General features: G+C 38.3%; 3 protein-coding genes across 10 annotated transcripts; all 3 read left to right on the forward strand.

The window, feature by feature from the left end:
• The first annotated feature begins 226 nt into the window (after positions 1-226).
• On the forward strand, positions 227-54,110 carry PPP3CB (protein phosphatase 3 catalytic subunit beta). Of its 7 annotated transcripts, none has more exons than XM_012759914.2 (15): positions 241-447; positions 15,481-15,681; positions 16,377-16,501; positions 19,176-19,287; positions 21,522-21,667; positions 21,935-22,074; positions 22,181-22,258; positions 22,364-22,458; positions 25,122-25,247; positions 36,847-36,924; positions 41,776-41,802; positions 43,823-43,907; positions 45,751-45,848; positions 51,025-51,054; positions 52,494-54,110. In XM_012759914.2, exons 1-15 carry the CDS (start codon positions 363-365, stop codon positions 52,670-52,672), a joined length of 1,605 nt encoding a protein of 534 aa, XP_012615368.1. In that variant the 5' UTR covers positions 241-362; the 3' UTR covers positions 52,673-54,110. The 7 variants fall into 7 exon arrangements, with proteins under 7 accessions (XP_012615370.1, XP_012615371.1, XP_012615373.1 ...); XM_012759921.3 differs by lacking the exon at positions 241-447 and adding an exon at positions 483-949; XM_012759916.2 differs by lacking the exon at positions 41,776-41,802 and having other exon boundaries at positions 227-447.
• Positions 54,111-55,683: 1,573 nt separating this feature from the next.
• On the forward strand, positions 55,684-68,261 carry MSS51 (MSS51 mitochondrial translational activator). Its single transcript, XM_076010165.1, has 7 exons — positions 55,684-57,076; positions 61,997-62,241; positions 62,522-62,677; positions 63,539-63,663; positions 64,612-65,178; positions 66,190-66,283; positions 66,614-68,261. Exons 2-7 carry the CDS (start codon positions 62,021-62,023, stop codon positions 66,831-66,833), a joined length of 1,383 nt encoding a protein of 460 aa, XP_075866280.1. The 5' UTR covers positions 55,684-57,076; positions 61,997-62,020; the 3' UTR covers positions 66,834-68,261.
• Positions 68,262-76,718: 8,457 nt separating this feature from the next.
• On the forward strand, positions 76,719-97,347 carry ANXA7 (annexin A7). Of its 2 annotated transcripts, XM_012759925.3 has the most exons (14): positions 76,719-76,800; positions 80,487-80,541; positions 83,313-83,517; positions 84,223-84,333; positions 85,216-85,268; positions 86,355-86,420; positions 87,316-87,418; positions 88,591-88,685; positions 89,609-89,722; positions 89,947-90,117; positions 92,554-92,724; positions 92,802-92,877; positions 94,591-94,703; positions 96,919-97,347. In XM_012759925.3, the coding sequence occupies exons 2-14, from the start codon at positions 80,488-80,490 to the stop codon at positions 97,039-97,041; spliced, it is 1,455 nt and encodes a 484-aa protein (XP_012615379.3). In that variant the 5' UTR covers positions 76,719-76,800; position 80,487; the 3' UTR covers positions 97,042-97,347. The 2 variants fall into 2 exon arrangements, with proteins under 2 accessions (XP_012615379.3, XP_012615382.3); XM_012759928.3 differs by lacking the exon at positions 86,355-86,420.
• Positions 97,348-107,960: the final 10,613 nt, after the last annotated feature.

The raw sequence follows: 107,960 nt of genomic DNA on the forward strand, positions 1-107,960 counted from the left end.
GGTTTGATCATGTCTCCCCATTTTACTGGAAGCACCAGGAGAGCCAGTGTCGTGTTTCATTCATGACAGCAACTAGCTACACACTGCCCCCTTTCCTCAATCTTTTGTTTCTGCATGCAAAGAATTTTAACCTGATCCCTTGGCCTTGTCCTGTTTCTCTCGTAGCCTCAGTAATTTTGCCCGAGTCCCTAGAGCCTGCCCCGCCCCCGCCCCCGCACGCGCGGTGCATGCCGGTCTCAGCCCCTCTGTAGCGAAAGAGGGTCCGCCATGTTCCCCGGCGGCGCCGCCGCTTGGCTCTGGTAGTCGCCGCCCCCGCCCCCAACCCCGCCCGGCCCAGAGCCTAGCCGAGCCCCGGGCCCAGCATGGCCGCCCCGGAGCCGGCCCGGGCCGCGCCGCCCCCACCCCCGCCCCCGCCGCCCCCTCCTGGGGCTGACCGCGTCGTCAAAGGTGAGAGGTAGACGAAGCCCTGGGGGCCTGGCTTGAGGAACTGTGTGAGGGCGGGCGGGAGACCGTCCCCTCGGGAGCGGGCCCGGAAGGGCGGGCGAGTGACTGGCTGCCTCCCTTGGGGAGTGGCCCCTGGGCGGGCCCCTGCTGGACTGGGCTGAGTCGGTGGCTAGGCTCCGCGGTCTCCTGCTTGCCTTCAGGCCAGGGCGGGGGTTTTGCCTCCGGGGCTTCCTGGCCCAAGGGGTGAGGCTGCTAGCTGCAGCGAGCTCCCTTTTTTTCCTACTTGGCCTGTCAAAGCGGCGCAAGGGCCGCGACTAGCTTCCTGCTCCGCGACAGCTGCACTCGTGGCTTGCCGGAGTGAGCTCAGAGACCGAGGGGCTCAGAGACCTTCAGCCACGCGGGGCCCGGCCTTGAGCAGTCAGAAATCTCCTCGGCTTTGGCCCACGCCTGCTCCCCAGTGACAGCCGTCCGCCCTATCCGCGCTTTGGTAGCGCCAACCGCAGGGGTTAGCGCTGGGCCCTCAGGTGCCACCCCGCGGGGCAGTTGGGGGAACCCTACGGGATTAGACAAGGGTGAAGGGTCGAGGCAGGAATTGTGAGGCTAGGTTTTGTAGTGCAGAATAGGAGTAAAAGAAGCATAAAAGAAAAAAAAACCTTGTGGATAGGAAGAAGTATTTATTTAGAAAATCATTAACACTGTTAGTTCAAAAGAGGTTACCCCTACAGACATACCCCCACACACTCCCCCTAGAAGAAAAAGTTAAATGTTTCTTGGCCAGGGCAGAATTTCTGTATGTTTGCCCACAACAGGGCAGCGGATTAATTTAAAATAGAGAAATGCAAGGCTAATTGAGAGTTGTTTAAGATTCCAAGCTCTCTGGGAGAGCTTCAAAACTTCAAACACTGCTATGGAGGTGAAAAACAATTTGGAATGATTTTTCTTTGCCGTGTAGCTTGATTGATAAATTGAAGTAGTTGTATAATAAAGTTTTCCTTATTTGTATTATGTTTATTTAAAAAATACAGATACTCCTTTTATTTGTTGTTTTGGTTTTTTTTCATTCAGCTTCTTAATAAATGAACTGGCACAGCGTTTAAACCCTGTTTTAGCCTAGTTTTTGAAATCTGACTCTGTTTGAATTAAAATATCTAAAAACACGAAAACCTTTTTTGAGTTTTTATAAATTTAAAATTTTAAGTCTGAGCCTCCTTTGGTTCTTAATAACACTGATTTGCACGTAGGCTTATGTGGATTATTTTTAAAGTTAGTAGTATATCAGGTTGGGTAAGGTATTGGAATGAGCTGAATAAAGAGTTTATGGAATCCTTGTACTGAGAAATCTTTCTTAAAAGAGAAAAAAAAATTGTCAGGTCAAGCATTCATTCTATCAAGAAATCCTTGAGTTTTATGGGAGTAGGAACGATGAATATTGGCTGCTGCTGCTTTTTCTGACTATACGTCTGTGTTGTGTGTTGATTTTCCTTTTCACCTGACTGTAAGATGGGATAACCAGTCACATTCCTGAGAATTGAGTTTATGCTATCCTTATGCATCTGAATTTTGTTCCTTGTTGTATATATGGTAATGTTTTTTTCCTGTACTGCTTTAATGCAGTAAAAATAAGATTCCAAGCATAAGGCAGATTCCTTATGGGTGAGTTGTGAGTCCAAGACACAGTCACATTTGCAGTTTATTGGTATGAAATAAAAGCCATTTGATTTAGGAAAGTAGGAATGGAGCTTGTTAGTATAGAAAATTGGAATTAATTAAAGCTCATGGTTATCATATCTCATGCTTAGTTTTATGTTCTTCATGAAGACAACTTTCATTTCTTTATGGAATTTGTTAGCCAGTTGAAATGCCTGTTGTGGATCACATGTTAACAAATGGTGTGTAAAAGTCTAATTTGCACTGCTCATGGAGTCTCTTACATTTTGGGAAATTCACGTTTCATACAGATCCAGAAATCCCCTTTTAAATTTCATCTTCAGGATTCTTTCTTGCTTTCTACATTCAATAGTTGTACCCTAATGTTACATTTAATGTTAGAGAACACTGGTTGCCAGAAGATAAATGACCACTGTGCTAGTTCAGCTTAAGTTTAACTTGTTAAAAATCCAGATATCTTTTAAGTCCAGGATGTGTTGCTAGTTTTGCATCTGTACCATTTCACAGTTGTAATATTATGGAGACCCTCCGTTGGCATTGATCGTAAGTAGTCTCTTACTCCCTGAAACTTGTTATTGTCTCTAAATTTTTTACTCTGTTCTTCTAGTCAGAAGTCCTACATTTTATGGTCATGCAAGTTCTTAAGGGCATATAGATATTTCTGTGTTTAGGATCAGGTGCCCGAAATTCACTTCTTGTGAAGTTTGGGAACTCGGAATACTGTAAGTGATTTTGTATATAAATGTGATGAGCTTGTCACTAAAATTATTAGTAGTAAATCTATGACACTGATGATCAGTAATTAGGTTTCCTGGTTGGTTAAAACAAATTCTGTTGTGAGCCTGCTTCAGCTGCTGGCTCAGGTCAAATCCTTCTGTTTGAAAGTTGACGTAGCCCAAATGGTTTAGATAAGATAGTATGTGCCTTTTTAACTATATTCTGTTAAGCATTTTTCTGTTCTTTAGCTAAGTTGGAAATAAGAAAATGGAAACAAAGTAGGAAAATCATCTACTGTATCTGCATATGTGCCTTACTACCATATCAGTAAAATTGGCATGGGTAATTAAAGCTCAAAATCTTACTATTATTTTTGTGAGACGGAGTCTCACTCTGTTGCCCTGGCTAGAGTGCCATGGTGTCAGCCTAGCTCACAGCAACCTCATTCTCCTGGGCTCAGGAGATCCTTCTGCCTCAGCCTCCCGAGTAGCTGGGACTACAGGCATGTGCCACCATGCCTGGCTAATTTTTTCTATATTTTTAGTTGGCCAATTAATTTCATTATATTTTTAATAGAGACGGGGTCTCACTCTTGCACAGGCTGTTTTCGAACTCCTGACCTTAAGTGATCCACCTGCTTCGGCTTCCCAGAGTGCTAGGATTACAGGCATGAGCCACAGTGCCGGCCTCCCCTAAGTACTTTAAAAATGTACCTTTTACTGTATAGACTAGGTCCCAGATTTGTGAAACTGGATTGTCTCTTGAAATTACCAAGTGTGTTAATTTTGATAGAAAATTCATCTTTATCACTCAGAGAGCATTGTCTAGATCATGTATATGTTCCTTTTAGCACCTACAGTATGACTCATTTTCTTAACAGTTTTTCTTTATTTTTTAGGTTGTATTAACCTTAAATTATCAGACTTTCAGATTGAACCAAAATGCTGAAGTGTATGTGTTTTAATTTTTTAAGCTGGTATACTTCTGATGGGCAGCCTTACGGTTCATTTAAGTTCTGTTGCCAGTTGCCCTGCTTATAAATCTGAAGTCATTTGGCTAAAGTATTTTCCAGTATCTTTGCTTATTAGGATTGTTTATTTACATTACAGATTTTCAGATGATCCACGGAGGTCTTGGAGTCACATAGCTACTTCACTGTTTCTTGCTAGTTCTATTTCATTATATTTTAATTTTTCTTTACAAAGTCTATTTTGTGGACCTATCTATGTCAAAAGATAACTACTAAAAAATTTTCTTTTTCTTTCCACCCCCATTAAACTGTTAGCCATACTAAAATAAAGCTTTAGCACCATGTGTCCTAAAGAAAGCAAAGGAACAGAGAATTGTGTGTGTGTGTGTGTGTGTGTGTGTGTGTGTGTATACAAGAAGGGGAGAGAACACTATGGTAACAAGATATCTTAGAAGGAAAATGCCAAGTAGGAAATAAAGCTATTCAGTAGTGAGACAAAAACTTCAGGTTCCTGAGCTATTGAATGAATTGGCAAGAACTGTAAGGAAAAGTTTGGTGAAAAGAACCTTGAGTGAAAAGAACCTTTATTAAATGAGATGTGTTTTAGTGCCAATCGTATGACTTCATTTCACCATAAATTTTTTTGTACATAGTGATGAAATAAGCTGAAGCTAATTGGGCATACACGTATGGCATAGAAAAATTATTTTGGAACATCATAGTAATCATATAGCAAATATTTGTTAACTGCCTGCTGTATGCTTCAAAACTGTAGGAAAACAACAACAATATAAAAGATAAATACAGTCTTGGTCCTTGGGGAAATAAACACTCAATGAAAAGTTAATAATATATGTCATAAGGATGGATGTGATTAATAATTGCCAGATAGATAACTGGCAGAGCCAGCTGTTTATCTTAGTTCAAAGGAGGTAGTGATAAAGCTGGGCTGGAATGGTCTAGGAAGACTTTGTATAAGAACAAAGAGACATGAAGGATGGGTAGGATTGAAATAGGCATAAGATTGAGACTATTTATTTGTACAACATTTATTGAGTACCTACTTGGTACCAGACATTGTGCTAGGCATTGGTGATACAGAATTAAATAAGATGTGTTAGATTCTCTTTAGAATGCTGGCAGTCTAGTGGGGGAAACATTATTGTAAATAAATAATATATTGAATTAGGTACAAAGTGCTATTGTAGTTATAAAGAAGGAATTGACTACTGTGTTTCCCTGAAAATAAGACAAGGTCTTGTATTTATTTTTCCTCAAGAAGACACCCTAGGGCTTATTTTCAGGGGATGTGTTATTTTCCCCTCAAAGCCTAAGCTTGCAGCATGCAAAGGATGGCTGGGACCTGACAGGGAGCCTACCTTGTTGGTGGGGCTGCCCGTACCTTTCTGGTCACCTCTGGGATAGTAGCTGTCAAGACGGGGCAGATGAGAAGGGCTGCTCATCTTCTTTACCCCTCCGTGATGACGAAATGCATGGGTTGTGCAGATAGGCTGCATAGTCACACCCATCACTAGGTCATATTTTTGGGGTAGACCTTATATTGCACAAATGCTTAGAAATCCTGGTAGGGCTTATTTTATGGGTAGGTCTTATTTTCGGGGAAACACGGTATCTTACTTTGAGGGAAAGCATCACTGAGAGGATAATGGTTTGAGTTATCCTTGAAGGATGAGTAGAATTTCTCCAGACAGAAGGTGGGGCCAGAGTAGAGAAAACAGAAGCAGAAAGGCATGGAGTTTGGACACAAAGCAAGAAATGTGGGCAATAATGTGTAAAGTGCTTGGCAAGGAGTGGCAGGAGTGAAGTGGGAAGGATCTTTTGTTTACCAAGTTGAGGAGCTGAAACTTAATAAGCAATATAGCCCCTGGATGATTTAGAACACAAGTTCTGGAGTCAGATTGCCTGGGCTTGAATACTAGCTCTCTCACCTAATAACCTCCTTTCTCACTGTGGACAAGATACTTAGCATCGCCAAGCCTTAGTTTTCTCATCTGTAAAATAGAGTCAATAAAATCTCATTATGGGGTTTTCTGAGAATTAATAGAGACAGTACATGTAAAGTAGTACCACAGTGCCTGGCCTGGCACATAAGTACTCAACCAGTGGTAACCATCACCATTATTATGATTGAAGATTTTAAAGTAGAATAGTGACCCAATATCTTGGTTTTGGAAAGCTAACTCTGGTTTATTGTGTGGAACAAATACTAGAGAGGGAGAGGTTTAAAGCAGGTTGTCTAGTTAGAAGATTAATGGAGTAGTCCAGCTTAGGGGTGACCAAGGCATGAATTAAGGGAAAGAGAAACCAGATATGACATAAATTCTTAGTAATATTAGAAGGTGAGTATATTGATTACATACACAAGTGATGGAATGAAACAGATGAGCAACACTTATAGGAAATAGAATAATTTTGCTTTAGGGATTGGTTAAATGGGGCAATTGTAGTTGGAGGCAAAGATTGGAATGACGCATAAAAGGCTGAGAATGGTCAAACTGAAGAAGACATTGAAAATAATTAGAGTTTTCTTTCTTTCTTTCTTTTTTTGTTCTTTCATTCGTCATTAAGGGACTACCCAGAATTTTTGAGTAGGTTAATCTGGCTGTGCTTTTTGTTCAACCAAAAAGGAAGAAGAGTAGAAATTAATAAGATTTTTTTAGTATACAAGATGAGAACTTGAACTAGCATTGTAACAATGGAGATGCAAGAAAATTGAGAGAATTTGAAGAATCAGTAGGATTTGGAGTCTAGAAAGTGAGCAGTGACACCAAAATTTTAAGTGTGAGTGACAGAGAATGGTGATACCTTAACAAAAGGAAGGGGAACCAATTGTGAGGGGTATTGTATTTATAGAACCACCACAAGTTAATTTTGAAGATGATGCTGTTGGATTTATTGAATCTTTCCTTAAAGCATATAGCCAATCCATGCTTCTACTCCTGGCAAGTTAATGGGTTATACCATTCTCCACGATGAAGAGTCTTTTGATGACTCCTTTAGTCAAAAGGAAATTATCATTGTGTTGATATTAGGTCATTAAATATGAAATGTCTGATTTTGAATGAAAAGTTTAGTTTATTATATTTTAAGAAGCAGTACAATTAATTGAAGTATGTACCTAAACTGGCAACATGGTTTTGCTATCTTAATGGTAGCTTGTTTATGCTAGCAGCAAAGAAGCCTGGAGAGTGGGTAGTGATGAAATCACAAAAGACATTTTTCCACAGCTTTTTGAGAACTGAATATTTTCCTTTGCAAGAAGTGGTCCAAAGCCTGGAAGAAGTGGTAGTCAGCTGTTGTAAGATCTGGTGAATACAGTGGATGACAGAGAATTTTCAAGTCCAGCCTCTGTAGTTTGAACAGTGTTGTTTGTGTGACATATGGTCCAGTGTTGTCTTGCAAGAGGATTGGCCTATCTCTGTTGACCAGTCTCAGCTGCTTAATTGCAAGTACCCTTATCATTTCATCCAATTGGTTGCAGTAGATATCCGCTGTAATCAGTTGACCAGGTTTCATGAAGCTGTAGTGGATAATACCAGTGTTGGACCACCAAACAGGCACCATTAGTTTTTTTGATGAATACTTAGTTTTGGACTGTGTTTTGGCACTTCATCTTTATCTAACCATGTGTGGAACACTTGTGATTGTCAAAAAGAATCCATTTTTCATCACATGAAACAATACTGTGCAAAAATGGGCTGCTTTTAAGTCATGACAGCAAAGAAAGACAAACTTTGAGACAATTTCTGTTCCGACGCTCATTTAATTCATGAATTCATGCTTTACTCATCTATCGAGTTTCTTTTTTTTTTCTGACTGAGTTTCACTCTGTTGCCTGGGCTAGAGTGCCGTGGCATCAGACTAGCTCACAGCAACCTCAAACTTTTGGGCTCAAGTCATCTCCTGCCTTAGCCTACTGAGTAGCTGGAACTACAGGCATGCGCCACCATGCCCGGCTAATTTATATATATATATATATATATATATTTTAGTTGCCCAGCTAATTTCTTTCTGTTTTTTTTTTTTTTTTTTAGTAGAAATGAGGTCTCGCTCTTGCGCAGGCTGGTCTTGAACTCCTGAGCTCAAACGATACTCCTGCCTCAGCCTCCCAGAGTGCTAGGATTACAGGCGTGAGCCACCATGCCCGGCCATATCAAGCTTCTTCACCATGCCAATTTGTTTCAAATGATTCAATATTGTTGGAATAGTAATGCCAAACCTTGCTGCTAATTCACATGTAGGTTGACATGGACTTGCTTCCACTACAGCTTTCAGCTCATCATTATCCACCTTGGTTTCAGGTCACCCACGTGGCTCATTTTCAAGATTAAAATCACCAGAATGGAACTTCTCAAACTATCAACATACTGTGTGTTCATTAGCCACATCCTTCCCAAGCACCTTGTTGATATTTTTGAGCTGTCTGTACTGCATGGGTTCCATGATGGAACTCATATTGAAAATAACTTGAATTTTTGACTCATCCATGGTTTCACAAAAATTACTCAAAAAAAAAATATTTGACACATAATTACAATCAAACCGTGTATTTGAATGAGGATGTACCTTCACAATAAAAATAAAACAAGATGTGTCTAAGTGGCCGGGCGCGGTGGCTCACGCCTGTAATCCTAGCACTCTGGGAGGCTGAGGCGGGTGGATTGCTCAAGGTCGGGAGTTCGAAACCAGCCTGAGCGAGACCCTGTCTCTACTAAAAATAGAAATTAATTGACCAACTAAAAATATATATAGAAAAAATTTAGCCGAGCATGGTGGCACATGCCTGTAGTCCCAGCTACTCGGGAGGCTGAGGCAGTAGGATCGCTTGAGCCCAGGAGATTGAGGTTGCTGTGAGCTAGGCTGATGCCACGGCACTCACTCTAGCCTGGACAACAAAGTGAGACTCTGTCTCCAAAAAAAAAAAAAGAAGAGTCTAAGTGAAATGTCAAGAGATATCAGTTGTTAAACTTAGTGTGTAAGGAAATTGGACATTTCATACTTAATAACCTAATATTAAAGACATGATACAGGAGCTGCATTCTGACGACTTCAGTTTTAACCATGGCTCCACCTCTTACTAATCAAAACTTTGGGAAACCACTTAACCATCTCTGAACCTGTTATCTCATTGGTGAAATGGCTGTACAACCTGCCTGACCAAATTCACAGGATATCTCTGAAAATCATGTGGGATTATATATGTGAAAGTACTTTGTAAACTGTAAATAAAACACTATAAATATATTGTCATTGCTACGTAATCTAGTGTTAACATATACAAGTATTTTGGAAACTGTAACTAATAAATCATTAATTCAGCGAACATTAGTATCTATGTTTTAATCACTTTGGTATGTAGAGATGACAGACATAGCTCCTTCCCTTCAAGGCATTCCTAAACTGGTAGGGGAGACAAATATTTATAGTGCAGTATGGTAAGTGCCATAATATATGTGTGTATCATGTGCTATGATATAGGACCACAAAGGGTAGAGCACCGTTAAACTAGGCTGGAAAGATTAGGAAAAGTTTTCAAGAATTGTCACACCAGGCTGGGCGTGGTGGCTCACACCTGTAATCCTAGCACTCTGGGAGGCTGAGGTGGGTGGATTGCTTGAGGTCAGAAGTTCAAAACCAGCCTGAGCAAGAGCGAGACCCCGTCTCTACTCTAATAGAAAGAAATTAATTGGCCAACTAATACATATAGAAAAAAAATTAGCTGGGCATGGTGGTGCATGCCTGTAGTCCCAGCTACTTGTGAGGCTGATGCAGAAGAATTGCTTGAGCCCAAAAGTTTGAGGTTGTTGTGAACTAGGCTGACTCCATGGCACTCACTCTAGCCTGGGCAACAAAGTGAGACTCTGTCTCTAAAAAAAAAAAAAGAATTGTCACACCGAAATGAGGTTTAAAGACTAGATGAAGTTAGGCATAAGATGGAAAATAGCATACCCCAAAACAATAGGGCAGGCAAAGTACAAAGATAAAAAAGTAATATAGTTTAAGAAATCAAAGTAAGTTAGTGTCTATAGTATATATAGAGTGTGTCTGGAATGTGAGGTAGTGGCAAAAGATGAGGGCAGGGGTCAGCTCATGAGGGGTCTCATATGCCATGATAAGGTAAAGAATTTGGATTTTATTTTAGTGAAGGCAGCCGTGAAGCAGAATTTTGAGATTTGAATTTTAGAAGAGTACTCTATTGTAGAACATGAGCAAACTTGGAAAGATTGTAGTAATCTAGGGAAAAAAGTCCTTATTCGGTGTCCCTTGGTGCCAAAGGGACAAAAACAGAGAATTGAGATCTATTGGCCTTGTGTAGGGGTAAGGAAGAAAGAGACGTTGAGGATAATTCCATATTAATCGGGTAACTGTATTGGTAATGGTTTAGAGGGAAAGATTGCATTCAATTTTAGACATACTAAGTTTGAGCTATCTATGGAACATCCAAGTGGAGATGTTTGATAGTTTAATAAAGATCTGGACTGCAGTGATCTCTTTGGGAGTTCTCAAAATGTAGACACTTGAAGGTGTGGTGATGAGTGAGATCACTAGTTCATAGTGTGAGAGGAAGGCCAAGGACAGAAACCTAGGACACACATTGGCAGTTAAGGATCATTAAAAGGACTAGAAATCCATGAAATAGGCCAGTCAGGTATGACCAGAGAAGTAAGAGGAAAACCAAGTGAGTGATTTCAAGAACCCAAGAGAAGAGAGTGTTAGAAGGTAGAAGAATTAGGATAGAAGCCAGATGAATGAGGATTGAGGGTTACTGGGAAGTACCAAAGACCAGCTAAATTGGAGACCATGAATTTGTAGTAGCACTGGGCTATTTTGATGATTTTTATACTTGGCACCCAAATTTAGAAGCTAATTTATCCAAGAATTGGGATTTTGCCTGGCAGGTAGTACAAAAGGACACAAGGGTAAAACATTCAGTTCCATTGTTTACAAAAAGTGGGTGGATGATGGAATAGCTTCAGAATTGTAAGAATATGGCACACACCTGTAATCCCAGCTACTCAGGAGGCAGAGGTGGGAGGGTCATTCGAGCCCAGGAATTTGAGGCTGCAGTGAACTCTGATCTTGCCACTGCTTTCCAGCCTGGGTGATAGTGAGACTTCATCTCTTATTTAAAAAAAAAAAAAAATTGGAAAAAGTAAAGGTAGCCAGAAAGCAGTTGATAAAGAGGGACTATCTCAGTTCTTAACACAATAAAGAATAGATGGAGAAAAGGGAGTGAAACTGGAATATTAGGGTAGTTTGACCCTGAAGAGAGACATTGCAGTTCAGGATTTCAGAGGTGGAGTGGTATTGATGGCCAAAGCTAAGGAGTTGAAGTGGAGTGGAGCTCAAGCCTCTCAGTTCTTAGGTTTTAGATAGGTCATCACATGGACATTAACAGTGGCGGGACTTAGAGTGGAAAAGGCTTATGAACCAGGAACCTGAGTTTAGGATGAATGTGAGAGATGACTAGAAGTTTATTTGATGGTAGGGACAAGGATAAACTGGCTAGAAGGCATGAACCTCAAAGGAAGAGGCATTTTTTTTTTTTCCTCATTGGACTAACTGAAACAATGCTGATGCATTCATTCATTCTCTTTTGGGAGTAGTGGAGTGTGGAAAAATGAGCACCATCCACTTTGAAAAAAGTATTTGAGAAGTATTGTTTTTCAAGAGAACCAGATTTAATTAAGCTAGAGAGATGAAGACAGCTTTTGTGAAGCTTTTGTGAAATGCTAGCAAATGTGTATGTGTGTGTGTGTATGTATGTGTAAGGGAAAGAGGAGTGTGTGTGTGTATATATGTATATATATATAATAGGAATTCTGGAGGTCTCCGTGAAAATGGGAGGGAGGAGAACAGTGAGAGGGAAATAATGGTGGGAGGGAAAGAAATAGAAAAATTCAGATGTATGGGCACTATATTTTGGACAGTTGCCAGGGATGGCAATGGTGGGAAACATGGAGGGATTAACTGACACTAGGCATCTGAATGGTACTTTGGAGTAAAATTATACACTGGGCACAGGTTGCACCCCAGTTGGAGGCCTCAAAGGACTAAAAGTTTGTAGCCTTTGCTTAGAATTGGAGAACAGGGTTAGTTAATTCCCAGGATTCCTTGCCCAGTGGTAGAAACAATAAGAGATCTCTGCCCCTCCCCAATCCTAATCAATCTGTATCTTTATTTTTCCAGCTTCCTAAATTAAAATGTTTTTTAGGCCTTGATTTTTAGCTACCATACGTTAAAATACCTTGTGAATGTTATTGATTACTATACAGATAATGGCTTTCATGCCAAAATTTGGCTTAAAGGAAAATTTTCAACAGAGCAGTTTGATCAAAATGAATTTTACCAAATCATGTTTTCTAGTGTTGGTAACTTTGTGATTTTTGTAGCCCTTTAGGTTGTTCCAACTAATCTTCCATTATTAGCCATTTCAGTTGTTGACTTTTTACATTATAATATTTATGTACATTTAGTTCTGGCTTTCCCCTATCACAAATATAGAAGAGTGAGAAAAATAGTCTGAAAATTAAGAGAGAAAAATATATTAATATATGGGGGAAATCCTGGAAAAGCAAGAATAATTGGCTTAAGATTAATTAGAAATAAAACCTTTAAAAGCCTAAAAACTAGATGGAAATACTTCAAAATGCCATAAAAGTTACAAAACAAAGTACTGTTTGAGAATATTTTTAAATTTTTTATTTTTTAAAAAATTAATGTCTTCTATTTGGTCAGTTTTCTTTTGCCCTGTCAGGTCATCTGCTGCAGCTTCTTTCTCCACCTGCCAAACAACACTATACATACCTTTTTTTCTCTTATTTTCTTATTTACTGATGTATTAAAACTTTTGAAATTCCCTATTCTCCGCTTCCAGTGTTGTGTTACTATAATAACAATAATCCTCTATAGTTTTCATCTACTTTTACCCATGCATAGGTGGCATTTCTCCACCATTCAACCTGTATCCATTCCTTAAAGATAGTTTTGAAATGTAAAGTATGCCAGCTGGTTTTGAAATTTAAAGTATGCCCTGAGTTGAAAAATAAGTAGAAAAGCATAGATCTATAGATAACTAACCCATGGGCATGAAGTCAGTTTTGTACTTTTTTTTCCGGTGAATAAAGACCTCTGACTCTTGGTTAAAGAAAGGGCAAATACCTCAGTGTGACTTGCAGTGGCGCATTCATAATGTGCATGAAAACATGCAATACCACTGTGTCTGGCTGAGTAGGGGGAGGAGGGAGTGGTCTCATAGGTGGGTTTTTGGGAAATTTTGTATTTTGAACAGAATTCAGCCACTAGGGGAATTATGTTGATTGTTAGAAAGTATGTATGATCCAGAAAGCAGCATCTTAAATGAAATAGCATCTCTTTTCCTGAGTAGAGTGAAAAAAATTCTCTCAACCTAATGAAAAAATATCCTCTCTTGATCTCAGAAAGTTGGATTTGAGAGATATTTAACCTTCTAATTTTTTTAATGTCTCAAAAGTAACTCTTCATTTATTTAGTACTCAATTAATTAAAATCTGTATTTTTAAAACAATTGGTTTACTGATGGGGACAAATTTGGTTATAGCATACATAATAGTTTGTTTAATTTTTGATTGGTGAAAAACATACTGTAAGGTTTTTGTTTTATTAGAATCTTAACATATATTTGGGGGAACAAAAAATATTTTAGCGCCTTAGTCTAGATGTAGTAAAAAGCTGTGGTAATACATATGTTTCTAGTGAAGGGAAAATAAGTTTAAGTTTTGTTTTACTAAGTATCAAAAAAAGAAAAGCAAGCCAGGCATGGTGGCTCATGCCTGTAATCCTAGCACTTTGGGAGGTTGAGGGGGGGGATCCTTGAGGCCAATAGTTTTAAGTGGCAGTAAGCTGTAATGATGCCACTGCACTCTAGCCCAGGCAACAGAGTGAGGCCCTGCCTTTAAAAAACAAAAAAAGAAAGAAAAAGAAAAGCGAGAGTGATTGGTGATTTCAGTCTTTTAGAAATGGTTAGCATCCCTCTGCCTTAGTTCTTATCTCACTTCTAAAGGATTAAATTCTTCCTTAATTTTTTCCCCTAGTATGAAAATGTGGTTATTACTCTTTCTTTGGTAATTGATATAATTCTAACCCAGCCCTGCTTTTTAGTTACTTTAAGTTGAAATGTAAAGGAGCAATTGGTCCTGTACATTTCAGGCTTCTATATAATGACTGATAATCACAATGATGACCCCAAAGCATCAAAAAGTGCTATCTGTATACTATATACCCCCCAAATTTTTTTTTCCAGAAAAGAGGGAACTGCCTTACATTTGAGTCTGTAATTAGGTTTTGACTATAAATTTCTCTTTTTATTTTGAAAAACAAAATACTATTTGGAGAAGAGCCTGAAACTATTTCATTCCAAGTTGATTTTGAATACATAGAGAAGATTTACTTGTTGGATTCAGTGAAAAAGTAATCAAATAAATTTAATAGATATATGGTAATTTTTCCTGGGTATATGACCTCAAAATTTTGTATTGATACCATTGAAAACAGACTTTGTTTTCCATTCCATTCAACAATATCACTTAAAAATAGTACAGTTGGTGATTTCTTGTAGAAATCATAAGTATATACCGCAGAAGTGAAAAAGCCAACTACAATATGACAAAAATAGGAAATTTTGGATAAATTTGCAGGGATAAATTGGGATAGTTTTACAGTCATAGCATTTTATTCGTATTCAAAAAGTGCTGTAAACCAATCAACTTCAATGGAAGTGAAGATAATTTGCTTTCAAAAAGTGTTAGCCCCAGGCTCAGTGGCTTATGTTTGTAGTCCCAGTTACTTGGGAGGCTGAGGATCCTTTGAGCCCAGGGATTTGAGGCTGTAGTGAGCTATGCTCATATCATTGAACTCCAGCCTGGGAAACAGTGAGACCCCCCTCTCTTTAAAAAAAAAAAAAAAGTAAGTGTTAAATGACTCAAAAAGTGACTCCAGTGATAAGGAATGCACTGATGCTAAAGATATGCATAAGGATTTAGAATGAAAGTTTTTGTGAAACATGAAGTTAGAAGAAAAGTCAGTATCTAAATTTTCATGATTGTTATTTTAAGTCTATATGTGCCACTAAATTAAATCTTGTAAGCATTCTGCTGTTTTATCTATATACCTCTAACAGTTTATATTAGAGTTGGCCAGAAAACTTTTTTATGTTCTTATTAATAGCATGGTAGATCACCTTGTATTTGGGATTTGTTTCTATTCAGGCTTATGTGGTATTAAATTGTATTTATTTATCTTCACTTTCATTTAAGGTGTATGAAGAGTATGCATGAAGAGTATGTCATACATTTTGAGAGTTCTGCTCCTGAGAAAATGTTTTGGCTTAAAGAAAAAAGCTTTAGTTATCCTGAAAGAACTTTTAGTTTTGTGAGACAATTCATTTCTCTAATAATTTTCAACAAAGAACATGTTATATAGCTTAATAAAAACTATTAATTGTATAATTGGCTTACTATTTTAGAAAAAAGTGCTATTTAAGAATTAACATTCTGCCCAATAAATGAAGGGGAAAAACCCCTGCTTTTCAGTTTTTACTCCTATTTCTCTAGATCCAATGATTAGTTTTTAGATTAATTTGGTGTTAGTGACTTATTTTTTATTAATCAAAAATATTGCAGCTGTTCCTTTTCCTCCAACACATCGCTTGACATCTGAAGAAGTATTTGATATGGATGGGATACCCAGGGTTGATGTTCTGAAGAACCACTTGGTAAAAGAAGGTCGAGTAGATGAAGAAATTGCACTTAGAATTATCAATGAGGGTGCTGCCATTCTTCGGAGAGAGAAAACCATGATAGAAGTAGAAGCTCCAATTACAGGTATGCTTATTTATGTTTTGGGTATTATTTTTATTACACTTTTATTTAATTGCTTGGATTTAAAACTGTTTCCTCTTCAATCATACCATATACTAAATTGATATTACGTGAACAGTATCTTGAATTTCCAAATTATTTTCCATATTTAAAAAAAGTTTTGCCTGTTTTCAGTGAATAAACATGATCCTAAATAATCTGACTATAGAAATTAGTCTAATATTTTTTTCTGAAACTTTCATCAGTTGTGTTGACCGTACTTTAGTTTGATTCAGTACTTAACTTTGCTTTTGATCTTTAGGGTCAGATACCTTTATATCATTTCAGATATCAAAGGTGATCATTTAGAATTCAACAGAAAGTAGTGAGTTAAAATGGAGATTTTAGTTACCACGGTTAGTTAAGTCATCTTATGACTTAAACACATCCTTGGCTTCCTTAAAGAGGGGCTTTATGAATACAGATGAAAATTTGTCACTGACCACAAGTTTCATTATTTCTCTTACATCTTGTTATAGATCTTGAGCACATGAACACTTGGTTACACATCATCCCTGTCATGACTCTTCATAGACCACTTTCTTCTTAGACATTTCTTGATAACATTTATATTATCTCTTATGTAAAAGAAATTATAATTTAACTAAAATTTGTTATTTCAGAGATTTTTTTCTTATCTAATAATCTTCTTGTTTCAGTGTGTGGTGACATCCATGGCCAATTTTTTGATCTGATGAAACTTTTTGAAGTAGGAGGATCACCTGCTAATACACGATACCTTTTTCTTGGTGATTATGTGGACAGAGGTTATTTTAGTATAGAGGTAATAATCATATACTGTCATTTGATATGCTGTTAAGTGTTAACATAGATGATTTCCATTCATTCCTAGTAAAATAAGTTTCTGAAAGTACCTGTGTTGGGTTTTTTTAATACCTCTGTATATTCTGAAGTTTTTAAGAAAAGCTACTATTCATTCCTCTTGTATCTTTCTAATCATCCAATTAATTTTCTTTGTATAGCTTTGTTTGTATAATTATAATTGCCATTTTTCACATTGGAAATTATGAGCAGACCAAGGGGTCTTCATTTTCTTGTCATCTAGTGGTCTTAAGAAGCTAGTGTTTTTTATTTCTCTTGCCTCTAAAGGCATTAAACCACATGAAAAAAGATTAATTGAATTCTCTCTGATTAAAGAAAGCATATTATGATTTTTTATTGCTTGAGCCCTAATGCTTTTATCCCTTGTTATGTAGCTATTAAGGCCTATGTATATTGTATGGAATCTTTTTGTATTTGATAGGATTAATTTGTTTAAAAAACTTAAAAGACATTAAAATGACCTATTAATCATCACTTAAAAGTAGATGGTTCCTTTTGCTCCTTTTTCTTTTTAATTATGTAAGTAAAATATAATAAATACAGAACAATCTGCATTTTGTAACGTATGTATCTCCTTTTTTAAAAATGAAAATGGGACCATATTATAATACTATTCTATAACCTGCTTTTTCTTACATCCCTATATGGTGAATGTCTTTCCAAATCAGTAAATATAAATTTACAGTATCATTTTGAATGGCTACATTGTTTTCCATCTGATGAACAAACTATAATTAATCAATTCCTTGTTGTTAATCACTTAAGGGGTTCCCAGTTTTTTGCCATTACAAGTCATGCTTCAGTGAGTCTTTTATTCCTCTATCTTTTGCATACTTGCTTGATTATTTCTATAGGACAGATTCCTAGAGGTAGAATTGCTGGGTCAACTCTCTACTAATAGATACTTATATTGCACATTTAATACATTCCAAGCATATTCTGAGCACTTAACACATACTGATTAGTCCTCACAACAATGTTATGAGGTAAGTACTGTTATTTTACCCATTTTATAGATGAGAAACCTGAGGCTCCCTTCGAATATTTAAGTAACTTGCCTAAGGTCATATTATTAGTAAGCAGCACAGCCAGGCAGTGGTACTTTCAACTACCTCTCCTTGAAGACTTACCTAGTGAATTTCCTAGCTATTTACTATAGTTTATATCCCCTTCTCCAGTATTTTCAGTATACCTTTCTTTCTGAAGTTTGCTAGGAGTCCTAATATGGAAGGGAGTTCTGGACTCCTTCCATCGTGCTTCCCTTAGGAATTTTATTATTCTGAGTTATTTTTTTCCTCCATTCATAGTTTTCATTATCAGCCCCTTCAACTTTCCTCAAATTATTTTAGGGCTTCAAGAAAATCAGAAAATGTTCCTAGCAAAAAGTTTGCAGACATTTCACAAAAACAATAAAATAAACAATTTAAGAAGCTTATTTGGTAACTAAGCATGTTGGTGTGTATGTCAATATACCTTAACTTGTTAAAAATAAAGTGTTTTTTTGTGTGTGTATGAAGATTATATATATATATATACCATGTTTATTTCCATATAAAATAATCCTTCCTTTTTTTAACCAAATAAGTAAAATGTGAGTCTCTTTTCTTATGTTAAATCTATTTAGAGAAAAGCATCTGCTGTGTTGTTTTAATCTTTTTATTTTAAAAATTGCATTTGCTTTGAATTGGTTTAGATAATAAGCACCTACCTTATATAAGGCAACATTCATAATCAACAAAACAAACATTATTTAACATGGTGTAATGCTTAAGATTAGAGCATCAGAATCCTGTCTCCATCACTTATGAATTTTATAATTTTGGACAAGTTATTTAAGCTCTTTGCTTCAGTTTCCTCATTTGTAAAATAGAGATAATATTACATACTTCATAGTGTTGTTTGAGGAATAAATGAGGGGGATTAATTATATAGTCCTTGACACATTGTAAGTACTAAATGTTAACTGCTATTATTTTTGACATTATTTTATTTACTAATAAACCTGAGAAGACCAATCTGCTAATTGTTTTTATATTGAACAATCTATAAATCTAAAGTAATTAAATAGATTATTTGACTCATTCATTAAACAAATATTAGGCCAGGTGCGGGGGCTCACGTCTACAATCCTAGCACTTTGGGAGGCCGAGGTGGTAGGATTGCTTGAGGCCAGGAGTTCAAAACCAGCCTGGGCAATAGTGAGACCTCGTCTCTACAAAAAATAAAAAAAATTAGCAAGATGTGGTGGCGTGCACCTGTAGTTCTAGCTAGTAGGGAGACAGAGGCAGGAGGTCCTCTTGAGCCCAGGAGTTGGAGGTTGCACTGAGCTATGATGATGCCACTGTACTCCAGCCTGAGTGATAGAGCAAGACCCTGTCTCAAATAAAAACCAAAAAAACCCTAGATATTTATTGCTTTTTCTATTTGCTAGGTACTTTTCTAGAAATGGAGAATTAGAAGTGAATAGGATGACAAATTCTATTATTTCACTGAGCTTATATTTTAGTAAAGGAGTAATTGAGATGGTAAGAGTAATAGAGGAAAAGGAACAAAGAGCAAGCAGCTTAGTTAAACAAAAATGCAAGATAAATTTACTGGAACATTTTCTTTTGCAGTGTGTCTTATATTTATGGGTTCTGAAGATTCTGTACCCAAGCACATTATTTCTTCTGAGAGGCAACCATGAATGCAGACACCTTACTGAATATTTTACCTTTAAGCAGGAATGTGAGTACTGCCAGGAGATATGTTTTCTCTTCCTCAATATTCTTTTGGATTGATATGTATAGTAAGAGTTCATGAAGACTTTATAGTGCAACATATAAGAGCAGATTTAGTGTCTACACATAAAGCTTTGAGGAAAGTTGTCAGTTAATGATATTTAATTATGGAGTTTTTATTTCAATTTTAAGTTTAATTTTTACATGTACTTAGGAACAGTTTGGAGTTTTGTATATATTTTTAATTTTAAAATTATTTTTTTTCTAACAGGGAAAATAAAAACAGAAAAAAATTGTGATTATTGCATTGGAGATTTTTGTCCCCCAATCTTGAAGCATTCCTGTGAAGATTCTTAACAAATTATTTATCCCATCATCATTGCAGATCATTTCAAACATGCTATTAATGAATTGAAATTCTTAACGTATATTGTTAACCCCTTTTCTCTCTCAAATTATTACAGCCATGGTAATCTAGTATCTATAAGCGACTATTAATATATGATACATAGCAATATTTGGCCTTCTTTTATATCTCAGACCTTGTGATTGTTAATATTCATGACTCTATTAAGTTAGAGTTAAGTTCTAAAAATAGAAGTAATTTCAAAATTATTGAGACTCAAAACAAAATCCAGAAAAGATCATGTTAGTAGAGACTTATAGTAAAAGGAGAAAATATAGTGATGGGTAGTGACAGAGGTAGCATAATCATACAACTTCAAGGATCAGGCAGGTAACTTATATGAATAAGATGAGACCTGGAAAGTACATGCTTGACCTAAAAGTAATCAAATTAAAGTTTTTATTAAATCACAGTGCTGGAAAACAGGTCTGTCAGCAGATTACCAGCTTAGAATGCCTGGTTGCTGGATATATAAAGATTTTCTTATGTTTGAATGTTACAATATTAAAATGGGAAATAGGAACTAAGCTCTTGTTTTTGCTTAATTAACAAACCACCCACTAATATCCCACCAAAACCAAAACACACAGGAATTTAAAGGTATAAAGGAGCAAAGGAATGTGAATGATACCTTTTTAAAAGTAAATGATATCACGATTTGGTGGAATTTTGTCATTCATGTGTTTCTATATTGGCTTCCTGCTTCATTGACCATTTTAAGTATGCGTTGTAGACAAGAACTCCCCACCTCCTCCAATGTATTAGTATGATATTTTACTTTTTAGAAAAATTGGATAGACTTTGAATTTTGTTGTGATGATATAGTGACCTTGCCTGTAATAATAAAATGAAGCAAGTATTAAACCTATTTTAGCCTCAAGTATAGTTCTAATTTTACCTTATTTGGCCAATAAAGGTGAAGGGTTGAGCTGTTTTTAGAGAGTTGACTTTTATTTATTTTTAGTAATATTGTATGACTATCTGCTACATATTCCAAAATAAATTTAAGGAGAACAAAAATTTGTCTTTATAAGACTGATAACATTGCTTATTTTTGTTGATTCTTATAGGGGAAGATGTTTGCCTTTTAAACAAAATTTATATACAGTAAGATTTACTCTTGTGGTATTTAGTTCTATGACTTTTGATAATGCAGAGTTGCCTACCACCACAGTTGTGATACAGAAAAGTTTAATCATGCCATAAATTTCTTCTTGCTGCCTTTTTATAGTTACTCCTTTACCCCCTCCCAATTCCTAGCCACCACTCCTCTACTTGTCTTGTTTTCTGTCTCTATAGTTTTCTTGCCTTGGTTTTAATAGTCCATTATTTATACATACATACATATATACTTTTTCCTTTTTCCTTTTTTTTTTTTAAAAACAGGGTCTTGCTCTGTCAGCACTCCGAGGCTGGAGTGCTATGACATGATAACAGCTCATTGCAACCTCGAACTCCTGGGCTCAAGCCATCCTCTTGCCTCAACCTCCTGAGTAGCTGGGACTACAGGCGTGTGCTACCACACCCCATACCCAGCTAATTTTTAAAAAAATTTTTTTGTACACATAGGGTCCTGCTTATGTTTCCCAAGCTGGTCTCAAGCTCCTGGCCTCAAGTGATCCTCCTGCCTTGGCCTCCCAAAGTGCTGGGATTATATGCATGAACCACCATGCCTGGTCACTTTTTTCTTTTATAACTGAAACTATCCAAATCTCATAAAAAGCTGTAAGATAAGGGAGGGGAGAGAATAAGAAGTAAAAATCATATATATATATATATGTATATGTTTTTTAAATGATAGTAATTTTCAATTATTTAATTTTTTCTGTTTCTAGGTAAAATTAAATATTCAGAAAGAGTCTATGAAGCTTGTATGGAAGCTTTTGATAGCCTGCCTCTTGCTGCACTTTTAAACCAACAGTTTCTTTGTGTTCATGGTGGACTTTCACCAGAAATACACACACTGGACGATATTAGGAGAGTGAGTATATATTTTAGTTGAAAGGTTGATTACTATTTATAGTACTTTGTTGAGTAGAGAGTAAAAGCTTCAAAATTCTCTTTACTGCCAAGATTAGGTAATACTAAAAATTAATATACTGATGATATTTTAAGGAAATAGCTTCTAATCATTCAGAACTATGTACTATGGACTGTATTCAAAGTTGGCTTGCATTCCTGTGTTCATTCTGTCCTTATTTTTTGATGAATTATTTCTGTTCTTTGTTTTTTTTCTTTTCTTTTACAGTTAGATAGATTCAAAGAGCCACCTGCATTTGGACCAATGTGTGACTTGCTATGGTCCGATCCTTCTGAAGATTTTGGAAATGAAAAATCACAGGAACATTTTAGTCACAATACAGTTCGAGGATGTTCTTATTTTTATAAGTAAGGAAAAATATCCAAGATTAATCACATTTTAGTTGCTAACATAGCATATATTACATACAAAAAAAATCATCATTTTACTTAATTTACTCTTTTTCCCCCACAGCTATCCAGCAGTGTGTGAATTTTTGCAAAACAATAATTTGTTATCGATTATTAGAGCTCATGAAGCTCAAGATGCAGGGTAAGAATTCTGTTTCCCTGACCCAAATTAACACCTTAAATACAAATCAAACTTAGTATCTATGATTGATGCTTTACGATGCATATTAAGCTATTTGTTTTGCAGCTATAGAATGTACAGAAAAAGTCAAACTACAGGGTTCCCTTCATTAATAACAATTTTTTCGGCACCTAATTACTTAGATGTCTACAATAATAAAGGTAAGATGTTGTTGATAAAAAAATTATTAAACAACTTAGAATTTTAATTGACTTATTTTTTCGAAAATAGAAAAGGAGTGTTGTATGAAACTATATCTATCCAAATCTCATTATAAAAAACTATAAGATATAAGGGAGGGGAGAGAACAAGAGATAAAAATCCAAAATGCGAAACTGAGTCATACATAACCATTCCACAACTTGTCACTTATAAAAGCTGTTTGGTAAAAAGTGCTCTGAGTTAAGTACATCAAGTAAAATCAAACATGATTTTCTCAAACTCCCCTTTCTTAAATCTTTCCCCTTAAAAATCAAGAGAGTTTTTGTTGTTTGTATAAAGCTGCTGCTGCTTTGATGATTTTTTTTTTATTTGCACTGTCTACTTGTTTAGTTTATCATGTTTCTTTCTGTGTTTATTGATCTAGGTTCTCTTTCCCTTTCTTATTCCCTACTTTTACCTCCGCAGTCTTATCACTGCCCCATGAAGTACTTTTTTTGTATTTGAGCTTTCTTTGATTAAGCCATTCTGACCTCATTTGAAGGATACGTTCTTTTCTTTCTTTCTACTGCTTTTTTCCATTTTTTCTTATATCTTTTTTCTTTACCTTCTATTCCAGTGGTTTTCATTTCCCCTTTGTCCTTGCAAATTTGATCTGCCTATAGTAATTGGATTTCATTTTATTTTAAACATAACTATTGACAGATGATACCAAAAGGTTTTAATGTAGTTAAGCGTGTGCCAAGGACATTGAAGATGAGATTGAGTATGTTTATGTAGTTCACATCTTCAGAAGAGGAAATTAAGAGGCCAGCTTCTATTCTGTCTTGACACATAGTTAATTCAGTTAACTATGCCATAACTTTAGGATCAGACTGGAGTGGATGTGCCAGGAGGAAAGAACAGAAGGTTAAAGACTTTTAAAAGTACATTTAGGGAGATGATGAAGTCATTGCTAAATAAGGGTCATGGTGTAAGTTCAAAAGAGGAGCAGAAAAAGAGTTTTTTTGGATGATGGGAGATGATTAAAAGATTTGCCTGAGATCAAACAGTAGTATGCTGGGTAACTTTGGTACAGAATATGCCATAAGAACTTATACTGTAGATCTCTAATGAAATGGGACTTCATTTTTGAGAAGAAACATATCTAAGTTTGACTCCATTATGAAAAACAGAATTAACTATTAACATTTAACAAACTACCAGTGCTCTAATTCCTCAACTGTGACTTCCCTCATCAGTATTAAAGGAGCTAGAGTTCAGTGCCAGATTAAGTGCTGCCTTACTAGTTGTCTTTTGTCAGTTTGACTCAGGAGGTTAAGGGATCAATTTTTTTAGTACTTAGAAAAGAAACTCAAACCATTGACTCTGTCTTGTCAAAGTCAAATGTCTCTTGATAGTTTTGAGTTTGTATATAATAGTGTTAATGATTTGAGTGTTTACACAGTATGTATATGCTTGTAATGTTTCATTCCATCCATAAGGCAATTTTCTAGATTTTCTCTCTTTTTTTCTCACTTAAATAAGGTCTGGAAACTTGGTATCAGCTCCTAATTTCTGAGGTTGATTTAAATTACTTTTATTTCACATGGGAATTTCGTAAGGGGAAAAAACATACCCCTGTTAAGTTAGTAAATGGTAACATGTAGCAGGATTGCTTTTGATTCTGCATTAGCCAGAATCACAGATCTTGGAATTTAATATCACATTTCAATACTTTTTGTCAAAAATTTTTTTAAAACCACATAATTATTATATGTGCCCAGCATTTTGTATTTTATGTAGTTTCATGTAAAATACATTCTGTGATCTTAAAATAAATTTCTGAGGTAGGGAGGTGGACATATTAGTCCTATTTTATAAGTGAGAAACAGATTAGTTGAATAATTTACCAAGCATTACACGGCTAGTACGTGCTGTAGTTTTAGATTCAAATCTAGTCGTTCTGACCCAGTGTTCCATAAAGTAATATAACCAATGACTGAAATCTGTGTAGGTTAATTTAAGATATTAATTATGTCAGCATATTATATCTGAAATGGAGATGAATATGTTACTTTTGCATTATTTGGTTATATTTTCTCTTTTGGTATTTTAGTGGTTTTTTTCCCTAAACGAAATAAAATATTTTTGATAATAGTTTTGTCTCATTTTCCATATTAAGTGAAACAAACACATTCATAAATAAAATGCTCCAAATTGGTGGGATTTTTTGTTTGTTTGCTTTATTAACATTCATCTGTACTTCACAGGTTGCCTACAGCCAAAGACCCTCTTACATTCCTCAATTTATATGAACTTTAAAAACCTAGAAAATTGCTCATTGCCATTCAGTGTTTCCTCTAAAAATTGAGTTTTCACAATTTTGGATTTAGTAAAAGTGCATGTTCATCATTGAATTATAAAGTAAAACAGACGTTCTAGAAAGAATCTAGAAATTTTATTAATAGTAATAAGTGAAGATCTGACTATTGTTATACATAAAAGTGTGTTAAAAACAGAAGATGTTACTACTAAAAATTAGTTTCTTTCCCCCTCTTCCAACCTTGATTCTACTCACCCCCTAATGCCCCTCGCTCTTAAAAAGATATTTTTTGCTTTTATGTATTTTTTATTTTTGAGGCTAAAGACAAATTGTTACATTGACATTCAAATTATCTTGCAGCTGCTGTATTAAAATATGAAAATAATGTGATGAATATTCGACAGTTTAACTGTTCTCCACATCCGTACTGGTTGCCCAATTTTATGGATGTCTTCACATGGTCTTTACCATTTGTTGGAGAAAAAGGTATGATTGTTATTTTAAAAAAATAAAGAATTGTTTTATTACTGTTACATTTACTCCAGTTTACTATCATAGGCACATCTTGCTAAAGGAAACTAAAGTCTGGTTTCACTATGGTTACGGCTCTACTTGTGTCAGTGGGTGTGGGTAGGAGAGCCTCAAAGATATTTTAGTTAGCTGTTTACAGCCCCCATGTGAGGGTGTCTGGGGCACTGGGAGAAGACTTATAAATAGCCTAATGTTGTCTTCAGCTGTTGGATTTTCTTTCTTTTTTTCTTTAGCTTAAATCTTTTATGAAGGAATGGAGGGATACCTTTTTTTTGGAATGGTCCCTTCTGCATATTTTAACACCATTTTTGGGCATGCCACAGAAATTCATGAAGGAACTTAAAAGCCTTCATTTTGGTAATATTAGTAACTTTATAGCAGTTCTGTACTCTGAGAGAAATGATAAAGAGAAATTTAGATTCTAACCTAATATTTCTTCTTCTATATAAAAAATGTATAAAATTTTAGTAGTGATGCTTTTCTGATAATTTAGAGGAACACCTATTAGTACATACTTAAAAGGCTTTTTAAGAGAAAATAAATGTAACTTAAGAAATTTTGTTTCTAACTTTTGTTTCTAGTTATATAACATTCTTAGGATTTCATTACTTATGACATTCTTCTTTTCTTTTTAGTGTTAATGTTTTCACAAGGCAATGCCTCGGTTTTCATATGTGGAAAATGATAGTATGAGAGTATAGACATGATTGTAAAACATTTTGTTCTATATCCATCTCTAATTTTTTCTCACCTCTTCCGTGTTACAAAATGTTCCTTTCTGTATGAAATCTGTACCTTCTGCCAAGGCAATTTGTGGTTCTAAGATTCAGAATTAATACTTAAACTTTGTGGGTTAAATAGGTTTTCTGCAGTTTGCCTTTGGTTGTCTTCTTTTACTCAGTAGGTTCAACATTAAGTTAATATGAAGCTAGAATTACCCTTTAGCATTTGAGAAGGGGGCCAGTTAAGGGCTTAGGTGCAAGGGATGCATTACACTTACAACCTTCTATCTTTGGTATATGAGAAATAGTTCAGTCATAGCATCATCAGGCTAAAGCCAATTTAAAAATTCATCTTGCTCACTCTCCTGCCTCCAGGCTAGATCGCAACTCAACTATTTTAATATAATATGGGGAGGGTAAAGGAGTCAGGAAGATAAGGTAGGAGAAAATGGACATTTCATAGATCTCTCTAATTTGGTTCTCTAAAGTTCCCATGTTAGGAAATATTTCATTATATCTAATCTAAATGTTTATACTGCGAGTATTTATTTTTTTTATTTTTTTTTCTTTATTTTTTTTTTTCTACGTAAACCAATTTCAGTGCAATACTGCGAGTATTTAAACAAGGAAAGAAATAGATAATAGGTTTTTCTCAACTAGTGCACCTATGAAAAACCCAGGGCATCATAGAGTTTTAGAGCTCATAAGTGAACTTAATCATTTAGTCCAACTCCTTGTGAGAGATGAGAAAATTTAATATGATTTCTGTGGCTCTCTTATAAGTGAAGATGGAGAACAGTAGGCTTTTCTCAGTGTTCTATATTTGAAGACTGCTACTAAGTGATCTTTGATTCTTCTTTGCCACTCTAACTCACCTTATCTCTTATAAGTATGCAAACCTTTTAATTATTTTTGTTGTTTTTCTGTGGATCTTCTCTGAATTATTCACATCTTTCTAAAAATGTAAGCTCAGATTTTAACATTGCATGTGAATAGAATCCTAACCAGTGTTGAACACAGTAAGAAAATTTTCACAAATTCTTTACATATCTTACTATTTTAATATATGGTAGCTGTTTAGGTAGCATAACTACTTCTTGATTGTAATGAAAATTTTCTTTTAATGTGAAAAGCAGCAAGTGACATTTTATTTGTTCTATTTCTAAAAAAGCCAGTTTGACTCTGGTCTTGTCCCTGGGAGGCAGCTAACCTAAGCCAAAGGCTTCCTGAAAGGCTGGTTTAATCCCAAAGTTAGATGAAAACAGTATTTTTGTAAGCTTTTTGGGGCTAAGGACCCCTTTTTTGTTTCATCTAAAGAAATCTTACATTGGCCTATAGTCCCAGCTACTTGAGAGGCTGAGGCAGAAAGTTTGCTTGATCTCAGGAATTTGAGGCTATAGAATACCTTGATCATGCATATGAATAGCCACTGCAAGCATAGTGGGACTCTGCCTGAAAAAAAAAATTACATTAGACAATTTACAGCATGTACAAAGGTAGAGTGAATAATACGAATTTCATATGTACTAATTACTAACAATTATCAAATCATGGCCAATCTTGTGTCATTTATATACTTATCCACTACTTCCCACCCCACACTTAATTATTTTGAAGGAAATCTCAGCTTTATTTTTTTGCGTGTCTACAAATATTTTAGAAAATATATTTTGTTTTCTTTTCTTTTGAGACAGAGTCTCACTCTGTTGCCCTGGCTAGAGTGCTGTGGCATCAGCCTAGCTCACAGCAACCTCAAACTCCTGGGCTCAAGCGATCCTACTGCTTCAGCCTTCCTAGTTGCTGGGACTACAGACATGCATCACCATGCCTGGCTAATTTTTTATATATACATATATTATATTATATATTATATATATTATTATTATATATTATTATATATATTATATATATATTTTATATATATAATATATATATTTAGTTTTCCTGCTAATTTCTTTCTATTTTTTTTAGTAGAGATGGGGTCTTGCTCTTGCTCAGGCTGGTCTCGAACTCCTGAGCTCAAACAATCCTCCCGCCTTAGCCTCCCAGAGTGGTAGGATTACAGGTGTGAGCCACTGTGCCTGGCCTAGAAAATATTTCTTATAGGAAAATTTTTTAAAAGTAACTACACATAAACATAAAAACATTTATTAATTTCTTAATATAGAACCGTTTTGAGAATCTGATGAAAAATATGGCGTTTTGCACCAGAAAAGTTCATGTACAAATATCTGTACATACATGGAGCATTTTCAGGACACTCATAGATCTAAAGTGAATTGGTAAACTCCCTCAGGTTTATTGACCCTAATTCAAGAACCTCTGTTATAAAGGATCAAATATAGTGTGATCTTCTATAGAAGGTCATACATATAAGATATATTCATTTACTAGATTTTTTTTAAAGTCTGTTTTATTCAAGGTATTAAAGAAACAGAGATTCAATAAGACGTGGGTCTTTGCAGATTAATAGGGGACTTGAGATATATAAGTAATGATAATAAAATGTAATATGTAAATCTTGCAAATTAGCATTTTCATGTTAAAGAAAAAAATTAAAATAAGTTTAATTTTATAAAATAATATTTTAAAAAAGATGTAATATGGTGCGTGGTCCTAGATAAGCATAGTTTTATAGGAGAGGAGAGAGGAGGTTATTTCTGTCAGAGGCATTGAAGTAGCTTTTGAATGGTGGCTTGAAGAATGGTAGAATCGTGCTGGTGGATATGATAAGCAAGAGAATTCTAGATAAGAGAGCTTCCCAAGTCTGAGTCTGAAAGCAAGAAAGCATAGGTCTCTAACAGATGTTGAGGAATTCAATTTGATTAGCGAGTAGAATGTATGAAGGACAGTAGTAGAAAAAAATGAAAAGTTAGGTCAGGGCTACTTATGCCTGTAATCCTAGCACTCTGGGAGGCCGAGGCGGGAGGATCACTCAAGGTCAGGAGTTTGAAACCAGCCTGAGCAAGAATGAAACCCCGTCTCTACTAAAAATAGAAAGAAATTGATTGGCCAGCTAAAAATATATAGAAAAAATTAGCTGGGCATGGTGGAACATGCCTGTGGTCCCAGCTACTTGGGAGGCTGAGGCAGAAGGATCGCTTGAGCCCAGGAGTTTGAGGCTGCTATGAGCTAGGCTTATGCCATGGCACTCTAGCCCAGGCAACAGAGCGAGACTCTGTCTCAAAAAAAAAAAGTTAGGTCAGGGCTAGATCATTAGGATCTTGATCACCACCCAGAGAAGTTGGAACTTTTATAAATGGTGGCAGCCACTGAAACACAGAATATGACCATGATAGTCATTTAGCAAAATTACCGTGGTGAAATGGAGTGGAAGGAAGACTAGAGGTTGGGAGACCTGTTATGAAGCTACAACCAGAATTCAAGTATAAACAGACAACCTACAGAATGGGAGAAAATTTTTGCATCCTACGCATCTGATAAGGGGCTGATAACTAGAGTATACTTAGAACTCACGAAAATCAGCAAGAAAAAAATCAAATAACCCTATTAAAAAGTGGGCAAAGGACTTGAACAGAAACTTTTCTAAAGAAGACAGAAGAATGGCCAACAAACATATGAAAAAATGCTTAACATCTCTAATCATCAGGGAAATGCAATGAGATATCACTTAACTCCAGTGAGAATGGCCTTTATCAAAAAGTCTCCAAATAACAAATGCTGGCGTGGATGCGGAGAGAGAGGAACACTCCTACACTGCTGGTGGGACTGCAAACTAGTTCAACCTCTGTGGAAAGCAATATGGAGATACCTTAAAGCGATACAAGTGAATCTACCATTTGATCCAGCAATCCCATTACTGGGCATCTACCCAAATGATCCAATGACACTCTACAAAAAAGACACCTGCACTCGAATGTTTATAGCAGCACAATTCATAATTGCAAGGCTGTGGAAACAGCCCAAGTGCCCATCAATCCAGAATGGATTAATAAAATGTAGTATATGTATACCATGGAGTACTATTCAGCTCTAAGAAACAACGGTGATATAGCACATCTTATATTTTCCTGGTTAGAGCTGGAACCCATACTACTAAGTGAAGTATCCCAAGAATGGAAAAACAAGCACTACATATACTCACCAGCAAACTGGTATTAACTGAGCAGCACCTAAGTGGACAAATAGGTACTACAGTAATAGGGTATTGGGCATGGGGGAGGGGGGCGGGTATATACATACATAATGAGTGAGATGTGCACCATCTGAGGGATGGTCATGCTGGAAACTCAGACTTATGGGAGGGGGAAAGGGCATTTATTGAAACCTTAAAATCTGTACCCCCATAATATGCCCGAAAAAAAAAAAAAGAAGAAGTCAAGTAGAGACATAATGAAGCCCTGGTAGCATTAGGAATAAGAGTAGGGAAAACAGAAGAACTAGTAGTAGAATCAGTGAGACTTAATGAGATTGCATGTTTAAGGGCTGGGAATGGTTGAAGATGACTTGGATATTTTGAGTCTGGTAAACATGGTACCATTAACACACTCTGATGAGAAAACTCTCATTATTACAGCAACCTTTACTTTGGTCATAGTTGCTCTTCATCTTCATTGAAATCTCTAAGTCTTTGACCATGTCAATTTCTTTTTTTCTTTTTTTTTCTTGAGACAGAATATCACTCTTTTGCCCTGAGTAGAGTGCCATGGCATCAGCCTAGCTCACAGCAACCTCAAACTCCTGGGCTCAAGTGATCCTTCTGCCTCAGCCTCCCAAGTAGCTGGGACTATAGGCAAATGCCACGATGCCAAGCTGATTTTTCTCTTTTTAGTAGAGACAGGGTCTTACTCTTGTTCAAGCTGGTCTTGGACTCCTGAGCTCAAGCAATCCTCCTGCCTTGGCCTCCCAGAGTGCTAGGATTACAGGTATGAACCACCATGCCCAGCCGTCTGTGTCGATTTCTTACATGTCAGGTCCCCCTTCTCTCCCCCCCCCCTTTTTTATTGTTTTAGGAGATGGGATCTCATTCTGCTACCCAGGATAGGTGCAATTGTAGCTCACTGCAGGCTTGAACTCCTGGGCTTATGTGATCCTCCCCACTTCAGCCTTCTGAGTAGCTGGGACTGCGGGTGTGCATCACCACACTTGACTATCTTTTCCTTCTTAACATACCCTCAAACTCCTTTTTCTCATGTTTTTTTACTTCATTTGCCCTATAAATCTTAGCTGTAGTCAAATCCAACCATCCATTTTCTCCATTCATACAGCCTGGATATAGAGTACTGCTGGAAATATTTATACAGCCTCATGAGTTGGTGCCACCCCTTGATGTCTAGCATTAGCTGGGTTGTCAGTAGTACCCAAACACCCTTTATGTCCCTAGTCTGTTTTTTCTCCCATTTTCCTTAGCATAAGGTCTAAATTTTCTTCTTTTTTTCCTTAAATACTTTCTTCTTTCAACCATTTCCCTTACTCAATGAAAATACATGATACTAATGGGAGCTTTCTTTACTTATTGTTGCCTGCTTTATAAAGTATACTCTTCTTGAATTCTTCCCTTGTTGAAGAGGTGACTCTTCCATCCAGGGCTAGCCCTTCTAATTTGTCCATAGATTCTATTACCCATCTACTTTTTCAGGAAACTTTCTTCATCATTCATGTCCTCTGTATCATTGTACTCTCTCTACTAATTCTTTTATAAATTATTCAGATCTGGTCTTTAAATAAAAAGTAACATTTCTCCCATATGATATCTTTAACTAATACTATGCTATGATTTTCTTTCTTATTTTTTTTAGACATTAAATTTCTCTTTTATTCTTATTTTCTTAATTTCAAAATATTAAGGGAGTACAAATGTTTTTGATACATGGCTTGAGTCAGGGCTATAAATGTGCCCATCATCCAAATAATGTTCATTGTATCTGTTAGGTGGGCTTTTGCCCCACCCTTCCTCCCTGCCCCAGTTGATTTCCAGTGACTTTTACTTCCCTCTGTGCACCTGTGTGCCCACAGTTCCAGTTTATTAGAGAGTACATTTGGTGTTGATTTTCTTTCCTTTGCTATGACTTTCTTGCCTTTCTTTCAGAAGCCAAGCTTCTGGGTGAAAAGCAATATATACTTTAAAGCTACTATTTAGTATCCATTAAATATTTCCATCTAGCTTTCAAGATAAACCTTAAGCTGTCATACAAGGTCCTTGGACCTTCCCTACTTTCTCTTCAGCCTCATTTCCTGCAGTTCTTTTTCACATTCTCTACGTTCCAGTTGTAACCCAGCACAGCCAGTTTCCTCTTTAAGTTTTGTGCTTTCATACTTTTATTTTTTCATAACAGCTTTATTGAAATACAATTCACATACCATACAGGTGATCTATTTAAATCGTACAATCCCATTGGTTTTTAGCATATTCTGCAGAGTTGTGTAGCCATTATCACAGTCAATTTTGGAACATTTTCATCATCTTCACCAAAGAAACCCTGTGCCCATTAGCAGTCACTCTCCAGTTTCCCCCAATCCTTCCTCGCCAGCCCTAGGCAACTGCCAATCTACAGTTTTCATAGGTTTGTATATTCTGGACATTGTGTGAAAATGGAATCATATAATATGAGGTCTTGTGTGACTGGCTTCTTTCCATAATTTTGTCAAGGTTCATCCATGTTGTAGCATGAGTCAGTACTTCATTCATTTTTATGGTGGGATAGTATTCTATCATATGGATATACCATATTTTGTTAATCTATTCATTGGCTGATAGATATTTGATATTTTTTTTTTTACAGAGTCTCGCTTTGTTGCCCAGGCTAGAGTGAGTGCCATGGTATCAGCCTAGTTTACAGCAACCTCAAACTCCTGGGCTCAAACAATTCTTCTGCCTCAGCCTTCCGAGTAGCTTGGACTACAGGCATGCACTACCATGCCCGGCTTATTTTTTCTATATATATTAGTTGGCCAATTAATTTCTTTCTATTTATAGTAGAGACGGCGTCTCGCTCTTGCTCAGGCTGGTTTCGAACTCCTGACCTTGAGCAATCCACCTGCTCGGCCTCCCAGAGTGCTAGGATTACAGGTGTGAGCCACCTCGCCCACCTGATATTTGATTATTTTTGCTTTTTGACTTTTATGAATAATGCTACAAAGAACATTCATGTACAAGTTTTTGTGTGGATACATATTTTCATTTTCCTTAGATATAGACCTGGGAGTGAAATTGCTAGATCATATGGTAACTCATATGATTAACCTTTTGAGGATCTGCCAAACTGTTTTCCAAAAGCAGCTGTACCATTTTTTAATCCCACCAGCAGCATATGGTTCTAATTTCTCCATATCTTTGTCAACAGTTGTTGTTATGTTGTTTTTTTTTTTCTTTTTTTTTTAAAGAAACAGGATCTTGCTCTGTCACCAGGACGGGGTGCAGTGGTGCATTCAGAGCTCACAGGAGCCTTGAACTCCTGGGCTCAAGCGATCCTCCCACCTCAGTCTTCCAAGTAGCTGAGGAAACAGGAGCATGTCATCATATTGGGCTAATTTTTCTTATTTTTGTGGAGACAGTGTCTCACTGTAATGCTCAGGCTGATCTCAACCTCCTGACCTCAGGTGATCCTCCTTCCTCAGCTTCCCTAGTTGCTGGGATTACAGGCATGAGCCACCACACCCAGCTCCTGAAATGTTTTTTTTGTTTGTTTGTTTGTTTTTTGAGAGAGTCTCACTCTGTGAGACTCACTCTCCGGGCTAGAGTGCCATGGCATCAGCCTGGCTCAAGGCAACCTCAAACTCCTAGGCTCAAGCATTCCTTCTGCCTCAGCCTCCTGAATAGCTGGGACTACAGGCATGTGCCACCATGCCCGGCTAATTTTTTGTATATATTTTTAGTTGTCCAGCTAATTTCTTTCTATTTTCAGTAGAGACAGGGTCTTGCTTTTGCACAGGCGGGTCTGGAACTCCTGAGCTCAAACAATCCACCCGCCTCGGCCTCCCAGAGTGCTAGGATTACAGGTGTGAGCCACCTTGCCTGGCCCTGAAATGGTTTTAATTTGCATTTCCGTAGTTAATATTGGTGTTTAGCATCTTTTCATGTCCTATTGGCCATTTATATATCTTCTTTGGTTTAAATGTATTTTCAGATCCTTTCTTTGTACATGTTGTAATTGGGTTATTTGTCTTTTTATTGTTGAGTTGTATTTTTTATATATTTCAGATGCAAGTCTCTTATCTAATAGATGATTTAAAAATGTTTTCTCCCAATGTGTGGGCTATCTTTCACTTTCTTCATAGTGTCCTTTTAAGCACAAAATATGTTAATTTTGATGAAGTCCTGTTTATTTTATCTTTTGTTGCTTGTGCTTTTGGTGTCATATTTAAGAAATCGTTGCCTGACTTAAGCTCGTGAACATTTACCCCTTTTTTTCTTCTCAGAGTTTTATAGTTTTATCTCTTACATAAAGGTTTTTGATGCGTTTTGAGTTAATTTTTGTATATGGTATGCAATGGGGAGTCTAGCTTTACATTTTTGTGTGTGAATATCCATTTGTCATAGCACCATTTGTTGAAAAGACTATTTATTCCTTTTTCCATAGAATTGTTTTGGCACCCTTGTCAAAAATCAGTTCTCCTTAAATGTGAGGTTTTTCTTTCCAGACTCTCAATTCCATTTCATTGAGCTCTAGGACTACTTTATAATTTTTCTAACTTGTGTTTAGAATGCCTTGTCCATACTCTCCACCTGGTAAACCCCTAGTTCATGAATCCTCTCATATGTCATCACCGGAAGCTTTGCCCTCCCCAGTCAGTCTTTTGCATTTTACATACCTTTGAATACTTAAAGCATAGTTTTCATCACCCTTATGATTGAGATATGTGTGTGTGTATGTTTATATATATATATGTATGTATATGTATATATGTATATATACACATGCACACATAAAATTTCATTTAGTAGTTAGTAAGCTTTTTGAAGGTAAAGGCTATTCCTTTCATATCTGAATCCCAGAGCTTTAGCACAGTCTCTTAACATGTGGTGTGCTTTTAATATATTTGTAGGAGGAAAAATAGTTTTATAGGGGTAGTACTGAATTTTGTTTTAGATGTGTTCATTTCTAGGTGCCATTGGAACAACTGTGGGCTAATATTCAGTAGACATTTTTATTCATTAATTGAAATTTTCTTTTATCTTTCCTATTCATTTATTATATATTCATTGGGTGCCTGTCATGTGCTAGGCACTGTGCTGGGCTCTAGGTAGTAATGAATAAAACAATATCCTGCACTCATGCAGCTTTCATTTTAGTTAGGGAAATAGACAGTATGCATATATTTTAAGAAAATTGACAATAAAACCAGCAAGGAAATTCAGAGCCTGAAGGGAGAGGTCAAGACTAGAGATACAGACTTTGGAATCATCTCCAAAGAGGTGATGCTTGAAACTATATAACTATGATAATGGATGGAATTGTCAAGAAATTGGACATATAAAAAGATTAACACTGCAGAAAGAAACTTGAGGATATTCAAATTTGGGGGAAAAAATAGTCCAAAAGATAGGGAAACCAGGAGAGTAGAATCCCGGAAATCTTGCAAGGGAAAAGAGAAGGAAAAATATATATAGAAGGGCTGGGCATGGGGTTCATGCCTGTAATCCTAGTACTCTGGGAGGCCGAGGTGGGAGGATCACTTGAGCTCAGGAATTCGAGACCAGCCTGAGCAAGAGGGAGACCCCATCTCTACTAAAAAAATAGAAATTATCTGGCTAACTAAAAAATATATATATAGAAAAAATTAGCCGGGCATTAGTGGGCCTGTGGACCCAGCTACTTGGGAGGGTGAGGCAGGAGGATCGCTTGAGTCCAGGAGTTTGAGGCTATTGTGAGCTAGGCTGATGCCACTTCCCTGTAGCCCAGGCAACGGAGTGAGACTGTTTCAAGAAAAGGGGGGGGGGGAAAGAAAGAAAAATATATATAGAATAGTCAAAGAGTATTAAGCCTGTGAAAGAGCCATGGATTGAGATTGTTAGGTAGTCATTAGTAATCTTTAGAAATAAGTTTCAAAGAAGTTGCTGCAGCCAGTGTTTAAAAGATTGAATCCTGGGACTTTGGGGAACAGTAGAACTGTGCCAAGATTTCTTTTCTTACTCTTTAATGCTATATCCATGAATGAAGATTTAAAATGTATACATTGAGATGTGTTATTCATCTCTGTTCTTATCTCTTTGGGGCTTCATTTTTTCCCCAAGAGGCATAAAAATTTGTTCCATAAAAAATCTCTTACTTCACTGATTGGGGGTTGAAAGAAAGTAATGAAAAATAAATTTTTTGAATTCATAAATTCATTTTTTTTGTTTTGAGACATAGTCTTGATTTGTCACCTGGACTAGTGTGCCATGGCCTCAGCCTAGCTGAGCAACCTCAAACTCCTGGGCTTAAGCTATTCTCCTGTCTCAGCCGTCTGAGAAGCTGGGACTATAGGCACACACCACTGTGGCCGGCTAATTTTTCTATTTTTACTAGAGACAGGGTCTCACTCTTGTTCAAGCTGGTCTCGAACTCCTGAGCTCAAGCAGTCCTCCTGCCTCAGCCTCCCAGAGTGCTAGGATTACAGGTGTGAATCAGTGTGCCCGGCCATGAAAAATAATTTAAAAAAATGAAAGAAAACAAAAGAAAAAAAGAGTCTCTTTCTCAGACTTGTTATCCATTGAATTTCTTTCATTTTGAAAGCCTTTGCATTTTTTTAATTCCATTATTCCTACTATCAGAATGTGTGTGTTTTCTTGGGTTAAAAATTATTTGACCTTTTGTAGGAATAGTTGCTATGTATATATATAGACAGTTGTATATGGTCAGCTAACATGTGACTTTTTCTTTATTGAACAGTGACAGAAATGTTGGTAAATGTTCTGAGTATTTGCTCTGATGATGAGCTAATGACCGAAGGTGAAGACCAGTTTGATGGTATGACTATTCATCTTACTATTTCTTATTGTGAAGTGGTAATCTCTTAACTGCCCAGCTTCAATACACACGAGTTTGCAAAAATTTAGTCGTTGCTTTCAGATGACTATGCTATTTGATAAGTGACAAGTCACTTTTTCTGATATTATTTATTTTAAGATTTAAACATAATTTTAGTGATTTTATATTTTTATGGTGGTATGGGGAAAAAGATGGATTTGGGGAAAGGGAAAATTTGGAAGAAAGAACAGAAAGACAGGAAAATTGAAAGGTATTACGAGGATGTGGTTCGTCATGAATATGGACACTGCTTAGAGAAGGGAGGATAAAAATACTGTTTGTTTCATTAGTACAGTAATCTTAGTGCATCAGAAACATACCTAAACTCACCATGTTGCTTTGATTTTTTTCTTCTAGACACTAAAGTAGATTGTTCCCAGTGTAGTGTGGTTGTGTTGTAAAGGACCACTTGCTAATTTAGTTTGAGATTCTGAAGCATTTTTTCCATAGAAACAAGGTTCTATGTGGTTGTTCTTATATAAGCCAACAAGCCTATGTCCTAATGTATGTTTATGGCATAAATTAATACTATAGAAACAAAATTCCTTTTATTTTTTGTTTAAAATTTTTGTTATTTAAATATTTATTTAAAACTTTATTAACTGAATAAATAAAAAGATAAACAACTTATTATATAAGCTGAAAACTTTTTATTCTCTTCCATATTCCCTTAACATCTTTGCTTCAGTATAGTTTTTATGATTGTTACTAGTATTTAAGTGTTTCCATGTATCACACATGGGTCTGGTAAGATTTAATAGCTACATATTTCTAAGTATATTAATGTACTATAATTTTCATAGTTAATCTCATATTGTTTGGTAGTTCTAAATTATCCTTATTGTGAATAGCAGTACAATAAACATATTTGTATGATAGCTTTTATTTTCCTCCTTGGAATAAATTTCTTGAAGAGAATTACAGAGGTACAGAATATAATAAATTTTAGGTTCACTGCTTTAGCTGTGAACTACCAGGTTGCTGTGCAGGAGCATTGGACCAATGTGAATTGCCTCCAGCAAAGAATCCATAGAACTATTTCTCCACAGAGAAATTTCTACCTCATTGGATTTGGGTCATTTTTACTTATTTTGCTTGGTGGCTATATAATAGTAAATTATAACTGGTTAAATTTACATTTCTTTGCCTTCTAATGATGCTAAGAAGAAAATTACTGTTTTTCGAATTGTGTAAATTATCCATCTCATCTGATTACTTACCAAGTAAAATCTGAGTAAGGACTCCATAGAAATTTCTCTACTTGTAAGCCCATTTGCTAAAAGTACAAAGTAACTGTGTACAAGTGCTGCTGTTGCTATCTGTTGGTGGTAAGCAGAGATGTGCTTTAACTCTTGTGCTTTTGTTAATGACTGAAATAAGTATATTTATATCAATTATATTTGGGTTTAGATAATAAGCTTTAATGAGTAATATTTTTCCTTATTTTAATTCACCTTTTGATGTTTTTAGTTTTAACATTTTATCATATATGTCTTTTCCATAAAAATTTTAAGTAGTTTAGATAATTTGTTCCTTGTTCTGCTACTGTTTGTTATAAAAGTAGACCTGGGCTCATATTCTAGTTTCTTATAATGGCTTTGTGGCTTTAGGCAGGTTACCTAACCTGTCTGAGTCTCAGTTTCCCTAGTCTTCAGAAGGAGAATAATACTTAATAATGTTGTAGATATTGAGATAATGAATATTTGAGATAATGACTGAAATAATTCTTGACATGTAGCCTACTGATTTTTTTCAGAAGAGTTTTTTGTTAATTTGTTAAGTTCTGTAACATATCTAGTGACAGTTTTAATTGGTATTATATTAACTCTGTATCTTAATCTAGGGAGATTTTAAAAAATAATATTTAGTTTTCCAAACTAAGACCAAGATCTCTTGCTGTATATAATTAGTTTACTATCTGTCATTACTCCATTTAATATATTTAATATCCAATTATTCTACTTACAGTTGTATAGTTTTGTTTTGAAAAAAATCTGTTATCAAGTTGATGCTTACGCATTTTAAATTCTTATTACTATTACAACTAGTTTTTCCCTTAACATATTTTCTATCTGTGTAAATGAATATAGTATATATTTGTGGGTTTATCTTATGTCTAATAACTTGGATCAGCAGAATTATTTTCTGTGGTAATTTTTAATTTGTTTTCCATAACTTTTAAAAATATGTCATTTATGTATGACTGAGATTTATTTTATACACTTTTACCTTTTTATTCTTTAAAAATTATCATCAATTTTGCCAATAGTGTATTAAATAGGAGTGGTGGTAGGTAATGCTTTAGTCCTCTTCCTGTAATAAAAAGGAAAAGGTTTTCTTGTTAGTCTAATTATAGCACTTGGTTTTAGATACCTATCATTTGTACGAAGATAGACACAGAGTCATTTTTTGGGATTCAAACAGGAATCAATATAAAATTTTATTACATTCCTTCTAATGAGGATATTTTATGTATTTTATCAATATTTTTCCTGTCAATATGATAATTTATCCACTTGTTATATTATTCTTACATTCTAGGGATGAATCAAATTTGATCATTAAGGAGGCAGTATAGTGTAATGAAAAGGATCAGTGGTTTAGGTGTCTTGTCACTACCATACACTAGCTGTGTAATTTTGGAAAAGTCATCTAACTTCTCAGGATTTTCTTATCCGTTAATTGAGGTAATAGAGAGGATGAAAATTCTTTTCCACTCAAGTAAGTTTTAAAGTGTTAAGCACCATTTATGACAATGTTTCTATGGGAAAATACATTGAGTTCCAGCTTTGAATATTAGAAATAGGTCTCCCTTCACTGTTAACGTGGCAGGTGCAATTACTCCCTATTTTTTATTCTTCCACTACCAAATATTAGGACTCTGAGAAAGATTCAAGAATATGAGTCTGGGCTAGGCACGGTGGCTCACGCCTGTAATCCTAGCACTCTGGGAGGCTGAGGCGGGTGGATTGTTTGAGCTCAGGAGTTCAAGACTAGCCTGTGCAAGAGCAAGACCCCATCTCTACTGAAAATAGAAAGAAATTAGCTGGACAACTAAAAATATATACAAAAAATTAGCCAGGCATAGTGGCACATGCCTGTAGTCCCAGCTACTTGGGAGGCTGAGGCAGTAGGATCGCTTGAGCCCAGGAGTTTGAGGTTGCTGTGAGCTAGGCTGACGCCACAGCACTCACTCTAGCCTGGGCAACAGTGAGACTCTGTCTCTTAAAAAAAAAAAAAAAAAAAGAAAGAAAGAGTCTGGAAGTTTGCATGGAGGAATGGGAATGGTTTGGGAGAGAGAAAATACTGAGGGAATGGAGAAAAAAGGAGATTAGGATAAATACTAAGGTTTAGGATGGCTACTGGAACTAGGTTTATTTCCCTTCCTTATTTGTATTCCGTGATTTCTTCCCCCTAACTCCATCTTTTCTCCTTTTCTTTCATCATGATGGCATGCTTTCTGTTCTCTCCTACTTTTCCTACACAGCAATGGAACCATCCTAAGGACTGGGTCTTGGGAGAAATCTGACTTTAGAAAGAAAACTGGGTGGAATGGGGGTTACTTTAGAGGCAGAACAAATGTTTAGTTTTTCTGCGAGGAAAGGGAAAAAACAGGATTGGAGATTTCCCAGTGGCAGGAGGAAAAGAGTAGTTTTTGTATATTCGAGGCTGAGATTAAATAAAGGAGTAAGACTGTTGTTAAGTGATGAGTCTTTGGTATTCTGTATTGTTGTTTAATGTATGTGTGGGGTTGTTTTTTAGGACAAAAGTTGCATAAACACTAAATGTATAAGTGCACATAGTATCCCTTTCAGAAGTGTAAGTTAATCACAAAAGAGAATTTTTGAACACTGATTTGTGTGATATTTAGAATGCATGGGTTTTTTTGATATTTATCTTTTGTCTTCAGTTTAGTGAAGGAAATATGTAATCTATATGTGTTAAAATTTTGCTAAAATAGCTTGCATTTCCTATAATGGAATCATGTATCTCAGCATTAGAAGGGAAGATATGGAAAGCTGAAATGAAACCACTCCAGCTGTCTACTTTAAGAACTATTACTTACTTTGAAATAATCTGTTGCTATTTTTTTGCAAAAAGATGTACCCCGAACTCCCAGATTGAATTGGGGATGGAAAGCACATACTGTTGCTCCTGAGCATGTGTGAAAGTACTACAATTCAGATTCAGAAAATCATGCTCTAGTTATGGAATGTGGGAGGCTTAGCTTTTCCTGTGTTGGGAGTGGGTAGTTTTCCACTGAGGTAGTTTATAAAGTTACCTACATTTCTCTATATACTACAGATTTTGCAGATGTTGGTGTCCTTGAAGAACCACATGAGTTTGTACCTCATTTGTGTCATTACCTTTCACTTAACATACTTCCACGGGTGACACATTTCATTTCCTTAGGGGTATGAATAAAAATGTGCAATTGTTGTTAGCACAGTCTTTTATCAGTCTTATGTGTTTTCACGTGTTTTTTTCCTGTCCCAATTATGTCTACTTTCATCAAATATTATAGTCATTCTGTCCATAATTTCTTCTGAACATATACCTTTTAAGAAATCTTTACTTTAGAGCTCTACCCAGTGGCATCCCTCTTTTATTCACCAGATTCTACGGTACTACATTTTTCAAATTTTCAAATATGAGGGCCTTCATTTTTCTCCCTTTCTTTCTACATTCATTCTTCAGTACCACTGCCAAGTTAAATCTCTATCTTTTTATTTGTCTCAACCACCTTTTCTCCATCATTCACTTCCTTTTTTCTGGACTCTCCATCTGAAGAACGGCTCATATATGGCAATAAAAAAGGTACAGACCAGACAGAGTAACATTGTTTTGAAATATGACTTCATAAGTTATCCTCATGTCGATGTAAGTTAGCACATTCATTGAGTAATATTTATGCAGAGTCCTCTTGGGCCTTGTGCAAATCTAGTTTAAGTTTTATCTGAGTTGGTATTCAGTGTTTTTAGAAGTCATATTCCAAGATATCTGTCTTTCTGTGCATGGAAATATTTTTCCCTCTTTTTCATTCCTCTTGTTTTAAAATTTCATTCTTTTGCTTATTTGTAATGTTTTGTACTTTTCCCTGCATGATTAGGGTGTTTGATTGTCTGTCTTATTTCCCAAAGAAAAATTTTACTGTGGACATTTACTTTAATATGATGCATGATGTGTTTGTAGACTGATTTAAAATCCTGATTTGTACAGTGTTTTTCTATTTCTGTGTATTTTTTCATTTGACATCAGTATAGTTTACATATCATTTGGTTTTACAGATATATAAATTAAGACTGAAAATATGGATGTATCTCATTATAGCCATCCTCCCCAGACCTCTACTGCTCACCCAGTCTAGCTATTTTTAAAATTCTGTCAATTTTAAAACAAAATATCTATATTAATTCATTAGAAAAGAATCAAACTTACCATGTGTCCTTGGACAAGTCACTTAATAAACTCAGTTTCTTTGTCTATGAAATGAGGAGATTAAACTTTGCAATATCTCTTCAAATTCTAATATTTTGTGATTCTTAGATTTTTAGTAATTTTTTTTAGCATCTTAACGATACCTGTTTAGTGCCATGGTACCCACACAGTTTTGGATTTGTAAAAGCTGTAGCTTCAATGCTCATATTACCCATTAGAAGATCATAAACATGGTCATGGAGCCTATTTTCCCTAAAATATGTCTTTTATTTTTGTCTTTGGATTTCTTTTTCTCTTTCCTTACAGCCAGGTCCAGTCATCATCTTAGTTTTTAATTATATGTATTTGTGGGCTACTTGAATTTTAAATGAGATGTTCTAGCCCATAAGACTTATGGTTACTCAGACCTCTGTATACCTAAGGCCCCTTTTGATCTAGTGTCTTTAGCCTTTCCTTAACCTTCTCCTCAACCATGGTGCTTCCATATGTGTGTTTTCATCATGTTGAAGCACAGCTCTAAGGAACCACACCCTTAGGTCTAGAGTGATTCTAGTTGCTATATATGAGATAACAGGACTGAGATTGTTGTTCTTTCTGGAGGCCAAGTGAAGGAAGATATAACCTTTGAGTCTTTCTTCAGCCAAGGATCCAATTATTTTACTATATTCTATTCTGTTGCAGTGATAGCACAGCGAATCCTCTAGAGATGAAGCAGTAGTGATCTGTTAGCCATGTTTTTCTCATTGCTTATGTCATACTCACATAGGGTTATAAAAGCTTGGATACACTTGCATGACCTTAGAGGACACCTGGTACATTAAGTTGTTGTTGAAATGCTGGTATGGCCCTTAGTTCAGGATTACCTGCATAGTAATCCCTTCATGCCATTATTTTTAGACCAATTTAGAGCAAGGAAGCTTATTCTGTTATAGTATGATGGGGTATTTTCAGCCTGCATGTTGAAGACTATTATGATAGTTAAACAGAAGACTACAGGACTATTACAAATCTTGTCTGTTAGTCTTCATGTCATAGGCTCTCATGAAAATTAAACAGAGACTGTAGTGTTATTATCAGTTTTTTGTCCTCTAGTTTGTAATACAAGTTGAGCTCAAATTTTTTCCCATTGCTCTTTCACTGAGTAGTCAGTAGTGTGAGATCATAAAGTTTGTGGATTACTTTTTATTTGTATCTGTATCAGACCCCAGTACTAGACCAATGCTGAGCTAAACATTGAGGGAGTAAGAAAATTTTTGGCATGAGTTCATCTAGTCTCTTCCTGTGAGCTGGTGGTAGGGGGCTTGGGATTGGTTCAGTTAAGCGTGGAACAGGCTAATAGAATAATGCAAGCATGAGTGCCCTAAACTTGAGCCTTTCTTTCTATTTATTCCATTGAAAGTAGGTTCAGCTGCAGCCCGCAAAGAAATCATAAGAAACAAAATTCGAGCAATTGGCAAGATGGCAAGAGTCTTCTCTGTTCTCAGGTAATGATATATTTTTCTTTTTCTTTTTTCTTTTTTGAAGAACCACATTCACATAACTTTTATTATAATATATTGTTATAACTGTTTTATTACTAGTTATTGTTAATCTCTTACTGTGCATAATTTATAAATTAAACTTTATCACAGGTATGTATGTATAGGCAAAAACAGTATATATATGGTTCAGTACTATCAGAAGTTTCAGGCATCCATTGGGGTCTTGGAAGGTATCTCCCTCAGATAAAGGGGGACTTACAATGGGAAACCACATTGTAGTGACAGTGTATATATCAATATACATGAACCACAAGGACATAATGTTGAGCTAAAAAAGAACTCTTGGAAGAATATATATTAACTACCTAGAGCTGCATAACACATCATCCCAAACAAAAGACATTTATTATTTCACTGTTTCTGTAGGTCAGGATTCTGGATATGGCCCTCATATTCAGAGTCTCCACAGGACTGCTATTGAGGTCTTGGCCCAGGCTGGGGCTTCATCTCGAGGCTCAGTGGGCAGAGAGCCTCTAAGCTCACCCGGTTGCCGGCAGAGTCTAGTGCCCTCTGTGCTGGCTAGTGCTAAAGCTTTTCCTCCTGGAAAAACCTAGTCCTTCTGGCTGGAGAATGACTCTAGGAGCTCCCTCCAACTCTATACTTCAGTTTCAAACACAGGCCATGAATGCTACAGAACCTGGTCTCTCTTCATTTAGCCAGGTTCCCCTCCAGGACCTTGAAGCACCCTATTTTTGGGGGTCTGTTCCTCTTGAGGCTGTTTAATCAGCCGTTTTTGGAGGAGAGGCAGTCATATTCTGTTTTCCATCCACCAACCCCTAAGCCACTAATGGGATTAGTGGGGGATTAGTGGGTGCCTGGGCCACCTGCCAGTTGCCCCAAAGCCTGTTGCTCTAGGCTCTGAATTTCAGAGCAGTTTAATAATACACCACTGTCTCCACCGCTCTGCTCCCTATCTCAGGTTCACTTGGCAAAAAGATGATCTGTGTCTGTGTTTAGAAGCTCCTCACAGGCCAGGAGAGCAGCTCATCTCTAAGCGTCTGGCTTGTGCAGTTTCCCCATGCACTCCAGTTGCTCCACTAGTTGTCCTGTGGGTCAGGCAGAGCGTGCCTATTTTCTTGATTATTTGTTTTGTAGAAATGACTTTTTTTGTGTAAGTATTGTCCTGCTTGACATCTAAAAGCAACATTATCACTCTTCCCATAACGAATCAATTATACATTTATATATTGAAGAAGGGAACACAACTCCCTTTGAAACTAGGGTTTTTGACCCTTGTGATTGTTATTGCTCACCTTTGGTATCTCTTGTCCTTATGTGATGAAAGCACTAAGTTTACACCTTGAAAATAAGAGCAAGATAAGAAGGAGGGGGCCCCTTGTACAGAGCATTCCTGATGAACTTGCTCATCCATACAGGAAGTCCCTTTTACTGAATCTACAAATTACCTTCCTGGGATTAATTCACTGTGACCAGGTTTAAGGGTACAAATGAATAGCTCAGTAGTTGAAAATTTATTTGCAAAATTGATTATATCACATATTTGAACTTTAGAGTATATGAAATACCGTATTTTCTCAATTGATGCCCATCAATGATAAATCTCACCATATATTTAGTAAAGCTTTTTAGGAAAAATGATGTATGCTTCAAATGTAAAGTACATCCTCATATTCCATATTTAGAATATGAAAAAAGTATGTATTGAAATTGAGGGAAATATGGTAATAACAATGAAAGTCATAAATTGTATATATGCCCATAGGTCCTCTTTTAAACTAAGTGCTGATTGGAAGTATCTGTTATTTGTTTTATGTCTCTGCTATAGGGAGGAGAGTGAAAGTGTGCTGACACTCAAGGGCCTGACTCCCACAGGGATGTTGCCTAGTGGAGTGTTGGCTGGAGGACGGCAGACCCTGCAAAGTGGTAATGATGTTATGCAACTTGCTGTGCCTCAGATGGACTGGGGCACACCTCACTCTTTTGCTAACAATACACATAATGCATGCAGGGAATTCCTTCTGTTTTTTAGTTCCTGTCTCAGTAGCTGACACAGGCAGGGTACTATATGATAGTTAATCTCATTAATACCTGATCAGGGCAGAAAATTGATAGAATGGTTATTCCTTTCAATTGAAAATAATGGTCAGTTCCTCAGCTTTTCATGAAATGATATGGGAGTAGCTCATATCCTAATCTCTAAAATATTTATTTATTCAATTGTTTGATTCCTTTTCTTTAAAAGTCCCAGTTTCAGAATGTGGATCGGGGATATTCATATTACTAAAATGGAACTGTAATTCCAAGTTTCTTATTTTTAATTTTTTTATTTATGTAATTGTATTAGACTATGCTTATATTTTCAGATACTTAATTTTAGAGTTAACTGTCTGCTTGGGCCCCAGAACATTACTTATGCACTTCACTTGCCAAAAGATTTGTGCAAGGTTTTGTACCCTGGTAAATGATGCCAAAGTTTGTTTTCTGTGGTGTTTGTCAAATGTTCTATGTATAATTGACTGTCTGTAACATGCTGTTTCCTTCCTCTGCAGATGTAGCTGCTTTCCTAAATCTGTCTGTCTTTCTTTAGGTTAGCTGTATGTCTGTAAAAGTATGTTCAATTAAATTACTCTATCAGACACTTGTCTGTCTTTTGATGTAGAAGCAGCTTTATAGCACCTCGTTTTGGGGTTTGCTGCATTTGTTGCTGCACTTTGTGCATTCTAAACATGAATGTAACATTAGATATTAAGTCATTGTTATAAAGGGTTGAATTTAAAATCTGTAAGTCAAAATTCAAAGGGTGTTATAATTAAGTGTGCCTTTATTTTGCATGAAAATAAAAAGAATTATACATAAAGCATTCCTGTAATCTGGCTCATTGAATATTTTATATTAAAAAAACTAACTTTTTTGGCATAAATATTTGTGTAAATATTGGGTTAAGTTTTTGAAAGCCCATTACAGATTAAATAGAAGAGAGTGATGTGAATTAGACCATACACAGTAATTCAGTCTAGATTTCTTTCCCTTGTGGTTGGAGAGGAAAAAATGTGATATGGAAAAGCCTGAATTTGTATGTTTTATTATAGCCACTTTTGACAGCCCTCTAAGGGTCATTGTTCTATTAAAACAGGCAGCAGCAGATCTGATGTTTTTCCTTAATCATGATTAAGTTTCTTTTTGATGTTATAATTAATGACTTTTTAAAAGAGAAAAATAGGAAATTTTAATTTAATATTTTGAATAAATTTAAATTAGGTTGACTTTTCACAATTTTCATTTCACTCAGTCTCATAATAATTGCTTTTTAATGAAAAGAACCTTTTCGTATAGACAAATAATTTTTACTCATAGCCTGTACATGTTCTATTTTATATGTTACTGTATTGTCCACAACCACCATTGGTATATCTGAGTACAAAACTATGTTTTGAAATTATAGTTTCAAATTTTCCTTCTGAATGAGGGTTTTTTTTTATTTAAAGAAAATCTGCTTTGATTCTGTTTACATTCGTTGCCCTCCCTTTTTCTTATTATATTGTGAACATTAGAAAAATGAGCTAAAAAGAATTTCATGAATGTACATTAAAACAAATTAAGATCTTAAACATTCAATAAAACTAGCAAAAATGTTAATAGAAACGGATGAATTTTAATAGCTTCAGAAATGTTATATCCTTCTTCCTCTTTGTTCAGAAAAGAAAAAAATCACAAGGGTAACATACTTAAAAAAAATCTACATTATAGTCATCTCTCAATTATCCTTTGATATATTAGTACTTTTATGTTGTATCCGTAGCAAATCTTGCTTTCAGCTTTCACAAGTAGCACCTGCTAATTACATGCTTTGTGGACAGCTCAGCACTTGTATTTATTCTTAATTTGCACACAGCTTGAAGCCCATTCCTCCAACTTTGAAACCACCCTCAACTGTAGGGGAGGTTTGAAAGACAGTAGCTTTGCCAGAGGGACTGTCTATTCCCAGGATAGAATGAGTTACTAGAAGGAGCTGAGTTTTAGGGTTCTTATTTGGGAAACTAGATAGTTCCCACTTCTGCTAGTCCTTGATAGTGTAATTTGAGAATTTGGTTGAAGTTATTTCCCTAGCATAAGATATTGAAACAAATAACAAAACTCATATTGAAAGCTATATCTGTGTGATTTAAAAAAAATTACCTAACATTTTAAATTTCAGTAGATATGTTTTCTGATGTTAGTGTGTATAACTGAGAGTTAGATACTGCAAAAGGAAAAATTTTAAATTGTAAGGCCTTGATCTTATTGTCAGAAAATAAAAATTGTCTTTTCAATAACTTTAAAGTTAATTTACATAATATTTCTTGACTGTTTGTACAGACTCCACAACTCTATTAGAGTTGGATTTTATGTTCATATTTATTTTACGTACTTTTTTAAAATGTAAATTTGATTGGGAGCTAGCCAAAATAATGTTACCTTTACCAGAATCTGTATGGCAAAATATATGACCATCTCAATTTTAGTAATGTAAATTCCTCTTGGTCATTTATTTTGTGTAGTGCTGAGGAACACAATTTGAGGCAGCACTACCTTCAAACTTATTAAGGCCATGTCAAGATTCGCTATATAGCAGAAAACAAACAGAGGAGAAATAGTGCCTTTCAGATAGATTTTTGCAATTATCAGAAGTCTTTCTTTCCAGTTTAATTTTTAAGGTTCAAATGACCATCTTTCAAATCTAAGCATTCAAGCTTGACATGATATGCAATTTTGAGTGTCATACCTATTTTGTATTCTGGAAAGGATCAGTTAGAGGCCTCAGAAAAGAATGGAGAATATAATTGACCTAGAAAATGCTTTTACATATAAAATTAAAAGTCTTGTAGGCCGGGTGGGGTGGCTCACGCCTGTAATCCTAGCATTCTGAGAGGCTGAGGTGTGCGGATTGCTCAAGATCAGGAGTTTGAAACCAGCCTGAGCAAGAGCGAGACCCCGTCTCTGCTAAAAATAGAAAGAAATTAATTGGCCAACTAAAAATATATAGAAAAAAGTTAGCTGGGCATGGTGGCACGTGCCTGTAGTCCCATCCCAGCTACTTGGGAGGCTGAGGCAGGAGGATCACTTGAGCCCAGGAGTTTGAGGTTGTTGTGAGCTAGGCTGATGCCACGGCACTCTAGCCAGGGCAACAGAATGAGATTCTGTCTCAAAAAAAAAAAAAAAAAAGTCTGTAGAATGATTTCAGAAGTATATTGTTACATTTCTTTATTTGAAAAATTTATTAACAGACTTTTAAACTATTGATAAAATAAAATAGATACTAATTCTCATAGTGATATCAGTTTTTATTCTTAATTTATTACTATATATAATACAAGTTATGAGATGTTTCATATAAACTGACTGATGTTATCACAGACTCTCTAAAACATTGTGATAAACATTTAATTTTTTTCCCCTTTAAATTTTAAATTATAAGGAAAATTGTCCACATTTTAAGGAGTAGGAATTCTAGGGCTGGTCAGGTAGAGGTGGTTTATTTATCCCAGTTTTCTGTCCAGGCAAATCGTAAGAGTATTTTCCAGGTGTACAGGGCTAGATTTTTTTAAGTGGTAATTTGTGCAGTGAGCATACAATAGTTGTGTCTGCTTTGATTTGTAATATAATTTAACAGTTAAGGAAAATTAACTCTTTCTTTATTCAGTGTTCATCCTACTTCTTTTGGATCCTCAGTTCACTTTATTCTCTGGTTAATATCAACAACATTTTCTAATTTAGCTCACTTCAAATCATTAGATTCATCAGTGTCCTTTCACATTAATAATTGCTGTGGGTAAAAATTACCATTTCTAAATCATGTTTACTGCTAAAAGATAATTTCAGGAATAATTATTCTAATTGGCCTTATTCAGAAGAAACAAAGTAGAAGGAACAGGATATTATTGTTACAAATATTCTGAGTGTGTACACTTTAGGCAAAGTGGAAAATGGGCAATATTGTGAGGCAGTATTGCTCTTTCCTATCTTAGGTCCCGGTCCTCAATGTGAGCTCTTTATATGGTTTAAACCCAGAAATAAGCCAAAAAAGAATTTTTGACTACAAAATATATGATTAAATATGTTGTAGTTCTCTAAATGGGCCAATGACAAGCTATATTAAGAATGCATTTCTCATTTATAATATGGCCTATATATATATATGTATCATGAAATAATTAGAATTTATTGCCTGTAAGACCTCAGTTTCATTTCTTAATGCCTCTTTATTTGGTAGATGGGTTTGAAAAGATGCTCAATAGTCTTTCTTCCCTTAAGAATTCAGGCTCTTAGTTCCTGAAGCAAATTTGAGTTCGTGATAAACTGGATATGAATGGATTTTTTTGAGGCTATAGATGCTAATATCTTTAGATATTTGGAGCATCAATAATAGAAGAGAAAGGAAGTTCCTGGTAGACAAGAGGGATCCTTTTATGTTCCCCACAAATAACAGAGATACAGGACTGTTCTACTTAGACTAATTCACCAAGTTTACTGCCCTAAAATTTCCTTGTAGCCATATCAGATTTTGCAGCTTATGTTTTTGCCTTATAAATTAGAAGTGTCAGGAAAAGCAATGCTGACCCCTTTTAGTTTCTATTGTAGGGAACCAACTGGTGATGAGTATTGTTTTTGTTAGACATGAAAGAAAAGACCTTCCTGTTTGCTTTTCTGCTAAAATTCTATCATCATAATTTTACCCTAGAGAATTTTCCTATGATTGTGATGGATGTGATATAATAAACATACAGGAAAATTCTAAGGCCATCAAAATACTGAATTCAAGATGGGTAATTAATATTGGATTGCATTTGCATGAGTGCTGAGATGTCTTTGTTTAAAATAGGTTTGTGTGATCTGTGCTCTGAGCAATGTTGTCATAGTGCTGTGTGTAAACTGTACTGTGTCAGGAATTGTGGGATTGGATGGGACTCTCTAATATGAGTACTACTTATGTTGAATTGTAAATGATGATGTAGTATGGGGTACTGTGTTATTTTAAGTGATCATTGCCTTTTCTGCTGTACAATATGACCCTTCTCATCTCTCTCATTCATTTTGCATGCCTCTGCTCACTTCTGTACAGCCACAGTTGAGGCTATTGAGGCTGAAAAAGGTACGATCAGAGTCCTTGCGCTGGGCAGAGATCTGTGGTGTGTGGGTGGGCCTCAGAGAATGTCCTGTGGTGTGTCTTACTCCTAGCTTGCACAGCCCGAGATGAGTCAGACTCACTGACTCATCAAGTTTAACAGTCACATTCCTCATTTATTTATTTTTTAATTACAAAGGCTGATGTCCATAATGACAGTCTGGTTTTTTCCCCCCTTTTCTGGTGCAATATGCAACCAGAATTTAATGTTACTGATTTCTTTAAGTATATTATGCTATACATTATAGCATTCAGAGTTGCCTGTTTTAATGGAAATTACTAAACTGATCCTGCAAATAAAGATCTGTTCCATATTTTGCATGATTCTATGCTACTCAGATTTTTTCCCCTAAGTAAAACCTTCTCTAGATATAGGTATGAATTTGTTTTTACTCATTTTCAGTAATATGCCTGACTAAGAGTGCAGGAACTGTCATTATAATGGTTGTTTTCTCTTTTTTTTGCTGCAGTTTTGGGCTATAGTTTACTGATAAGTTTATATTCATGTATATTATATGTTGGCTTGATATTACACATTACTGAATGTTTTGCTGCCCCAGCCATTGTTCGGTTCATGTGCACAGACTGAGTCCTAGCTATTTCACACATTAAGCAACCAGATCATAACTAGGGGTATGACAATCTTTTCTATGAACATTTAAACAGTGGAGGATGCATCATTCTATATGAAGTGAAAGAGAAACTATATAATTGGTGGAAAATTGCCATTTATTTTGATTAGAGTTTCCAAAGAGGTACAGTAAATGACCAGTGAATTAAGGAAGACATTTCCTAAAATATGAAACTATAAATACTTTTTGCTATCAGCCAAATACAGAAACACAGGCATTTTCTACCTTTTTCATTTCATGTTGGTGGTGAGGGGTTGATGATACCCTTGACTGCCAAGATAGTTTAGATCTACTGTATTTTAGCTTATCTTTGCTTCTTTCTCCTCCCAAGCTCTTGGTACAGATCTGTATGTTGGGATTAACCTTGTTTAGCCTCCTTCCTTGCCCCTACTCTTGTTGCTACTTTATTGTGATAATCACTGGTGATCTTCGGGTCCAAAGTAGGAGATAATTGGTATAGTAGAAGTCAGGCTGAGACCCTGAGAGGTTGATTTTGGGGGCAGAGGAGGGGAGGGTTGATTTTGCTTTTTGCTTGGTTTGTTTTTTTTTTGAAGGCTACACTAACACTATCATCTATAAAACTATCATGTTTGTATTTAGGTTTAAACGTTTCACATTTTAAAGGGAAAACTTGAAATGGGGATAGGATTCAGTTAAAATTTAAGTGTTGCTACTTGCAGCTAATTTCTTTCTTCTTAAAAATCATTAATTATGTTTTTGAAATCTCAAAAATGTTTTTCAATTACTGACTTATCAAATTTGCATTTTGTTAAGCAATACGAGGATTCTCTCCACCACATAGAATCTGCAGTTTTGAAGAGGCAAAGGGTTTGGATAGGATCAATGAGAGAATGCCACCCCGGAAAGATGCTGTACAACAAGATGGTTTCAATTCTCTGAACACCGCACATGCCACTGAGAACCACGGGACTGGCAACCATAGTGCCCAGTGACCCACGGCTTCCCAGGGACTCTCACATCTCGGGCCCCCAAATGGACAGATCACCCGAGGAGCTGGAGGGGTTGGCCAAACTGACTGTAAATGTCACACAGTCCCTCTGCAGAAACCATTGTGCTTTTGAAAACCCAGCCCCTTCCTGGATGGAGGCTTGAGGGCCCTGGGACATGTTGTGCTATCTGATAAGATTGGGTCATCGCTGCCAATGTGGAAAGCAGTGAGCAAGGGGCTTGGGGCAATTTCCAGTGGAGGGCATCTACTACACCTCCATTTATGCTTGTGGTTCACACATTTAAGTTTACAAATGAGATTTCTTCCCCACCCCCAGTAGAATTAGAATTTGTTTTTCAACCATGACTTCAAATGCAATTCTAAGAGCTAATGTGGACTTTTCTTTTTCCATGAGATATCTTTAAAGGATGAATTAGCATGGTCTTAAAAAATACCTTTCTGGCGTTACTAGCTATATTTTGAATTGTGGGCAAAATGCTGAGAAACCCAGCATTACAAAATGCTGACCTCAGGTCAATAGTTCTTAAATGTGGCTAATTCTGTAACATAGTCTTGGTATTTTTCAATTATGAACACATAACCTATAACTAGGCAGACACTTTTACTTGAACACAAATTCAAAAACTAATTTAGAATCCTTTTTGCCCAGATCTTTTGAGATTTACATCCCAGAGATTTAAAAAGTAAACCTCTAAATTGCAAAATTATGAAGAAGTACAGAATTACTCATTTAAGATACTTTAAAAGAAGTTTGTACATTGTCAAAGTAAATTTTAATTCAAATCATGTCTGTAAAACTTGACGTATTTTGTGTATGCATGTTTTCATTTTGCAAATATTTAATATATAGACCTATGATGTACAGGTACGACATGTATAGGTTATCTAGATGTTATGAGAAATTTTAGTTTATTGTGAGTACTCAAGTTGCATAAATAGCCACCAGAATGATTTGCTGCTGGCATTCTATCATTTTTATGTTTTAATGCAAAGGAAATTTTAAAATGTTCTGGAAGTGTTTTTGATTAAGCAATGCAGCCTAGAAACAATGGTTCTGTTCAATCATTCAGATGTTAGTGGAAGCATAAAAGTCAAGACTGCATGTTGAAATTTTTCTTTTGATAGTTACTGATCTGCTTGGTTAAACTAAATGGAACCATGTGCTAATTTTTCACAATTATCGACCTGTATTGATTGCCACTGTAGTTTGGTATTTCCCTTTACTTTGGTGGCCTGCTTCCCTCATGCCGTGGAATACAACGCAGAGCTCCAGGCAGCGGAACCATCTGTTGTTTTGTTTGCCAGAAAGTGCACCCTGTATGGTCTCCTGTCTAAGTTGGAAATATTATGCATGTGCAGGACTTTTCAAGTATTTTATAAACAGTAGCACACAATAAATTCCATGCATGGGCCGCTGCTCCTATCTCTGTGTTGGGTTTTATTTGGAAGATGCAGTCTGATTTGGCCTTTTGATGGAAATCAGAAAATCCTGTTAATAGAGCTGGAATATCCTTTGGAGAAGATTATCTCTTGGATAGTTCATGGTGATTTGATAAATTAAATTCTTGTCTTTATAAAATCTGCCTTAAAAAAAAAACACTTGTTACACTTGTTTTACATGAGCATTAGTAACTGAGCACTAGAGGACTTTGGATGCCTACTGTAGGCCTCCTAAATCTAATATTTATGATCACTGTTTTTATTATCTTTTAATTGAAAAAATACATCATTAATTAGTATTTTGTTACAGGAGTATTGGGAATTAATTGGTGTTTTAACAATAAGAAGAAAAAATATTAGTGATACTACATTTTCCTACATTATATTCCTCTCTTCTTTGCCATAATCAAAATAAGTATAGGATTTTGCCAACTGAGGGAAATTAGGATATTGTTCAAGATTTTATAATAAAATAATTATATAACTTTATAGTTCTCAATAATAATTACAATAAGATACATTAAAAAGCATTAATTTAAATCAATGTATGTATACTTGCCTAATTCTAAGTAAGTAACAAACAGAACTTCTCAAATTGTTGATTACAGCTTCTGCTTGCTGTAATATTAATTTGCATACCAGTCCATGACTTGCCTCTAAAGTTATTATGCATTGCATACCTTAAAGATTCTTTTTCATGTTATTGTTTTATGAAAGCTATCATTTCTAAAGTAAGAGTTTAGTATATCAGGTGCCAGGAACTTCCTTAGCCCTTAGGTTCATTATTAGGGTTACATAGTGTTTGTGGGAATCACGGGTGAGCATAAAGCACTATTGGCAAACGAGAGGAAGTATGGGTTGATGGTGAAAATTAAGAAGAGGAAAATATGAGAAAGGAACAGAGCTTTAAAAAAGTGTTACACATGAAGAATGTATACCGCTTTAGCACCTAGTGCCTCACAGACCATTTCCTACCTGTTGAATAGGAACCTCTTTCTAGTCTTTCTTTATAATTAGTTTCACAACAAGCCATTTATTAAGATTTTTAAAATACAACTCATGAATGCAAATTGTGCATTCATTTTCTAAATTATAACTTTAAATGTCTATCAGAGCAGGTAATAGTGATGGTAAAATGTAAGTTAATATTCAACATCAAATTTTTTTCTATATATAGCATTCCTCTTTATATTCAAAGATGATATTTCTGAATTAGAAAAGTCAATTTCTGACTTCTTGTACTTTCTTCAGTTCAGCCATTATTAACAGAACTCAAAACCTTTGAGGTTCTCAGTTAAATTTTTGAGGCCAGTTAAATTTGAAATTGTTCTAAAACTTTTGCTTAAAATTAATCATACCTATTTTTTTTTTTTTTTTGAGACAGAGTCTCGCTTTGTTGCCCAGGCTAGAGTGAGTGCCGTGGCGTCAGCCTAGCTCACAGCAACCTCAAACTCCTGGGCTCCAGCGATCCTTCTGTCTCAGCCTCCCGAGTAGGTGGGACTACAGGCATGCGCCACCATGCCCGGCTAATTTTTTATATATATATCAGTTGGCCAATTAGTTTCTTTCTATTTATAGTAGAGACGGGGTCTCACTCTTGCTCAGGCTGGTTTTGAACACCTGACCTTGAGCAATCCGCCCGCCTCGGCCTCCCAGAGAGCTAGGATTACAGGCGTGAGCCACCGCGCCCGGCCAATCATACCTATTTTATTCAGAGATTTTGCTTATTGCAACTAGTTTTGCTCTGTCCACAGCTGTTCTGCGTAATGTTATGTAATGTTTTGTTGAATCCTTAACACTTTTCTTCCACCTTCCCTACTTGTAGTTTGTGCTTTCTACTGTTTGAAGTTCTTGTATGGATTTGATTTACTACATTCTAGGACCTCATTGCAAGTGGTTCTATTCCCCAGTTTGATGATGTTCACAGAAGCAGGTAAGTGACTACTGGGGCCAGATGTAAGCAGAAAACCAGATCTTGCAGTCATGTAAGACCACTGCCCTATCAACTTCCGATAGGAGCTAGGAATGTGGAACTGAATTCCTTGGATCAGCATCCATTACCAGGAGGAACGAGAAGATGGTTGATTTGATTCTTTTCTTCTCTTTTCCTAAAAATAGTATGCATTTTTAGTCATTAACTAATATTTTGGTCTTGCTTATTTTAATATTCCAGAAGCATTTATTCCTCTTGAAATAAACAGGTAGAGTGCCCCTGATGACACTCTCACTGAGAGAGTACTTTGCTGTCCTTTCAGGGAAAGTGAATTTTACAAATTAATTCTGCATGTTTTCCCTATATTTGATTTTTTTCTGTACCGTTAAATGACCATTTCTTTTCTCCTTTCTTGGGTATTATATTTGTATTTAACCCTAGATTGGACATTGTTGAATTCTGTTTGAACAGTGTTTGTTATGCTAAAAAAGGACATTGGGCTTGGGTCAACTCATTCTGGGTCTAGATTTACATACAGGACTCCAGGGGTTCCTGTTCTCTGGGTTGATGTCTACCCTTTCCAGCCAAATACTGACTTCTGCATTAAATCCCCAGGTTTTTTTCTAAAGTTGTAAACTGAGAACAGAAATGTTGCTTTGAGTGAGAGAAGTCCAGGAAGCAGTACTTTTCATTTTTCCTCAGACTGCCTGGCCTTTAGTGAGTTTGGAAGTGTTGATAGAGTCCTGAGCCTTCTTGGCAGAGAATGAGGGTTAGAAAGAGAGAAGTCCCCAGGCAAGGGGCCAGGTCTCTACTTGCCTCATGAAGGAGAATTCAGCCTTGTGTATCTGGTTGGCAGGGCACACTTAATCACTGAGATCCAGCATTTCAGCAGTTTGTAGAGGAAAGTGATATGAAGGGACAGCTGCAAGTAACCCACAACCTACATTTGAGGAGATCAAGCACTTACTTCACTTGGAGGAAAGAGAGAAGGAAGGAAGCCGAGGGCTTAGCAGGGTAAGTTTTTCCCTATCAACCTGTCTGCTTGCTTGGTTTATTATTGAGTAAAGTATTTATCACCCCAGGGAGTGTTAAATCACTGATTAAGCAGCTGAATATGGTCATAATTGCAGCGTTCTTAATGTATTTCTCCTTTTCTCTTTCTCTTTTTCTGCCCCTTTTGAGGATCCCCAGTGATCAGTTTCACTGCCCCTTCTCCCTACCTCTCCAAAGATGTTTTGTATTTGCTGGTGAATTAGAGAAAATTAGATGGGCCTTCCTGGTCTGGAGATAATGAAAAGATGACAGATTTAGGTGAAGCATGGGACTTTCTGTGGTAAGGAGGAATATGGAAGACTTAGGTTTGGGAATAGGTTAACATTTTGGTTTGTAATTTGGAGATGAAGGATAAGAATTTTTCTGTGTAATCAAGTTCATATCTCCTCTCCTCTTCAGTTCTCAGTGTTGGTGTTCTCTCTCTCATATACTGGGAATAAATTAGAGGTCAAGTCACTGGGGACAGCTAGAAAAAAGTTAAAGTGATTCCTTTCCTAGGTTGGGTAGACTCTGAACTCTGGAAAGTTCTGAGAGCTTACTGCAATGCTTTCTCCCTTGTGTCCCCTGTCCCCGTCACCCCACCCCTTTGTTTTTCTCAGTTTACACCCCTTGAACTTGGAGGAGCCTGCAGCTTGTTGTAGGAAAGTTAGAACTAGGGAAGCTGTGTCTGAGCCTACAGTACACAAACTCAGACATGAGCCTGATGGTGTATATAGATGCAAATGCAAAGACCTTCTCATTCCCACCTTTTTACCTTCCTGCCAGAAAGCTAGTTCATTTGTGTGTTGAACCTTGTGTTCTAGAGGAGACTATGATATTAGGGATGTTACCACCGCCACTCCTGCTCCCTGAACTGTGTGATCCTTTTGACTTCTAGCCAGTTCAGCTAATTACTAGATTGCCAAGCGTTAATCTTTTGTTGGAGAAAGACCTCTCCTTGGAAATTCAGTTAAGTGTGGCAATACCTTTCTGACCTTAATTGGTTTGCATTGCAGCAAAAGGCTTATGGTTTAACTTCAGGAAGATATTATAAATTCTGGGATTTAAGACCCTAGAGTTGTTGTCTTAAAGTATCTTTGATTTGAGACATACCTGAAAAAGAAAAAAAAAAATTCATTCTTTCAAGGTTAAGAACGTGTTATGTCTTGTCTGAGGCAGGTGGGTAGAGTAGATAAATGCTTTTTTTTAGAACAGCAGTGATTCTGGAAATGCAGTTGACAATACATGGTGATTAAAAGTGGTGGGCAGTCCTTTCATGGTGGCTTACACCTGTAATCCGAGCACTCTGGGAGGCTGAGATGGGAGGATCACTTGAGGCCAGGAGTTCCTGACCACATCTCTACAAAAAATAGAAAAATTAGCCGGGTGTGGTGGCACCCACCTATAGTCCCAGCTACTTAGGAGGCTGAGGCATGAGAATTGATTGGACCCAGGAGTTGGAGGTTGCAGTGAGCTATGATGATGCCACTGCACTCTAGCCCAGGTGACAGAGCGAGACTGTCACAAACAAACAAACAAACAAGTGGAGGACAGAGTGAAGTCAGTTGTTGGAAATGGGGTCATAAAGTGAGAAGGGCAATTCCATTCTCCTTTTAGTAAAGAGATGTGACCTTTAAACCCTAACATAATCTAATATCGTTAGGACCAATTTCTTCTTCATTATGGTAATATAGAGGATATTGTATACAGATGAATTTAGCTACCTCTTTTCTATGGACTCTGAAACCATTCATTCACCCATGGGATGAGGGGAGTTGTGAAAGAGTGGTTGGAAACATAAGGGTAAAGAAAAAGAGAGTACAAAGGAAAAATACAAATTCTTTCCTCCATTAACCTGAGGACACAGGTTTATAAGAGCCATGTTGTAAGATATGGATATGCGGTGGATGATTTGGGGTTTTGTTTGTTTGTTTGTTTGTTTTTGTCACCTACCTATACCTCAGCTGCATGATGATTCTGGAGTTTTTTTCCCTAACAGATATGGTCTAGAAGGATCAGATGTCAGATCATTTTTGTAACAAAACATGATCCCTAGTTTGAACTTCAATAGTTACCTCATTCACAGTAAGACTAACCACTGCCAGTGTGTTTATCATCTATCATTTCTCTATTCCTGGAGGCAGTTAATCTGGGGATTAATAACTTTTTAGCCTCTCTACGGATACCTTTTCTCCCTTTTCTTTTCTTTTCTTTTCTTTTCTTTTCTTTTCTTTTCTTTTCTTTTCTTTTCTTTTCTTTTCTTTTCTTTTCTTTTCTTCTTTTCCTTCTTTCCTTTCTTTTCTTTTCTTTTTCACATAGCATAAAATTAATTTAAAGTTAGCGATTAAATGGCATTTAGTATATTCACAATATTATGGAACCACAACCTCCAAAACATTTAGTTTAGTTCTAAAACATTTTCATTACCCCAAGGAAAACCCCATAACAGTTAAACAATTAATACTCATTTTCCCTTCCACCTAGCCCCTAGCAACTGCCGGATCTGCTTTCTGTCTTTGGATTTACCTATTCCATATATTTCAAATAAATGGCATCATACAACATGTAATCTTTTGTGTCTGGCTTCTTTCACTTAGTAGCATAGTTGTTTTGGGGTTCATCTACATTGTAGCATATATCAGTATTTTCTTTCTTTCTTTTTTTTTTAGAGATAGGATCTCACTCTGTTGCCTAGGCCGGAGTTCAGTGGTATGATTGTAGCTCACTGTAACCTTAAACTCTGGGTTTATGTGGGACTCCTGCCTCAGCCTCCTGAGTAGCTAGAACTCCAGGCATGAGTCACCAAACCCAGCTAATTAAAAAAAAATTTTTTTTTTTTAGAGACAGCATCTTGCTTTGTTACCCAGGCTGATCTCAAGCTCCTGGTCTGAAGTAGCCTCCCACCTTGGGCTCCTAAAGTGCTGGGATTATAGGTGTGAGCTACCATGCCCAGCCTTATTTCTTTTTTTGGCCGAATAATATTTATTTACTCCCAATTTGTTTATCATCCATTGGTGGATCTTTGGGTTATTTCTACCTTTTGGCTATTGTGAATGGTGCTGCTATGAATGTTCATGTGTAAACATTTGTTTGAGTACCTATTTTTAGTTATTTGGTATATATACCTAAGAATGAAATTGCTGGTTTGAGGAATTGCCATACTGTTTTCTATAGTGCCTGTACCATTTTACATTTCCATAGTGTGTGTGAGGGTTCCAATTACTCCACATCCTCATCAGCATTTATTGTTTCCTGGGTTTTCAATAATAGCCTTCCTAGTGGGTATGAAGTGATATCTCATTGTGGTTTTGGTTTGCAATTCCCTCATGACTAATGAGCATATTTTCTTGTTTGTTGTCCATTTGCATATATTCTTTTAGAAAATTCTATTCAAATATTATGCCCATTTTTTAGTTGAGTTGTCTGGTTTTTGTTGTTGAATTGTAGGGGTTCTTTATGTAGTCTTGATACTAACCCCTTATCAGATACATGATTTGCAAATATTTTCTCCCATTCTGTGCATTGTCATTTGACTCTGTTGGTAGTGTCCTTTGATGCACAAAAGTTTTTAATTTTGATGTAGCCCAATTTATCTGTGTTGTTATTGTTGTTACTTGTGCTTTGGTGTCGTGTTTAAAAAATCATTGCCAAATCTATGTCATAAAGCTTTCCCTTGTTATTTTCTAACATTTTTATAGGTTTAGCCCTTATATTTATATCTCTAGACTTAACATTCAAACTCAAGTCATTCTGTTTCTTAATTTCCAGAGTGTGCCTATTTACATTTCTGTTCTCATTCTCTTCTCTGTGCTTAGAATTCCTTTTTTCCCTATCTTCATGTATTCAAAATATTCCCATCTTTCAAGGTCTGTTCCAACTGCTGCCTATTTCATGAAGTCACCCTCTGAAGAGAATCTCTTTTGATCTTCCATTAGTGTTTTAGTTTCACTTTTCTTGTAGGACTTACATATAATAATACCTTGTTTTGTAGCTTACATCTAATCCCCCTATAAGACATTTAGATGAGATGGTGTATTTTTCATATTTGTTTCTATATAGTATTCTGCAAATTATTTTGTCTGTTTATTAGTAAATATATATTGAATAAATGGTTGTCTTAATATTTCTCGATATGGTCTCTTTTGTCTACTCAGCCCTTGTGGAAAACATGGGAGAAAATAAGACAGGGAAAGAAGAAATCACAAAGTCCCAGCTAGGTAGTGCAAGGATGTAGGCTTACTTCTACTTCAAAACTCACCTCTTTAGGAAATTTTCCTTGTAATGTATCTGTCTGACTTGCTTTTACTACATAACTCTTAGCACACATAGTTTGTGTTACATTTACTTCATAGTTTATTGCTTGTAAATATGATGATGGGTCTTTTAAAATAAATGTTTTATCTCTCTAACTAGGTTACATTGGTTAATTCTCCAAATAGATGGTAGCTATGGATAGCTAAAACTTCTGTTGCTTTTTCCTCTTTTAAGTCGATTTTGAAAATACACTAAAAATACATGAATATAAAAAAAGTCAAACATTACAGATAAGTCTAAAGTCCTCCTTGATCAACCCAGTTCCTATCTCACTGCCTTCTTACTCTACTCAGAGTTAATCATTGTTACCAGTTTTCTGTGAGCCCTCCCAGGTCTTTTTCATACATTTACTTACATATTACTATATTATGTGTAGAACTTCATATGTAACACATACATGTATAAATTATATTCATATATAATTATTTCCATTCTATTTTTCACAACTGCCTGTGGTAGTCAATAATCAGTAAATACTAAATCTTACTGATAACCTGGGTCTGAGAGACCAGAAGAAGTAAGTCAAGCATATGAAAATACTATGTGTACAGCTTATAAAATTCCATTCCATATCTGTTCTGCATATAGTCTCCAGGTATCATTGGACAGGCCATGGCTCCACGGTCCCGGCGACGAAGGCACAAGAAACTCCCTTCATCTGTGGCCCCCGTGCTTGTGACCCCACCCACAGTTGTGACCCCTGTTCCTCTGACTCCCTCAAAACCTGGCCCTAGCATTGATGCACTTGGCTTCTTATCCTTGGAGAATAATGTTCCTGGCCTATCCCAGTTGATCCTTCAAAAGCTGAACATGAAAAGTTATGAAGAATACAAGTGAGTGACCAGCTTTATGGAAGAGGGATATATTATATTTGGTAGAAGTGATTTCAGAAGGTAGAAATGGAATATAATTTGGGCAATATGGGATATTTGCAATGAGGGATTTTCACATCTTTTGCCAGTTTTATTACTACAGAAATAATTGGCTTAAGTGAGAAATGATGTCAGTAGGAGACATAGGAGTAGGTGGTATAGGCGGTAAGAGGGAGGACATGAGAGATTTTAGAAATATTCTTTTCCTTATTGCCTTTCCTTCTCCCTGCTGTTTCTGCAGGCTGGTGGTAGATGGGGGTATCCCTGTATCAGGCTTTGGATTTCGATGTCCTCAAGAAATGTTCCAGAGGATGGAGGACACATTCAGATTCTGTGCTCACTGTAAAGCACTCCCTAGTGGCTTTTCAGACTCCAAGGTCCTCCGGCACTGCAAAAGGTGACTTGTGGGGGGCTAATGGGGAGACATTCGGAAATGACCCTGTACTAAGACCTCATTCCCAAAGGAAAGGTCTGAAAGGTTTCTAATTAACTTAAGGCTCTTTCCTCATTTTGTATCATTTGGACTACAGAGTGGTCATAACAGGGTTCTAATCCTGTTTATTTTTGGTGTCACAGGGAAGTGAGATAAGAGACCACAATACAGGCCGGGCGCTGTGGCTCACGCCTGTAATCCTAGCTCTTGGGAGGCCGAGGCGGGCGGATTGCTCAAGGTCAGGAGTTCAAAACCAGCCTGAGCAAGAGCGAGACCCCGTCTCTACTATAAAAATAGAAAGAAATTAATTGGCCAACTGATATATATATATAAAATTAGCCGGGCATGGTGGCGCATGCCTGTAGTCCCAGCTACCCGGGAGGCTGAGGCAGAAGGATCACTCGAGCCCAGGAGTTTGAGGCCGCTACAATACAATCCTCTGTGTCTCCCTTTTCTTGAGTACTCAAAGAGTAAGGCCACATCTGTTGTAAGGAGGTTGGGTTTGAACTATAGCTGTGATGAGAGGGCAGCTACAAACTCCTGGTGTTTTATTTTCTTTTCTTTTAAAAGAGATATAAAAAGTGAGATGTTCCAGATAGATAGAGACTATGGTGTCACTTTGTCTGGGAGAACAATTATATTTCCAACTATCTCCTGCCTCTTCTGCCAAATGCAGTCCCCAAATTTGTTGTATCATTCCTTTTCCTACCTTCCTGACCCATTCACTGATCTTTCTTCCTAGGTATGAGAATATCAATCCCTTCCCCAGACACCCCCAATCACCTTTATGTATACAACATCTATTCCTGTGACACATTCTCTCAGGTGCAGAAATGTCTATTACTGTGGTCCAGAGTGCCAGAAGTCAGACTGGCCAGCACACAGGAGGGTTTGTCAAGAGCTTCGTCTTGTGGCTGTGGACCGTCTCATGGAATGGCTTCTGGTCACAGGTGGAGTAGTGGTATTGGGAAACTTTACTATAATGGCCATAGTTGATTGTACTGGAAAGCATATTGTCATGAAAAAAGAGGAACCTGGGGTAAGGGATGGGGCACTCTTGGACGCTGGTTGGCAGAGTGAACATATAGGGAATATTGATCATTAGTGAGAAGGGAATTTTGAAGCCAGGCAAGGATTATGTTACCTTTTATTTTCCAATATATATAGGGGATACAAGTATTTTTTATTACATGGATAAATTGTATAATGCTGAAGTCAGAGCTTTCAGTGTACCCATCATCAGAATAGTGTACATTATACTCAATAAGCAGATTTTTATTCCTCATCCCCCTCCACCCTCCACCCTTTTTAGTTTTCAATGTCTATTACATCACTTTATGACCATATACATCCCTTGTTTAGTGTCCACTTATAAGAGAGAACATGTAGTATTTGTTTTTCTATTCCTGAGATAATTCACTTAGAATGATAATCTACAGTTCCATCCAACTTGCTGCAAAAGACATTATTTCATTCCTTTTTATGGCTGAGTAGTATCCCATGGTGTATTAATATATATACTACATTTTCTTTATCCATTCTTCAGTTGGTAGGCACTTAGGTTGATTCCGTATTTTGCAATTGTGAATTTTACTCCAATAAACATTTGGGTGTAGGTGTCTTTTTTATAAAATGACTTCCTTAGATACCCAGTAGTGGGATTGCTAGATCAAATGGTAGGTTTACTTTGAGTTCTTTGAGAAATTTTCATACTGTTTTCCATAGAAGTTGTACTAGTTTACATTTCCACTAACAATGTATAAGCGTTTCCTTTTTACTACAAACATGCCAACATCTGTTTTTTGACTTTTTAATAATGGTCATTCTGATGGGTAAGGTGGTATCTCATTGTGTTTTTAATTTACATTTCCCTACTTTTTATTCCTTTTTTCCTGCAGGCGATTTTGTCCTACCCTCAGGACCTTGGCCATGGCCAGCTGAAGTTGTACAAGACTGGGACACTTGGTTTTCTATGAAAGGGTCACAGCTAGATGCTACACTGGATACTGTACTAGGTAGTCATGCCATGACCACCCTATGGGCCAGTGTAGGACGGCCAAGGCCAGACCCAGATATCCTGCAGGGATCATTGAAGCGGCTACTGACAGATGCCCTGTCAAGGCCCTTGACAGTGGGCCTAGGGCTTAGGGCCTTGGGGATAGATGTTAGGAAGACTGGGGGAAGCACAGTACATTTGATTGGTGCTTCCCATGTGGAGACATTTCTTGCTCGCCCTGGGGACTATGATGAGCTTGGCTACATGTTTCCTGGACACCTTGGACTCCGTGTGATTATGGTCGGTGTAGATGTGGCTATTGGCTTTTCTCACAGCACCTCAACTTCACCCCTGGAACCTGGCACAATTCAGCTTAGTGGCTACAGGGACCTCTATCATGACTTCTGGGAGGAGCAGGTAGAGACGGGGCAGATAGCCCGTCCAGATTTGGCAGTGGCATTCCATCCAGGTAAGATTCATTGGTTCAGAGGAATACTATTTGGCTTCCCCTGAGAATTTTCCACCCCAAATCTTGCATCTTTTATCTTTGGAACTCCATTCATGTGGTCTCCATAAACACAATATGATGACAATCTTGGTTGATAATTTGCCATATATACTACACCTGGGTTCAGAATTTTCTACCGAAGGCTAGGTGTGGTGGCTCACGCCTGTAATCCCAGCACTTTGGGAGGCCAAGGTAGGAGGATCCCTTGAGGTCAGGAGTTCAAGATTAGCCTGGGCAACATAGTGAGACCCTGTCTCTACTCTCTACAAAAAATTTAAAGAATAAATTAGCTGGGTATCATGGCATGCATCTGTAGTCCTGGCTACTCAAGAGACTGAGGAAGGAGGTTCCCTTGAGCCCAAGAATTCCAGGTTGCAGTGAGCTATGATCATTCCTTTGTACTCCATCCTGGGCAACAAAGCAGGACCCTGTCTTTAAAAAAACAAAAAACAAAAACAAAACAAAAAATAAAACAATTGAAGAAACTGGGGTGGATGATCATGAGTATTGGGGATGAGCAAGGTGAGGTGTGGTGTGGACACAATCAAAGAAATATCTTGCTCTTGCAGTCTACTTCAGTCTTTCTCCTCCCTATTCTTTTTTTTTTTTTTTTTTGAGACAGAGTCTCACTTTTGTTGCCCAGGCTAGAGTAAGTGCTGTGGCGTCAGCCTAGCTCACAGCAACCCAACCTCAAACTCCTGGGCTCAAGCCATCCTCCTGCCTCAGCCTCCCGAGTAGCTGGGACTACAGGCATGCACCACCATGCCCGGCTAATTTTTTGTATATATATTTTTAGTTGGTCAATTAATTTCTTTCTATTTTTAGTAGAGATGGGGTCTTGCTCAGGATGGTTTCGAACTCCCAACCTCGAGCAATCCGCCCGCCTCGGCCTCCCAGAGTGCTAGGATTACAGGTGTGAGCCACCGCGCCCGGCCTCCCTTCCCTATTCTTATTTCCATTTTTGTTCCATAGGTTTCCATTCCTCCCCAGACTTGATGGAAGCTTGGCTGCCCACCTTGTTGCTTCTTCGTGACTACAAGATCCCTACATTGATTACTGTTTACAGGTTTTGATCTCTTTGCATACGTGATACTCCCCTGACTCACTCATACCTCACTTTATAAAGATGAGCTCATTTTACTCCCCCCTTGCTTATCTACCTTATGGTAAGGATATTCTTCCTTCCCACATGTGGCTTTTTCATCCCCTTGGAACAAAGTCCTATGCTAGTTAATTGGGTATTTAGTGAGACATTTGGGCAGAAGGGATATCTCTTGCCTAGTATAGCCTTGGGTAATTTGGGTGATTGTTGAGTACAGAAGTATCAGGCTCTTGAGCAGTTTCTCCCTTCTCTCTCATAATCATTAGAGCAATTTCTCTTCTCTCTCTTCCACAGCCATCAGGAATTGGCATCCTCTTTGCAGATTCTGGTGGAACTGGATACACATATCACTGCCTATGGGGCTAATCCTTTCACGTCCCTCAAACCTGAACAGGTCTATTCCAACCCCAACAAGCAGCCAGTATACTGCAGTGCCTACTATATCATGTTTCTTGGAAGGTCCTGCCAGCTGGATAAAAGGCAATTGGATGAGAAAGTAGATGGTGGAGTTTAAATAGATCCTGACTGGATATTTGGAAAATGAAGAGGTTGTGATGAAATTACCCTGTTAATGCCAGGTTGTTGCCAGCTTTGAAAACCACTATATCTAAACCTCATTCACTATCTGGGTAAAGATTCTCAGCAGAATGAGAGTTCCTGTATTATGTGACTTATTTCTAAGAGTTTAGCCACAGTAGCTTTTGGAGATAGGATTCTAGATTTAGTGGTTGGCAAGAGGCCCTGATGTTGGTCTTTCCAGAGTATAGAGTTCCTTACAGTTTCCTTTGCGAGGAAGTCATACCTTTTGACTGGAACCAGATAGCACTGAGGAGAAAACCGCCTTGTTCCATCTGAAAAAGACTTTCTTCTCATTGAGCAATTTGGGCTAAAAAAATGGGGAGGTGTTGATGATTTGAACTGGTACAAGAATGGACAAATCAGGGAAGTCAGGGACATGGAGGAGGTTGTAAGATTTGGCACACTGTCCTATTTTATGGCTTTTTTGAGAGAAATGTCTCATTTTCCTATTTTTTTCTTGGAGACTTCTGACCCTAGAGTAGCCCTGTATATCAGACATTACCTGAATATATTTGAGGTATTTGTTATCCTGTGTTCTATACCACAATAAACTTGGTTTGGGGCTTCTTAAGTCACTTATTTTATCTTATTTCAAATTCATTGGCAAGCATTACACATCTGCACACAACACCTCAAGATTCTAAGTTTCATTCTTGCCAACAGAGTGGTTAGCATCAGTTCTCTGTTTGGGCCTGCCACTCTACGACACACTTGTCTCATATCATCCTTCTCTTATCACACTCTCAGGTTTAGGACATTCCCTAGGTTTTCATTCCTATAGTCTTGCCATGACCTTCACCCACACATACCTCATCACCCCAGTATACACATGCATACTTTTATTGCCCACAGTACTAGGGGTAATTTTATAATTTCTTTTATTCATTTAAAACAGTTAGTACCTGCCATATGAAAGGTACTGTATTCTGGCTTTGAGGAGATTGAAAGGTGAATGAGACATCATCCTTATTTTTAATATAGGAAGGGAGATCATATGTATACAGATATCTTTATTGCAATGTGATGGAATAGAAAATACAAGAGAGGCTTATAGTGGTAAGGAAATAGAGTGAAAAAAGATCACTTCGTGCCGGGCGTGGTGGCTCACGCCTGTAATCCTAGCACTCTGGGAGGCCGAGGCGGGCTGATTGCTCGAGGTCAGGAGTTCGAAACCAGCCTGAGCAAGAATGAGACCCCGTCTCTACTATAAATAGAAAGAAATTAATTGGACAACTAATATATATAGAAAAAAATTAGCCGGGCATGGTGGCACATGCCTATAGTCCCAGCTACTCGGGAGGTTGAGGCAGCAGGATCGCTTGAGCCCAGGAGTTTGAGGTTGCTGTGAGCTAGGCTGATGCCATGGCACTCACTCTAGCCTGGGCAACAAAGTGAGACTCTGTCTCAAAAAAAAAAAAAAAAAAAAAAGATCACTTCGTTAAATGAAAATGAAGGTATTCTGAATTAGAATTCTATGAAACAGGGCAGGACATTCTAGGTGGAAGTAATATCAGGAGCAGAAGTTTAGAAGTAGAAAAGCATAGGGGATAGTTTGGGGTACATTTGGGGATTAGTATAAATTAAGTCTGGAAGAGAGCTTGAGATTGGATTATAGAAGGAGCTTTTGTGGTCCTTTGGATTGATGTAGATCTGAAAATAAATCCTGGAGCAATTATCAGATAATTTTGTGCCCCTGAGAAAGCTAAAATTCTCTAAGCCTTAAGTTTCTTCATTTGTAAAATAGAGTATTATAATACTTTGTCACGGCCTGTTTGCAGGACAGAGGATGAACACAGAACATAAAACACAGACGCGCAGAACACAAAAACGCAGACACGCGTATGGTTGACTCAAGTAATAATACACCGGGTCCATTTTATTTTTATACTCAAAGATTTTTTTTTTTTTTTTTTTTTTGAGACAGAGTCTCACTTTGTTGCCCAGGCTAGAGTGAGTGCCCTGGCGTCCTAGCTCACAGCAACCTCAAACTCCTGGGCTCGAGTGATCCTTCTGCCTCAGCCTCCCGGGTAGCTGGGACTACAGGCATGTGCCACCATGCCCGGCTAATTTTTTTTATATATATATTAGTTGGCCAATTAATTTCTTTCTATTTATAGTAGAGACGGGGTCTCGCTCTTGCTCAGGCTGGTTTTGAACTCCTGACCTTGAGCAATCCGCCCGCCTCGGCCTCCCAAGAGCTAGGATTACAGGCGTGAGCCACAGCGCCCGGCCTATACTCAAAGATTTAATTTAGCTCCTTGTACATAACCACCCAGGCATTGCAGCAGTGGCCATAAATTCTGGAATACGTAGCCTTAGGGAAGCAGATATCCCCTGGCTCAAGGTTTCCAGGTGGATGTTCTAGACGCTAGGCATAGATAAAGGACCGAGATTAGCAAGGATGGGCAAGGTGAGCCACAGGGGGCATTTCTCATCCCCAGCTTCTCTTAGGGTGACCCCTAAGAGCTTCAGCTGAACCCCGGCGGCTGTGCCTGGCTTAGGTCGCCCCTCCCTTGAGGGGTCTTACCTGTCATTGACTAACCAGCCATCTTATGGAGTGTACGCTGCAGTCACAGGAACAATAGGTTTATCGTGTGGCCTCTAGATCCCTAATGCCATGGGGTGGGGCCGTCTTGCTACTTGCAGCTCAGGTCCTTTGTTATACCTCTAGGCAACACCTTTGTTTATCACAGGGAGTCTGTCTGGAACACATTACTTTCAAATACTCTGGGCAGAACACGTACATTACTCACTAACTTTAATTCTTAAACTAGGAAAATATATGTCAGTCCCCTACATACTTAGTACCCAAAATGACATTAGAGTTAGATGAAAATGTTTGCAAAGTTGGAGTACTCACATATCCCAATTTCACAATTTACTTTGGGTTGAGTATCCCTAATCTGAAAATTCAAAATCTGAAACATTTTGAGTGCTGACATAACACTCAAAGGAAATGCTCATTGGAGCATTTCGGATCTCAGATCTTCAGATTAGCAGTGCTAAAGATAAACAAGTATTTCAAAATTTGAAATCTGAAATACACCTGGTTACAAGCATTTGGGATAAGGGATATTCAACCTGTACAAAGCAATAGTAATCATGACAACGTGGTACTGGCATAGGATAGACCTATTGATCAATCAAATAGAATTGTCTTAGTCTGTTAGGGATGCTATAACAACATACCATAAACTAGGTGGCTTATAAGCAAAAGAAATTTATTTCTTGCAGCTCTGGAAGCTGGAAATTCTAAGATGAAAGCATTGGCAGATTCAGTGTCTGATAAGGGCCCGTTCCTGGTTTAAGGTGCCTGCTTACTGTGTCTTCACATGGTGGAAGGAGTGATTGAGCTCCCCTGTGCCTCTTTTGTAAGTACACTAATCCCATTGATGACCTAATCATCCCCTAAAGGCCCCACCTCCTAATACCATCATCTTGGGGGTTAGGATTTCAACATAAGAATTTTAGGGGAACACGAAACATTTAGACCACAGTAATAGTTGAAAAAAACCTTTATCTTTATGGTCAATTGATTTGTCTTGGCAAGGGTACCAAAACAATTAATTGGGAAAAGAATAGACTTTTCAACAAGTGGTGCCAGGACAACTGGATATCTACATTCAAAAGAATAAAGTTGTATCCCCACCTCACATAATATGCAAAAATTAAAATAGTTGAGAGACCTAAAGAGCTAAAATTATTAAAGCAGTGTTTTCTTAGGTAGGACATCAAAAGCACAAGCAACCAAAATTAAAATAGGTAAATTAGACTACCGAAATTTAAAATTTTCTGCTTCAAAAAACACTATCAAGAAAGAGTAAAGAATGGGAGAAAATATTGATAAATCATATATCTGATAAGGGATCTGTATCCAAAATATGTATAAAGAACTCCAACAATTGAAAAGGAAAAATAACCCAATTAAAAAAATGGGCAAATGATCTGAACAGACATTTCTCTAGAGAAGATACACAAATGGCCAATAAGCACACGAAAAGACGTTCAGCATCTTTAGTCATTAGGAAATACAAATCAAAACCACAGTGAGATACCACTTCACACCCACTATGATGGCTACAATAAAAAGAAAGTAAAAAGTGTTGATGAGGATATGGAGAAATCAGGAACCTCACACATTGCTGGTTGGAATGTTTAAGATGGTGTAGCCATTTTGGAAAATAGTCTGGCAGTTCCTCAAAAAGTTAAACATTTGAGTTACTGTTTGCCCCAGCAATTTCATTCATAGCTTTGTACACATGGTAGACAAAAACATACAAACACGAGTATTCATAGAAGCCTTTTTCATAATAACCAAAAGGTGAAAGCAACTTATATGTCCATCAGCTTATGAATATATAAGCAAAATGTGGTATATGCTTACAATGAAATATTATTTGGCCATAAATATTATTTGGCACAGTGGCTCACATCGGTAATCCCAGCACTTTGGGAGGCCAAGATGGGAGGATCACCTGAGGCCAGGAGTTTGAGACCAACCAGGGCAACATAGCAAGATGCTGTCTCTCTAAAAAAATTTTTTTGATTAGCCAGATATGATGGCACGTGACTGTGAACCCAGAAGTTGGAGGCACAGTGAGCTAGGATTGCACCATTGCACTATAGCCTGGGTGACAGCAAGACCTTATCTCTAAAAAAATAAAATTTAATTAAAAAATACAATTTTAGGCTGGGCACGGTGGCTCACGCCTGTAATCCTAGTACTCTAGGAGGCTGAGGCAGGAGGATTGTTGAGACCAGCCTGAGCAGGAGGGAGACGCTGTTTCTGCTAAAAATAGAAATTTGGCTGGGCAGCTAAAAAGATAAAAAATTAGCCGGGCATGGTAATACACGCCTGTAGTCCCAGCTATTTGGGCGGCTGAGGCAGGAGGATCGCTTGAGCCCAGGAATTTGAGGTTGCTGTGAGCTAAGCTGATGCCACAGCACTCTACCAGCAACAGAACAAGACTGTCTCAAAAATAAATAAATAAATATTTATAAAAAGGAATAAAGTACTGATTCATGCTACAACATGGATGAACCTTGAAAACATTATGTTAAGTGAAAGAAGCCAGTCACAAAAAACCACATATTGTATGAGTGCATTTATATGAAATGTTCAGAATAGGCAAGTCTATGGAGACAGAAAGTAGATGACTGACTACATGTGGATGGGGAGGATAGGGGTGTTGGGGGGTGATAGCTAAAGGGTATGGGATTTCTTTTGGGGTGATATAACCATTCTAAAATTGTGATAGATGCACAATTCTTGTACTAAAAACCATTGAATTATTTATTTTATATCAGCAAATTATATATTTCAATAAACTCAAAATTTTGGGGGGTTCTGAGTGTGGTGGTTCATGCCAATAATCCCAGCACTTTGGGAGGCCGAAGCAGGATTGTTTGAGGCCAGGGGTTTGAGACCAGCCTAGGCAACATAGTGAGACTCCATCTCTACAAAAAAAAAAAAAAAAGAATTAGCCAGGCATGGTAGCACACACCTGCAGTCCCAGCTACTCTGGAGGGTTGAAGAAGAAGGATCACTTGAGCCCAGGAGTTAGAGGCTGTAGTGAGGTATGATTGGACCACTGCACTCCAGCCTGGGTGACAGAGCGAGACCCTGTCTCTAAAAAAGAAAAAAAAAATGTTTTTTTTGGTAAATCTTAGAAAATGTAAAAACACTCCCCCCCCCCAAGAGACAGGGTCTTGGCCGTGCATGGTGTTTCATGCCTGTAATCCTAGCACCCTGGGAGGTCAAGGTGGGTGGGTCATTTGAGCTTAGGAGTTTGAGACCAGCCTAAGCAAGAGCAAGACCCTGTCTCTACCAAAAATAGGATTATATGGACAACTAAAAAAAAATATATGTATATAATTAGCCAGACATGGTGGCACATGCCTGTAGTCCCAGCTACTTGGGAGGCTGAAGCAAGAGGATCACTTGAACGTAGGAGTTTGAGGTTGCTGTGAGCTAGGCTGATGCCACGGCACTCACCCAGGCAACAAAATAAGACTGTCTCAAAAAAAAAAAAAAAAAAGAGAGACAGGGTCTCTATCTGTCACCCAGGCTGGAGTATAGTGGTATGATCATAGTTCACTACAGCTTCCATCTCCTGGGCTCAAGCAATTTCCTGGCCTTCTCAGCCTCTAGAGTATCTACGACTATAGGCATATGCTGCCATGCCCCACTGAAAGTTGATACACTATTGTCATGGTTCAGACAAGAGATAGTGCAGTTATCAGCTAAGATAATAGCAGTGGGCATGGAAAGCAAGAAGTAATTTATAAGTTAAGTAGATAGTGACACTTTGTAGATCGAACATGAAAGTAAAATTTATAGGATATAGTTACTGATTGTGATTAATGAAGGGTGGTATATCTGTCAGAGTCTAATCAGGAGACAAACTACACACAAACAGGTGACACAAAAATTTCCAACTTAGTAGAATGGTGGTGATAGTATATAAAAGTTTAAATGTCTAGCTTCATGCTAAATGCTGAGGCTTCTAAGATGGCATCTCCCTTTAAAGTGTTTCAGTTTAATAGGAGATTGACATAAGCAATATAATAATTATATTTTCTAAAGTCAGCACATGAAGTAAAAAAAATATTTTCAAAACTACCTTTGAGGCTGGGCGCGGTGGCTCACGCCTATAATCCTAGCACTCTGGGAGGCCGAGGTGGGTGGATTGCTTAAGGTCAGGAGTTCGAAACTACCCTGAGCAAGAGCGAGACCCCCATCTCTACTATAAATAGAAAGAAATTAATTGGCCAACTAAAAATATAGAGAAAAAATTAGCCGGGCATGGTGGCACATGCTTGTAGTCCCAGCTACTCGGGAGGCTGAGGCAGGAGGATCGCTTGAGCCCAGAGTTTGAGGTTGCTGTGAGCTAGGCTGATGCCCACGGCACTCACTCTAGCCTGAGCAACAAAGCGAGACTCTGTCTCAAAACAAAACAAAAAACTACCTTTGAAAATCCCTTAGTATAGGACTACCATAGGTCCTCTCAGTAGGTCTAGCAGAGTCAGTTTTTCCTCCAGCATTGTAAAGAAATCTCTATTTAGTTGATCACCAGATGATGTAGTTGTCTTGGTTTTAAGGGGCCATATTGTAGTCCATCAGACAGTCAGTTATTTAATGAACATTTACTCCTGGGCTATAGAGATATCCCTGTTCTCAAGGAGCTTACATTTTAGAGGTGGAGACAATAAACATGGAAGTCCAAATACTTTTAAGTACTATAAAGAAAATTAAATGGAGTAATGAGTATATAACTGGTAGTGATATTGGTGGCAGCTACTAATGCTACAGTATCAGGGAATACCTCTCTGAAGAGATGACATTTGAGACGACACTGGAGAATATTTTGAGTAGAAACAAAAGGAAGGGCAAAATCCTGAGAATCTGTTGTGTTTGGGCACAGGCTTGGTATGTTTGAACAAAAGGCCACTGTGACCAGAGCTTAGTAACTGAGAAGGAAGGTAAAAAGGGGTGAGATGAGAGGGGTAGGCAGGGACTGTATTATATAGAGTTTAAGACCATGATCAGGAGTTTTGATTTTATTCTGGTTCTAGCAGGAACCTATTAAAGAAGTTTAATCAAAGGAATGATATGATGTAATTCTTTAGAAAGATCATTATGATGGGTTTCTTAACTTCAGCACTGTTGACATTTTGGGTTGAATAATTCTTTACTGTAGAAATTATATGATATTTGATAGCATCCTACAACATTGTAGGATACTTAGTAGCATCCCTGGCCTCTACTCACTAGATGCTAGTAACATCCTTCCCCAGTTTTGACAACCCAAAATGTCTCCAAATATTGCCAAGCATCCCCTGAGGGACAAAATTACTGTTCTAACTGTACAAAAAAAGTATGTGTACTTAAACACCAGATTCTGACACACTGTTGGAACATACAATGGCCTTAAGAGGTATTCTTTTTTTGCTAAGTTTATGCTCATGCTCTGACTCCATTGTTAAATGTGCCACAGTGGACATCTATAAAAGGTCTAGTTGAGTGCAAAAAGGGAGTACTGTAAATCTCTCCCAGGGAAGGCAAGGAAAAAGGAGTAAGTCAGGAAGAGTTTCTTGGAGCAGGAGGGAGATGAGCAACCTTTGAAACAAGTCTAAATAGATGAAAAATTGTAAAAAGGTGGGCAGTGCTTTCTAGACAGAGGAAGCATGAGGAAAGGCTCTCTGATCCTGGAGTGCCTTTTATGCCAGGAAAGAAGGACAAGTTGAAAGGATGAAATGGGAAATGTAGTGGTAGTGTCTGAACAGGCTAATCGATATTTGGACTTACAGCTCAGGAAATTGGGCTGGAAATAAGAGGTTTGGAAAATATCCTCTTATGGTGATAATTGAGGGAGAGGGAGTGGTTGGGACCAAGCTCACAAAAGAAATAATGTAAGGAGTAGTAAGGACAGGCTTTTCAGGGAACACTCAAATTCTGAAGGTCTCTGGGGCAGAAAGGACAGAAAGGCTTGTTATTTGCCAGGTAGACAGACTGTTGGGAGCTGAGGAATTAATGCTGGGTACCCAGAGTGTTGTGCAGTTTGGTCTGCCATTGTTAAATTTGGAAATGACATACCTCAAGTATTAAATACTTTCCACTTCACCCCTGTTTGAGGGCCATGTTTAGCCTCCTCTTCCTACTTAAAATGGTAATCCACCCCATACCACCCCCATGAGGAAGCTTTTGGGTAGAAAAGCATGTGGAGTAATAGGTTGATGGTTTTCAACCTTTAGTGTGCATCAGAACCATCTGGAGGGCTTGTTAAAACAAATTACTGGGCAGGAGTTTGAGTGGGTCTAGGTGGAGTCTGATAATTTGCATTACTAACACGTTTCCAGGTGGTGTTGCTAATTTGGGAACTGCATTATGGGAACCACTGTAAAAGGTAACGGATTGGATATTGCTGTGGAATACAAATTCTTTTTTTTTTTTTTTTTTGAGACAGAGTCTCGCTTGTTGCCCAGGCTAGAGTGAGTGCCGTGGCGTCAGCCTAGCTCACAGCAACCTCAAACTCCTGGGCTCAAGCGATCCTTCTGCCTCAGCCTCCCGAGTAGCTGGGACTACAGGCATGCGCCACCATGCCCGGCTAATTTTATATATATATTAGTTGGCCAACTAATTTCTTTCTATTTATAGTAGAGACGGGGTCTCGCTCTTGCTCAGGCTGGTTTCGAACTCCTGACCTCGAGCAATCCGCCCGCCTCAGCCTCCCAGAGTGCTAGGATTACAGGCGTGAGCCACCGCGCCCGGCTTGGAATACAAATTCTTTAACGAGTTAAAGATACTAGTATGAGCCCATGTAACTGCCTCAAATGTTTAATACTAATGTGTCTTTAATGCTTTAGGGTATGAGGGGAGCCTCGAATCACCTAACAACTCCCTTCTGTAGTGGTTTTGATTAGTACATCTCCGGTTCCGACTATCTAGAATTCCCAATAAATATTAATTCATTTCACAGAAAGCTAATAAGCGCCGTCTCCCTGAGGACGGCATTTTAGAGCAGAGAGGCTGCACCGGCCTCCCAGCCTCAGCCCCTCTGCCGTCTACCACCCGAGGGGCCCCGGGATTGCCCCGGAACTGCCGCATCTTCCTAATTGACTTGCCAGAGCCGAAAGGGGATGAGGGGTGGTCCCTGGGACCTAGCAACGTGATAAAACCAGCTGCGCCACCGAAGAGAGGGGCTTTTCCCGCAGGTGGGGTCGAGGGGCGGGACCAGGCGAAAGTGCCCGCTCTCGCCGCCCTCGGGCTCGGGGGCGTTCCCGGTTCCGCTGCTACGGTCTCGGGCCTGCGCGGTGGCCCCGGCGCCCCGCCCTCCCCGGGCCCGCCCCGGCTCCATCTTGCGAGCGAGCTGGTTGGGCTGTGACGCTGCTCCCGGGGTCAGGTGAGGAACGGCGCCCCCTCCCTTTCGCACCCCCCTAGTCCGCCCCGGTCACCTCGCCCCCAGGCCGCTCTGCGGGCTGCTGTCTCAGGATGGCGGGGCCCTCCCTGCCAGTGCCCCGCGCCCGGGCGCAGCGGAGGTGCTCTGTGGGCCTCCTGGGTGGTGGAGACTCGGTGTGGGCGTCTCGGGACCCGGGAGCCGGGCTGGGCGCATTGGGTGGGACGGGTGGGGCGGCCGGGCAGCGGACGGGAAGACGACGAAGTCCTGTCGGTCGGACCTCTGGGCCACTGGGTGGTGCGGAGATCCGAGTGACGCCGTGCCTTCAAGCAGGTGGACCCCAGGTGGACGTGCTGAGGCTAGAGGGTAGCCCTGCTGAAGCGACTTCAGAGGGAGGCTGAGTAGGGAAACCAGCGAGCAGAACCAAAAGCTAAGCCTGGCCGGTGACTAGACTTTCCAGTGACGCAGAGAATTTAGGGAAACTTGGGAAATTTGTATTGTGCTTAGTGAACGCTAGGGCAGAACGCACAAACCTTAGGTTACTCAGATTTACAATTCTTGGAAACAGTTTTGGGGGCGCATTCCAGTTTAGATTCTTGTTCCCTGACCAGCAAACCTGTGGTGATACTAGTCCATCTCCAAGGAAACCAAGAAACAGAGGGAGATGGCTGATGTCCATCATAAAGTGACAGAAATGAAGACTGTATCTTCCGGCTGCCTTTTTTTATTAAGAGAAAAAGGACTTTATTGCAAGCTGAAAGGAAGTGAAAATAGACTGCAAGGTGCAGAGTGGGCCATTGTCTGCATGGTCTCTGGTCTTCTGACTGCCTTTAAACTCCCTAATTTCTGCCAGCTGATAAGGAGCTAATCTGCTAAAGTAATCTGTCCTAATTAGGCAAGGAGTGTAATGAGTTACCCATCAGGCAAGGAAGGGGTTTCAAGGACCAGATAAGGCACCTTAGGTAAGGAGCTAGTTTTGGCCACTGTAAACTTAAGCCATCTTTCAGTCCTCACTGGTGGGTGGGTGGCAGTCTCTACCTGTCCCTGCAGAATCCTAGCCATGCCTCATTCTTTATCCAAATTGCTGTCTGATTTAAATGGCCCTTCTAGACCTAGAGGCTAGTTTTGGAAAATCTTAGCTGCTGATGTCCATCTTCAGCCCTCCTTCCTGTTTCCTGCCCTTCCCCCCCCCCCCCCCCCCCCCCCCCGCAAATTTGCAACAGCTGCCTCATGTTCCTGGGCTTCATGCCATCTATGAGACACCTATAGTGAGACCCAACCCTTTGACTAGCTGACTCACTGGGTGGAGATGGTTTGGAGAACCAAGAATGATTTTCGAAGTGGTTGTGACAGAAAATGTTGAAAAGAAAAGCTCTGGTTCACCAGTCTGGTCTTACTCCCTTGAGTAAAGTTGAGTAATTTGTTGAGTCATCCTGGGGTTTGTTTAGCTTTTTTTTTTTTTTTTTTTTTTTCTTTTAGCACTTAATTGCCACTTGTATGTTTAGCTTTTTACAAAAACTTTTTTAAAAGTCTACTTTTTGAATAGATGATGTGTGCACCATTCTGAAAGGACTAAAGGTACATTGAAAAGTAAGTCTCATTGTGCCCCAGCTCTCCTCCTAGGAGGCAGCCACTGTTTGCTACCTCAAGTATCTTTTCAGGGATATTCTATACATATACGTCAGATCCCACAAGTTGAAGGCTCAGTCCCACAAGACTGAACACCCTCCCTGGCCAATCAGTTCCGAGTCTGATCAAAACTTCTGACGACTGGGTTCCGGTTGGGGTTCCACAACCCCTCTTTGTGTTCAACTAATTTTCTAGAGCAGCTCACAGAATTCAGGCAAACGTGTTTACCAGTATATTACGAAGAATATTACAAAGAATACAGATGATGCATGTGGAGAGCTTTGGAGGAAGGGATGCAGAGCTTCCATGCCCTCTCTGAGAGCGCAACCCTTGAGCAACCTTCACGTGTTCAGCTCTCTGGAAGCTCTCTGCACCCTGTCCTTTGGGGTTTTGTGGAGGCATCATTACATACCGTGTGACGATTAATTAAAGCACTGGTGATCAACTTAACCTTCAGCCCCTCTCCCCTCTCTGTAGGTGGGGGGGGGGTTCTGAAACTCTCAACCCTCTAATCCATGGTGGACTTTCTGGTGATCAACCCTGTCCTGAAGCTACCTAGCCATCAGTCAACTCATTAGGATACAAAAAGGTGTCACTTAGGACATTAAGGATTTTAGGAATTGTATGCCAGGTTTTGTAGAGGGGTGTGGGGGTCTCTATGTGTTGCCCAGGTGGATCTGAAACTCCTGGCCTAAACAATCCTTCTGTCTTGGCCTCTCAAAGTGCTGGCGTTACAGGTGTGAGCCACTGCACCTGGCTATCTGCTTTTAAATGTTTGAAATTTTTTACCATGAGGTCAATAAACAATTGCAAAATAAAATAGTAAAAACATTTAAAAGATTACTGGAAATTTCAATAGTCACACGTTGATATTCAGAAACTGGCTGGGCATGGTGGCTCACACCTGTAATCCTAGCACCCTCGGAGGCTGAGGCAGAAGGTCTGCTTGAGGTCAATAGTTCCAGACCAGCCTGAGCAAGAGTGAGACCCCCTTTCTACTAAAAATAGAAAGAACTTAGCTGGGTGTGGCGGTGCATGCCTGTAGTCCCATCTACTCAGAAGGCTGGGGCAGGAGGATCACTTGAACCCAGAAGTTTGAGGTTGCTGTGAGCTAGGCTGATGCCATGGCACTCTAGCCTGGGCAACAGAGTGAGACTCTGTGTAAAAGAAAAAAAAAAAAAGTTACTAAGAAGGGTGATAATGACATGCCTATATAGGTTATTTTTTAAGTACAGTACATCATGACATCGAAACATGGTTATATTTTTACAGCAGCCTTGTTAATCATTTTTACAAAGTCTTTGTTTCTAGAGATATATACTGGGGTGTATATAGGTTAAAAGGATATAATGTCTGCAATTTGCCTCAGAATAATCCAGTGGAGTGGTGGGGAGTCAGTGAGAGTATTAAAGAAACAAGATTGTCCATGAATTGGTAGTTGTAGCAGCTGGGTGATGGATCCATGGGTTTATCTTTACTTTTGAATAAGCTTGAAGGTTGCCATAATCAAAAGTTAAATAAAATGCCAGGGCTTAATCTGGGTATGTGTGACTCTAGAATGTTAACTTTTAACCGTTATACCATTGTTTCTCATAATATGGTTTCACCATACAAGGGGATTTCTGTGGCACCTAGAAAGCATTTTTTATTTTGATAGTTATGTATTCATTTTAATATTACCATCTATTTGTGGCAAGAACCCTATGGTAAGTTTTCCATTTATGCAAGTGGTATGAAACAAATTTAAGTAAAATATTAATCCGCTTAAGAAAAATATTAAATAATAGTACCAGTAAATTGAGGTATGACAAAAATTGTGTGTTATGACAAGGAATTTGGAACTTTTGCTATACCAACTCCATTAGCTCTAATGGAGCTCAAATGGTGAAATGAAAAAGTATTTTATAAGGTTCTACCACCAGTATCCTTGTTTTAGTACCTGACAGACTCTTTGGAAAGAAGGAATATTTTGCATAAAACCTTGTGTTGTGTGTCTATCTGTATATCTTCAAAATCCTTAACCCCTTATAGGAAATTACAGAGGACATGTTTTATTGTTACAGAATGTCGTACCCAGGCTATCCTCCTACAGGCTACCCACCTTTCCCTGGATATCCTGTAAGTATTGCCGCTTATATTATTAAAATAACTCATGTCCTCGAAACAGGTGGTGTATAGGAGTAGCCCATTACTGATCTTACAGATATGCTAGATCAGAGGTACTGTGTAGAATAAGTGAGTGAAGGCAGGGGTTATGGGGGAACTCAGAAGCACTCGCCTCATCCACACCCAGCTGTAGCTTGATTCGGCCGTGCAGGGAGGCCATCCCAGTGTTGCTAGATACTCTAATTCTTCAGGTAAAGCCAGGAACCTGGATTTTATGCAAAATTGCCCCAATTTTGTTTTCTTTTGGTGGAGGTGCTGGGGATTGAACCAGGAGCCTCATGCACCAAATTTTTTAAAATGTGGAAGTTTTTAAAAACATTAAGTGCTATATGAGCCAATAAGACATTTATGTAAGCTAAGTGCATGCCATGAATCAGTAGTTTTTAGCCTTCGTGTTGGAAGGTTATTAAAATAATTAAGAAGGGCTTGACTCAGTAACAAACTACAGTGGATCAGAGGGCCCTGGATTTTGTGGTTCTGAGATTTTTAGTATTTGGAGTACATTTTATAAATGTGCTACAGACTTCCACCTTGTTGATAGCTGTACTACTGTGAGGACTCAACTGAGAGCTGAGGCATAGTAAGAATTAAGCATTTCAGTTTCATACTCTTAAGTATGGAGTGCTGTTATCTAACGCTGGGAGAATAGAAAGAGGCCTATACAGGTTAATGATAATATGTGTATACTCATGCAAAGTGAATAGATAGCTGTTGTGAATTTATCATAGGAGAGATGAGTGCTATGAATATGTTCCCAAGTCCCTGTGTACTAAACTGGACTCTGGCAACCATTTCAGTCAGTGTAGTTTCTGAAACAGACAACCCCCAAACCTCAGTGGCTCATCACAATAAAAACATGTTTCTTGCTTGCTTCAGTCTCCTGGAAGTTAGTGGTGCGGTAGGAGTTGGGTGGGAGGGGGCTTTGTTTCATGTAGTAGTTCAGGTTCCCAGACTCCTCCTTTGTTTGATTTTATAATACCACCCTTTGGTGCCTTAGAGTCTTCCACTGCATCCTCTACTTATAGCTGACAGATGAAGGAAGAGACTGAGCATAGAGGATTTTTTTATTTTTATTTTTTTTTTGAGACAGAGTCTCACTTTGTTGCCCAGGCTAGAGTGAGTGCCATGGAGTCAGCCTAGTTCACAGGAACCTCAAACTCCTGGGCTGAAGTGATCCTCCTGCCTCAGCCTCCCGAGTAGCTGGGACTAAAGGCATTGCCACCATGCCTAGCTAATGATATATATTAGTTGGCCAATTAATTTCTTTCTATTTCTAGTAGAGATGGGGTCTTGCTCTTGGTCAGGCTGGTTTTGAACTCCTGACCTCGAGCAGTCCGCCTGCCTTGGCTTCCCAGAGTGCTAGGATTACAGGAGTGAGCCACCCCGCCCGGCCGAGCATAGAGGATTTTTTTTTTTTTTTTTTTTTTTGAGACAGGGTCTCACTTTGTTGCCCAGGCTAGAGTGAGTGCCGTGGCATCAGCCTAGCTCACAGCAACCTCAAACTCCTGGGCTCAAGCGATCCTCCTGCCTCAGCCTCCGAAGTAGCTGGGACTACAGGCATGCACCACCATGCCCGGCTAATTTTTTTTGTATATATATTTTTAGTTGGTCAATTAATTTCTTTCTATTTTTAGTAGAGACGGGGTCTCGCTCAGGCTGGTTTCGAACTCCCAACCTCGAGCAATCCGCCCGCCTCGGCCTCCCAGAGTGCTAGGATTACAGGCGTGAGCCACCGTGCCCGGCCTAGCATAGAGGATTTGGTCAGAGGTTTTTAGGGGCTAGGCTGGAAGTGGTGTACATCACTTCTGTGTATGTTTATTCACTGGTATTCAATCATGGTCCTACCCAACTATTAGGGGGTCAGGGAAATGTAGCGTCTCTAGCTTTATGGCCTGGGAAGAAAGAGTTTAGTCAGCAGCCACTCTTAGACATTTTGTGGTCTGAACCGTGAAGTCCAAAATATCACACTCTGTTTGTGACTCAGGTCATTTTTTTTTTTTAAAACATTATGCAGCAAATCCAGGTATGTTGTAAGAAAGCTATGAATTCCTCTTTTTTTTGAGACAGTATCTCGCTCTGTTGCCCGGGCTAGAATACTGTGGTGTCAGCCTAGTTCACAGCAACTCCTGGGCTCACATGATCCTTCTGCCTCAGCCTCCCGAGTAGCTGGGCCTACAGGCTCACACCACCACATGTGGCTAATTTTTTTCTATTTTCAGTAGAGACAGGGTCTTGCTCTTGCTCAAGCTGGCTTTGAACTCCTCACCTCAAGCAGTCCTCCCACCTCAGTCTCCCAGAGTGCTAGAATTACAGGCGTGAGCTACCACACAGGCCGCTGAATTCCTCTTTAGGGTAGAGAGAGGAGGATCTTTCTCATGTTTCCAGATGCCTGGAAAATGAAGGAACTGATGAGGTTTGTTAGTTGTTCCTGCCGCCTTGAGGTTTGTAAAGAACCTGGTTCCAACTGCCAAATAGAGAAAAAAAGAAAAAACAAAAAACATCTTTGCGTGACCCAAGTAGAATTAAATTTAGCTGTATTCTGGCAAACAAGTGTCCTGAGAAAGTAGTATACCTATGAACCAGAATAAGATGCCAAGATTTCTCATAGGACTTTTAAAAAGTTAAAGAACAAGCTATTCCTTAATAGTAATCTCTGTTCTTTATTTTTAGATGGGTCATATTTCTTTATGATCACATTCATTTAAAATTATTCTCATTTTCAGCCTGCAGGTCAGGAATCATCTTTTCCCCCTCCAGGTCAGTATCCTTATCCTAGTGGCTTTCCTCCAGTGGGAGGAGGTGCTTACCCACAAGCGCCCAGTAGTGGCTACCCAGGAGCTGGAGGCTTCCCTGCACCTGGAGGTTATCCATCCCCTGGAGGCTGTCCTGGTGCCCCACAGCCAGGGGGAGCTGCATCCTATCCCGGAGGTGAGTTCTGGCTGTGGAACTAGTAATGATTAGGGACTGTTGTAACACTTTCCTTCTGTCCTCGAATCCTGTTCATTCTTGCTTGTTTTGTCTGAGGTCAGAGTCGCTCTTAACTACCCTTAGACAGTAAGGGACCTAGCTGGCACAATAGAGCGATAAAGTTCTCAGGGGGCATGAAAGCTGGGAGCAGTTTGCAAAATTCCGTTGTGAAGGGAAATGCAATAAATTTAATGGTAATAAAGGACCAATATATAATCCTTTTGTTATTTGTAACCTTTTTTTGTTTGTTTGTTTGTTTTTTTTTTCTTTTTAACATACCAAACATCTGTTTCATGTTTGTTTGTTTTTTAAATGGAGAAGTGGTTGCTTCATATGATTATTTGTAATCTTATGACCTGATTAAGACACTCGAATTAACATGACTCTGGCCTTTAGGACAGCTTTATCCAAAGGTTAAAAAAACAGACTTCATGCTTTTGTATTGTAAATTAATAGGAAGATGAATAAAGTAAAATTTAAAAATTTTTATCTTTTACTGGGGAAGGGATTGGTGAGAAGTTGAAGTTCTGAGTTTAGACAAAAAGGGGCTGCTGGTACAGCTTTAATCTCATATTTTTTCCATTGTTAACAGTAGAAATTTTTCTAAAGTTATCTCTGTAATTATGGAACTGTCACTGTAGTTGATCAAACTGTTCTTTTCTCTAGTTCCTCCCGGCCAAGGATTTGGAGTCCCACCAGGGGGAGCAGGCTTTTCTGGCTACCCACAGCCGCCTTTGCAGTCTTATGGTGGTGGGCCAGCACAGGTCCCGCTACCTGGTAGGTACCAGCTGACCACAAAAAACGACATCATGATATTTTGAGTTTTCAGTTGCCATCGAGAGAACTTAGTTCATGTTTGGGATGGTCTTCAGTAAATGCGTATGTGTTTCTACAAGTAATTTTCAATATATGTTTTCATGAAATATATTAATTTGATGGAAAAGCTTAATCAGGAAAATGAAGTAAGGACCTCTGTTACTATTAAAAAATCTGTCCCAACGCCAAAAAGAAAAACCTTCAGGAACTTTCACTTCTCTGCTGAATCCTGTACCACAGATGAAACGACTGCCAGAATTATATCCTGATAACCCTTCCAGATGGAATCAGAATTTAATCTGGTTCAAGTGTGTGTGGGGGGAATAAGTATTGTTAGGATCTTATGCAGAACATGGAATATTAAAACTGTTCTTGGCCGGGTGTGATGGTTCATGCCTGTAATCCTTGCACTGTGGGAGGCCGAGGCGAGAGGATTGTTTTAGGTCAGGAGTTCAAGGCCAGCCTGAGCAATATCGAGACCCTGTCTCTACAAAAAGTGGAAAAATTAGCTGGGTGTGGTGGTATGCTCCTGTAGGCCCAGCTACTCAGGAGGCTGAGGCAGGAGGATCACTTGAGCCCGAGAGTGGGAGGTTGCAGTGAGGTATGATGATGCCACTGTACTCCAACCTGGGTGACAGTGAGACCTTGTCTAAAAAAAAAAAAAAAAAAAAAGAGTTCTTAGGACCAATGCTTGTTTTAGAGTCAGTAAATTGTAATATTTAAAAAATGATCCTATTTAATATACAGTGTGAATGTTCTTATGTTTCCATATTTATAATGCTGTTTTCAAAAATTCGATTATGTAATGCCTATTTGTTATACATTTTTTTTTTAAACACATAGGTGGCTTTCCTGGAGGACAGTATCCTGGAGGACAAGCTCCTTTCCCTGGTCAGGTATGTTCACTCCTACTTTTTTGGTTTTTGTTTTTGAGACAGGGTTTCACTCTGTCACCCAGGCTGGAATACAGAGGTGCAATCACAATTCACTGTAAGCTTGAACTCCTGAGCTGAAGTGATCCTCTTACCTAAGCCTTCCCAGTAGCAGTACAGGCACATGCTATCACGCCTGGCTAATTTTTAAATTTCTTTGTAGATAGGGGGTCTCTTTATGTTGCCCAGGCTGATCCCAAACTCCTGGCCTCCAGCAATCCTCCTGCCTCAGCATCCCAAAGTTTTGGGATTACAGGCATGAACCACCATGCTTAGCATAATCCTACCATTTCAGTTCAGTCTATGTAAATGGATAATGCCCAAGAAGGGCACCACTCCTTTGCTGACATGAGAGGTTTCCATGAAGCAGAGGAAACAGTCTGTGACAATAACATAACACTTTAATCTTTGCTTCTGATAGAACTTGTGCTCTCTTTAGTCTATCTGCTTTAACCACTTCGGTACGGCGCTCACCGCCGCGAAACCTTGCCCACAGCTGGCACTCATAGTCCGCACGGTAGTTGGTGCTGTGCATTCACGGCGAATCCGTTTTGCTCTTGTGTGATGAAGAAAGCTTTAAAGCACTGAAAGCTTGTTTTACTTTACAGGCAGCTTTACTTGTAATATAAATCAGAATCGGTAACATAAACATATATGCTTTCATTACATTATTTTTAGATGTTCACAATTTTATTTTGATAAATGAAAAATGAGAAAACTCATCTCACGGCTGTCGGCTAAAGTCGCTGTGCGTGTTCATCTGTGGCTGTTGACTATAGTCGACGCTCGTACCAAAGTGGTTAAATACGGTCCTGATGATTTTGATAAGACAAGCATAAGTCCTTCTCACAGGTGATGATGCTCATAGTTTATCCTAGAGATTCACATTGGCTCTTGGCATTGGTTTTGATTGTATTAGCTCTTCCTTGCCCTTACTAGCAGTTATAACTATGAACTTGGGCAATTTGTTGATTGGATTTCTTGCAGTGGTTTATGAAGGGTGATTTTTGTTTTCCACTTTTACCTTTATACTTTCCACTCTTCTTTCAGATCAATACAGAGTCCTTTCCTTCCTATCCTGTTTTCTCTCCTGTTTCTTTGGATTATAGCAGTGAAGTGAGTAAGGTTTTCTAATGTTCACGAATCACTAAGTACCCTATATGTGCTTTCAGTCGTTTCTGATTTCTCATATATTTATCTCTCACTATTCCTTTAGGACTCAGATGTATCTGTTTTATCTTTATGTCCCTGTAGTAATTGGTAGGTCTTTAAACATGGTAACCAGTAAGTCTTGATTTCTTAGTAGCCCTACTGGGAAACATTTCTTATTTCATATATCAAATCTTTACCCTATCTCTGTATAGCTCCTTAACTTAATACTGTTTTATTCTTAAATTGCCTTGTTAACTTTTTAAATCTTGAAAATTTTAAATCTTGAAAGTTTTAAATCTTTAAAACTTGAATAGGAATTCAAGTTACTAGGAACATAAGCAGTATAGCTCTATGGTTACATTTGTCTTGATTTTTTTACTGACTTCGATACTGTATATTTATAAAGATCTAGCATTTTCAAGCTTGTTTTAGCCTGGGGTAGGAGAAGGATTACAGTATTGGAAGAGAAACACCTTAGTGATTTTTTTTGTTTGTTTGTTTTTGCTCACTTTCCTGATTTTTGAGGAATTTGAGCTTTAGAGAGATTGAGAAACTTGTCTAGGACTACATAGCTACTGAAAGACAAGATTTGTAACTTTAATTTCAAAGGTTTCACCATCTTTTCTCCTGCAAGTTTGGTGTCTGGCTATCTGTTAGCAGGAGAAAAATCTGTCTGCAGGAGTATAGGTCTTTCCTATTTGTTCTAGAATGAGCCCTGGCAATATAATGCTTATATTCTTGCCCTAAAACCCAAACACTGGCCTTCTTTCCTAAGAGCAATGTCTGGGGAAGTCTTTAAGTTTCTTTATTAGAAACTTATTGGAAGTCCTGACTTGGATTTTATGCCTTTTGTTCTCAGCCTGCTGCGATGAGTCAGGGCACTCAAGGAACAATCAGAGCAGCTGCCAACTTCGATGCTATGCGAGATGCAGAAATTCTCCGTAAAGCAATGAAGGGTTTTGGTAAGGAAAGCAGATTTTTGTCTTTTATGTTAATAATAAGTTTAAGTGATTAATTCTAAAGTAAAAATGAACTGTTAACAAATATACAAGGGGGGCTTCTCTGTTGCTTGCTCACAGAGAGCCAGTTACTGAGACAACAAGGATTGTTGAGGAAGAAAGGATTTATTACAGTGGACGTGTCCACTGGGAGGGGGAGGTATGAACTGTCTCAAATCTGTGTTCCCAGTCAACATGGTCAGGTTTTTCTGGAGGTAAAATGAATAATGCATGAGGGGAGTGAGCATCGTTACATGTTTAGGGCGGAGTAGAGGGCACTCAAGTACAGTGATAAATCATGCTACTACATATATCCTGTGATCCAAAAATGGTGGCTAAGTCCCTCCCAGGGTGGGGATTTTAGTAGTATAATGAGCTGGGTGTTAAATTGGTCATTCTTTCAGCCTGATGTGTAGGCAGGATGCAGGGAATAGGCTGCTCAGGGGGTCTTAGTGTACAGTCTGTGGTGGCATCGCTTAGCTTGTCTTCTCCGGACAAACCAGTGGTGTAGGGCTTGACAAGGCCGGGAAAGAAACACAAAAGGGAATTCATCAGTGCAGCAGAAAGTTACAAAGTCCTGATCAGCAAATCTTACTGGTCTGGGAACTTGAAGCCTAAAAACTACAAAAAAACTAAACAAAATGTTTTCTTGTTTATGGAGCTGGTTATAAAACCTTATATCATAAACCAAGTTTATGTGTCAGGCATGGTGCACACACCTCATTTTAATCTAGGGCCTAGCACCTTGTAAGACTTCTAAGAGATACCCTCAAGGAGCACCCAGCACAGATTTTGTTGCTACTTAAACCTGTCTGGAGCTGGCTGTGGAGGCCCATGCCTGTAATCCTAGCACTCTGGGAAGTCGAAGTGGGAGGATCACTTGAGCTCAGGAGTGTGAGACCAGCCTAAGCAAAAGTGAGACTCTGTCTGTACTAAAAATAGAAAAAATTAGCTGGGTGTGGTGGCACATTCCTGTAGTCCCAGCTACTCAGGAGGCTGAGGCAGGAGAATCGCTTCAGCCCAGGAGTTGGAGGTTGCAGTGAGCCGTGATCACATCACTGCATGCTAGTCAGGGTACTAGAGCAGGACTCTGTCTCAAAAAAACAAAAAAACCAAACCATGTATGGTTCTTCCAGGGACAGACGAGCAAGCAATTGTGGATGTTGTGGCCAACCGTTCCAATGATCAGAGGCAAAAAATTAAAGCAGCTTTTAAGACCATGTATGGCAAGGTATGTTTTTTTTGTTGAGTGGACATCAACAGTGGCCCCAGTGAACTCTGCATTCATGTCATATTGGAATGCTATCTTTTTATTAGTACCTGTGATATAGAGAGATAACTAGACTTTAGAGACCTCAGAAGTGGCATATTCGCTTCTCTCAAAAGTGTTTTTTTGGCCGGGCGTGGTGGCTCATGTCTGTAATCCTAGCACTCTGGGAGGCCAAGGCTGGAGGATCACTTGAGGTCAGGAGTTTGAGACCAGCCTGAGCAAGAGCAAGACCCCATGTCTACTAAAAAGACAAAAAATTAGCCTGGTGTGGTGGTGCGTGCCTGTAGTCCCAGCTACTTGGGAGGCTTGAATGATTCTTTGTTTCATGTATCTCTTGTCTTTGTATCTGCTACAGTGGTAGAACTGCAGGAAGGATTTGTTATTAGTCAGGCGTGGTGGCATGTGCCTATACTCCCAGCTATTTGGGAGGCTAAGGGGGAAGGATCGCTTGCACCCAGGAGTTCCATACCAGCCTGTGCAACATAGTAAGACCTCATCTCAAAAACGAGAAAATAATTATTATTGTTTATTGATAGAATGAATAAAAGTCATCTGCTTGAGTGTAACAAACTTTAAATATGTATATTTCTTACATAATCAGATTTGAAATTCATGGTTTTGTAAAGCAATTCTATTTCAGTTTTCCATATATTTTTTTAAAGACAGTGTCTTTTCTCTGTTGCCGAGGGTGGAGTGCACTGGTGTGATCACAGCTCACTGTAACCTTGATTTCCTGAACTCAAGCGATCCTACTGCCTGGGCCTCCCAAAGTGCTGTGATTACAGGCATGAGCCATTGTACCCAGCCCCATATTTTCTAGAAAAAGATGTCAGTTACAAATTTTGGAGAGCACATGTACTAAGCTTGTGTTTGTAATTAAATAGGATTTAATCAAAGATCTCAAATCAGAGTTAAGTGGAAATATGGAAGAACTAATCCTTGCCCTGTTCATGCCTTCTACATATTATGATGCCTGGAGTTTACGGAACGCAATGCAGGTACTACATGTCATTTATTGTATTTTACTCTATTTTGTATGTAAAACCCCACAAATGATCACAGTTCTGAATTTACAGCGATAAAGCAATACATTATTTCACATCACCCGAATATATAGTTTTTCGATTCTAGAGAACAAAGAAGTACTGGTGAAACAGTAAGATTTAATTACTTCTAGAAATTTTGATTATCTTTTGTATAATTCTCCCTTCTTTTCACATAGGGAGCAGGAACTCAGGAACGTGTATTGATTGAGATTTTGTGCACAAGAACAAATCAGGAAATCCGAGAAATCGTCAGGTGTTATCAATCAGAATTTGGACGAGACCTTGAAAAGGACATTAGGTCAGATACATCAGGGCATTTTGAACGTCTACTTGTATCCATGTGCCAGGTGAGTGTAGCATGAATGTATGTGTGTTGGTGAAGGGAACTTTATTGCCAGTGAGCATTCTTTATTCCTTTTGATATTTAGCAACCTTGAAATATTGCCATTTTTAAGAGGGGCAACACTGAATCCAGTGTACAGATGTCTTTGTAGTTACTACTAGGATTTATTTCTGTAAATCTGGCTTTTGTAAGGAATCAGAAATTAACATCTTTAAGGTTGTATGGAGTCAGAAACCAGCTTGAGGCTCTGTGGCTAGAATGAAACCATTCATTCATTCATTCATTTACTTTGACTCATAGTCTCACTCTGTCAGCCAGGCTAGAGTGCAGTGGCATGGTCATGGTTCACTGCAGCCTTGAACTTCTGGGCTCAAGTGATCTTTCCACCTCAGCCTCCGTAGTAGCTAGCTCTACAGGCATGCACCACTACGCCTCCCTAATTTGTTTTTATTTTTTGTGGAGAGGAGGTCTTGCTATGTTGCCTAGGTTGGTCTTGAACTCCTGGCCACAAGAGTCCTCCCACCCCGGCCTCCCAAAGTTCTAGGATTACAGGCGTGAGCCATTGCACCTGGCCTGAAAGTGTACATACAAGCTTAGCACTGTCCTGCCTATCACACTGGCCAGTAACTGAAGACATGCAGGACTGCTATGGAAGTGCTAGAGGAGATGAGGACTGTGTGAGAAGAACCAGAAATGCAGAAAAATGTTTCAGTGTTCACAGTAATACTGTGATTAGCACCTTCCTTATTCTAATTCCCCAGATGTGCTAGAGAATTGACAGAAAATACTCTAATTTAGGATATTTGGAATGGTATTAGGAACACACTTGGAAATGAGATGATGCAAAAGACTATTCCATATCAGAAGTTATTGGTTATCCTGCTAGTGCACAAGGTTGGACTATCTTGAGAGATCTAAAAGCAGAGGAGGGGCTCCTAAGATCCAGGGGAAGTAGTTGCAGCTCGGGTAGAGTACAAAAGTGAGTGGGTGTAGAAATGAAAAGAAAGCAAATGGGCTGAAGGAAACTGAATTTACCTACATCAGAGTAACAGAGCAGGGAAGCAGGTTAGGATGTCAAAGGCACAAGAAGAAAAACAGGAACAGACATTTAATGCTAAAGAATGATTATTAAGACTTTATATGAGGTGCGTAGTTTTTCTTTATGCAAGGTTCAAGGTCATACCTTTTCGAGGGTATGAGCAGAAGAGTATCTAGGAAAATGAAATTATACATAGTATGTATAAATCGAAAGACAAAAATTGGGGGAGTGTTTCCTGAGCAACTTTACCTGTGCTGTATTCAGTTGCCCATTTAGAATGCCTGTACATATTCCTTGTGCCAGGTGCTTTTCAGAAGACAGTTCACCTTCAAGGAGCATCTTTCCAATCTTTCTGTTTTGCTCATTTAATGGTCACTGAGACTCTAGAGGGCAGCCTTTCCTTGGTTTGGGTTTCTTTTTTTTTTTTTTTTTTTTTTTTTTTTTTTTTTGAGACAGAGTCTCACTTTGTTGCCCTGGCTAGAGTTAGTGCCTGGTGTCAGTCTAGCTGACAGTAACCTCAAACTCCTGGGCTCAAGCAATCCTTCTGCCTCCGCCTCCTGAGTAGCTGGGACTACAGACATGCGCCACCATGCCCGGCTAATTTTTCTATATATATTAGTTGGCCAATTAATTTCTTTGTATTTATAGTAGAGACGGGGTCTCGCTCTTGCTCAGGCTGGTTTGGAACTCCTCACCTCCAGTGATCCTACCGCCTCAGCCTCCCAGAGTGCTAAGATTACGGGCGTGAGCCACTGCACCCGGCCCTGGTTTTCTATTTTTGAGAGAAACCAATTGCCTCTTCCCTTCCACCTTGCCTCCTATCCCAGGAGAAGAATTTGGTATACAACCTGGCATAGTCTTGCAGAACTCGAGTATTTTATAGCTTCTAAAAAGCTCATGTGTCATTTTTATATATGTAGTTGTAATATATACGGATTAAGCTTACACTTAGATGAAGGAAAGGAAGTTTATGAAGCCTCCATATTATATCCTTCCTCCCTAGACTTAAACTCCTACAGGGCAGGGACCTTGTCTGTCTTGTGTCCCTGCCACCTAACATAGTGCCTGACACAAAGAAAGTGCTCAATACCTTTCAGTTGTATGAATGAATACAAAGTAGAACTCAGTACAATGCATGTTGATTTTAAATCCAAGCTAAGGAGAGTTATACTTTCTCCATTTCAGTGGTAGTGTATATCTCCTAGTGGAAATATTTTTGTTTAACCCTTTTCTGGTTTCATTTAGCCCTCAAATCTCTGAAAGCCGTCATGTTAACATAACATCATTAAACCATGATCATTTATTTAAATCGTCCCTTTAAATCCTGAAGTGACTAGGTTGGAACAAAAATTTAATAGAACTTTGATTTCCTTCTGCTAATTCCTGCCTTATCCTTTGCAGGGAAATCGTGATGAGAACCAGAGTGTAAACCACCAAATGGCTCAGGAAGATGCTCAGCGTCTCTATCAAGCTGGTGAGGGAAGACTCGGGACAGACGAATCTTGCTTTAACATGATCCTTGCCACGAGAAGCTTTCCTCAGCTGAAAGCTACCATGGAGGCTTACTCTAGGGTAAGAGCTTTTCTTTGAAGGATTTGGCTTCTATTCTAAGATGTGAAAATATTTAACCCTGTAATTTTTCTTTGCAGATGGCTAATCGAGATTTGTTAAGCAGTGTGGGCCGTGAGTTTTCCGGATATGTTGAAAGTGGTTTGAAGACCATCTGTAAGATACTTTTGTGCTTTGTTTTTAAATGAATGAGAGCTTTGAATAGTCTGTTCCCATTAAGTGATGATAATTAATACAGCCTCCTGGAATCTACTTAGGCAGTAGTAGCTGGGCTAATCCTGTATTTTTTAATGCAATTTCCTATGAATGGTTGGTGTGATCACATAAGGTTTTTTGGGGATTATTTGGTCTTTATAGGATTTTCTTGGGAACTATTCGACAGTATCTCATAGATTGCAGCACTAGTGCCACATAAAACATTTTGAGCCCCCAAAACATATCTTTTAAGTACTCAGCCCTATGAGACGCTTTTTCCTTTTGAAATTAAACAATTTCTGGTAGTCTAACACTAGATGTCTAACAAAACGGAAATTTCATTCCCATTGATAATATAGGACTAAAGAGAATATTAGTAATACATTGGTATTAGCAATGGAATGTCTTATAAATGTTACTACAGTAACTGTAGTGAAAGTAAAAACATACAGTTATTACATCTCTGTCATCTGCAGGGGGAGCCTGCTAAGTGAATTTTCCAAAGAGAAACCTGTCAGATTTCTGAGCATCGCTCTGAAGTCTTTGCTCAAATCTGTGTTGTCTCTTTTAAATTGGTTGTATCTGATATCCTTCTCTGAGCCAGATGATAGTCTTATCGTTTAGAATTCAGATTTTTGTCATTATTCCTTTTGGTGTGAGGTATTACTAGGGCATAGATGCTACAGATTTTCATACTGTAAAGGGAAAACATGTACAGAATCTAAGTCCCTGCAACTATGGAGAGAAAATAGGATTTATTGGCCAAAGGGGATCTTCTAGAATTGAAGGCAATCTGTCTGATGCAGTTAGGAAGTTGGATGCTGAGAAAAATCAAGGGGGGGAGACCATCCCCAACTCGCCCCAGGTTTTAAGATAATTGCATAGCTAATAATTAATGGTGGTAGCCTGGACACAGTGGCTCTTGCCTGTAACCCCAGGTCTCTGGGAGGCCAAGGCAGAAGAATCCCTTGAGGCTAGCAGCTCGGCACCAGCCTGCGCAACATAGCAAGACCTCATCCTTACAAAATATTTAAAAAATTAGCTGGGCAAGGTGGTGTGTGTCTGTAGTCCCAGCTACTCAGGAGGCTGAGGCTGAGGCAGGAGGTCTGAGCCTAGCAGTATGAGGTTGGAGTGAGCTATATGATAGCATAACTGCACTCCAGCCTGACACAGTGAGACTCTGTCTCTTTAATTTAAAAACAAAAAAAAGAAAAAAAAAAAAAAAAACAGGCCTGGCATGGTAGCTCAGGCCTGTAATCCTAGCACTCTGGGAGGCTGAGGGGAGGCGGGAGGATTGTTTGAGCTCAGGAGTTGAGACCAGCGTGAGCAACCAGGAGACCCGTCTCTACTAATAAAATAGAAATTAGCTGGACAACTAAAAATATATATAAAAAAATTAGCTGGGCATGATGGCACATGCCTGTAGTCCCAGCTACTCAGGAGGTTGAGGGAGGAGGATCGCTTGAGCCCAGGAGTTTGAGGTTGCTGTGAGCTAGGCTGATGTGACGGTACTCTAGCCAGGGCAACAGAGTGAGACTCTATCTCAAAAAAAAAAAAAAAAAAAAGAAAAGAAAAGAAAGATTCACAGGCAGGCTGGAAGTGGTAAATGAAGTTGGAGGGATAGACCTGCTTGTCAAGTCATGATTCCATTTCTGAAGCATCTCTACCTTGCAGTGCAGTGTGCCCTGAACCGCCCTGCCTTCTTTGCTGAGAGGCTCTACTGTTCTATGAAAGGTGCTGGCACAGATGACTCCACCCTGGTCAGGATTGTGGTATCTCGAAGTGAGGTGAGTCAGGGCTTTTTCTGTTGGGTCTCTCTTGATGTTGAATGCTGATTTCTTAAAAGTTTCTCAATTGGTTGTTAGTTCCTCAGGAATGATGTTAAGAGCTCTTTGTCACTTGTGAGAGCGGTTGATACTAATATAAAGTACAGTATTCACTTTCTTTCTTTCTTTTTTTTTTTTTTTTGAGACAGAGTCTCACTTTGTTGCCCAGGCTAGAGTGAGTGCCATGGAGTCAGCCTAGCTCACAGCAACCTCAGACTCCTGGGCTCAAGCGATCCTGCTGCCTCAGCCTCCCGAGTAGCTGGGACTACAGGCATGCGCCACCATGCCCGGCTAATTTTTTCTGTATGTATTAGTTGGCCAATTAATTTTCTTTCTATTTATAGTAGAGATGGAGTCTCGCTCTTGCTCATGCTGGTTTCGAACTCCTGACCTCGAGCAATCCACCCGCCTCGGCCTCCCAGAGTGCTAGGATTACAGGCGTGAGCCACCGTGCCCGGCCTGTATTCACTTTCTTTGGCTGTGGGAGAGGCTTGTATTAGTGAAACAAGCCGATGTGCCTTGATGAAGATAAAAACCAAGAGGTTTTCCTACTTGAGAAGGTCTGTGGAGATCGCTAGTTTATGGGAAGTTGGAAGACATTTATCTTTCGATTTGTACTTTGTGTATGTAAAAAATTACATGAAAGAGTTATGTAAATTAGTCCTGTTGGATATCAAAGTTCTCAAAATTTAGCATCCCTTATTAATAGTAAAACGATTTTTAGCTGGGTGTGGTGGCTCACGCCTGTAATCCTAGCACTCTGGGAGGCCGAGGCAGGCGGATCGCTCAAGGTCAGGAGTTCGAAACCAGCCTGAGCAAGACCCCGTCTCTACCAAAAATAGAAATAAATTAATTGACCAACATAAAATATATATACAAAAAAATTAGCCGGGCATGGTGGCGCATGCCTGTAGTCCCAGCTACTCAGGAGGCTGAGGCAATAGGATCGCTGAGCCCTGGAGATTGAGGTTGCTGTGAGCCAGGCTGACGCCACGGCACTCACTCTAGCCTGGGCAACAAGCGAGACTCTGTCTCAAAAAAAAAACCAAAAAACAAAAAACGATTTTTTAAAAAATTCATTATTGTTACCTAAATATAGCGTTAGATTTTTTTACCTTAAATTTATATAGTTATCGGACTTTTTTAAATTTAAAGAACATACACTATTAGATTTTACTAAAGAAGGTAGATCATTTTTTTTTTAAGAAAATCAACATATGTTTTGAAAAACTTTTATTTGTTCTTAGGCTTAAATTTTTTAAGTAGGATCTTTTTTAAGTTGTGATATAATATGTGTAACATAAAATTTACTGTTTTAACCATTTTTAAGTTGCATTCAGCACATTCGTATTGTTGTGCGACTGTTGCCATCATCCATCTCCAGAACTCTTCATCTTGTAAAACAGACTCTACCCATTAAATAATAACTTCCTTCCCTATGTTTGACTTCTCTAGATCCCTCATATGAGTGGAGTCATTCAGTATTTGTCCTTTTGTGACTGGCGTCTTTAACTTAGGCTAATGTCCTTAAGGTTTATCCATGTGGTAGCATGTGTCCAAATTTCCTTCCTTTTTAAGGCTGAATGATAGTCCTTATGTATATACTGCCTTTTGTTTATTCATTCATGTGCCTAGACACACTTGGGTTGCTTCCACTTGTTGGCTGTTGCGAATACCGCAATGAGTATGGGTGTACAAATACCTGTTCCAATCCCTGCTTTCACTTCTTTTGGGCATACCCAGAAGTGAAATTGCTGGATCATATTGTAATTCTATGGGGCTTTTCTGTTTTTCAGTTTGTTTATTTTTAGGAACCACCATACCATTTTCCACAGCAGCTGCACGCTTTTCCACAACGCACAAGTGTTCCCATTTCTTGACATCCTCACCAACACTTAATATTCTCTATTTTGATAATAGCCATCTTCCCAAATGTTTGTGAAATGACTAATTTTGGGATTAATAGATGAAACTAGTACCACTCTTATCCAATATTTTATAGAGCAGTGAATCAGACCTTTATTGGGTATGAGTGTAAGCTATAAAATATCAGTGACTTGTTAATTTTCCCCCCTCAGCTTTCATCATTATTAAGATCTTGTCATTATTTAAATACCTACCAGTTTTCTTTTGACAGATTTTTTTTCTAACATCAGAAATATCATTTCTTATGCAGATTGATCTTGTGCAGATAAAACAGATGTTTACTCAGATGTATCAGAAGACCCTGGGCACAATGATTGCAAGTGACACGAGTGGAGATTATCGAAGGCTGCTTCTGGCCATTGTGGGCCAGTAGAAGGATTTTTTTTTTTGTACATAAATGAAGCTATTCATAGTTTATCCTTCAAAGCAGTGACTGACCTGCATGCAGCAATATCAACCATCACCTAACCAAAAGAGGTTTTTACTAAGGACTGTGTCAGGGTAATGTGCTTGGTCAGCACATGTTATTGCCTTAATTCTAATTTTTTTCTTGATATACAATCAATGTGAAGCCATATCACTATGATGTAGTAATATCACAATGTTTGTTAAGCTTCATTCTCACTAATCTTATTCTAATCAGGATGTCAAATCGAATAAAAATCAAAACAATCTATAATTCTGTGTAATAATGTATAATTTTTTTTTCCTGCTTAATTCTAAAGTTTAATGGTTAAGATTAGGTAACAGCCCAGAAATCAATCCTAGCAAGTCTCAGGGAAAACAATTAAAATAACCAAATAGGCTGTCAAAGAAAAATATGTGCAGTAAGCGACAGCATAAGAATTTCACTTTTCAGAAGAAAATGATTAGCTGTTTGCAAAGTTACAATTGACTAAATCCATATCACCATAATTTTGGTACTTAAAATATGTACCAGTGGCATGAAATTTTACTTGCCATAAAGAAGCTTAGGACATAGTCACATGGTTAGAGGCATTTGAAAATGAAATAAAGGTCAATGACAAATAGCCATGCATAAAGCAATTAGTTAAAATAGTAACAGATCTGAAAATGTAAGGAGACACACGATTGCTGCTCAAAGAAAAGTCTGCTTTAAACTGAAGACATAAGCATGAGGCTTAGTGACACAAATCACATTGAGTTTGGATTTTTTTTTTACAGTTTTTAAGACATCACAGATCTGCTGGATAAAGCAGGAAGTCAAACCTAAGGAAATCACAAGCAAAAGGCATTCACTTTATTTTAGCAAAAAGAAAATCTCCAATACCTGTGAAAGAAATTGTTCATACAGTAGTTGAGTTCATTAAAACACTGCAAGTCTACATAAATTGGATACTTGCCCCTTCTGATTTCTCCATCATCTCCTGCAGGGCCCAGACAGAGAGGGACTGTTCCAGCATGAAGGTGCAGATGGAGAGGTCTGAGGGGACATTCTGCACAGAAACAGAGAAAGCCATTAGCGTCACCATCATGCAGCATCCAGACACAGTTTACCTTAATATGCTCTGGGTTCCTTCATAGGAAAAGTGAGAGTACTTGTCAACTCTATGAGCTTCTAGATCATCAACATACACTGTCATTACTGCTCACATTTAATGCATTTTTAAAATCACAGATAACAGCTGCCACTTAGCGAGTGCTTACTCCGATGCACATTGCACTTAACTCCTGTGGTCACCTATAGTAAGGATTATTACTAAGACTGGACAAGAAACAGAGAAGTTGTGTCATGATGGTCCACTAGGCACGGGTAGCATGTGCCGCCTCCATGAAAAAACCAGAATAGTAATCAGATTCTCACATTTCAGACAGGTCATCTAGGAGAGACCACCAGGTTCACCCGACAAGTGACAGGAAGCACCAAAAGCGGGTAAGGATAGGGTTCAGGGCATCTTGCCCGGTCAGGGGCTCACAGCTGGGAGAAGCTGCTGGAAACTAAGAGAAGACGCCCCCAGGGGATCTCCAAGCTCGTCCAGTCTCCAAGAGGAGCTTTCAGGATCTTGGTTACAAGAGAACCTCCCGAACCACGCCAAGTTGCAGCCTCACATAGGGAGCTACTTGGAGAGTTTCAGAGACGTTGTTCCAGAAAGGGAACCCACGCAGACCCCACAGGCGTCCAAGCCTGGAGCAGCTTGAGCCAGGCGCCATATTCTGAGAGCCAAACGCCAGGCGGCCCGGCAAGCCTGCGCGCAGCCCCGAGGAGGGATGGAGAAGCCCCGACACTGCCACACGCCCCTGAGAGGGTCCCCACCGCCGTGCTGGGGGCTGCTGTTGAGCCCGAGATGTGAGAAGACAGCACTTTCCGTAGTGTCTCACCATGCTGCCGGCTGAGGTGAGGCCCCACCCCTTCGGGCCACAGGTCAAGGCGCCATTTTGAGACTTTGACGCTGGGCGGTGCCGTCGTGTATAATTTTTTACAAAGTTGCTGAGAATTCTGCCTTCCACAATCTTACCAGGTCTATTGGCTAGTTAGAGTTGGTAGTATGTCAAAACTGTATTCCTTTTTTTAAAAGTTCATGTCTTTCGACCTAGAGGAGTAATTTGCATCTTATTTTACATAAGTTGGCGTTCTATATTCATAAACACTTTCCATGTAGAAAGTAGGTTAGTATTACCTATAGCACTTTTTAAAAAGGGTCGAGTGTTTATATGCTTAAAATACAGACTACTTTTTTCCAGTTGTTTTCTTAATTGAAGTATGATTGATACATTTTGAATATATGAAAGGGATACAAGATGGTATTTTGATATAAGTATTCCTTGTGGAATGATTCACACAATTAAGCTCAAGCTATTTATCTGTCACCTGACATCATTTGTCACCTTGTGGTGAAAACACTTAAAATCTACATTTGAAAATTGTGTTACAATACCTTATTATTATTTAAAGTTACTGTTCTTTACATTAGAGCTCTAGAACTTAAATACATATTATAAATGAAAGATTTTTTTCCTCTAAGTAACTTCTTTTACTAATAACTGAAAGTTTCTACCCTTTGACCAGCATCTCCTCATTTTCCACACCCCCACCTCTTATAACTATCACTCTGTCCAGATTTGACTATTTTAGGTTGCATATACAAGCAATATGTAGTAATTCTTTGTGTCTGGCTTCTTTCACTTAGCACAATGTTCTCTAACATCTTCATAGTTCTTCAACATTGTCACAAATGGCAGGATTGTCTTCTTAAGATTTTCTTGTTAAAGGCCAAATGATAATCCATTGTGTGTATATATACTCCATAGTCTTTATCCATTCATCTACCAGTGGACAGTTGGGTTGTTTCCATATCTTAGCTATTGTGAGTAATGATGCAGTGAACATGGGAGCGCACATATTTCTTGAGATACTGATTTCTTTTCCTTCAGGTATGTACCCAGAAGTGGTATTGCTGGATCATTTAATGTAGTTCTGTTTTTAACTTTTTTTTTTTTTTTTTTTTTTTTTTGAGACAGAGTCTCGCTTTCTTGCCTAGGCTAGAGTGAGTGCCATGGCATCAGCCTAGCTCACAGCAACCTCAAACTCCTGGGCTCAAGTGATCCTCCTGCCTCAGCCTCCCGAGTAGCTGGGACTACAGGCACAAGCCACCATGCCCGGCTGATTTTTTTTTATATTATATATATTAGTTGGCCAATTAATTTCTTTCTATTTTTATGGTAGAGACGGGGTCTCGCTCAGGCTGGTTTTGAACTCCTGACCTTGAGCAATCCGCCCGCCTCGGCCTCCCAGAGTGCTAGGATTACAGGCGTGAGCCACCGCACCCGGCCTGTTTTTAACTTTTGAGGAAGCTCCATACTGTTTTCCATAATGGCTGTACCAATTTACATTCCTATCAACATCAAACAGGTTCCCTTTTCTTCACATCTTTGCAAAACTTACATTTTTTATAATAGCCAATATAACAGGAGTGATTATCCCATTTGTACTTTAAAATAATATTTATGCTGCTGCTGTTAGGCGGAGTGTTCTGGATGTGTCTACTAGATCTAGTTGGTTTATTATATAAGGCCTCTTTTTCCTTCTGATTCTTCTGTCCGTTGCTGAGAATTGGGGTATTGGCGTCTCCAAATGTTATTTGTTTCTTTTTTAAATATTAGACACTCAATGTATTGTCTTTCTTTTTTTAAATAGTAGATACCCAACTACTATTATAAAGCTGTTTCTCCTTTCAATTTTGTCAGATTTTGCTTCATATATTTCAGTGGTATATGCTAGGTGTGTAGATGTTTACAATTATCTTACTGTTGTATTGAAGCTTTTATTAATATATAATGTCTTTTGTCCCCTGTAACCTTTTTTTGATTTAAAGTCTATTTTGTCTGATATTACTAGATTTTACTAAAGAGAAAACAACCAAAATATGTTTTGAAAAAACTTGTGTATTTGTTCTTAGTCTTAAATTTTCTAAGCAGAATCTTTTTCTAAGTTGTGATAAAACATACATAACATAGTTACCATAGACTTCCCTGCTGTCTTTTGGTTAACTATTTGCATGGAGTATCTTTTTCCATCCTTTTACTTTTAATCTGTTTGTGTCTTTGGATCAAAAGAGAATCTTTTGTAGACAGCATATAGTTGGATTCTTTTTTATCCATTCTTCATTCTTCTAATCTCTGTCTTGATTGGTGAGTTTAATCTATTTATATTAAAGTAATTGAGAAATTTCTGTCATATTGCTATTTTCTGTATTCTTTATTGCTCTTTTATCCCTCATTTCCTACAATACTGTCTTTCATGTTTAGTGTTTTTTTGTAGCGAAACATTTAAATTCCTATTCCTTTTGTGTATATTCTATAGCTATTTTCTTTATAATTACCATGAAGATTACTTTTTTAATTTTTTTTTTGAGACAGAGTCTCGCTTTGTTGCCCAGGCTAGAGTGAGTGCTGTGGCATCAGCCTAGCTCACAGCAACCTCAAACTCTTGGGCTACAGCAATCCGACTGCTTCAGCCTCCCGAGTAGCTGGGACGACAGGCATGCAGGACCATGCCCAGCTAATTTCTTTCTATATATATTAGTTGACCAATTAGTTTCTTTCCATTTATACTAGAGACTGGGTTTAGCTCTTGCTCAGGCTGGTTTCGAACTCTTGACCTCCAGCAATCTGCCCTCCTTGGCTTCCCAGAGGGCTAGGATTACAGGCGTGAGCCACCGCACCGGCTGAGGATTACTTTTATTAGTAATGTCCTAAAGCTATACCACAGTGGAAGATAAAGCAACTCCATCTTGGATGCTAATCTGCCATATTGACTTATGATTAACTCCTGTTCCAGCAGTGCCTTTAAGATTTCTGCTTTATCTACTGTTACCATAAATCCTCTTAGGATAACTTTGACCATAAATCCTGCCCTTAGGAAGATTCATATAGCATTCTTGCTTACCCTGAGGGGTCAACTTAAATTGTCCTATGCATTCTTTCCCCATGGTATATAAGCCCTGGGTCCTTGGTGGGTAATGGCTCAGGAATCCACCATCTTGTCTTGCTGCTACCGGGAACGTGGCTTCTGTTGGTAAATCCCTATTAAATGTTTCTGAGAAAATGGATTTGTCAGCCTCTTTCTTTGGCCTCAGCTTCCTTGGACTTTGAGGGTAGGTTTGCATAGACCTTACCACAAGACACACTCTAAATTTATACCTGTTTAACTTCAGTAACACCATAGCTAGGCATGGTGGCACGTGCCTATAATCCCAGCTACTGGGGAAGCTGAGGCAGGAGGATTGCTGGAAACCAGGAATTTGTGGTTACAGAGACCTGTGACTGGGCCACGGCCTGAAACTACAGCCTGGGTAACAGAGCCAAGTCCCTGTCTCAAAAAAAATTTTTTTTAACATTTTTATCACCCCCAGAAAGAAACCCCATACCCAATTAGAAGTCCTTCCTCATCTGTCCCTCTTCCACTCAGCACCTGTCAGCCACTAATCTACTTTCTGTCCCTATGGATTTGCTATTCTAGACTTTTCATATGAATGGAATCATAAAATATGTGGCCCTTTGAGTCTGACTTCCAATTAGCATACTGTTTTTAAGGTTCTTCTGTGTTGTAGCAGGAATTAGTACTTTATTGTGTTTTATGGCTGAATAATCCAGTGTATGGTTGTACCACATTTTCTTTATCCATTCATCAATTCATGGACATGTAGGTTTTATCACCTTTTGGCTATTACAAATAATGCTACTGTGAACATTCATGTACAAGTTTTTGTGTGGACATGTGTTTTTTCTGTTTTTATTTTTTTTGAGACACAGTCTTGCTCTGTTGCCCCAGACAGAGTGCAGTGGCGTCATCATATCTCACTGCAACCTTAAACTCCTGGGTTTAAGCAATCCTCCTGCCTCAACCTCTCAAGTAGTTGGGACTACAGGTGCATACCACCACACCCAGCTAATTTTTTATTTTTTATAGAGACAGAGTCTCACTATGTTGCTCAGGCTTGTCTTGAACTCCTGGCCTCAAGCAATCCTCCTGCTTTGGCCTCCCAAAATGTTAGGGTTACAGCTGTGAGCCACTGTGCTTGGCCGGTTTTCAGTTCTGTTAGCTATAGACCCAGGAGTGAAATTGCTGGATCATGTGATATCTCTGTTTAATTTTTTTAGGTTCTGCCAAAGTGTTTTCCAAAGTGGCTGCACCATTTGACATTGCTGTCAGCAATAGATAAAGATTTCAATTTCTTCTCCTCATCAATACTTATATTATTGCCTATCTTTTTGAGTAGCCATTGTAGTGGTTGTGAAGTGGCATCTTATTGTGCTTTTGATTTTCATTTCCCTAATGACTAATGAGCAAATTTTTTTGTGCTTATTAATCATTTGCATATCTTTTTTGGAAAAATATTCAAATGCTTTGCCCATTTTTGAATTAGGTAATTTGTATTTTTTAAGATTTTTTTTCTTTCAGCATATTATGGGGGTACAAATGTTTAGGTTACGTATATTGCTCTTGCCACACCCAAGTCAGAGCTTCAAGTGTGTCCATCCCCTAGATGGTGCAAACTACACCCATTATATGTATATATACCCATCCCCTCTGCCCCCCTCCCATCTGCCTGATACCCGATGAAAGTTATTACTATATATGCACTTCAGTGTGGATCAGTTAATACCAATTTGATAGTGAATACATGTGGTGCTTATTTTTCCATTCTTGGGATACTTCACTTAGTAGAATGGGCTCCAGCTCTATCCAGGATAGTAGAAGAGGTTGTAGATCACCATTGTTTTTTGTGGCTGAGTAGAACTCCATGGTATACATATATTACATTTTATTAATCCACTCGTGTATTGATGAGCATTTGAGTTGTTTCCACATCTTTGCAATTGTGAATTGTGCTGCTATCCACATTGGAGTGCAGCTGTCTTTTTTATAGAATGCCTTTGTTGTTTTGGGTAGATGCCCAGTAATGGAACTGATGGATCAAATGGTAGTTCTACTTGTAGCTCTTTGAGGTATCTCTGTATTGCTTTCCACAGAGGTTATACTAGTTTGCAGTCCCACTGGCAGTGTATGAGTGTTCCTATCTCTCCACATCCACGCCAACATTTGTTATTTTGGGACTTTTTGATAAAGGCCATTCTCACTGGGATAAGTGATACTTCATTGCGGTTTTGATTTTTATTTCATATATATATATTATATTATATATATATATATATTTTTTTTTTTTTTTTGAATACACTCTTAAAAAGCACAAGAGTGAACTCATCCTGGAAGGAACAGTCTATTTTTGTTGGGTCATAAGAGTTGTTTATTCTGGATAGATGACCCTTATATATAATTTACAAAATATTTTCTCCCAATGTGTGGGTTGGATTTTGTTTTCTTGATGGTATCTTTTGATGTACAGAACATTAATATTTTTCTTCAAAACTTACATATATATATCTGTGTATATATGTGTATATATATATATATATATATATTTTTTTTTTTTTTTTTTGAGACAGAGTCTCACTTTGTTGCCCAGGCTAGAGTGAGTGCTGTGGCGTCTGCCTAGCTCACAGCAACCTCAAACTCCTGGGCTCAAGCAATCCTATTGCGTCAGCCTCCCAAATAGTTGGGACTACAGGCATGTGCCACCATGCCCAGGTAATTTTTTTCTATATATATTAGTTGGCCAATTAATTTCTTTCTATTTATAGTAGAGATGGGGGTCTCGCTGTTGCTCAGGCTGGTTTCGAACTCCTGACGTTGAGCAATCTACCTGCCTCGGCCTCACAGAATGCTAGGATTACAGGCATGAGCCCCCAAGCCTGGCCATCATATATTTTGAGACAGTATCTCGTTCTGTTTCCCAGAGTAGAGTGCAGTGGTGTCATCATAGCTCCCTGCATCCTGAAATTCCTCAGCTCAAGTGATCCTCTTGCCTCAGCCTCCCAAGTAGCTGGGACTACAGGCACATGCCACCATGCCTGGCTAATGTTTTTGCATTTTTTGTAGAGATGGGACCTTGCTATGTTACTAGGCTGGTCTCAAACTCTTGGCCTCAAGCAATCCTCCTGCCTGTGCCTTCCCAAAGTGCTGGGATTATAGGTGTGGACCATTGTGCCTGACTTACAAAATATATATTAATTGACATATAATTGTACAAATTTATGGGGGATAGTGTTTTTTGTTTTTTTTTTATTTCGGCATATTATGGGGGTACAGATTTTAAGGTTTCAATAAATGCCCATTTCCCCCCCTCCCCCCAAAAGTCTGAGTCTCCATCATGACCATCCCCTAGATGGTGTACATCTCACTCATTATGTATGTATGTACCTGCCCCTCTCCCCCCTGCCCAATACCCTATTACTGTAGTACCTATGTGTCCACTTAGATGCTACTCAGTTAATACCAGTTTGCTGGAGAATATATCTGGTGCTTGTTTTTCCATTCTTGGGATACTTCACTTAGTAGTATGGGTTCCAGCTCTAACCAGGAAAATATAAGATGTGCTATATCACCATTGTTTCTTAGAGCTGAATAGTACTCCATGGTATACATATACCACATTTTATTAATCCATTCTTGGATTGATGGGCACTTGGGCTGTTTCCACAGCCTTGCAATTATGAATTGTGCTGCTATAAACATTCGAGTGCAGGTGTCTTTTTTGTAGAGTGTCATTGGATCATTTGGGTAGATGCCCAGTAATGGGATTGCTGGATCAAATGGTAGATTCACTTGTATCGCTTTAAGGTATCTCCATATTGCTTTCCACAGAGGTTGAACTAGTTTGCAGTCCCACCAGCAGTGTAGGAGTGTTCCTCTCTCTCCGTAACCACGCCAGCATTTATTGTTTGGAGATTTTTTGATAAAGGCCATTCTCACTGGGGTTAAGTGATATCTCATTGTGGTTTTGATTTGCATTTCCGTGATGATTAGAGATGTTGAGCATTTTTTCATATGTTTGTTGGCCATTCTTCTGTCTTCTTTAGAAAAATTTCTGTTCAAGTCCTTTGCCCACTTTTTAATGGGGTTATTTGATTTTTTCTTCCTAATTTTCGTGAGTTCTAAGTATATTCTAGTTATCAGTCCCTTATCAGATGCATAGGATGCAAAAATTTTCTCCCATTCTGTAGGTTGTCCGTTTACTTTCATGACTATTTCTTTGGCTGTGCAGAAGCTTTGTAGTTTGATCATGTCCCATTTATTTATTTTTGTTGCTGCTGTGATTGCCTTTGGGGACTTCTTCATAAACTCTTTGCCCAGGCCGATGTCTAGGAGAGTGTTTCCAACTTTTTCCTCTAGAGTTCTAATAGTTTCATACCTTAGGTTTAAGTCTGTTATCCAGCGTGAGTTGGTTTTTGTGAGAGGTGAAAGGTGTGGGTCCTGTTTTAGCCTTCTACAGGTGGCTATCCAGTTTTCCCAGCACCATTTATTGAAGAGGGATTCTTTTCCCCAGCATATGTTTTTGTTTGCTTTGTCAAAGATTAGATGGCTATATGAGGATTCTCACATCTGTTCCACTGGTCAATATTCCTATTTTTGTGCCAATACCATATTGTTTTACTTACTACAGCTTTGTAGTATAGTTTGATATCTGGCATATTAATGCCTCCTATTTTGTTTTTGTTGCCTAGAATTGCTCTTGATATTCGGGGTCTTCTTTGGTTCCATACGAAGCGTAAAATTATTTTTTCTATATCTGTGAAGAATGCTGATGGGATTTTAATAGGTATTGCATTGAATCTGTAGATCAGTTTGGGTAGTATAGACATTTTGATGATATTGAGTCTGCCGATCCACGAGCATGGTATGGATTTCCATCTGTTTACATCCTCTGCTATTTCCTTCCTCAGTGTTTCATAGTTCTCCCTGTAGAGGTCTTTTACGTCCTTGGTTAAGTATATTCCTAGGTACTTTAATTTCTTTGTTGCTATTGTGAAGGGAATTGAGTCTTTGATTTGGTTCTCAATTAGATTGTTGTTGGCGTATATGAATGCCTCTGATTTCTGTGTATTGATTTTGTATCCTGAGACTTTACTAAATTCATTGATCAGTTCCAGGAGTTTCTTGGTTGAATCCTTGGGGTTTTCTAGATACAATATCATATCATCAGCAAACAGTGAAAGTTTGATCTCTTCTGCCCCTATCTGGATACCTTTGATTCCATTTTCCTGTCTGATTGCTGTAGCCAAGACTTCCAGTACTATGTTGAACAGAAGTGGAGATAGTGGGCAGCCTTGTCTGGTTCCAGTTCTAAGTGGGAATGATTTCAATTTTTCCCCATTCAGTATGATGTTGGCTATGGGTCTGTCATATATGGCTTGTATCATTTTTAGGTATGTCCCTTCTATGCCTATTTTCTTAAGTGTTCGTATCATGAAAGGGTGTTGAATTTTGTCAAAAGCTTTTTCTGCATCAATTGAAAGAATCATGTGGTCTTTGTTTTTGCTTCTGTTTATGTGGTGAATTGCATTTATAGATTTACGTATGTTGAACCATCCCTGCATCCCTGGGATGAAGCCCACTTGGTCGTGGTGGATTATTTTTTTGATAAGTGTCTGGATTCGGTTAGCTAAGATTTTGTTGAAAATTTTTGCATCTGTATTCATTAGGGATATTGGTCTGTAGTTTTCTTTTTTTGTTGCATCCTTTCCTGGTTTTGGTATCAGAGTAATATTCGCTTCATAAAAGGTGTTGGGGAGGTTTCCGTTCTTCTCGATGTTGTGGAATAGTTTCTGCAAGATAGGTACTAGTTCTTCTTTGTAAGTATGGTAAAATTCAGGTGTGAAGCCATCTGGACCGGGACTTTTCTTTTTAGGGAGATTTTTAATTGCTGTTTC

Source organism: Microcebus murinus, chromosome 14, assembly GCF_040939455.1.
Source record: "Microcebus murinus isolate Inina chromosome 14, M.murinus_Inina_mat1.0, whole genome shotgun sequence".
NCBI classification, from domain to species: domain Eukaryota; kingdom Metazoa; phylum Chordata; class Mammalia; order Primates; family Cheirogaleidae; genus Microcebus; species Microcebus murinus.

Excerpts from the sequence above, each read along its gene's own strand:
- MSS51 (XM_076010165.1), top strand. The coding sequence starts at position 62,021 with ATGGCTCCACGGTCCCGGCGACGAAGGCACAAGAAACTCCCTTCATCT. Across the intron at positions 63,664-64,611 it reads GGAATGGCTTCTGGTCACAG|GCGATTTTGTCCTACCCTCA; the intron begins GTGGAGTAGTGG and ends TTTTTCCTGCAG. Across the intron at positions 65,179-66,189 it reads GGCAGTGGCATTCCATCCAG|GTTTCCATTCCTCCCCAGAC; the intron begins GTAAGATTCATT and ends TTTGTTCCATAG.
- PPP3CB (XM_012759914.2), top strand. The coding sequence starts at position 363 with ATGGCCGCCCCGGAGCCGGCCCGGGCCGCGCCGCCCCCACCCCCGCCC. Across the intron at positions 21,668-21,934 it reads CACTGGACGATATTAGGAGA|TTAGATAGATTCAAAGAGCC; the intron begins GTGAGTATATAT and ends TTTCTTTTACAG. Across the intron at positions 43,908-45,750 it reads AGAGTCTTCTCTGTTCTCAG|GGAGGAGAGTGAAAGTGTGC; the intron begins GTAATGATATAT and ends TCTCTGCTATAG.
- ANXA7 (XM_012759925.3), top strand. The coding sequence starts at position 80,488 with ATGTCGTACCCAGGCTATCCTCCTACAGGCTACCCACCTTTCCCTGGA. Across the intron at positions 80,542-83,312 it reads CACCTTTCCCTGGATATCCT|CCTGCAGGTCAGGAATCATC; the intron begins GTAAGTATTGCC and ends TCTCATTTTCAG. Across the intron at positions 90,118-92,553 it reads TACTTGTATCCATGTGCCAG|GGAAATCGTGATGAGAACCA; the intron begins GTGAGTGTAGCA and ends TATCCTTTGCAG.